Below are 123,922 nucleotides of genomic sequence, written 5' to 3' on the forward strand. Positions count from 1 at the left end.
TGCCAGGTTTCTATAATATAAGGTTACTGTTCTTTACCCTTTCCAAACTGTACTCTTTGGAAGGATGTCAGAGTGGGTTATGATCTACCTGAGTTTACACTGATATCTCCATTCTATTCCATTATGACAGGATCCTGCCAGCCTCATACTCACCTCTTTATACATAACTATCAATAAGAAGAGAAAATAAAAAGTGTTTGTAAGGATGTGGAGAAACCAAGATCCTTGTGCATTGCTTGTGGAAACGTAAAATTTTACAGTGTAGCCACTCTAGAAAACAATATGGTGGTTCCTCAAAAAATTAAAAACAGATTTACCATTTGATCCAGTGATCCTTCTTCTGGGCATATACCCCACAGACTTGAAAGCAGAGACTCAAATAGTTATTTGTACACCCATATTCATAGAAGCATTATTTTCAATAGCTAAAGGTGAAAGCTATCCAAGTGTCCATTGGGAGATGAACAGATAAGCAAATTGTGTCCTACGCAAATAAGAGAATATGATTCAGTCTTAAAAGGGAAGGAAATTCTGACAAATGGTACACCATGGATGAACCTTAAAGACAAGGTATACTAAGTGAGCCCATCAGAAAAGAGAAAATACTCTATGTTTCCATTTACATGAGGTACAAAAGTGGTCAAATTCATGGAAGTACAAAGTAGAGTAGGGGTTGCCAGGGTCTGGGATGGGGGAAATGGAGATCTTTTGTTTAATGGGTACAGAGTTTGTTATAGAAGATGAAAGAAGTTCTGGAGATGAATGGCCACAATAACTTGAATACACTTAATACCACTGAAGTGTACACTAAAAAATAGTTAACAAGATAAATTTTATGTTATGTATATTTTACCACAATTAGAAAAAACAAAATATCTATTACTATCTGAAACAAAACTTAAAAAATAATAAATTAGGCACTCACAAGAATACAACACATTAAAATGATGGAGTGGAAAAAAAACAGCAGAAAAGGGAAACGGACAGTATACCCATAATAATTTAGAAATAAAATTCTATGAAGCACGATTTGGTGTAATTACAACAGAGCACTGCCATACTTACTCCTCTACAGAAAACACTTAGATTTAGGAATTGTGAATGAGGTTTACATTTACTAATTTATTTTTTACTAAAAAATTCATAGAAACAAATGAAAATGAAAACACAACTGTTCGAAATCTTTGGGATGCAGCAAAGGCAGTCCTAAAAGGGAAGTATGGAGGACTGCAAGATTTCTCAAGAAACAAGAATACACAACCTAACCCTACACCTAAAGGAGCTGGAGAAAGAACAGCAAATAAAGCCTAAACCCACCAGGAGAAGATAAATAATAAAGGTTAGAGCAGAAATCAACAAAACGGAAACCAAAAGAACAACAGAACAGATCAACGAAACTAGGAGATTGTTCTTGGAAAGAATTAATAAGACTGATAAATCCCTGATCAGATTTATCAAAAAGAAAAGAGAAAGGACCCAAATAAATAAAATCATGAATGAAAGAGGAAAGATCACAAGCAACACTGAAGAAATAGAAACAATTATAAGAACATATTATGAGCAACTATACACCAACAAATCAGGCAATCTGGAAGAAATGGATGCATTCCTAGAGACAGATAAAACACCAAAACTGAAGAAGGAAGAAATAGAAAACTTGAACAGACCCATAACCAGCAAGGAAATTGAAGCAGTAATCAAAAATCTCCCAACAAACAAAAGACCATGGCCAGATGGCTTCCCAGGGTAATTCTACCAAACATTTAAAGAAGAATTACTACCTATTCTTCTGAAGCCATTTCAAAAAATCAAAATGGAAGGAAAACTTCCAAATGCTTTCTATGAGGCCAGCATTACCTGTTCCCAAAACCAGACAAAGACCCCACCAAAAAAGATAATTACAGACCAATATCCCTAAATAACATGGATGCAAAAATTCTCACCAAAATACTAGCCAACAGGATCCAGGAGTACATTAAAAGAATGATTCACCATACCAAGTGGGATTTATTCCTGGGCCGCAAGGGTGGTTCAACATCCACAAATCAGTCAATGTGATACACTACATAAACAAAAGAAAGGAAAATAACTATAGGATCCTCTCACTAGATGCAGAAGAAGCATTTGACAAAGTACAGCATCCTTTCTTGATTAAAACTCTTTACAGTGTAGGGACAAAGGGTACATACCTCAATATCATAAAAGCCATCTATGAAAAAGCCAAAATGATTATCATTCTCAATGGGGGAAAACTGAGAGCTTTTCCTGTAAGGTCAGGAACATGTCAGGGATGTCCACTATCACCACTCCTGTTCAACATAGTACTAGAAGTCCTAGCCTCAGCAATCAGACAACAAAAAGAAGTAAAAGTCATCTGAACTGGCAAGGAAGAAGTCAAACTTTCACTCTTTGCAGATGACATAGTCCTCTATGTGGAAACCCCAAAAGACTCCACCCCAAACTTGCCAGAACTCAAAGAGGAATTCAGCAAAGTGTCAGGATATAAAATCAATGCACAGAAATCAGTTGCATTTCTACACACCAACAATGAGACAGAAGAAAGAGAAATTAAGGAGTTGATTCCATTTATAATTGTACCCAAAGCCATAAGATACCTAGAAATAAACCTAACCAAAGAGGCAAAGGATCTGTTCTTGGAAAGAATAATTACAACGTACTCATGAAAGAAATTGAGGAAGACACAAAGAAATGGAAAAGTGTTCCATGCTCATGGATTGGATGAACAAATATTGTTTAAATTGTCTATGCAACCGAGAGCAATCTATACATTCAATGCAATCTCTAATCAAAATACCATCAGTTTTTTTCCCAGAGCTGGAAAAAATAACCCTAAAATTTGTATGGAACCAGAGAAGACCCCAAATATCCAAAGGAATTTTGAAAAAGAAAACTAAAACTGGTGGCATCACAATTCCGGATTTCAAGTTCTATTACAAAACTGTGATCATCAAGACAGTACGGTACTGGCACAAAAACAGACACATAGATCAATGGAACAGAATAGAGAGCCCAGAAATGGACCCTCAACTCTATGGTGAACTAATTTTCGACAAAGCAGGATAGAATGTGCAATGTAAAAAAGACAGTCTCTTCAACAGATGGTGTAGGGAAAATTGGACAACCACATGCAGAAGAATAAAACTGGACCATTTTCTTACACCATACACAAAAAGAGACTCAAACTGGATGAAAGACCTCAATGGGAGACAGGAATCCATCAAAATCCTAGAGGACAACACAAGGAGCAACCTCTTTGACTTTGGCTACAGCAACTTCTTGCTAGGCACGTCTCCAAAGGCAAGAGAAACAAAGGCAAAAATGAACTACTGGGACTTAATCAGGATAAAAATCTTTTGCACAGCAAAAGAAACAGTCAACAAAACCAAAAGACAACTGACAGAATGGGAGAAGATATTTGCAAATGACATCAGATAAAGGGCTAGTATCCAAAATCTACAAAGTATCCAGACTCAACACCCAAAGAACAAATAATCCAATTAAGAGATGGGCAGAAGGCGTGAAGAGACATTTCTTCAAAGAAGACAGCCAAATGGCCAACAGACACATGAAAAAATTTCAACATCACTTAACATCAGGGAAATACAAATCAAAACCACAATGAGGGGCACCTGGGTGGCTCCGTTAAAGCCTCTGCCTTTGGCTCAGGTCATGATCCCAGGGTCCTGGGATCGAGCCCCACATCGGGCTCTCTGCTCATCAGGGAGCTTACTTCCTCCTCTCTCTCTGCCTGCCTCTCTGCCTACTTGTGATCTCTCTGTCAAATAAATAAATAAAATCTTTAAAAAAAAATGAGATACCACCAGAAAAATACCAGTCAGAGTGGCTAAAATTAACAAGTCAGGAAATGACCGATGTTGGTAAAGATTCAAAGAAAGGGGAACCGTCTTGCACCATTGGTGGGAATGCATACTGGTGCAGCCACTCTGGAAATCAACATGGAGGTTCCTCAGAAAGTTAAAAATAGGGGCACCTGGGTGGCACAGTCAGTTAAAGTGTCTGACTCTTGGTTTTGGCTCAGGTCATGATCTCAGGGTTGTGGTATGGAGGCCTGTGTCAAGCTCTGTGCTTAGCATAAAGTCTGCTTGTCCTTGCTCTGCTCTTCCCCATACTCGTACTCTCTCTCAAGTAAAGAAATAAAAAATTTTCAAAACTTAGTGAAAAAAAAAGTTAAAAATAGAACTACCCTACAACACAGCCATTGCACTTCAAGGTATTTATCCAAAGGATACAAAAGTAGAGATTTGAAGGGGCACATGCATCCCAATGTTTACAGCAGCTATGTCCACAATAGCCAAAATAGGGAAAGAGCCCAGATGTCCATCGACAGATGAATGGGTAAAGAAGGTGTGGTGTATATATACACAAGAGAATATTACTCATCCATCAAAAAGAATGAAATCTTGCTATTTGCAATGACATGGATAGAACTAGAGGGTATTATGCTAAGCAAAATAAGTCAGAGAAAGACAAATACCAGATGGTTTCACTCATATGTGGAATTTAAGAAACAAAACAGGTGAATATAGAGGAAGGGAAGGAAAGACAAAATAAAATAAAAACAGAGGGACCATAAGAGACCATAAGAGACTCTTATCTACAGGAAACAAACGGAGGGCTGCTGAAGGGGAGCGGGGATGGGATAATTGGGTGATGGTCATTTAGGTGGGCACTTGATATAATGAGCATTGAGTGTTATATGCAACTGATGAATCACTAAATTCTACCCCTGAAACTAATAATACACTATACGTTAAGTTGAATTTAAATAAAAAAATTTTTAAAGGAATAAAAAATAAATAAAACAGTCTGAAAAAAAAACCCACAATATAATAGATCAATGAAACCAGGGGCAGGTTCTTTAAAAAAATTAATAAAATTGATAAACCTCTAGCCAGACTTATCAAAAAGTAAAGACTCAAATAAATAAAATCACAGATGAGAGAGGAGAAGTAACAACCAATGCCACAGAAATATAAACTATTATATGAGAATATTATGAAAAACTATATGTTCACAAACTGGACAAACTGGAAGAAATGGATAAATTCCTAGAAACATATAAACTACCAAAACTGAAACAGCAAAAAACAGAAAACTCGAACAGACCAATAACCAGGAAAGAAATTGAATCAGTAATCAAAAAACTCCCAACAAACAGGGGCCCCTGTGTGGCTCAGTCAGTGAAGCATCTGTCTTCAGCTCAGGTCATAATCCCAGGGTCCTGGGATTGAGCCCCACATCAGGCTCCCTGCTCATCAGGGAGTCTGCTTCTCCTTCTGCCCCCACCCCCACTCATGCTTTGTGCTGTCTCTCTCTCTTTCTCTCTCTAAAATAAATAAATAACATCTTAAAAAAACAACAACAAGAACAAAAACAAACTCCCAACAAACAAAAAAGTCCAGAACCAGTTGGTTTCATAGGCAAATTCTACCAAACATTTAAAGAGTTGATACCTATTCTTCTCAAACTATTCCAAAAAATAGCAAAGGAAGGAACGCTTCCAAACTCCATGTGGCCAGCATTACTCTAATACCAAAACCAGATAAAGATTCCACTGAAAAAGAGAAGTACAGGCCAATATCCCTGATGAAAATGGGTGCAAAAATTCTCCATAAAGTACTACCAAACATAGTCCAAAAACATATCTTAAAAAATCATTCCTCGTGATCAAGTGGGATTTATTCTCAGGTTTCCGGATGGTTCGATATTCACAAATCAATCAGTGTGATATACCACATTAATAAAAGAAAGGATAAGGACAATGTTATCATTTCAATAGATGCAGAAAGAGCATTTGAAAGTTCATTCATGATAAACATCCATTCATGATAAAAACCCTCAAAAAAGTAGGGGTAGATGGAACATACCTCAACATCGTAAAGGTTATATATACAAAAGACCCACAACTAATATCATCCCCAATGGGGAAAAACTAAAAGCTTTCCCCCTAAGATCAGGACCAAGATAAGGATATCCACAGTCACTGCAGTTATATAACATCATACTAGAAGAGCTAAGCACAGCAATCAGACAAGAGAAAGAAATAAAAGCCAGCCAAATCTGCAAGGAAGAAGGAAAACTTCCACTATTTGCAGATGACATGATACTCTATATAGGAAGGCTTAAAATTGTAAAGATGACAATACTACCTAAACCAGTCTGCAGGTTCAATGCAATCCCTATCAAAATCCCAACAACATTTTTTTTTTTTGCAGAAATGGAAAAACCTATTCTAAAATTCATATGGTATTTCAAGGGATCCTGAATAAGAAAAGTCTTGAAATACAACAAATCTGAACACTTCCCTATGTAAAAACTTATTAGAAACCTACAGTAATCAAAACAGTGTGTTAATGGCATGAAGATAGACGTACAAATGGAATACAAGAGAGAGCACAGAAATAAATCTCCTCATAGAGTCAACTGATTTTCAGCAAGTGTGCCAAGGCCATTCACTGGAGGGTGGCCGGGGTGGGAGGGAGGTAGTGAAAGTCTTTTCAACAAAAGGTGCTGTCTAGGAAAACTGGATGTCCACATGCAAAAGAATAAAGCTGGAACCTTACATTAAACATATAGAAAAATTAACTGCATCAGGGGCCTAAATTTTATATGTAAAGCTATAAAATTCTTAGAAGAAAACCTAAGGGAAAATCTTCATGAGCTTAGATCTGGAAACAGTTTTAAAAATATGATATTAAATGTGCAAGGAACAAAAGAAAAGTCACGGTAAGATTACCACTTTTTAACACCCACTAGGATGGTCACAATTTAAAACAACAGAAAATGGTAAGTGTTGAGAACATGGAGAAATCGAAACCTTGTACCTTCTGGGGGTACTGTAAAGTGGCACGGCTGCTGTGGAAAACAGTTTGGCAATTCCTCAAGAAGTTGTACACAGAATTATGATACGATCCAGCAATCCTACTCCTAGGTACGTACTCAAAAGAATCGAAATCACGGGCTCAATACTGTACACCAATGTTCATGATAGATTTGTTCATGGTGGCCCAAAGGTGGAAAAGACCCAACTGTCCATGCACAGATAAATGGATTTTGAAAAATGTGGTACAGATACACAATGGAATAGTATGCAGCCATAAAAAGGAAGTTCCGATACATGCCACAACAGGAATGAACCCTGAAAACATTATGCTAAGTGAAATAAGCTAGATGAAAAAGGACAAATATTGTATGATTTGCTTCTATGTTGTCCCTGGAATAAGCAAAGTCATAAAGTCCATAGAGGTTCCCAGGGGCTGGGGGAAGGGAAAGTGGGGAGTTACTGCTTAATGGGTAAAAAGTGTTTGGATGATGAAAAAGTTCTGAAAGTAGTGGTGATGATTACACACTGTCATGTCTTCCTGGCATACTCAACTGCACCCCTAAAATAACTGGAATATTAAATCTTCATGTATATATTTTAGGAGACTTTATTTTAGTTTATTTTTTGAGAGAGAGAGTGAGCAGGGGCGGGGAGAGGGAGAGAGACAATCTCAAGCAGACTCCACCCTCGGCACAGAGCTGGACTCAGGGCTCAATCTCACCACCCTGAGATCATGACCTGAGCTGAAATCAAGAGTCAGACACCGAACCGACTGTGCCACAAGTCGCCCCCTAGTAGACTATCTTTAAAAGACATTTTAGGTCTGCAGCAGAACAGCAGAAAATACAGAGAATCCCCCAATTCCCCGCATTCCCATACTGCCTCCCCCACCACTGACAGCCCCACACCAAAGGGGTCATTTGTTACAATCAATGAACCTTCACTGACACTTCATTATCACCCAAGGCCTGTAGGTTACATTAGGGTTCGCTGCTGGTTTCGTACACTTCATGGGCTTTGACAAATGTATAACAACATGGATCCGCCATTACAGTGTCGTAGTTTCATTGCCCTAAAAGTCCTCTGAGCTCCACCTAGTCCCTCCTCCTAATCCTCCTAACTGATCTTTCTGTGCCCATAATTTTGGCTATTTCAGAACATTACTGTCTCAGTCAGTTGGGGCTGCTGTAACAAAAAGACCACCATCTAGGCGGCTTAAACAACCACCTCGCCCTCGCAGTTCTGGAGGCGGCAAGTCCGAGATCCAGGCATGGCAGATTCTCTGTTTGGTGAGACCCTGCTTCGGAGCTGGCTGTCTTCTCGCGGTGTCCTCATACTGCCAAGACTGCTAGAGCTCTGGGGTCTCTTTCATCATTCGAGAGGGCTCTACCTTCATGACATAATTACTTCTCAAACACTCCTCCCCCTAATACCATCCTGTTGAGGGGTAGGATTTCAGCATGGGAACTGTGCGGGGACACAAACATTCAGTCCATGGTAGTTGTACAGTTGAAATAATTCAAGATCTAGCCCTTTCAGATTGGCTTCTTTTACTTAGGGAGATGAACTAAGGTTCCCACGTGTTCTTTCATGGCCTGATAGCTCATGTCTTCTTGGTACTGAATCATGCTCTGTTCCTGGCATGGACCATAGTTCCTTCCTTCTCTGTATATCCACATTTCTGGCCTGACTGTCCCTTGCTGTCTGGGCTCTGGTCTCTCAGCCTCAAACTTCTGATTTTACTCCCTTAGAGTATCCCAGCTCCGCCATTTTGCTACCAGGAGTGTCTTCATACATGCTGGTCAGTGGGCTTCTGTCAACCCGGGTCAGGAAAAGCGTCATGGGCATGGAAGGACAGAATGCATGGTCAGTAGCTCGGATCCCTGAGGGGTTCTCCTATTGGAGCTGGATCAGACTCCTGAAAACCTTGCCCCATGAGCCCATCTCCAATCAGACGATGGAAAAAGGGGATACTGTAGACTCTTCCCTTGTCTCCATCAGGTCCCTGTGGTTTAAAAGCTTAAGAAACGCACGACATACGACCAAATACAACAGCTCAAGGACCAATTGGGAGGACAGATGAAAGCTTAAATAAGGACATGAGCAAAACAGTGCATAGAAAAGATGGATCTGAAGACGTTGAGATCGAAGGACCAATCTAGAAATCACAGCTGTCATCTCAACATAAGGAAATGAAAGTCTGGCCTGGGGTAAGGGCTGGGGGTTTGGCAAAGGCTAGGAGAGGTAAAGTCTGGATCCTTAAAACATCTTAAATATTTGGCTTATCTGTGCCATAATTTTCTGAGGCTGATGTGATACAGTTCGTAAGCTAGACACAGGTATGTGTGACCCATCACAATCCACCTACCCATGCCACCAACCTCTTTAACCCCCAGTCACTGTGTCACAAGCAGGAGGTAGAGTTCGAGGTCAGACCTTGCCCTCTCAGATGGGTAATAAAGACGGCCTCTGCGAAGGTCTGCACTGGTCACTTAGAAGTTCTTCTGGAGAGCTTTTGTGAGGCAGAGACTGGAAAACCTGGGACATGGACCAGGTTTCCGGAGAGGAAGAGGGAACGAGGGAGGCTAAATGGGCAGTCCAAGGTGGTGGGTGTGTGCATAACAGAAGGGACACTGTTGAACTTGGAGTACGATGTGACATGTCCGGGAAGCAAGTAAGGGGACTATTGGAAAAGAGGCTACTGGGGTGCAAATAGGGGGCTGAGTGTAGGGGTGTCCAGCGTTCCCAGGGCCCACCTTCAGTGAGGGAGGAGGGAGTGAGGAGTGGGGCTTGGGAAGGAGGGGACCGGCTCGTGAGACAAGGGACACAGGGGCTCGCCCGGTTCCTCGCCTCTCCTTCAACATTCTCTCTCTCCCTCTAATCCCCGCTCTCGTCTTCCCAGAGTCTTCTCGGCAGGCACCCTAACCTCCCCCACGGCACATTTTGAGGTCACTCGGTCCAGCTCCTGGAACATTCTACCTTAATCCGTGGGGGAGAGCCTGCCACAACCACCTCCCCTACTGAGGGATGTGCTTGCAGGGCTGGCTGTTGTCTGCATGCCTGTTGGGGGGGACCCCACGCCGACCACCCCCCCAACTTCCCATCCAGCATCTCGCTCCCCCTTGGCAGCCAGCTCAAAGCTCCCGCAGGAATCCTGGTGGCATTTCCTCCAGCTGACTTAGAGCTTCGCTCTTTCTCCTTTGGTGTCCCACACAAGTCCAGGGAGGGGCACTTATGCCACATTCGCTGGGATGTGGCAGTGCACTGTCCACTGCAGCTGGGCGACACGGTGGCCCTGGAACGGGAAGAGAGAGGACCGAGGATTCCCAGGCCAGGCCTTCTCTTTCGGCCAATTTAGCTCTAGGCTGGAGCCTATCAGGCTGCCTCCCCATCTTCCCCCCCGGCCCCACAGCAGCGGCCGCAGGTCCTGTTGTTCCGTCGCTGGCCCCCAGGGGGCTCTCTGTTTCAACCACGGGTGACAAATTCGGGAATTAAAATGTGCGGTCCCAGCCTCACCTGCTGGCCAGGTGGGCCCCCTTTCCCACTTTGTGGACTGGCTGGAATCAAAGCAATAACACGGGTTCCTCAAAAAGAGGACAGCTGGTGCTTTTAGGGGAAAGGGTCCACTGTGACAGCACGAGCCCACACATGCCGGGTAATGAGGAAGATCGCCCTGCTGGTTCTGCAAATCAGGGATTCCAAGGGTGCTCCCCCTTTTCTATCCCCGCAGTGGTGTTCTTGCCATGTTTTTAAAAAAACCAAACCAGCCTATGCTATATAAGTACTGTTTACTGCATCCTTTTTTTAAAAAGATTTTATTTATTTATTTGACAGACAGAGATCACAAGTAGGCAGAGAGGCAGGCAGAGAGAGAGGAGGGAAGCAGGCTCCCCGCCGAGCAGAGAGCCCGATGCGGGGCTCAATTCCAGGACCCTGGATCATGACCTGAGCCGAAGGCAGAGTCTTAACCCACTGAGCCCCTCAGGCGCCCCTACATATCCTTTTTAATGCAGTTAAATTTTGCTCTCTCTCGTTGTGCAAAAGTAAAGCTTGAGATTTGCTTGTTTTATTTTAAATGTTTTCTACATATTCTTGTCTCTCCATTTCCTATATGATCAATTGCTGGTGTCTGCCTCCTCCTACTCTCTGTACTGTTGAAACTGTACTTCTCTTTCTACATTTACAGAACTGAATCCTTAACCCATTCACTACGGCAGCCGTCAGCTTCAGGTATGAGGGACCCAGGAGGCCCGGGGCTTGTTTTTCTTATAGGAGGTGTGGGTAGTAGGCTGTCCACAGCCACTGGCCTTTGTGGCTTTTATCTTCGTGTCACAAACGGCTTCTGAGTCCCCAGGCAGCCAGAGAGAGTCAAGGAGAGAGACATCTGTTCTTTGTTCTTATTTCTTTTTTGCAGGGGCGGGGGGCACTGGCTTTGTCAAGCAACTGTGCTCTGACGACTCCTGTCTCTTCTAGGGAAGATCTCACTGCCGAAAAGCACATAGCTCACAAGTGCACGGTCAGTGACTTGTCCCGGGAGGAGCATCCCCATGGAACTAATATTCATTCAAGAAATAGAAACGTCCAGCATCCCAAAAGTCCTCTGGTGGCATCTTCTCCAATCGCGTCTCTTTTCTACCTCCTCAAAGCTAACTGTCAGTTTCAGTTTTAGCACTGTAAATAGTCTGGTATTAATGGAATCACACAGTAAATCGTCTTTTGGTCTGGCTCTTCTTTTTCGCTCAACATTTGTTTCTGAGGTTCATCTAACTTGTATTTAGCAAGAATTTGTTTACTTTCTTTTTTTAAAAGTATTTTATTTATTTATTTGACAGAGAGATCACAAGTAGGCAGAGAGGCAGGCAGAGAGAGAGGAGAGAAGCAGGCTCCCCACCAAGCAGAGAGCCCGACGTCGGTCTCGATCCCAGGACCCTGAGATCGTGACCCGAGTGGAAGGCAGAGGCTTAACCCACTGAGCCTCCCAGGCGCTCCAAGAATTTGTTTGCTTTCATTGCTACGTAAGGTTTGCCTGGCTGTTACAAATGTTACCAGTCTTTTAAAATCGCAAACTCTTGTTTTTTAAATATTCCCGGTTATGACCTTGTTTCTGTTTTATTAATTTCTGCTCATTACTATTAGCTCTTTTCTACTTTCTTTGAGTTCATTTGGTATTATTTTTCCGACTTCATGCGATGGTACTCAAATGGTTGCTACTGAGCCTGGACTTTTTTCTGGTTTCATTTAGTGTTATAAATCTTCCTTTAAACATGGTTCTAGCTGCATGTTTTGACATATATTTTCATTTATATTTAGTTAAAATACTTTTTAATTTGCAGTATTTTTTTTATAGACCCATGGTTTTATGATGGTTCTTTTTGTTGTTGTTGTTGTTGTTGAGCATCCTACTTCATTTCCCTGTATTTGAGATTTTTTAATGATATTTATATCATTTGATTCTAAATAATACAATTGTGGTCAAAAAAGTTACTCTGCATGACAAAATCCTTTGAAATTTATTGTGCCCCTATTTCCTCAATTATGGGAAATGCTGCACATGTACTTGGATATATATCACATGTTTTAGGTCAAATTAGTTACTTATGATTTTTATGACCTCACTGATTTTCTGTCTACTCATTGCATCAGCTACTGAGATAGGTGTGACATCATTCCTTTCTAAAACTGAGGATGTGTATATTTTTCATTATGGTTATGCCAATTTTCACTTTATCTATTCTCAGACGATGTTATTAGGTACAAAGCAAATTTAGAATTATGGTATCTTCCTGGTGGGTCTTCAGACTAGATCAGCCTCTTTGCTGTTAATGCCTAATGTTGTATTTTTCTCTTTTTACTTCTGGCATTTCTGTATCCATAAGCCAGCCCCCTTTCGGAGAGTATGTGGGTCTCCTGTGAGTTCTCTGCTGTTACAAGGAATGCCACCATGAGGAGTTTCACACTTACATCATTTCTTCTTTCTGTCCACATACTTTGGGGATGGATTCCTACAAGTGGGATTTCTATCTTGAAAGGCAAATTCATGTATGATTTAGCCACAGATTGCCAAATTCCCATTTTGCATTCACACCAACATCCATGAGTGTCTGTTTCCCTAAAGTCTTGCCAACAGAGGATTGACAAACTTTTGGATTTTCGCAAATCTAACAGGAGAGAAATGACACTTTGGTATGATTCTAATTTGCATTTCCCCTATTATGAGCAAGATGGAAAATCTTTTCTTCTAAGGGCCATTTAAAAATTTTTTTCCTATAAACTATATATATATTTCACTCATTTTTTTCCTATAGGGTTCCTGGTCTTTTTCTTCTTAAATTTTTTAAGTTCAGTATATAGTAAAGATAATAGCCTTTTGTGGTACAAGTTGCAAATTATTTCCTAGCTTACCACCTGTCTTTTTACTTCATTTGTGGGGTTTTGCTGTGCAGGTTTGTTTATTTGTTTTGTAATTACATAGTCAAGTTCATCTTCTTGCTTTATGGCTGCTGGAATTTTGGTCAGGGTTACAGAAGTTTTCCCACTGCCAAATTCTGCAAGAATTCACCCACACTTTCTATTACCACTTACAGGGGTGGGGGTGTGGATTATTTGTTTGCTATTGTTTTTTCACATTTAGTCACTTGACTCATTTCAAAATTTCCCTAATTTATGAAAGGCATGGGCTGGGTCCCTCATGTTTGGCTTAATATAGATACTACTATAGAAGTAATTATAGATAAATTATACATATTTATTACATATTTATGTATTTGTTTATACATTACTGTATATTATATAAAATACATATACTATAACATATTATAATACATAATATATAATACATATTATATATAATTGATATGGGTATAATCAATATAAATAATATCAATATACAATCAATATTATATATAATGTATATTATGGTATATCTATAATGACTGGTGGTAAGTAGTGAATATTTATGTACTGTAGAACTACAGTACATGAAAACAATGAAGATGAAAACAATGGTGGGAATGAAGGTCACATAATAGAATATAAATACTTTGTTTTATAATGTGGAAATTCTATTTTACATATATATAACTATATATACATATATATACCATTGTGCAATCACCTGAGAGGGTCTAGAAGCAATGACACTCCAAAAGCAACATGCTCAGAACTTGGATTTAAATGCCATGCTCCAGTAAAAAGAATTACGGCTACTTAGGGAGATGAATGATTCTAGGACCAGAGCAGAAACTATACAAGACTAGCTTAGAGTATTTTGTCATGGGAAAAAGTAAGGAAATGCTCACACACACACACACGCGCGTGCGCGTGCACACAAAATGATGGGTATACTTTAGGCAACATAGGAACCTACTGAAAACGTTTCTAATGGCCAAAGCTGAAACAATTTGAGCAACAAAATGAATAAAGCAGTTTAGGTTATAATTCAAATTATAAAATAAATATTTATGAGTGCATAGTCATGATACAGATAAACGATCAAATAAATAAGAAAATACAAACTCCAAATAATTTATGTAGATACTCTGCTGTGAAGAAGAGAGAGCATAACTCCTCATCCTTTAAGTGTGGACTACTCATCGTAACTTCCTTCCAAAGAGTACAATATGGGAAGGGGGTTAAAGAGTAACTTTACAGGGGAGAAGCCTGACAAAAAAAAAAAAAAACCCTGATCAATAGTGGTAAGTCATACGGATCACATGTACCCTTGATATGATAGGAATGGCATTTTGCGCCTGTGGGCTTCCTCCTCCAAACTCATAACCTCCATCTAATCATGAGAAAAAAATGCCAGACAAATCTCAATATAGGGATATTCTACAAATACCTGACCAGCACGTCTCAAAACTGTCGAGGTCCGGACAGATCGTCGGAACAGAAAATTGACAAGGAAACAGTGGCTTTGAATGACACATTGGACCAGGTGGATCTAACAGATATAGTCAGAACATTTAGAACATTCCATCTGGAAACAGCAGAATACACATTATTTTCAAGTGCACATGGAACATTCTCCGGAATAAATCACATATTAGGCCACAAAACAAGTCTCAACAAATTCAAAAAGACTGAAGTCACCATTCATCTCTTCTGATTACAATGCCATGAAATCGGAAATCAACCACTGTGGAGTTATTCTTAGAAAAATGTACTGTTAAATCCCAAGAGGTGACTGTGGAAACAGCTGAGACATCAGCAGCACTCCTGTTCTCAGGCTATTCAACGCAATGGCCTGGTAGGAGCAGGATCTCATCATCTCCATGGAAGAGAGCTTAACCAACTGAACCAGCCAGGTGTCCCAAAGCAAGAAAATTTTTAAATAAGCAACCTAACCTTACACCTATAAGAGCTAGAAAAGAAGAATAAACAAAACCCAAAAACAGTAGAAGGAAGAACAGTAGAAATGATAAAGATGAGGGCAGAAATAAAGAAATAGAAACTAAAAAACCAAAAGAACAGAACAAAGAAACCAGGAGCTGGTTCTTTGAAGGGATCAACAAAATTGACAAACTTTTAGCCAGACTCATCAAAAAAAACAGGAGGTGGCGAGGTAGGGGGAGAGGACTCAAACAAAATCAGAAATGGAAGAGGAGAAATAACAACCAGCACCACAGAAATACAAAGGTTTATAAAAGAACATTTTGAAAGATTATATGCCAACAAATTGGACAACCTAGAAGAAATGGGTAAATTTCTAAAAACATGTAACCTCCCAAGATTGAATCAGGAAGAAATGGAAAATTTGAGCAGACTGATTACCAGCAATGAAATTGAAGCAGTAACCAAAACAACTCCCATCAAACAAAAGTACAGGTCCAGATAGTTTCACAGGTGAATTCTGCCAAACATTTAAAGAAGAGTTAATACCTGTTCTTCTCAAAGTCCTCAAAAAAAAAAAAAAAGAAAGAAAGAAAGAAAAAGAAGGAAAGCTTCCAAATTTATTCTATGAGGTCAGCATTACCCTGATACCAAAACCAGTATCCATGATGAACACAGATGCAAAAATCCTCAACAAAATATTAGCAAACCCAATCTAACAATACCTTAAAAAGTCATTCACCACAATGCAAGGTGGTTCAATATTCACAAATCAATCACTGGGATACATCACATTAACAAGAGAAAGATTAAAACCATATGATCACTTCAATAAGTGCATTTAACAAAGTACAACATCCATTCATGATAAAAACCCTCAATAAAGTAGTTTGAGAGGGAAAATACCTCAACACAATAAAGGCCATATACAAAAAACTTGCAGCTAACATCATACAAAATGGTGAAAAACTGAGAGCTTTTCCCCTAAGGTCAGGAACAAAATAAGGATGTCCACTCTCGCCACTCTCATTCAACATAGTACTGGAGGTCCTAGCTGTAGCAATCAGACAAGAAAAAGAAATAAAAGTCATCCAAGTTGCTAAGAAAAAAGTAAAACTTTCACTATTTGCAGATGACTGAAAACCCTAAAGACTCTCCCCAAAAGCTACTACAACTGTTAAATGAATACAGTAAGGTTACAGGATACAAAATCAATATACAGAAATCCCTTTGCATTTCTACACACTAATAATGAAGTAGGTGAAACCAAAATTAAGAAAACAATCCCATTTACAATTGCACCAAAAAGAATAAAATACCTGGAAATAAATTTAACCAAGGAGGTAAAAGACACAAACAAGTGAAAAGATATTCCATATGGATGGATTGGAAAAACAAATATTGTTAAAATATCCATACTAGCCAAAGCAATCTACAGATTTAATGCAATCCCTATCAAAATACAAACAGCATTTTTCACCGAACTAGAACAGTCCTAAAATTTGTGTGGAACCACAAAAGACCTCAAATAGCCATGGCAATCTAGAAAGAGAAGAAAAAAACTGGAGGTATCACAATCCCAGATATCAAGATATACTATAAAGCTACAGTAATCAAAACAGTATGGTACTGGCACAAAAACAGACACTAGATCAATGGAACAGAATAGAAAGCCCCCAAATAAACCCACACTTACATGGTCAATGAATCTTCAACAAAGTAGGAAAGAATATCTAGTGGGGAAAAAGACAGTCTCTTCAACAAATGGTGTTGGGAAAGCTGGGTAGCTCCATGCAAAAGAACGAAACTAGACCACTTTCGTACACCATACACAAACATAAATTCAAAGGGATTAAAGACCTACACGTGAGACCTGAAACCACAGAAATCCTGGAAGAGAACACAGGCAATCATGCCTCTGATGTCAGCCATAACAACATTTTTCTAGACATGTCTCCTGAGGCAAGGGAAACAAAAGCGAAAATAAACTACTGGGACTACATCAAAATAAAAAGCTTCTGCACAGCAAAGGAAACAATCACAAAACTAAAAGACAACCTACTGAATAGGAGAAGATACTTTTAAATGATAGACCCAATAAAGAGTTAGTATCCAAAATATATAAAGAACTTATAAAACTCAACACCAAAAAACAAATAATCCAGTTAAAAATTGGGCAAAAGACATGAACAGGCATTTCTCCAGCAAAGACATCCAAATGGCCAACAGACACGTCAGAAGATGTTCCACATCACTCACGGGCAGAGAAATGCAAATCAGAACCACGATGAGACATCCTCTGACACTTGTATGAACGGCTAGAATCAAAAAATACAAAAAACAACAAGTTTGGGGATTCAACAAATGTTCAACAAATGTTCAACAGACATTATTATTACTATTTTTAATGAATCCAGTAAATAAACCAAGTACTTTTCTACCATTATCCTTTTATTTCTCTGAAACAAGCAACCAGGCCTTCCAGCAGGGGCTTCTTTGAATCTCTACTCGTGGCCTCCCACAGTAGAGCTGAGGGGATCCAACCCCACCTCATTTCCTCTCGCCTGAGGCCTGTGTGGGCCTCGGAGAGCCGCCCCATGACCACTTCCAGTGGGGCTTCTAACCCCGGGCCTTCCCAATAATCTTACCCTTCGTTCCCAATACCCACTTCCATGGCTCCTTCAACCTGCTCCCTTTATCCTGTGCCATGACTTTTTCCTCTCATCTTCCCACATATCTCTCTTATTTATCTCCCAACTTTGTCTTCTTTGTCTCCAAACACCAAGTAACCGCCCCATCCCCAGGCATCATCACTGTGCACACTCACTAGGGAACAACTATGGTGCCCACGCCCTGAGATAAACAGAATGAGGCAGAGTCTCCGCACGTGGGAAGCAGAGAGCTAGCTGAGGACAGGCAGAGGACAGGCTGACACCCCACAACAGCAGCTCTTTCTGCCCACGGGTCCCGTCCCGTGCTTTAATAAACCACCATTTTGCACCAAAGATGTCTCAAGAATTCTTTCTTGGTCATCGGCTCTGGACCTCACCCCGCTGAGCCTCCCCTGTATTCCAAAACCCCATCAGCATGACTGGGTTTTGAGCTAGGAAGAAAAGCTCTTGGACAAGTTCAGAGAAAGGGAATCAGAATTTCAGACCGAGTCAGTGGCCTGAGCAGACATCCAGGAGCCAAGAAGTACAAGGTGTTTTAGCACAATAGTTAAATTATTTAGGCTAGAATAAAAAAGGAGGTATGGGAAAGCTGTGGAGGTGAGATTAGAAAGATAACTTGGTGCCAGACTATGAGAGGCCCAGCTGCCAGGCTGAGGAACTGGGCAGTGGTGGGTAAGCAAGAAAAAGATTTCTAGGTTGAGGAAGAACAGAGGACTCAGATTTCCGTAGTGATTACAAAGGCTGGTGTGGCAAACAAATGTCTTTTAAACATATGAAAAGAGTTTTCAACCTCATTCACAGTAAGACAAAAGCAAATGAAAAGACACCAAGGTACTATTGTTCCACTAATCAGACTGGGCGGGGGAAATCTAAAGATAATAATAATAAAAGTAACTCTCTCTTGCTATGTCCCATTCATTGTTAAGTGCTTTATTTTTTTTTAAGGTTTTATTTATTTATTTGACAGGCAGAGACCACAAGTAGGCAGAGAGGCAGGCAGAGAAAGAGGGGAAAGCAGGCTCCCTGCTGAGCAGAGAGCCTGATGCGGGACTCAATCCCAGAATCCTGAGATCATGACCCAAGCCGAAGGCAAAGGTTTTAACCCACTGAGCCGTCCAGGTGTCCCGTTAAGCGCTTTAGACACACTAACTCGTGTGTGTGTGTGTGTGTGTGTGTGTGTGTGTGTGTGTGTAACAGGATAACAGATAGTCACAGTCTCATACAGTGCTAGGGGGTTATGTTTATTGACTAGAGCTCCTGAGGAGGGCGACTGGGAATATCTAACAAGATTACAGATCTGTATCTCCTTTGAGACAGCAGTAATGTCTCTGAAATGTCGGTATTCAAACACACTTGCACACAGGCGAAATAATGTGAGTAGAAGGTTAATCACCATCTCGTTCGCTTTAGTAGAAAACCAGGAAAAACAGGAAAACATCTAAATGTCCGTCAGCAGATGACTGGTTGCGTACCTTACAGTAAATTCGTACGATGGAATATTCCAGAAAGACTATACAAGAAATTAATACCGTGGTCTCCAGGAAGGAGGCCTGTGGGAATTAGACAGGGACAGGAAGAAGATTCTTCATTCTATCCCTTGTAATTCATTCTACAAATTGAAGGGAAACTAGTTCATTTGTAAGTTCTTGGAAGCAGTATGCATTGGTACCATAATATGGAAACAATTTGCCTCTGAGTATGCAGAAACATAAAAATATACATGACCTTTCCCCATTAATTGTTTTAAAGATTTTAAGTCATCTCAACACCCAATATGGGGCTCACACCCACAACCCTGAAGTCAAGAGCTGCGCGCTCCAGCGACTACGCCGGCCAGGGCCCTTGCCCGTGAATCCTTCTCCTGGAAACTGACTCTACTTTCCAGAAAAACCGACTTTATTTTCCCAGGGAAAATCTGCAAAATGATTTTTTAACACGAAGAGTCATTCCTCCTAAAGGTAACACTGAGAAAGCCTGAGTCAGGCATTGTAACCTACTACACGGAGTAAACAAGTGAAAACAACAGTCATAAAAACCAGGTTTCCTAAAACTGCCCTCCAAACCAGACGAGACGCGTCGGAGCACCTGACAGTGCTGGAGGTAAGGAAGCGCTAAAAAATAAAAATAATCAGGGAAATACAAACCTGAACCACAACGAGATACCACCTTGCCCCCGTGAGAATGGCAAAAATTAACAAGTCAGGAAAAGACATGCTGGTGAGGATGTGGAGAAAGGGAACCCCTCCTACACTGCTGGTTGGAATGCAAGCTGGGGCAGCCACTCTGGAAACAGCATGGAGTTTCCTCAAGACGTTAATAATAGAGCTGCCCCATGACCCAACAGTTCCACTACTGGGTATTTGCCCCAAAGATCCAGAAGTAGTGAAAAGAAGGGCATCTGCTCCCCAGTATTCATAGCAGCAATGTCCACGATCACCAAACTGTGAAAACAGCCTAGATGTCCCTCCACAGATGAATGGGTAAGGAAGATGTGGTGGTGGGGGCCGGGGGGCAGCTGCCCAAACCTCTCCTGCCAGCCCAAATCCTCTTCCACTGTCTCCATGAAAGATCCACTGCACTTGCTGGAATGACTCCTTCCCTTTGTGCTAAATTCTTCCTGCCTGCGGGTGTTCTGTGCCCAGGCCACATCTTGACTTCTCTGTAAGACAGGTCATACCCTTTGCTTCTGTGCAGCAGGTGCAAATACAATTGCCCAGGGCAGGTTAGGTCCACCAAGGGCTGGATACCCATGTGAATCCCTTTACCACATTCTCACTGCCTGTGCACCTGCATCAGCGAGACCCAGGCTGGTTCTCTTGAGCCCGGCATCCCAAAATGAGACCACAAGGAGGCAGGAGTGAGGCCAAGGCCCGTCTGAGAGAAAGCTAACTCAGCGTGTGTGGGGATTCCTGGATCTCTGTGCATCTGGACGCAGAGAGGAACACGGTGCTGCAGGCCAGGATCCCTCTTTATCCTTCTTTCAGCACCCCTGATGGCAGAGCAGATCTCCCCGAACATCCCAGCTCAGTCTCCCTCGCCAGCAGGCGCCATCCTGAACAGGCTGTGTCCTGGCTCTCCTTGGTCAGCCTTCTCCAGCTCTAGAGCAGAGATGCAGGATGGAGGAGAGAGGGGTTAGAAGACGCAGGGGACATCACTGACCCCAGACATCAAGGCCACACAGACAGTATGAGCTGAAGGCTGGAGGCTAGGTCTCTCAGAAGGAGGCCGCTACAGAGAACATGGAGGACAGGGGCTAGAAGCTTCCAGAAGCTTGAGATCCCTTTCCTCTGGTTCCCAAGGGGTCCTGGCCATGCAGTCGAGGACTACTTCTCACCAAGCTTGTGTTGTCGGGGAGCCGCTTGCCCTGAACAGTGACAGAGTCCGGACCTGAGTGTTGGATCTGTCCGAGGAGTGCCCCCAGCCAGCCCCCAAGTCCACAACAAAGGTTCCAGCTCACTCTTGGTGGTGTATATTGTCTGGGTATGAGCAAATCCTACAGGGTATTCCCACTCCCTGGGGGTCTTCTGTGCTCTGCTGGTCCATTCCTCCTCCTCCCCACCAAGCCCTGGCAACCACTCGTGTTTTCATTTCTCCCTGGCTTTGCCTTTGTCATACATCTGGGATCGCACAGTACAGAGAATGCAGACTGGCCTCTTTCTCTCAGGGGTATGCACTTAAGGTTCTTCATGTCTTTTCATGCCTTCCCAGCTCACTTGGTTTTAGCACGAACAATATTGCATTGTCGGGCTGTGCTAGTTTACTCACGTAGTGAAGTGACGCTCCGTATGGGAAGTGAAAATAAATGCAGTTCGTTTATTTATGTATTATGTTCATAAATGAACATCTGGGTTATGTATGACTTTTGGCAATTACGAATAAAGCTGCTACAAACATCTGTGTGCAGGTTTCCATGAGAACATACGTTTTCAATTCCTCTCGATCAGTACCAAGGAGCATGACTGCTAGATCATATGGAAAAAGTACTTTTTTGTTGTTTTGTTTTGTTTTGTTTTGTTTTTCAAGTTTTAATTTAGATTCCAGTTAGTTAACAGACAGTGTAATATTAGTTTCAGGTATACAACTTAGTGATTCGACGTTTATATACAACACCCCGTGCTCATCAGGACAAGTGCCCTCCTTCACCCCTGTCCCCTATTTCACCCATCCCCCCACCACCTCCCCTCTGGTGACCATCAGTTTGTTCTCTGGAGTTCAGAGTCTGCTTCTTGGTTTGCCCCTCTTTGTTCTTTCTTTCTTTTTTTTTCTTTTTTTAGAAAGCATTTTTTAAAAATTTTATTTATTTATTTGACATAGAGAGAGAGAGAGATCACAAGTAGACAGAGAGGCAGGCAGAGAGAGAGAGAGAGAGGGAAGCAGGCTCCCCGCTGAGCAGAGAGCCTGATGTGGGGCTCGATCCCAGGACCCTGAGATCATGACCTGAGCCAAAGGCAGAGGCTTAACCCACTGAACCACCCAGGTGCCCCCCCTTTTTTCTTTTTACCCCTACGTTCATCTGTTTTGTTTCTTTAATTCCATGCAGAATAAAATCATATGGTATTTGTCTTTCTGTGACTGATTTATCTCACTTAGCATAATATACTCAAGTTCTATCCATGTCGCTGTAAATGGCAAGATTTCATTCTTTTTGATGGCTGAGTAATATTCCACTGTGAATAGATACACCACATCTTCTTTATCCATTCAACAGTTGATGGACATTGGAGCTCTCTCCATAGTTTGACCGTTGTTGACAATGCTGCTACAAACATTGGAGTGCACATACCTTTCTGTATCTGTATCTCTGTATTCTTTGGGTAAATACGTAGTAGTCCAGTACATTTGGTTTTGAAAGAAACAACCAGACTGTCTTCGCAAGTGGCTTCACCATTTCCCATGTGAAATGGGAGGTCCTGGTGCTCCTCACCCTTGCAGTGCTTGCTGTGGTCAGCATTCTGAATTTGGGCCACTCTAACAGGCGTGCTGTGGCACAAGGTCACTGTTTTAATTTGCATTTCCATGACACATGAGCATCACCTCCCGTGCTTACTGCCAGCTGCCTGTCTTTATTGGTAAGGTCACAGTTAAAGTCTTTGGCACATGTTTGAATCACGTTGTTTGTTTTCTTATTGTGAAATTTTAAGAGTTCTTCCATATTTAGAATAACAGTCCTTTGCTGGACATACTATTGCAAATATATTCCCCCCAGTGTCACATAATTGAATACGACAGTGACATATAACAACATGGATACACATCAAAAAGTACCGTGGGGCAAAAGAAAAAAGACCAAAAAAGTATACGATGGCATATATATGAGATGTAGGAACAAAGAAAGTTAATCTAAAGGGATAGAAACTAGAGCAATGGTTGTTTCCAAAAGTGGAAATATGGACAGGAGGGAACATTTGTGAGTGATTAAAACAGTCTGTATTTTTATTTGGGTAGTGGAAAACAGGTGTATAATTATGTTAAAAAAACTAATTAAACTTGGAGCTGTGCATCTTACTCAATATAAAATACACCACAAGAAACAATACCAAAAACTTATTTTTTTTATACTACAAGATGGTGAGTCGGCCTGAATCAGTGTCAAAGGTCATTTTATGTAATCTTCTCAGATGTTCCAAAACATCTAACGCAAGTGGAACACAATGAAATGAGACCTCCTAGGACCCGTGCAAATATTCTTCCACACTGCTTCCACTTTGCCACCAGCAACCCTTCAATAATGAAGATTCTTTTTTTTTTTTTCAATTTAAATTCTGTTAGCCAACTCATGATGGACTGTGAGTTGGATAATGAGGTTTCTACATGACACCCTTCAGGGGAAAAGAAAATGGTCCTAGATGGAAAGTCAGAATTCCATGAATGAATAAAGAACAGAAAATTGCAAAGATGTGAGTAAATGTAAGTAAAAATGGATTCTATAAAATATTGGTATTAAGGAGGATTTTTAACTGTTTAAAATTTTTTATTATCTGAAACTTCACTGTTTTTAAAATAGCTACATATTTTTTTTAAAAATTGAGTCTTGTTAATCCACTATATTACATTACATTTCAGATGTATAACATAGGAGGATTTTTTTTCTTTTTTTCTTTAGAGATTTTATTCACTTATTTAAGACAGAGAGAGTGTGTGGGTACATGAGCAGGGGGAGTGGGAGAGGGAGAAGCAGACTCCCCACTGAGCAGGGAGCCCCATGTGGGGCTTGATTCCAGGACCCTGAGGTCATGACCTGAGCCAAAGGCAGACGCTTCACCAAGGCAGATGCTTCACCCACTGAGCCACCCTGGTGCCCCAAAGGAGGACATTTTTAAGTGAAAGACACCCAATAACAACATTAAAGTCCAGAAAGAGAAAAAAAATAATTTAAATATATTCTAAGGTTTGTGATTGTCTGGGATGAGTCTAAAGACATTGATTAAATTTAGATTTTGATACATTGAGAGCACATGTTGTAATTCCCAAGTAAAACCTAAAAGAAAATGAAACAGTGAAGATCTTCCAAACAACTGACAGAGAGGTTGGAATGATTTAACAAGTAATCATCAATCCAGAAGAAAGTAATAAAGGGTAGGTGAAAAGCACATAGAACCACAGGACAAATTGAAAGCATAAAATTAGGAGATATCTATCTATCTATAGATAGATAGATAGATTTATATATATATCTATATATCTCTCTCTCAATCTATCTATATATCATTGGTATGTATATATATCACTATATATATATAAAATCATATATATATATATACACATATATCAATAATTCCAATAAATATAGATGGCCAAAATGCTCCAGGTAAAATAAAAAATTGGCAGGCTGGTTTCTGAGAGAAACATACAAGTTTTTAGAAGAGTTGAACATTTTTATTTATTTCTTTTTAAAAGATTTTATTTGTTTATTTGACAGAGATAGCACAAGTAGGCAGAGCATCAGGGAGAGGGAGAAGCAGACTCCCCGCTGAGCAGGGAGCCCCATGTGGGGCTTGAATCCAGGACCCCAGGATTATGATCTGAGCCGAAGGCACTCGCTTAACCAACTGAGCCACCCAGGCACCTAGGGTTGAACATTTTTAGATGGAAAATATTATATTAAAAATGTGTATGTGTGTGTAAACCCAAGAGAATTGAAAGAAGAGACTCAAACACATTCCTTTCACGCCGGTGTTCACGGTGTCATTGTTCACAATAGCCAAAGGATGGAAACCTTCCAAGTGTCCATCGACAGATGAATGGGGAGATAACACGTGGCCTGTGGGAACAATGGAGCTCTATTAAACCAGGAAATGGAATGAAATTCTGATACGTGCTACAACACGGCTGAAACTTATGAACATTATGTTACGTGAAAGCGCCAGGCACAAAAGAACAAACACTGTAGGATTCCGCTGACAGCAGGTTCCTACAAGAGGTGATGGGGGAATTTCCCCCCGGAGGAGGGGACAGGGAATCACTGTTTCATGGGTACAGAGTTTCTCTCTGGAATGATAAAAAGTTCTGCAAATGGAGGGCAGTGATGGCGGCACAACAATGTGAAAATCCTTCATGCCACTGAGCTGTACACTTAGAAGCGCTAAGTGGTAAATGTGACGTTATGCATCAGGTGTTTGTCACTCTGTTAATTGTAGAAACAAAAAAACTGACGGCAAAAGCAGCATTTCTAGAGAAATAAAATAGTGTCGTTTCATATTGATAAAATAAATGCTCAATTCGCCAGGAAGATATAATGATTTTTTAAAGATTTAATTTATTTATTTGAGAGAGAGAGAGCACAAAGGGAGAGGGAGAAGCAGGCTCCCCGCTGAGCAGGGAGACCGATGTGGGACTCAATCCCAGGACCCTGAGATCCTGGCCTGAGTCGAAGGCAGACGCTTCACTCAGGTGCCCCATGATTTTAAATACATATGAACCTCATAACATCATCTCAAAATACATGAAATAAAAATTGAGACAACTGGGGGGCCTGGGTGGCTCAGTCTGTGAAGCGTCTGCCTACAGCTCAGGTCATGATCCTGGGGTCCTGGGATGGAGTCCCATGTCGGGCTCCGTGCTCTGTGGGGAGCCTGCTTCTCCCTCTCCCTCTGCACCTCCTCCTGCTTGTGCACTTTCTCTCTCTCTCTCTCTGTTAAATAAATAAATAAAATCTTTTAAAAAATTGACAAGTCCACAATCGTACTGGGGATATTTTAATACATCTCTCTTGGTCATTGATAGAACAAACAGATGAAAAATCAATAAGAATATAGAATCACAACTGAAGAAAAAAAAAGAATCAACTGGAAAAATAAAGTGTATGTTTGAACAACACAGTTGAACTTGGCCAGGTAGGCACTTGTAGAACAACACACCCAACACTGCATAACACATCCTCTTTTAAGGAACACACAGGACCTTTACAGAAATGTCCTATACTGGACAATAAATCAAGTCCCAACAAGAGACGGCAATCAGGCAAGCCATGTTATGACTACGAGCAGTAATCAAGCCAGACACCAACAGCCTGCTTACGAAGACACCTTGGTTCTAGCACGAGAGCCACTGGTGTGGAAAGAAGAGCCCAGAAACAGACCCAGACATATCTGCTGTTTTTTAAAAAAGATTTTATTTATTTGTTTCCACAGAGAGAGAGAGAGAGAAAGAGAGTGAAAGCACACACAAGCAGGGAAGGGGGCAAAGGGAGAAGAAGACTCCTTGCCGAGCAGGGAGCTGGACATGGGACTCAATCCCAGGACCCCGGGATCATGACCAGTGCTGAAGGCAGACGCTTAACCCACTGAACCACCCCAGTACCCCATGTCTGTGATTTTTTAACAGAAGTGCTGACCTAGGTTAGGTGGGGAAGGACGGGCTCCTTCAGAAAGGGTGCTGGGACAGCGAGGTCTCCATGTGGGAAAAAAGGAGTCTTTTCCTTTATTGTACATAAATCAGCTTCAAGTAGCTTTAAGCTTCAAGGTCTAAATGTAAAAGATAATATTAAAATCTTTCAAAAGAAAACGTAGAAGAATACCTTCAAGCCCTCATCTTAAACAAGAGGCAGACAGTACTAACCCTAAATAAAGGGGCTCACAGAGCGGCTGACACAAAAATTAAGAACTTCTGCTCATCACACAACATTACACAATTGTTGAAATGGGTGACGGGAGTGGAGGGGTTTATTGTGTTTTCTGTGTTTTGTGTCTGCTTGAAATGACAATTAAAAAGTTTCTCGTGCAAGTCTCATAGAGCAAACTCTAAGAGCATGATGCAGAACAGGATATCTGTAGCTCATGTAACCCCCCAAAAGTGCGAGTACCTAGAACACAACAAGAACTCTAGTAATCAACAAGTAAGAGACAACCTCATAATAACTAGACAGAACAGGGGGCACCTGGGTGGCTCAGTCAGTTAATAGCCCAGCTCTTGATCTCAGCTCAGGTCTAGTCTCAGGATCGTGAGTTCAAGCCCCGCATTGGGCCCCACACTGGGCACGGAGCCTCCTTAAGAAACAAAACAAACGGGGCACCTGGGTGGCTCAGCGGGTTAAAGCCTCTGCCTTCGGCCCAGGTCATGATCCCAGGACCCTGGGATCGAGCCCCGCATCGGGCTCTCTGCTCAGTGCAGAACCTGCTTCTCTCTCTCTCTCTCTCTCTGCCTGCCTCTCTGCTACTTGTGTTCTCTGTCAAATAAATAAATAAAATCTTTAAAAACAAACAAACAAAAGTTATCCATTTATAAAAAAATAACTAACTAACTAGACAAAACACTCGAACAGGCACTTCACAGAAGAAGAGATCCAAATGGTCAATAAGCATATTTTTAAATTCTCAATCTCATTAATAATAAAAAAAAAATGAAGACTTCAGTGAGCTACAACGAACACTTCTGGAATAGCTAAAATAAGAACACTTGGCATGCCAAGGACTGCCAAGGACGTGGCACAGTTCTCACCTACGACAGCCTGGCTTCCGTCAGCCACTTCGGAAAGTCAGGAGCATCTTCTAACAAAGTGGGATTTGCTCACAGCCCACGAACCGGCGAATCCAATTCTAGGCACACGCTGCGCAGAAACTCCAGCCCATGCGCACTGCAGGCACAAGAGAGATTACGTTATTCTCAGCAGTAAATAGGAAACCATCCAGCGTCCCTCAACAGGGAAATGGAGGGACTGTGGGACATTCGTGCAAGAGAGCACTGCAGAGCAGCGGAAGCGAGGGAGCCACAGCTACACACCGCAACGCACGGCGACGCGAATTACCGTTACAAACATAACATCGAGCTGAAGAAGCAACACGGTAAATACTTTAGTATGATTCCAATTTTATAAAGTTTAAGCGCAGACAACACTAAATAATGCAATAAATAACAGCAAGTGTGGCATGAAAATGGTGGCGTAAAAGATAGAAGGTATAGAACCAGCAACTTACAGCCTTGTGATTTAAGGCAAAACTATCAGGTAGGGATTTTTGAGGGGCACTGATTTGCACTTGGTGATAGGCTGTAGGCTTATTGGTTATAGACATTGAGTTTGTTATCACAAACTCACTGGAATAGCAGTCCTGGAGCTTCGTGAGCACTTAGGAACGTCTGTTCAAGGGGTGCTTGGTGGCTCAGTTGGTTAAGCATTGGACTCCTGGTTTGGGTTCAGGTCATCATCTCTGGGTTATGAGATCAAATCCCTGAGTCGGGCTCTGCGCTCAGTGGCGAGTCTGCTTGAGATTCTCTCTGTCTCCTCCGCCCCCATACCCCTCTCCCGACTCACATTCTCTCTCAGAAGGAGAGAAGAGTGACAGAGAGGGGGAGGAGAAGAAGGAGAAGAGTGATTTCTGTTCAAAAATAGGTTCCGGGCACCTGGGTGGCTCAGTGGGTTAAGCCGCTGCCTTCGGCTCAGGTCATGATCTCAGGGTCCTGGGATCGAGTCCCGCATCAGGCTCTCTGCTCAGCAGGGAGCCTGCTTCCCCCCCCCTCTCTCTGCCTGCCTCTCTGCCTACCTGTGATCTCTCTCTGTCAAATAAATAAATAAAATCTTTAAAAAAAAAATAGGTTCCTACTTTCGTCTCAGTTTTCCTGTAAACATAAAACTGCTCTAAAAACCAAAACGTATTAATTTAAGAACTGTATACTCTGGAAATGAAGGGTATTCTTAAAAAAAAAAAAAACCAACCCTTGGAATCAGCATGGTCTTCGTTAAACAGGCACAAAATATAAGTGATAGCATTTCTGATCTTCATTCTCGGAAACGAAACCAGGTCTGTCTTCAGAAAGAATGTAAGGACGCCTAACTCGGGAAGTATGTGCTTCTTAAAATGGAGAGGAATTCCGGGTCCTGGTTGGAGAAACCAGGAGAGGAGGTTCAGCTGAGTGGGCAGGAAGAAAAAAAAAAAAAAAGAAAAGAAACAGATTCTGTAAGATGTGCTTTCTGAGGACACCTGAAATTGACTGAAACGCATAACAGTGAGGGACCGGCGAAGTTTCATTGCTGGGGGAGCAGCAATGATCTAAAAATATTTCTGCTCATGCTTAATTAACACGCTCTAAATGGAAGCATTTTGGAGTGTTGACAGGGAGTATGATTACTCTAGGGAGGATTACGGGCATACATGGCTGTCGTATTTTGTTTTCAATTTTTTTTTTTCTTAAGTAAGCTCTACACCCAGCGTGGGGCTTGAACTCATGACCCTGGGACCAAGCATCGCACACTCCAGCTCTACTGACTGAGGTGGCCAGGCACCACCCCCCAACCCCCCAGCTGTTGTATTTTGACAGAACTGCATGACAGGAGCTTTCAAAAGGGAACCATGCAGCGACCCCAATTCCAATGTATTTTCCATTCAGATGCCTGTTTGATACCTTGAGGCCTCGGGTATTTCCAGAAACACCAGCCACCATGCTCAGAATGGTAGCGCACCTCTCCTCTGGATTACCCATGACAACACATCCAGGGGTGGGTACTTCAGAGTATCTCCCGCAATGTGGAAGACAATCTGATCCAGAATGTCCACAAACAGAGAGGGAAGCACTGGGAAGCAGAAGTCTGAGCCACACAGTTGACAAATGCACAATCTGTGTCCTCACCCGGGGAGTGCTAGGCAGACTGAGAAGGCCTGAGAGGTCCCCTCCTGGACCAGGGGGAGTTTCCCGGTGTGTCGGGAGGCTGTCATTGCCGTCGAGCCACTTACGCACAGTCTCTTTCAAGCAGCGGATACAACTGCCATGAGACGTTCGCTCGGGATGAAAGTTGGGAGAGAGTAAAGATAACGGAACAATCCGTCCGGAGATCTCAGCCAGGATCCACACCAGCACCAGCCGAGACTTGGCAGCCTGCGGACCACACGGCGCAGATCACCTTCTCCCGTTCTGTCCACCAAGAAGGAGAAGACTCCCAGGGTCAGGGATGCTTCTTCGAGCCTCGTTCCTTTCTCGGTGAGAGTGGGAGAGACAACCAGGCCTGATTCCGGCTGGACACCTCCTTCTGTGTTCATAAACTACAACACTACACATGCACTACGAAGGGGTCATCGTAAGTAACCCACAGCACAATGTGAGCTGGTTTCACTTGCTTACTCAGACACGTCCTTTCGGGCGGCATTATTAACCATCTTCTAACATGTAGCACCCTGGGAGTCCAGTGGACATGCTCTTGAGAGAGCCGTAATTAGACCATGACTAAGTGCAGGCTTAGGCAGGTGGAAGCAGGTTGAAGTCAAAAGTCTGTTGTTATGACTCACTGACAGTCACTGACAACAGTAAAACGTCCAGGAAAATGTCTTCTTTTGATTGTTGCAGACACTCTGCAGCAGACTGCTTGGGGTTGCGTGGAAAGCAAGTTTTGCTGTGTCCTTAACTTGCAGTGCATATTTTCCATGCGAGGCTTTGCTGTGAGAACCGCTTGTCGACTATTCCAATCCAGTACTAGCCAATTAACCCCGTACTTTTTTCTTTTCCCATTTCCGACGTTTCATTTTCTCTCCAATGATTCCTGTCTTCCTTGATGCAGTTTTTAATTTTTTAAATTTAAATTCAATTAGCCAACATAGAGTACACATTACTTTAGTCTCGATTCCCGTTTAATCTTTCCACTGCTCTTTCTTGAGACTTTTCACTTACTTTCTCAGATTTCTTTTTTTAAGATTTTATTCATTTATTTGACACAGAGAGATCACAAGTAGGCAGAGAGGCAGGCAGAGAGAGAGGGGGAAGCAGGCTCCCTGCTGAGCAGAGAGCCCGATGTGGGGCTCCATCCTAGGACCCTGAGACCACGACCCGAGCCGAAGGTAGAGGCCTAACCCACTGAGCCGCCCAGGCGGCCCACTTTCTCAGATTTCTAACCCATGCCTCAGTTGCTTTAATATCCCTTTGAATCCTTCAGTCTTTCAGCTAATACATTTCCAAAACCCCCAGGATGATCTGATTATGAAGGCTGCGAAACAGGCCTCCAATTCTTATAAACAATTACACAAGTCGCCTGTTAAGTGTACACATATACACATGAACCAGCAAGACTTCCCCGCTCACTACAGACTTGCTCATTTGTGGGCCTGCGTGGTTATGTGCAAATCACCCTCAACAATTGAGCCGTTTCTCCTTTTTATGGTTACAGCACCAGATTTTTCAAATTATTCAATTATTTATGAAGTGCATCAGATAAACAAGAGTATAAGCATTCTTACATAAGTCTCACAAGAGAAATCTCCTGTTACTCTCATATTTTATCTTATACGGAATGCCTCTCTTATTATTATTATTATTATTATTATTATTATTATTTAAATTTAGAAGATTTGTGGGAGCCAGGTGGAAAAAGACATATACTGCTTGGCTTCACTTATATGTGAAATCTAAAAAAAATTTTCAAGTGGAACACACAGAAACAGAGGAGAGACGCGTGGGCGGGGTCTGGGGGTTGAGACGAATAGGGACTGGCTGGAAAAGGGCACAGGGGTTTGGTTATGCATGAATAAGGTGAGTAAGACAAAGATTCTGAAGGTCCAATGTGACTAGCTGGTGACTAGACTTGGCAACACTGCCTTGTGCAACTGAAATTTGCTGAGAGTAGAACGTGAGTGTTCGCACCACAACAAATCAGTACATGAAGGTACGGATGGGAGCTGATGACACGCTCGTTAACTCTGTCGTAGGAATCCTTTTTCATTGTACGTGCGCAGCACATCATCACGGTGTACACTTCAGATCCATCACGATTTAAAAGCTGGAGAAAAAGACTCAGGACCAATGTGGTTTTTACGGGGGTCAACCGTTTCCATGTTCTCTGGTGTATCTACTTTTGCATGGAATGATGACCTTTCCCCCTCACTTTCCACATCCACCACTGTAGAAAATGCAGGTAATATGGGGGGCGCCTGGGGGGCTCAGCTGGTTTAAGTGTCCTTCTCTTGGTTTGACTCAGGTCATGATCTCAGGGTCGTGAGATGGAGTCCTTCGTCCAGCTCTGCGCTCAGCATGGAGTCTGCTTGTCCCTCTCTCTCCGCTCCTTCCCCCCTCCCCCTCTCCCCCCTCCCCTCTTGCCCGTGCTCACACATGCTCTCTCTCTCAAATAAATAAGTAAATAAAGTCTTGAAGAAAGAAAAAAGAAAATGTGGGTAATTTGGATAAACAAAAAAGAAGAAGAAGAAATAATATAAAATCATCTAAAATTCTGTCCAGATATTATTCTCGTGTACATTCTCCTCCTGTGTAAGCAGGGAGGGGCTACAGTACTAACCCCTCTTTGTGAAGGAATCTCCCCTCTTAGAGCCCCCAGTGCTGCCTTAGCTGATAGCACATAACCCCATTCCACACGTCGCTTGGATTAGACCGAGGATGGGCACCCTATCTGTATTAGTCAGGGTGTAGTCAGGAAAACAGACACCACCCTGGGCTCTTCAAGCCAAATAAAGAAACTTGGCTACACAGGAAATGGAAAAGCTGAGAGGCCAACCACAGGATGGTGAGGCAAGGGAGAGGCTGGCCACAGACGGACGCCATTGCTACCCTAGGGCTGAAGGGGCAGCAGGAAAGGGAGGTTTTATTGGAGCATGGAGGTTGGGCCAGCTGGAGCCAGAACCAAGGAGAGGGATTTCCAGGGAGCTGGAACCACAGGGGGAGGGTCTGTTTGGAGGGAGCAAGAGAGCACAGAAAAGAAAGAGCTGTAGTCAAGGACTTCACAGGAACAGAGAAATGGGAAATGTCTCATTCTCTCCCCTTTCCCCACTCTCCGATCATCTGCCACTGCCACTTCTTAGCCAAATTTACCCAGAAGCCTCCAGGCTAAGGAACTCGGGAAACACAGAGTAGGGAAGTGGGGAGAGGAGCAGTAGGGTGAGCACAGACAGGCGGACGTCCAGCCATCGTCTAAGGGCTAGTCACACAACATCACCTGTTCCTATCAAAAGGGTTAAGCGGTTAATCTAGCCATGAGGAAATAATTAGGCAAATCCAAAATTGAAAGACATCGTGCAAACAACTGGCCTACACTTTCCGAAAAAGTCAATGTCGTGAAAGATGAAAGATAGCCAGGGAGCTTGCCTAAATAGAAGTACTTTAGGGAGACATAACTAATTCCTACTTGTGATCATGGTTTGAATATTGGATCAAAAAAATCATATATGAAGGACATTATTGGGGCAACTGCGGAAGCAAAAAGGGGAATTGAACCAACCGGTTCTTAGGAATTTGGACCTAAAAACACTAAACACATTTTCAAGTTAGCAGTAAAATTGGAGGTGACAGAAAATCACGGGAGGATCGTGAGTGGACGATGAGTGGACTGTGCAATCCAAAATATGTGCTGGGAGAAAAGACAGGGCAAATTATTTGCAAAAACAGCTGCCAAGGATCCTTCCCATCTTTGGAAGCACAAGCCACTTCTCCATTCAGGAGGTGAAATCCTTACCACAGGGACTTGCTCTCCCAACAAACTGCAGCGGAAGTGACATGGTGTCGGTTCTAGACCTAGAGCTCAAGGCGCCTGACAGCTTCTGCTCTACCTCTCTTGGAGCCCTGAGCTACCACATAAAGAAGCCCTGCTGGAGAGACTGGCCCCACTAGCCCCTTGCTGCTCTGGACACCTTAGCTGAGGAGCTACACATGGAGTGACGCCATCCACATCCTCCAGGTCCAGTCCAGCTGGCCCAGAGATGAGCAGAGATGAGCCGCTCCTGCTAATCCCTTGGCCAATTACATCATCATGAGCCAATAAATAAATGGTGATTGTTGTTTTAAGCCAGTGAATTTGGGGAAAGTTTACGATACGGCCAATAGGGATGAGAGCAGACAGAGACACAGACATGCCTGGAGGGAGAGTAAAAAACCGCTGGAGACTTATCTTTCCAGTTCATTCCTCCTGTAGGCTCAAAACAGCCCCTTTCCTTCCCTGAGTTAAACTGAACAAGTCTCTGCTCCTTGCAACAAAGACAGGCAGGCACAAACGTCCTTCCCGTCCTTTCTTTTCTCAGGTGTTTTCGTCTTCCAAAGATTCTGGATGAGCATGTCCTATTTCTGCTCATCCCCCTTTACTGAGTAACAGCCCTTGGTTTTTAAAAAGGGTTTGTGGCGACATGCATCATGCAAATAGAAGGGGAATAAAATCATTTGTGCAATACAGATATTAATAGGGCATACAATCACATGGCCAGTTTGAGATATAAAACATGGCCAGTCCTCCTGGGGCCTCTGTCTGCCCCTCCTCGGTTGTAGTCTCTTCTCTACCTGCAGCAGTGACCACTGTGAGGACTTCTGTGTCGATCATTTCCGTTTTCCCTTTCAGCTTTCCACCCACATAGGCATCTCTAAATATCTACTACGTTTGGAAAATCTGAGCAGCAGGCAGCCCTCAAGGACTGTAAGGAAAGGCTGATGCCACCATTGTTGGACAGAAGCTCATGCAGACGCATGGACCAGGTTTTAGGTGTCTGGCCAGGAGCGGGAGGGTCAGGGGGTGACAGTTCTGCATTTTCAGTTCACCATGTTCTTCCCTTCCAACATTTCTAGATGACACATGCAGAACATCAGGCAGCGGGACATGCAGAAATAAGCCGGAACTTCACAAAAACTCGGGCCGGACTCTGGGCATTCATCCTTGGCTTAAGGTTAGTGTGGTGGTAGCGGGGTAATAAGAGACACGGCAGCCGTCGCCATGTCTCTCTGTGGTCACAGTGCTTCGATTTGAACTGTCACCTTCTGCCTCTAGGGCACAGCTGCCCCCTTGGACTCTCCCACCACTTTTACCCTAAGGATCCCCTCCACCTCTCCCCTGGCTCGGATGCCGATCTGAGGTGCCCCCATGCCTTCTTGTTCAAGAAGCACAGCCTCCAGTAGCTTTGCTCTGAGTGCATGGGAGGGAAACTCTTTGAAATCTGGCATGTCTGAAATGTCTTTACTCATTTTCATATCTGATTGATAATTCAGCTGGGCGAAGAGTACTAGGGTGGAAACCACTCTTCTTCAGCATTTTGAAGGCGCTGCTCACTGTCCGCTTGCTCCCAGCATTGGCTAGCTAGAGCACGCAAAGACAAGCCTCGCTGTCCATCCTCTGCCCACGACCCTTACATTTCTCTCCACCCCCGCCATATTTTAGGATCTCTTTGCCCCAGTGTTCTGGAATTTCATGATGAGTATCTTGGTGGGTCTCTTTTCATCCTTTTCTCCTGGGCATTTGAAGGACCCTTTCAATTTGGAACCTCAAGTCCTTCAGCTGTGTAACTGCTTCTGTTTTGTTTCATTGATGACCGATTCCCCCTTTCTCTTTCTAGAACTCTATTATTCAGATGGTGAATCTCCCGGGCTTATCGTTTTCTCTCCCACTTCCCATCTCTTTGTCTTCCTCAAGGATTTCCTCAAACTGACTCTTACAGTACATTTTTCAGGTCTACTCTCCTGCTTTAACTTTGAAGGGCTCTTCTCTTGAAGTTATGATTTCATCGTCCTCTTCTTATAATATGAGTGCAATATATTCTTATGCCTTTATGAATATATGAGTGATAGATTTACAGAGTTTTCAAATACCTATATTCTGTGGGGTTGTTGGTTTTGGTTTTGTTTGCCTCTGTTTGGGGCTGCTTTTGATGTCCGAAGGAGCCTCTGCTTCTTCTGAGAACTGCCTCCTCTCACATTCTCAACCCACATGAATGGGTTCACCATTTGCTAATTCTTTTGTTGTGTATAATATGTTTTACTTGGCCAAGCCTTGGTTTCCTCATCTGTTAAAATGAGGACAGGATCTATTTCCACAGAGTTGTCAAGAGGATTAAGTGAAATAATACTGAAGACATGAACTGTGTGTCTTTGGGTGTGGGGAGACCGAACTGCCCAAGGTCACACGTCTTATCATAGAACTCAAACTCAGATTCCTAATCTGACATGGAATTAGTACTCAATAAATTTTAGCTATTGACATTATTTCATATTTCAGTTGGAACCCACACCATCTCTCAGCTGAAGAGGGGAAGGAGTACATGACCCAGGCCCGGTCAAAGAGATTTAGCACTGGGATTTCGGCTGGAATGATTTGGAAGGAGAGACTCTTTTTCTGTAATATAACCGCAGAGCTGCTGGTAGGCCCTCTGATGGCTAATTTTACATGTCAGCTTGACTGGGCCACAGGATGCCCAGGTGGGTGGTTAGACATAATTTCTGGGTGTGTCTGTGAGGGTGTTTCCAGACGAGATCAGCATTTTAATGAGTGGATTGAGCAAAGCAGATGGCCTTCCCCAGTGTGGATGGATGTCATCCAACCTGCTGAGGGCCTGAGGAGAACAAAAAGGTGGAGAAAGGTTGAGTTCATGGTCTGCCTGACTACTTAAGCTGGAACATTCATCTTCTGCTGACCTCAGCACTCCTGGCTCACAGCCCTCCAGAACCAGCCTGGATTTACACCATCAGCTCTCCAGCCCCGAGGCCTCCAAACTACACCCCTGGGCTTTCCTGCCTCTGTTTGTCTGGAGAACTCTGATGCACCTGTTTAATGACACTTGCGGAAAGTGTACCTGAAAATAACACCAACACAAAATAAGACTGAACTAAGAGACAGAAGCATGTTCCTGAAGACGACCCCTGAGCACCTATGTCCAGCCTGCCTGAAAGCATTCTACTTCCTGACCTCCCAGGATTATGAATCAAGACATTCTTTTTCTTTCTCTTAAATCACTTTTAGTTGAGTTATTGCAATAGAAAGAATCCCTTGTAGCACAAAAACTGGAGAACACACTGCTTCAGAGCCATGATTTCACTTTGCATATCACTATCATATTTTCACGGTGCTCTTTTGCAACATAATTTATGTCTGATATTATAATCTCTCCTATCAAGCCCATATTAGGGCAGACAAATTATTTTCAATTTTTCAGTGCTATAAATAACAATGAAATGAATGTCCTTATACCAAATTTGTGCATATATCACAATTATTTCCTGAAAAGAAAATTCCTAGAAGTGGAACTTCTGGGTCAAAAGATATGAAGACTTTGGCCACACAGAGTGAAAGTGACCCCCAAAATGCGATGCCAATTTACTCTTACACCAGAAACACAGGAGAATGCCTATTTCCTCTGCCTGCAATGGCTAGTACCGTTCTTTAAAAAAATATATATATGTATTTATTTATTTGACAGAGAGAGGGAGAGAGAGCACAAGCAGGGGGAAAGGCAGGCAGAAGGAGAGGGAGAAGCAGGATTTCCGCCGAGCAGGGGAGCCCGATGCAGGCCTTGATCCCAAGACCCTGGGACCATGACCTGAGCCCAAGGCTTATGCTTAACCAACTGAGCCACCCAGGCACCCCAGCTAGTATCTTTTTTTTTTTTAAGATTTTATTTATTTATTGGACAGAGAAAGAGATCACAAGTAGGCAGAGAGGCAGAAAACAGGCTCCCCACTGAGCAGAGAGTCCGATGCGGGGCTCGATCCCAGGATCCCTGGATCATGACCTGAGCCAAAAGCAGATGCTCAAGGTACACCCCCCTTCGGTAACATTTTATTCAGGAATCCTGCAACTATATTCTGAAGCTGGTTCTTCTGGTATTTCTATCCTCTCAGGTTTCATTCTAACGTCATAAAACGAACTAACAAATGCAGAGGTTTGAGGAGGGACAAATCTGAGTTTGGGTCTGAGTGATTCGATGGTCCATTTAATCTTCCTAATGTGAAGAAGGGCACCCTGTGGGAAGGGGGACGACTGAATCCCACAGAACCTGGGAAGGCTCAGTCCTTGCAGAGTCAAGGCACCACAAACGCTGCGGGTAAGACACAAGGCCAAGAGGAGGGGGTTCTTCAAAGCAAGGCACTAGGGGATCAGACCACCAAACACCTCCCTGGCCCACCTATACCGGCTAGCACCCTTCCCATGGCAAGATGAGAACACACGGAAATAACTGGGGGAGAGGGGTGTGCTGAAAAAAACTTTTAAAATACACTTCTTGACAAGGTGAACAGTCGTGTCCTTCTTCTGATGTTTCTTTGATGGGAAGGAAGCTTAGTCCCTGTAAGGTCTCAGGTCTCAAGGACAATGGAATGCCATATCTCGTTGGTAATTACGGGTAGAATAAAATGGGAATGCTTCACTTAAGCCCTCCATTTATTTTCTTCTTGGGGTCCAGCATGCCTACAGAGACCACGAGAGCTCAGCTACTGCCCTCCAAGCTTTCAGTTGTATGGAGAGGTGTGGGGAGACCCCGTGTGGGAGATGTTCTCCTTACTCTGGGTTGACCCAAGTTCACCCAAAACATAAAGGCTTCAAACAAATATTTTATTTTGCTCACGGATTCTGTGGGTCTGGAATTCAGGTGGGGACGCAGCAGAAAAGGCCCGTCTTTGCTCCATGATCTTTGGGGCCTCAGGTGGGAAGGCTCGCTGGCCGGAAGACCCATCTGCTAGAGGCTGGGTTCACATGAAACTGCCTTCACTCTCACGTCCAGCACTAGATGCTGGCTGTCTGCTGAGACCTCTGCTGGAGCTACTAACTGTGGCACCAACACGCGGCGGCCTCTTTCTATGGCCCAGGCTCAGATGTCTGACCCTGCAGCTCAGGGCTCCAAAAAGGAGTGTAGAGCCAACAGAGGCAGAGCTGCAGCGTTGTTTCTGACCTGGTGTCAGAATTCAAACAAAGTCTCCATCAGACTCCACTGGTCACACACGGAGTTACAAACCTGCCTGGGTTCCCTGGATATCTCTTCATACAAGGTCCAGGGCGAGGGGGAGACACATACCCCACCTTTCCATGGACAGAGTGTCACAGGATTTGTGGACACGCTCTAAAACTGCCCCAGGGCAGAATCTTAAGGACCCTTAGAACTGGTGCGAGGGACAGAGAAACAGACAAGGAGCAGCTCTCCACAGCTATGCGGCTTCTCCCAGCTGTACCTCCAGGCGACCATGGGCAACAGAAGGGAACTCAACCATTTCCCACAGCGACCATCTCAAAGGGGGGGGGGCAGACTCTCCCAGCACCCTTCCCCCATCCTTCTGATACTACCCAAAAGCTAGTCGCACAACCAATCCAACCACAGTTTCTTTTAGGACTTTGCCCAAACCAAGAAAACCTTTCTTCAAGAACTGGACCTTTTTCAGGATGAAAAGAGGCGATATAAGTCAACGGCTTCTCTCTGTAATGCTCTCTCCTGTATTATCCAGCCAAATTAGAACTAAGAGATATTCACAGTATCTACAGGAGTTTCAACCCTCCCCACTGAGATAAATCTCTTGTTTCTCAACCTTCAGGTATTTTGGGTGCTTCCTTCCCCTTTCTTGGAAGTGTGCCTCTGGGCTGAGGGGGAGCGAGCACGCAGATCATTCCAAGGGACAGAAACGAGGGACAGCGGCGACGGCCTCCTCGCTACACGTGCGAACGCCTACTCATGACTGTTCTTTCATGGGGGACGGCCAGGGGCCAGTTCGAGGACAACTCCCTCTTCTTCTTGAATAGGCACAATAAAGTGGAAGTAAGCACAGCCGCATAGGGTGTACAGTCAAAGAAGAGAGTTCCAGTGGGAATTCTGCAAACAGCCACGGTCCTGGATGCTGCAACATCTGTTCTCTGCGAGGAGGGTAGGACCCTGCGGCTACCGGGGTACACGTACCATCGGTCATCTCCACCTTTTGCTCCATGAGGGAGAAGCAGTTTTATGGGGAATGTCAGGCAGTCTTTAGGCTCATAAAAAGGAATTCTGAGAATCATGAGGTGGAATTATTTTGAGTGCCAGTTACAGAAACTCACAGAAGCCAGCTTAGGTTGGTGAGGGAAAGCGTGCTGGAAGGGCCCTGGTGTTAGGCAGAGCTACATCAGGGTCTCCAAAACAGTGCAGAGAAGGCCTGGACTGGGACCCAGGAAGTCCCCTTCACCTCACTGGTCTGAGCTGGAGTCTCCTGGCCTTCCTTCCAGATTCCTGGCAATGACCGGCCAAACCCTAGTCAGGTGCTTATCTCTGCAGCAATGAGCTGCCCCCAGGAACAGGGCGTGAACCTGGCTCCTCTCCTGGTTCCCCTGGGGATGAGGGAGGTGAGGTTCCCAGAAATCTGGGGAGGGGAACAGCGCAGTAGATAAGCAAACCCTCTGGGTGACTCAGAGCCCCCAAGCCTCACAGACACAGAACTTAGAGAAGGAAAAAAAAAGTGGGGAATGGGCAGACTTCTTGATTTGGCCACGTATTCTTTTTTTTTTTTTAAAGATCGCTACTAAAAATTATGTTAGATTTATTTTAAATTAACATAGGAAAACTATCACTTTATGGCCCATAAAAAGAAATTTCACCTATATTGGATGTATATTAGTCATGGGTTATTAATTTTATAATTAAAATTCCACGTATACAGTACATGGACTTGTTTTTTTCATATTTAATATACAACGGGTATATGCATGGCACACACACAAATGAGGGATCGTGATTGAAAGCCAGAGCCCTAGCCCAGTCCATTGCCACTTCTCACCCATCTGTTACCTCCATATCACTGAGTAACATGTCTGTGTTCTTTATCTAGCTTTAGAAATTTTCTCATGATTTACAGCTAGGATGGCCAAGAATGCAGATCAAACTCACCATCCTTTCACTACTTGTATCATTTAAAATTTTTTTACTTTGGGATATTTAAAAGATAAATTGTAACTTCTATTTTTTGGTCATAACTGGTTCACGTGTTGCCTCTTGATTTGCCTCTCAGATGAAGAGAATTCCTCCATCTACAGTTCTTTCTCCTTCTCTTCAATCCTTTTCTGGCAGTTATAATCTTTACTTTCATGTTGTCTGGGTTGATTAAAATTTACACTGCTGAATATTGAAGTTTTTGGCCAAGACGAAAAGCAATAAATGTTAATTCTATGACTTAGAACCATGCTACTTGCACAGGCAGCAGTATCCTGAAGCCAAACTTGATTTTCTGTGGGCCGGTGGCCACATATTCTAGACGCTCCCCTGGGAGCGGATGAGGCTGGATTCTGTCCTAGAAGTAACCATCATCCTGGCCATTTCTCATCTGGCGACCAGCTGCCCCATGAGGTGGTCTTCTCTTCACAAAACCATACTCGCTGAGGCTCCTCCTTCCCAGTGCCTTCCAATACCACCTGTGTGGGCAGTGGGGTCACGCAGCTAGCAGGGTGGAAGCCTGGAGGCACGGGGGGCCCCCACCTGGGAAAACCCTCCTGAGAATGATCCAACCCTGAGAATTCTGAATGATTCAGATCCACTGGTGGTAGTGCGGCCAGGGAACGGGATGCAGGTCACAGCGGGCAAAGGTGGATGGACTCGGACCCTGCAGTGGGAGCCCAGGCACCTTCAGCCAGGGCGAAGGTGTAGAGAAGCTGAAGGAGTCAACAGACCTTTAACAGATGATACCAGCAGGGCTTGGCAGAGGGAGGAGGCAAGAGCGACTCCCAGATTCTGGCTGGCACGACTGAATGGGTGATGGACAGGATCCACGGGGCTGAGAACACTGCACCAGGACCAGGATCCGGGAGTAAGAGGATGAGTCGGGTTGGACATGTTGAGGTTGAGGTGCTTCTGTACGGGCATCCCTGGAGGAGAGAGTGGGCTGACCCCCACCCCGACACAGTGCTCTAACCCAATGGAATCTTGTGCCACAGCCTCCCGACTGCCCTGCCCAACTCCGACGGCCTCCTCCATTCCACTGACACACCAACTGCCGGGAATGTTCCAAAACGGCACTGCCCAGATTGAAATTTTCATTCATTTCACGGTAATATTTCCCAGCAAGGCACACACACCTGGTGTTTCCCTGGTACATCAGACTGGACACGACAGAGGGTCAGATATTATCTAACCTGCCGCTGGCATAAACAGGCATGATCCTAAAAATCTCCATTTTTAACTCTCTACCGTCCACAAACCTGCTGTGTGAGATCTCCCTTCTATACATCTGGATTACACGACAACCTGTCACTTTCTTTTTAAATTTTTATTGAACCTGAAGATGCATGTAAGAAGGTACACCCTAGGGTACATGCTCAGTGAATTTTCACAAACTGAAGATAGCTGCATCATTAGCATCTAATCCTACAGGTTTCTGTGTCACTCTGGCTGTTAGAACAATGACAGTTTTGGATATTAATAGGTCTAATCTATGACCAAATGTCTACTTTTCATTCAGTTCAAAGCTTATTCCCTTTCCCCCGACCAAGGCCTAAGACTCAGAAACTCATTAAAATTCTTGTCCTGAGAAGCCCTCCACTGCGCTTCCTGAACAGCACGGGGCAGCCTCATTTCTTCGGGAGCAGTGCCCCAAGTCTTTACAAATGGTTCTTTCAACACCACCTAACTGGGCTACACAGAACCACTGACTCCTCAAAGAAATGACTCTGGAAGGGTGCCTGGCAGCTCAGTCGGTTGGTGTCTTCCTTCGGCTCAAGTCATGAGCCCAGCGTCCCGGGATGGAGCCCCGCATCAGGCTCCCTGCGCAGCGGGGAGTCCGCTTCTTCCTCCCCCTGCTCTTGGGCTCTTGCTTGCTTTCTCTCTCCCTCTCTCAAGTAAATAAATAAATAAATAAATAAATAAAATAATATATGATTTAATATATATTAAATTATACAATAATATACAATGTTAATATAATATATTAATAAATAAATTATAAATAATATAGAAATGATAAATTAATTAATATTAATATAATAATATATAATATAAAATAATAATATAAATAAATAAATAAACGAATAAAACTTTTTGAAAAATGACCATATAATCTCTTCCTGATTGAGCCTTTCCTTCCATTAAACGTATATCAGAAGAGAACTAAAACTGATCAATGCAAAAGAAATGCCAGAATTAGAAAATTGGAAAGTCACCATTCTGGAATCCCTAATGAAACAACAGATCTAGTGGGAAGCATGTGGCCATGAACTGCAAGGAAAGTCATTAGGTGAGGGGCCGATGGGGTGAGCTCCGACGGAGGGATCGAGCTGATCACAATTAAACTCAGAGATGAAGTCCAGCATTCGTAGAAGAGATTCAGCCAAATACCACGTTCCTTCTGATACGATGCAACAGGAAAACCACAGCTCCATCTGTCAGGACTCTTACCAAAAGAAAGAAAGGGAAAACTGCACCCAAGTCTAACCAAACTTCTAGACCCAGAAAATTACAGAAGCGCACTACACCACATTGTGAGAATGCTGTCAGTCCAGTCCAGCTTGTGGGAAATTCTACAGAACACGTGGCTCAATTTTCCAACAAATATAAAGGCAATTAGAGGTGTGAATTAAAAGGGATAGTGCCAGACAGTTTCTGAGGGGGGCGAAGAAATGGTTCTGTAACCTGAGTGTGGTAGGAGTTACATGAACCTACCTATGCGTTAAAATAGAATTATATACCCAAAAGTCAATTTTACCATATGATATTTACTTTTTTAAAGATTATTTGAGAGAGAGAGAGAGAGAGAGAGAGAGAGCAGGGGGAGGGAGAGGCACAAGCAGACTGCCCTGAGCGCTGAACCCCAAGTAGGACTCAAGCTCACAAGCCCAAGATCATGACCTGAGCCGAAACTAAGAGTCAGTCACTTAACTGACTGAGCCACCCAGGCTCCTCTACCATATGATAATTTAAAAACAAAAAAAAAAATCAGCAGCATGAAAGGTTACAAAAGGGACTAAGAAGGGACGCCTGGATGGCTCAGTCAGTTGGGCATCTGCTTTCCTCTCTGGTCATGCTCCTGGGGTCCTGGGATCAAGTTCTGCATTGGGCTCCTTGCTCAGTGGGGAGCCTGCTTCTCCTTCTGCCTGCTCATCCTGCTTGTGCTCTCTCTCGCTCTCTCTCTCTGACAAATAAATTTTAAAAATCATAAAAGAATAAACTGTGGAGAACTACTAGAGATTACTAAGAGACACAAGTCAAGCAAATACAGCATGCAGTCCTGTTTGACTCTGGATTAAAAAAAACTGACTTTTTAAAAATTAGAGTTCAATTTCATTAACAGAAATTATATTATTAGTTTCGGAGGTGGAATCTAGCAATTCATCAGTTGCATGTCACACCTGGTGCTCATCACAGCGTGTCCCCTCCTTAATGCCCATCACCCAGTCACCCCTCCAGCAACCCTCAGTTTGTTTCCTAGTTAGGAGTCTTTCATGGTTCTTCTCCCTCTCTGATGACTTCCCATTCAGTTTTCCGTCCCTTCCCCTATGATCCTCTGTGCTGCTTCTTATACTCCCCGTATGAGTGAAACCATATAATTGTCTTTCTCTGATTGATTTATTTCACTCAGCATAATCCCTCTGGTTCCATCCACATTAATGCAAATTGTAAGTATTCATCCTTTCTGATGGCTGTGTAATATTCCATTGTATATATCAATCACACCTTCTTTATCCACTTATCTGTTGATGGGCATCTTGGCTCTTTTCACAATTCGGCTATTGTGGATTATTGCCGCTATGAACATTGGGGTGCACGTGCCCCTTCTTTTCACTACATCTGTATCTTTGGTGTAAATACCCAGTAGTGCGACTGCTGGGTCATAGGGTAGCTCTGTTTTCAACTTATTGAGGAAACTCCATGCTGTTTTCCAGAGTGGCTGCACCAGCTTGCATTCCCACCAACAGTGTAGGAGGGTTCCCCCTTCTCTGCATCCTCACCGAAACTTGTTTCCTGTCTTGTTAATTTTAACCATTCTGACTAGTGTGAGGTGGTATCTCACTGAAGTTTTGATCTGCATTTCCTTGATGCCGAGTGATTTGTAGCACTTTTTCATGTGTCTGTTGGCCATCTGGATGTCTTCTTTGCCAAAACATCTGTTCATGTCTTCTGCCCATTTCTTGATTGGATTATTTGTTCTTTGGGTGTTGAATTTGGTAAGTTCTTTACAGATCTTGGATACTAGCTCTATATCTGATATGTCATTTGCGAATATCTTCTCCCATTCCATAGGTTGCCTTTTAGTTTTATTAACGGTTTCCTCTACTGTGCAGAAACTTTTGATCTTGATGAAGTCCCAATAGCTCATTTCTGCCCTTGTTTCCCTTGCCTTCAGAGACGTGTCTTGCAAGAATTTGCTGTGGCCGAGGTCAAAGAGGTTTGCTGCTTGTGTTCTCCTATAGGATTTTGATGGATTCCTGTCTCCCATTTAGGTTTTTCATCCATTTTGAGTTTATTTTTGTGTGTGGTATAAGAAAATTGTCCATATTTAATTGCATCAAAAACTGTAATACCTAGGAATGAACCTAACTGAAGAGGTAAAGGATCTGTACTCAGAAAACTGCAGAACATGCATGAAAGAAATTGTGGAAGACACAAAGAAATGGAAAAACATTCCATGCTCATGGATTGGAAGAAAAAATATCGTCTAAATGTCAATGCTACCAAGAGCAATCTACACATTCAATGCAATCCCTATCAAAATACCATCAACATTTTTCCCAGAGCTGGAACAAATAATCTTCAAATTTGTATGGAATAAGAAAAGACCCTGAATAGCCAGAGGAGTGCTGAAAAAGAAAACCAAAGCTGGTGGCACCATGATACCTGACTTCAGGCTCTATTACAAAACCGTCATCATCAAGACAGTACGGTACTAGCACAAAAACAGACACGTAGATCAATAGAACAGAATGGAAAACAAAGAAAGTGACTTTTAAAAAGACTTCTTTAAAACACTAGGGACACTACATCTGGAATGAATGATGTACTATATGTTGGCTAATTGAATTTAAATTTAAAAAATAAAACACTGGGGAAAATGTGAATGTGTACTGACAAGTAAAGAGCATGATGCTATTATACAGCATGGTGTGATAAATGAGATGCTGATAATAAAGCCCTTATCTGTGAGACAGACTTCAAGGTGAACTGATGTGATGTCTGGGATATCTGGGATGTCTGGGATGTGCCTTCAAATACACACAGTATAGTAAATGCATAGTGGATGACAGAATGAAGCAGAAGAGGGGGTTTTGTCTCTTTGTTCAATCTGTGCCCTCAATATCTACCTATTGGGGTGTGTGGCACACAGTGGATACCCAGCCAACATTAGCTGAATGGATGAATAGCCCATGTGAGTTGTCACTCCTGTCACCGCCTATTCCCCAAACTACCACGACACACGGCTCTACCAACCCTTCTCCTTCTTAGCTCTCCTGTTGCCCCTAACTCCTCTGGCAGCCAGCCCTGCCACTGCTTGTTGGTGAACCCAGGTCTAAAGTCATGCTCGGTTTGCCTTCAGCTCAGGTCATGATCTCGGGGTCCTGGGATCAAGCCCTGTGTTGGGCTCTCAGCTTAGTGGGGAACCTGCTTCTCCCTCTCCTACTGCCTCTCCCCCTGCTTGTGCTTTCTCTTCCTGTTTCAAATGAATAAATAAATAAAATCTTTTTTAAAAATTAAAAAAAGAATAAAGTCATGCTCAGGAGCACCTGGGTGGCTCAGTCGATTAAGAATCTGACTCCTCAGATACATTCGTTAGATTACTCCTTTCTGCCCGTGGACGCTGCCGAGCAAGCATCGTTCAGGTCTACCCTCCCACCACGTCATGTCCAAGTCAGAGTCTCCCAAAGAGCCTGAAGAGCGGCAGAAGCTCTTCATGGGAGGTCTGAGCTTTGAAACAACCAAAGAGGGTGTGAGGAGCCGTTCTGAGCACTGGTGAGCACTTACGGACTGTGTGGCTATGAGAGATCCAAACACCAAGTGCTCCAGAGGCTCTGGGCTTGTGACATATGTCCCTGTGGAGGAGGTGGAAGCAGCCATGAACGCATCCACACAGGGTGGACAGAAGATTGTGGAACCAAACAGGGCTGTGTCGAGAGAAGATTCTCAAAGACCTGGTGCCCACTTAGCTGTGAGAAACATTTTTGTGGGTGGCATTAAAGAAGTCACTGACGAACGTCATCTAAGAGATGATTTCGAACAGCGTGGGAAATCGAAGTGACTGAGATCATGACTGACCAAGGCAGTGGCAAAAAGAGGGGTTTTGCTTTTGTAACATTGGATGACCCTACTCTGTTGACAAGACTGTCATTCAGAAATCCCATCCTGTGCATGGCCACGGCTATGAAGTCAGGAAAGCGCTCTCTAAGCAGGAGGTGGCTCGTGCTTCATCCGGCCAAAGAGGTCGAAGTGGTTCTGGAAACTTTGGTGGTGGTCGTGGAGGTGGTTTTGGTCGGAATGACAACTTTAGTCATGGAGGAAACTTCAGTGGTCAAGGTGGCTTTGGTGGCCATCAGGTGGTGGTGGATATGGTGGCAGTGGGGACAGCTAGAACAGATTTGGTAATGATGGAAGCACCTTTGGAGGTGGCGGAAGCTATAATGATTTTGGCAATTACAATAATCAATTCTCAAACTCTGGACCCATGAAAGGAGGCAATTTTGGAGGCAGAAGCTCTGGCCCTTATGGTGGTGGAGGCCGATAATTCACCAAACCGTGAAACATGAAACATGGCTATGGTGGTTCCAGAAGCAGCAGGAGCTACGGTAGTGGCAGAAGGTTTTAATTACTACCAGGAACAAAGCTTAGCAGGAGAGGAGAGCCAGAGACGTGACAGGGAAGCTACAGGTTACAAAAGATTTGTGAACTCAGCCAAGCACAGTGGTGGCCAGGCCTAGCTGCTACAAAGAAGACATGTTTTAGATAATACTCATGTGTATGGGCAAAAAAACTCGAGGACTGTATTTGTGACTAATTGTATAACAGGTCATTTTCGTTTCTGTTCTGTGGAGGGTGTAAAGCATTCCAACAAAGGGTTTTAATGTAGTTTTTTTGCACTCATGCTGTTGATTGCTAAATGTAATAATCTGATGATGCTGAATAAATGTGTCTTTTAAAAAAACAAAAAGAATCTGACTCCTGATTTCAGCTCAGTTCATGGTATCAGGTCCTGAGATCGAGCCCAGCATCCTCCACACTCAGCACCGGGTCTGCTCAAGGTTCTCTCTCTGCCCCTCCTGTCATTCTCTCTCTCTCTCTCTCAAAATAAATAAATAAAATCTTTTTTTTAAGATTTTATTTATTTATTTGACAGAGATCACATGTAGGAAGAGAGGCAGGCAGAGAGAGAGGAGGAAGCAGGCTCCCCACTGAGCAGACAGCCCGATGCGGGGCTCAATCCCAGGACCCTGGAATCACAACCTGAGCCGAAGGCAGAGGCTCAACCCACTGAGCCGCCCAGGAGCCCCAAATAAATAAAATCTTAAAAAAAAATAAATAAAGTCATGCTCAGATAGAAGGAAAAAGAAAAAACTCATCATCTTCACGGGTACCGTCTCCTCCCAAAGTTCAGTGCTCAGGCTCAACACAAGTTCTGCCTTTTCTTTTATGGCTTTCGCTACACCTGTGAGCTCAGAGCAATGTGGCCCTGCCTATCTCCACGACAGCACCCTCCTACTGTCTTCGACCATGAATCCTACACCGCAGCCCACAGACCACTTACCAACTACCATGAGCACGTGACGTATCAAACTTCTCCATCTTTGCACTCGGACTTCCCTCTGCCAAGGACACTCCTTTCTCCTTACGTGGCTGGTGAGCTACGATCTTTCTTCAAGAGTCCGTCCAAACATAAACTCCCCTCTGAAGACTCCCCCTGACTCCCCCATCTCTGTGCTTTCACACCTCTATTAGAACTCTTGGGCATTTTATTTTCATTGTCACTATCGGGCTGCTTCCCCCAATCATAACAACGTCTCATCACGTGCTAACCCAGTGCTTACTAGTCACGAGTCCGGTCACTTCACATATACTGACCTTTGATCCTCAAGGAAAGTCATAATATAAGCTGCTGTAATTTCCCCAGTTCTACAAAGGAAGAAATGGAAGCACAAAGGAGATGAAACATCTTTCCTTGAGCCACATCCAGTAATAATAGTAGAGCAGATGCAGATAATTTGGACAGTCCGCATCTTTTTTTCCAACTCTCCCAAGACTGCTCTTTAATCCAGTGTTCCCCAAACTGCTTTTTGTGATGCAACTGTTTCAAAGCCTAGGTCCCTATACATTCCTTTATGTTTTTTTAAATTTTTTAACTTTTTAGGGGCGCCTGGGTAGCTCAGTGGGTTAAAGCCTCTGCCTTCAGCTCGGGTCATGATCCCAGGTTCCTGGGATCGAGCCCCACATCGGGCTCTCTGCTCAGCAGGGAGCCTGCTTCCTCTTCTCTCTGCCTGCCTCTCTGACTACTTGTGATCTCTGTCTGTGAAATAAATAAATAAAATCTTTAAAAAAATAAATTTTTTAACTTTTTAAAGTAATCTCTACACTCAACGTGGGGCTCAAACTCCCAACCCCATGATCAAGAGTTGCATCTCTACCAACTCAGCCAGCCAGGTGCCCCTCTTCATTGTGTTTTCATCTGCTGATTGATGTGTGCCCTGGTGGGGAGCCAAGCTACAGCCCACCCTGTCTTACATGGCTATCCTCTGCCGCCAGAAGGCCAAAGCTCACAAGCTAGTGGGGCTGTCAGTGGAGAAGACCCACACGTTCCTTTATTCTAAAGGACTCTGTAATGGCCAGGGACATTGTAAGAAATATGTAACGGATAATCTCTAATCTTGTTAAATACTTTTATCCCCTCTATCGTTAGGTAGCATCTGTTTCTCTCCAACTTGAAATTCTGCTGGGCCTCCAACTGCTGCTGGATCTCCTTGCCTACTCCTTGCCTTGTATCTCTACTGCCTACATTTGGATCTCAAAATAACAGTTGTTGACTGCCCCCCAAAAATGCAATCGGAGAGGGGCACGTGGGTGGCTCAACTGCTTAAGCGGCTGACTCTTGATTTCAGCTCAGGTCATGATCTCAGGGTCATGGGATCAAGCCCCGTGTTGGGCTCTGCTCTCAGTGCCCTCTGAGAGTCTCTGTCTCCCTCTCCCTCTGCTCCTCCCCCAACAACTATAAATAAATAAATAGGCATGCAATCAGAGAGATTCCTGAGTCGTGGCTGGACACACGGACCCATCAGCCTCCCCTGCAGGGAACTGTGGTCATGTGGCAGAGTGCCCACTCCTGACAGTGACCCCACACTGCCTCTCCCACATGAGCAACCTCCACGGGCTCTGGTGTGAGGCTTCCTGGATGTGTTTATCTAGAGAGCACATTGTCAGTTTTAAGAAATTCACTAAATGACCACAGAATTCAAGATGTGTACTATGTGGCCAAATTTCAAAAGGAAAAAGGAATTAAAGGCCAAAAGGAAGGCCAAAAGAAGTGAAAGAAACACAGGGAGGAAGGAGGAAGGGAGAGATAAAGAGGGACAGAGAGAGTGAGGAAGGAAGAAAAGGAGGAAAACTGGTCCCAAAATGCAAGAAAGGACCAAATCTGAAAATTAAAATCTACAAAATATTGTGTGCAACATTACCTAAATGAAGAGGTATACCACGTTGAGAGCTCAGAAGACTCAGTATAGTGATGTCAATTCCCCCAAATTGATCTATAGATTAACACAATGCCCATAAAATACCAGACAGTGTTTGTTTGTTTGTTTGTTTGTTTGTTTTTTAAAATATTTTATTTATTTATTTGACGGACAGAGATCACAAGTAGGCAGAGAGACAGGCAGAGAGAGAGGAGGAAGCAGGCGCCCCGCCGAGCTGAGAGCCCAATGCAGGGCTCGATCCCAGGACCCTGGGATCACAACCCGAGCCAAAGGCAGTGGCTTTAACCCACTGAGCACCCAGGCACCCCAGACAGCTGTTTTGAAGAACCAGACAGCCTGAATCTCAAATTTAAATAGAAAATAAAAGCATCTAGAATATTCAAACAAACTGGAAAAATAAGAGCAAAGTTGGAGCACATATACTACCTGACTTTGAAGACTCACTACAGAACTGGCTAACCATAAAGCTAATCTACTCTGTTATTATTTATTAACATAAGTTAATGTATGGAATAATAATATATATCATTAGCAATGTGATATTGGCACAAGGATTGACATATAAATCGATGGAAGAGAGTCCAGAAATAGACTACACAAAAATAGTCAATTGATCATCAACTAAGTCTCCAAGGTAATAAGGGTTACCTTTGCAACAAGAGGTGCTAGAATTATTTGATACTCAAATGCAAAAGAGTGGATCTCACCCTTACCTCATACCACATGCAAAGATAACTCAAATTAAAAAAAAACTCAACACAAGAGTTGAAACTATAATACTTTTACACAAAAAATGTAAGAGAAAATTTTTTAAACTTTGATTTGGGTGAAGTTTTCATAGGACAAAAAAATATCAACAATAAGAAAAAAAAGATAAGCCAGACTTCATCAAAATTTAAAAACCTGCTCTCTTCAAAAGACACTGTTGAGACAATGAAAAGCCACACCACAGACTGGGAGAAAATATTCGTAAAACGTATATCAAATAAAAGAATTGTCTCCAGAAAATATAAAGAACTTTTATAACTCCATAATAACAAGACAAACAACTCAATAAAACAAAATGGGCCAAATATTTTAATAGACACATTACCAAAGAAGATCTGTGAATGGCAAATGAGCACATGAAAAGATGTTCCACGTCGTCAGTCACCAGGAAAATCAAATTAAAACCCGAATGACTAAAACTTAAAAGCCTGTCAATACCCAGTGTTGGTGAGGATGGACAGCAACTAGAGCATGGCTGGTGGGAAAGGAAAATGGCACAACTGCTTTGGAAAACAGTTTGACAGTTTCTTGTAAAGTTAAACATACAATTACCATATGATTCAGCACTTGTACCCCGAGGTGTTTATCCCGAGAAATGAAAACATATGCCCACACAAAGACTTGACGATGTATGTTAACAGAAGCAGTAAATCACGTTCAAAGCCAAACACTGGAAACAATCCAAATCTGTGTCAACAGGTAATCAGATAAACAAATTGTGGTATTTCTATACAATAGGATATTACTCCCCCCAAAAAGGAAGGGACTAAAGATGAAATAGAAATAGATACACATGTCCCTGTTCTTCCCACTAAGTATGAACATTACCTAGAAAACACACATGCACAGACTCTAAAAGGTAGAGATAAGAAGAAAGACTGGCTAGGGACCTCGGGACCTCAGAAATGACATGGTAGTGAGTTTGGGGTTTTTGTCTCATGTATCTGAGTCTGGATGCTGGAGAAACTGCCAACCTGGGAACACCAACAGATACAAACAAACAAACAAAAATCCCCAAGAAATTTCTCTGGCCAAAGGAAAAAGAAAGGGGCAAACTAGCAAGATGGAGAACTTCTAGACACAATTGGTCTACGCCAGCTGAACACCATGAAAAGGACCACAACCCCATCACCACCCCCATCAGCAAATACTGAATGGACAGTCCCAACCTCTACTCTTGTCTGGCTGTCATGAGGCATCTCTAACATCCCCTCCTGTTGGGGTATCAGACAACACTGGGTGGAGAGCAGGGACTTTCATCCCTACGTGGTGTTGATAAGGTTGTCCTTCAAAAACATCAGGGGAGACCATATGGGGATCCTAGACTTCCACCCCCACCCAGCCTTAACAAGGTGCCACTCCCACCCCACCGAGTCGGAGGAGGCCGACTGGATTGGCGGCGTGGATGAAAACACATGCCACGGAACCACACAGACCCATTGCACCAGCGTCAGCTTCCTCTGTGAAACTGTCCTAGAGCTAACAGCAATATGTGCATGGGACCTCTTTGTCCTCTTTGCAATTTCCTATGAATTTATAAATATTTCAAAATAAGAAAGCCTTTTTAAAGAAAGGAACAACTGATACCCATAGTAAAGTGGATAAATTACAAAGACATTATGTTGCGTGGATACAAAAGGATATATGAGGGCGCCTGGGTGGCTCAGTGGGTTAAGCCTCTGCCCTCAGCTTAGGTCATGATTCTGGGGGCCTGGGATCAAGCCCCACATCGGGCTCTCTGCTCAGTGGGGAGCCTGCTTCTCCCTCTTTCTCTGCCTGCCTCTCCACCTACTTATGATCTCTCTCTCTCTGTCAAATAAATAAAATCTTTTAAAAATCCCAAAAGGATATATGATATATGATTTCACTTACATATAACCCCAGATACGACAAATCAAATCTATGGTGACAGAAGGCAAACCAGTTATTGCCTAGGGCCAGGGAGGTTGGCTGGTATGGGGCACAAAGAAAGAGAAATATTTTGAAGTAATGAAAACATTCCAGTATTTATGTGATCATAAATATAAGAATGTATAAGTCTTTCAAAACTCATGGGAATTATAATACCTGCATTTTATTGTACATAAGCTATACCTCACCAAAGTTGACTTAAAATTACTTCACAGTAAGACCAAAAAAATCCTGTCATAATTTCATGAAGAAAAGAAAAAAATTCTAATATACAGTAAAATATGTAATTGTACATTTTTGCTATAAAATATGGCATACTTGGCCATCTGAGTACCAACTGGCTGAGAAAGTCAAGTCCAACTATAATATCCCATATGCGCACAGAAGCCTTACTAACATAGGTACTTGGTCTGTAATACCCTCCAAAGTCACATCCATACACTGGAGACCCTCCTGTTATCCTCGAAGACTGACAGGTGGACGTCTAATGGCCCATTTGCGTAGAGGGGCACGCAGACGTGTACTCCGCCAGACAACAGAAGGTGACCACTGCTGCAAATACAAGGAGGGCAAAAAGATTCCTCAATATTAAGATTTCTCATACAATCCGCTCCCATCACAAGAGACTGAGAGCCCACGACTGCTTAAAGTATTCTACTTATCCAGTATACAAAAGTACAAGGTCACCACCAAATAACTCCAGAGAAAACCCCCAACCTAAAAAAATTTCAAATAAGTTTCAAAATATGGGGGACAGATTCTCTGTACTATCTTTGCAATTTTTCTGTGAATCTGAAACTATTTTTAAAATTTAAAGTTTATTTTAAGAAAAGAAACAATTCTTGGGGTGCCTGGGTGGCTCAGTGGGTTAAGCCTCTGCCTTTGGCTCAGGTTATGATCCCAGGGTCTTGGGATCAAGCCGCGAATCAGGCTCTCTGCTCGGCAGGAACCTGCTTCTCCCCTGCCCCACCTGCCTCTCTGCCTACAAGTAGGTCAACAGGTAATCTGTCAAATAAATGAATAAAATATTTTTTAAAATAAAATAAAATAAATTTAAAAAGAAATAATTCCTTTGTGGGTTTTTTTTTAAGATTTTATTTATTTTAGAGAGAGAGTTGGGAGAGAGGCAGAGGGAGAGGGTCTCAGGCAGACTGTGCACTGAGCAGAGCCCGATGTGGGGCTGGGTCCCACATCCCTGACCTGACCTGACCAGCTCCCTGACCTGAGCTGAAACCAAGTCAGGTGCTTAACTGAATGTGCCACCCAGGCACCCCAAGAAATGATTCCTTTGTAAAATAAACCGCTGAGTTGTCTTTTCATTGTTTGTTTTTTTTAAGTTGGTGACACTGTGGCCTGAGCAGGAGTTATGACATTTCTGGAACACACATCAGTGGAACCTTAATAATGTCACTGACTTCACATGCCACTTTTCGATGCTAGGTGGAAACCAAAACTACTCACGGATGGACGCTTTCAAGTGGATTTGTGGGAGGGAGATTTGGAAAACTGTACCCAAAATACACCCCCCCCAAAAAAACATACTGGTTAGCAACTGCCACTGCTCACAAAAACACCTCCAGATGCCAGGAACAATGGAAAAGGCAACGAGTGTTACTACAGAATTAACATAAAGGAGTTGGCCAGTGGACAGGTGCTCTCTTCCTAGAGATGTCTTTATCTGTGCACAAATACAAACTGAATGGGAGAAGCCAGATCAAGGTGACCTACTTTTTTTTTTTAAGATTTTATTTATTTATTTGACAGACATCACAAGTAGGCAGAGAGGCAGGCAGGGAGAGGGAGAAGCAGGCTCCCCACTGAGCAGAGAGCCCAATGTGGGGCTCGATCCCAGGACCCCGAGATCACAACCCAGGCCAAAGGCAGACACTTAACCATCTGAGCCACCGAGGCACCCCAAGGTGATCTACTTTAAATGACCTCCTCTAGGAGAGCAGATGGACACCCTTCCCAAGCTTGGGGGGGGGGGGGGAAGGCAGCAGGACAGAACTTGACCCCCCAAAAAAAATTCTTCAGGGGGGAAAAAAACAACAACACAGGATTTCTCCTTCTGAATACATAAGGGAAAAAAAGTGAAAATTTAAGGCCAATCACTGGGTAAACAGTTTTCTCAAACCCAAATGCACTGTCTTTTAAATGCTCCAACTCATCCAGAGAGGTTCTAGAAACATAAAAAAAGCCAGCAGATGCCAAATTCCTGCCCCTGAGAGAAGTTCCCAAGCAACTAAGAGAAGAGAAGCATCAGGAAAAGGACGGCAGGAAGAGAGCAAGAAGTTCACTTCACGTCCAAACTCACATAGGCCCCCAGGCCGTCTGGGGAGAGTGCTGCTCAAAGGCTGGCACACGGTTTTAAGTCCGATTTCTCGGACCCAGGACCCCTGTGCAGAAACTGTGCCCCTGCCTTACCCCTTGCATTATTCAGGATTCTTTGTTCACATGTAACAGAAAGTCAATTCAAAGTGGCTTTAAAAAAAGAAAAGAGATTTATTGGTTCCCATAATTTAGAAAGTCAGAAATAGTCTGACCTCAGATGTGGGTGGATCAAAGGGTTCAAACAATATCATGAGGACTCAGTCTTTCTCGTCCGTGACCCAGCTCTGCTTTCCTCCACGTCAGCTTTCTTCTCTACAAGTCTCCCTCTGAGTGGAAGGCACTGTGGTCGGCTGGCCTGGAGTCTACCAGCTCTGTGGAAACACGAAGACTTCATTCCTCCTATTTCCATCAAAGTCTCAGAAGCCTCAATGGCTCCGAGGAGCCCATTCTGGGCCATGTGTCCCCATCTTGGCCAATCCCAGTCCTAGAGCACGGGACTATCACTGACTGGTGTTCAGTGACTCGGTTACCAGTAGACAAGGAGCCAAACCATTGGACACCCTGGGATCTGCCAGCCAATCCACATTCCAGGAAAGGCAACAAGAGTCCAAAAACAAAACAAAAACAAACAAGCAAACACACAAATCTCTGGCAGACAAGCAGGTTTCCGGATTTGTTCTCCTCAAGAAGAGAGTAACAAGCACTGACACGTTAAACTTCGTAAGCTTCTTTGAGGAGTCTGGAGTTATGGGTTCATATGTGGAAAAAGCACACAGGTGAACGTGTGGTCCAGGGTCTGGGAGGAACATCATCAAGGTGAGCACTACGGAACTGTTAACTAACATCGCAGAAGCGTCTAGAGAAGGAAGAAATAACATACACTAACAGGTAGGGTGGAGGTGAAAAATAGTTTGATCCAAATATTTAAAGAAATGTATGTCAATTTTGTAACAACTGGTGAAGCAGGATATATTAGTTGAACTGCCTTTGCTTCTTTGATTCATAGTTTGAGAATCATAAGACGGTTTCGAAATATCTTTTCAGTCCCCAGTACGAGGGGAGTTGGTAAGGAGGAAATATCACTAGCGATGACAAACTGGCAGGCTCAAAGAAATGGGGATCTACCTGCTACACCAAATTCTAACCAGGGACACGACAGGAAATAATATTATAGATAAATGAATACCTATGCTCCAAAATTGGAAAGTGAATGGCTGGTGGGGAAGAGAGGGACAACTTGCTAAAACACAGAAGTCATGCTAGCCTGAAAGGGAAAAGCAGCCTAGAACATCAACAAGAATACAGAGAGAGCGTGGAGTCCTTTCCCCCGGGGAGGAAACAAGACCGGTGCCCTAAAGTGTGGGAGCCACGTGGAAGCCGCCGTAGGGAAAATGGAGCGGTCACGCTCTGCACTTTGCCAGCAGCACATCCATCTACTTCAGCTTCCAGTGGAAACAAATACGGAGAGCCACCCTGACAGCGACACCAGCCCCTCCCCCCAGCTGATCTGTGAAAAGCAAGACAGCACGCAATGGAGCAGATGCCATCAACTGTGAAGAGGACTGCACAGAGAAAGAATTAGCAGGCAGTTGAGAAGCTTCTAGCCTCAGAAGATACACACTCGAAAACCGGGAGAACTCGCCGAACTCTACCTCTGAAACTACTAATACCCTAAATGTCAATGAATTGACTTTAAAGAAAATAAAAATTATTTTTTAAAATTGGAAGAACTTAAACCCAATGAAATACAATTAATAAAGTGCCAGATTGGAACTTCAAAATAAGTGTAAATGGTATCTTCAGAGAAATATGGGTGGGTGGTGCAGTCACAAAACAGGAACTGAAAACTACTAAATGGAGCAAGTTGCAGAGCTGGAAATTTAAAAATGTCATTGAGATTGCAAGTCAGTGGCCGAACGGACAGAGCTGAAGAATGGCTTTGTGAGTTGGAAGACTCAGCCAAGGAATTCTCTTAAAGTACAAAACACAGTAATATCACTTTGATTACAAAGTAAAGAAGAAATATTAAGGAACATGGAGAATAAATCCAGAAGTTCTAACATGCACCCAAAAGTTCAAGAAGGAGAGGTGAGAAAAAAGTGGAAGAGTGGCACTATTTAAAAGAAAAAATGTTTTTGTAAGTAATCATGAAGGACAGGAGCTCTTCCCCCCTCTTTGCTCTCATTCCTTTCTCAACTAAAATGCCAGTTAGGGAACATTTTTAAAAGCATAATTATGGGATGCCTGGGTGACTCAGTTGGTTAAGCAGCCACCTTCGGCTTGGGTCATGATCCCAGGGTCCTGGGATCAAGACCTGCATCGGGCTCTTTGCTTGGCGGGGAGCCAGATTCTCTCTCTCCCTTTGCTGCTGCTCTGCCTGCTTGCACTCTCTCTCTCTGTGTGTGTCAAATAAATAAATAAAATCTTTTAAAGTAAATAAATAAAAGCATAACTACAAAAGGAACAGGAGATTGCTGGTTTGCCAACTGTATGCAGACGGGGCAGGGAGAGACGGAAAAAAGAGGCTGTTTACCCTAGATTGGTAGGTGGCAGTTTTAATAAGCAAGGGAACTTACTTACGAGGCTTGTCTTGGGTGGCAGCAAGATGAGCAGATTTCCACACCCGGCTGCCAAGTCTTAAAAGTTTGTAAAGAAGCCGTAAGTGGGTTCAGTCCCATATACTCCCCAGAGGGTGTCAACAATACATTACTCTCTGTGTCCCTGAAAATGGCTCCCACCACAGGAGTGGTCGGGAGAATATTCATTCCAGGGGAGGTGGGAGGAGTCTCTGATTGCCTGAGTCCAGCTCTTGGGGGAACTGTGATCACATTCTCTCGATCACCTCTCCCAACAGAGATGATGCAAGGGTAGATAAGAGACGACATCTATGGCTTGGAAGCTGAAAGCACATGGACAGGTGGTAACCAGGTTGGCAGAATAGAGAAAGTTGAAAGTCAAATGCCTACCGGGTGGGGGTGAGCCCATCAGCACCGATCCCCCTGGAAGGCTCAGGAACTGGAATACCAAGGAACCTTGCCGTTATAGGTGTAGGTGAGCCTGAGCACAGCTAAAATGGCTGAAAATCTGCATGGGAAACAATCAAATGGCCTCCACAGTCCTTCATCAGCCCCCTCAGGCAATTCTCTCTCCTTCTCCCCAAGAGAAGACTAGAAGATTACCCTCTTATAGGACAATAGGACTCTGGACTCGGGACACCACATGGGTGTGCCCTACTGAAAAGATAAAATCTAAGAGAAAGCCAACATGCCAAATGGTGAGTTCCCCATCCTCTTTCTCCAAATGCTGCCAAGACTGCTGACGGCCAGGCTTCCACACCCCAAACAGGAAGGTGGAATGCTGCTCTCCAGAGGAACCAAGCATCCCACTAGTGAATGCCTAAAGATAATGATGCTGAGGTCCCACTCCAATGCCCAGGTCTCTGTCCCTTCCTTTGAAAGCCCCACAGTGGGCACATTGACTTTCTTAGTGCCTCAGACTTAAATGTGAAGTGAAAGCCAAGGATCACCAGACATTTAAAAAGAAAAAGGACCGATGGGCGCCTGGGTGGCTCAGTGGGTTAAGCCACTACCTTCAGCTCAGGTCATGATCTCAGGGTCCTGGGATCGAGTCCCGCATCAGGCTCTCTGCTCAGCAGGGGGCCTGCTTCCCTTCCTCTCTCTCTGCCTGCCTCTCTGCCTACTTGTGATCTCTCTCTGTCAATAAATAAATAAAATATTAAAAAAAAAAAAGAAAAAGGACCGAAAAAACAGGAATAGTGCAGGAATAAAAGGGTTTTTTTTTTCAACTATAATTACCCTGTTCAGAAATATTAGTGACTTAGCATCCTTGAAACAAGAGAAGGGTGGGTTTTCTTAAAGTTTTATTTAAATTCCACTTAGTTAACATACAGTGTAATGCTAGTTCCAGCTGCACAATATGATGATTCAGCACTTCTACACACTCTCCAGCGCTCATCACAAGTGCACTCCTTACTCCCCATCACCTATTTCACCCGTCCCTCCCCCACTGCCCCCCTGGTAACCGTCAGTTTGTTCTCTACAGTTAAGAGTCTGTGTCTCAGGGCACCTGGGGGGCTCAGTCATTAACCGTCCCTCTGCTTTCAGCTCAGGCCATGATCCCGGGGTCCTGGGATTGAGTCCCACATCGGGCTCCCTGCTCGGCGGGAAGCCTGCTTCCCCCTCTCCCACTGCCCCGCTTGTGTTCCCTCTCTCACTGTGTCTCTCTCTCTGTCAAATAAATAAATAAATAACATCTTTTAAAAAAAAAAAAAAGTCTGTTTCTTGGTTTGTCTCTCTCTCTCTTTTTCCCTTTGCTCGTTTGTTTTGCTTCTTAAATTCCACTATGAGTGAAATCACGTGGTATTTGTCTCTCTCTGACTGACTGACTTAGCATAATACTCTCTAGCTCCATCCAGGTCACTATGAGATTTCATTGTTCTTAACGGCTGAGTAATACTCTACTGTAGCTGTATCCTGCATCTTCTTTACCCACTCACCGACTTCTGGCACTTGGGCTGTTTCCGTAATGCGGCTATTGTAGGTAACACTGCCATAAGCATCAGGGAGCGTGTAGCCCTCAGAACCAGTATTTTGTACATTTGGGTAAACACCCAGTAGTGTGATTGCTGGATCCTGAGGTAGCTCTGTTTCTAACTTTTTGAAGAGCCTCCACACTGTTTCCCACAGTCACCGCGCCAATGTGCACTCCCACCAACAGTGCACAAAGGTTCCTTTCTCTCCGCAGCCCTGCTAACACCTGTTCTTCCTTGTGCTGTTGATCTCTTCCGTTCTGACAGGCGTGAGGTGGCACGCATTGTGGTTTTGATGTGCATCTCCTTGATGACGAGGGATGGTGAGCATCTCCTCACGTGTCTGTTGGCCCTCTGGATGCCTCCTTTGGGAAAACATCTTGTCATGTCGTCCGCCCATTTTCTAACTGGATTATCCATTTTTCGGTGTTGAGTTTTATACGTTCTTTATATACTTTGGATACTACCCTTTATCAAGTGTGTCATTTATCAATATCTTCTCCCACTGCAGAAGTTGCCTCTAAATTGTGTTGTTTCCTTTGCGGTGCAGAAGATTTTATTTTGATAAAATCCCAATGGTTTATTTTTGCTTTTGTTTCCCTCACCTCAAGAGACATGTCTAGAAAGAAGTTGCTACAGCCGATGTCAAAAAATTACTGAACGTGTTCTCTTCTAGGAGTTTCATGGTTTCAAGTGTCACATTTGGGTCTTTAATCCATGTTGGATATATTTTTAATGTATGGTGTAAGAAAGTAATCCGGTTTCATTCTTCTGCACGTTGCTGTCATGTTTACCCAACATCATGTGTTGAAGAGACGGTCTTTTTCCCATTGGATATTCTTTCCTGCTTTGTCCAAGATTAGCTGATCATAAAGCTGTGGGTCCATTTCTGGGCTTTTTCATTCTGCTCTATGGATCTGTGTGTGTATTTTTGTGCCAGGGCTGTACTGCTTTGACGACTACAGCTCTGTAGTAGAGCTTGAAGTCGGAACCATGATGCCACCAGTTTTGCTTTTCTTTCTGAAGGTTGCTTTGCCTAAGGGGTTTCTGGAGTTCCACACAAACTTTAGGATTGTTTTTCCTAGCTCTGCGAAAAATACTGACGGTATTTTGATAGGGGTTGCACTGAATCTGTAGATCGCATTGGGTAGTACGGACATTTTAGCACTATTTGTTCTTCTAATCCATGAGCATGGGGTGTCTTTCCATGAAATTTCTTTCATCAGTGTTTTATGGTTTTCAGAGAATAAGTGTTTCACCTCTTTGGCTGGATTTATTTCTAGGTATCCCTGTTTTTGGTAGAGCAAAGTGCTTTTTAAAAGTAACAAAGAACAAGACAGAAAAGATCCAATAGGAAAAACATTTTTAGTTTAATAGAAAAAGTGGAGATGAAGTGGAGGAGATCTCCAGGAGAGCAGTAAAAAAGAGCTAGAAATTAGAAGAGGCAATATGTGGACCATTTCCTTTTTCTTTTCTTTTTTCTTTTTTTTTAAAGATTTTATTTATTTATTTGTCAGAGAGATGGACAGAGCACAGGCAGGCAGAGTGGCACGTAGAGGCAGAGGGAGAAGCAGGCTCCCTGTGGAGCAAGGAGCCCGATGTGGGACTTGATCCCAGGACCCTGAGATCATAACCTGAGCTGAAGGCAGCTGCTTAATGGACTGAGCTACCTAGGCACCCCTTCTTTTCTTTTTTTTTAAGTAGGCACCACACCCACCCAGTGTGGAGCCCAATAGACGGACTATTAATTGGATGTTTGAGTCAGTGTATTTGGAGATTTCTTTGTTATGGAAATTAGCCTATACTTACACTAACAAAAATACCTTCCAAAATCTAAGGAAGTTCATTTCCCATCCTGGAGTCTAGTCCTAGGCAAATTACCAAGCAAGTGTGAGCTGAATAAAGACATTTTCAAATACACAAGATCTCAAAAAAATGTACCTCGTGAGCCCTCCTTCTCAGATAGCCCCTGGTGTCAGATTCACTGAGAAACCATCCTATCCTACATGGGCCCATGAATTCGGAATACATTTGTAATTAAATCATCTATACAGATAGCGGGCCTGCAGAAAAGTATTTCCTTGAGACCCTGCACCCTCCAGAGGCAGCCCTAATGGAGACTTTTAGAACATTGAGGTTGTAAGTAATCTTTGGGGAGGGATTCATGACAGGGATCAGGGCGGAAGGCGACACTGGAGGGGTGAAGAGAATGGGTGCTGAGGCTGTCAATCATGCCATGACTGCTCCGGGCTGTTCCACCTGTTCGTTACATGTGTGGCTTTGAGGACATCCCTTCCCCAACTGAGCCTTACTTAGTACCTTCATTTACAAAAGAGGAGCAATGACATCGACTTCTCAGAGTCTTGTAAGACTGATTAGATGCATTCCTTTTCTTTTCTTTTAGTTTTTAAAGATTTTATTTATTTATAAGTAGGCAGAGAGAGAGAGAGAGGAGGAAGCAGACTCCCTGCCAAGCAGAGAGCCCGACTAGGGGCTCGATCCCCAGGATCATGACCCAAGCCAAGGCAGAGGCTTTAACCCACTGAGCCACCCAGGCGCCCCTAGATTCATTCCTTTTCTTACGTTCTTCAAACACACACACACACACACACACACACACACACACACACACACACACCCTGATTGTAGCCAATTGTCTGGGGTCGGGAAGGGCAGGGCATGAATCTTAAGAGGGTTGGTCTCTGCACTCTTCAGTTTACAGACACTCATGGTAAAGACATCGATACCTGAGAATTCCATCTGGGGAAGTCATTTAGGTACGTGGAGAAAGTAGCAGATGGCCTGTTAGTTAGAAAACACCTTGAAGATACGTTTTTGGTTTCAGAAAGCCAGGAGGCAGAGCAGAGTCTGAAGAGGAGGTGAGACTATGAGAAATAAGTGTTTTAGACAGAAGAAAAATGGGGATTTTTCCCCAAGCACGCCATTGCGGGGGAGAGGGCGAAAGTGGGGAGAGGAGGTAAGAGAGCCTGTGAATAAACAGAAATAAGATCAAGTAAGAAAATTCCAGATTTTATGGATTGGGTAAGAGGATGCCAAGGATCAGGTCAAAGAGAAGTTTCTCGTGGAAGGAATGACTGCAAAAAGGGTTAAGAATTTAGATGGCTAATACGAAGCCTTACAGGTGATCCTGGCTTTATTTTAAATTTTAATATCATGTTCATCCCATATTTTTTCTTTGCATTCCTTTTGATCTTTTAAAATACTGTATCGGGGCACCTGGGTGGCTCAGTGGGTTAAAGCCTCTGCTTTCGGCTCAGGTCATGATCCCAGGGTCCTGGGATCGAGCCCCACATCGGGCTTTCTGCTCAGCAGGGAGCCTGCTTCCTCCTCTCTCTGCCTGCCTCTCTGCTTACTTGTGATCTCTGTCTGTCAAATGAATAAATAAAATCTTTTTAAAAAATAAAAATAAAATAAAATACTATCAAGAGGCACCTGGGTGGCTCAGTGGGTTAAGCCTCTGCCTTCGGCTCAGGTCATGATCCCAGGGTCCTGGGATCGAGCCCCGCATCGGGCTCTCTGCTCGGCAGGGAGCCTGCTTCACCTCCCCCCACCACCGCCTCTCTACCTACTTGTGATCTCTCTCTTTGTATCAAATAAGTAAATAAAATCTTTTAAAAAATAAAATAAAATACTGTATCAAAATATACTATATCTTGATTACTGAGTTTTGGGGGGCCCCTGAAATGTTGTCCCAAGGTGAGAGTCTCACTTGCCTCACCCTGGTCCCTGCCCTGGCTGTTACCTTTCCAACCTTCAGTACCAGTCTTTTACATGGAAGGAACACCTGAAAGCCCAGGGACAGAGACCATCATGCAAGACATGAAAACTTTCTGGGAATCAGCGAGTAAGAAATTTGAATTATGTAGGATTACATGATAAACGTTAGAACCAAGAGAAAGGCAAGCAGTGGCTGGGATCCCAGAGAAGGAGCGGGATTTCCATATCCCCCATGGCAGACCCCACACTCATTTGTCCTCTACCCTTTATTTCTCTGAGACGGAGTGGAGGGTGCAACACACGTGGGGGTGACCCTCCAGAGACGTCCTGAAAGGATCAGTCAGGAATCGGAGGTTGGTGCTCTAAGAAACTGGAAGTTGCAGTTAGGGGTGGAGAGAAGGCCCAGGATTAACTTCTCAACCTCTTTACAGAAATGCAGAGAAGAGCCAGATTTCGACCAAGTAAATCCAAGCGGTTTAAGAGATGCCAGTCTTGTGAAAGTGGGCCCAGGAGGCCTACCTTGACCCCATGTTTGCTTAAAATGCAAGTTGACAACATGTGAGAATGGGACTTGGTGCCCACGCCTGCTTTTTACCACTGACGCAGGGGTGGGAAGAGCGAGGGAGGGGCTCACTTCAGCCTGTGACAGAGCCTCAGGATCCCTGCCAATGATTAACAATCTGGATGATTGCAACCTTTTCTCTTCCTTGTGTCTAGCAACCAAGCAGTGAGCACTGCTGAGGAAATCACAGCCCTGAGTCACGTTTCTCTACCTTCTCCATTACCACCCCCTTACAAAACCCAGAAGACATTGGTTTCTTCATTTCTCTCTGTCCCTACCGCTTGAAATGTTCATACCTTCATGTATCTGTTCACCCGTGTGGTCCTTTGGAGGGCCACAAACCACCATTAACATCTGAGACGTCACGTGGGTTCGTGTGAGCATGAAGCATCCACACCCATGTCCTCTGCGCCTTGCCCGGATTTTATCTGCCCTCTCTGGGTCTTCTAGAGCAACCGTCAGATGAGCCACCATTGAACTCCAGAGGCTTCCATGAGCAACATGTCTTAAGCGAAAACTGCAAGCTGTAGGAAGTGTGGACAGTAGGGCAAAGATTTTCTGAACAACCCAAACCAAGCACCCCTCGAAGCATATTCATGATCGCAGATGATTCTCGAATGCACAGAAACCTGAGCAGACCCTTGGGGCTCACCGCGGGCATCCCTGCTGGGATTGGGGTAGTGAAATCAGTGGGAAAGGAGGCAGCTAAAGGGTAAAAATCTGCCAGCTTTTTTCCTCTCTGAATGGACACGGCTCCCTGAGAGGAAACCATCTTTGACTCTTCTCTGAGCCTAGAGCGTCCCCCTCTCTGGCCCCTTCTGAGGTCCCCCAAAGGCTTGTCCTTCCTGGCCACACCCTCCCCATCTCCCACGCCACCCCAATCTCCCTTGGTCTGCAGAATGGGTAGGTGAGGAGGAGGGGGTAAATTTGCCTAAAGGGCCCAAGACACTGCCTGAAAGAAAAGAGACTGAGATTCAGAATTTCTTTTACATGGTTCAATAGTACTCAAGTCCTCTGTGGAAGCCTGAGAAGGTTCTATCACAGATCCACCAACAGGAAGGAACACAAGGGGTCCCAAAAGGGGGCCCTCTGTGAGGAAAGCGGCCACTCAAATGACCAGGCTCAATGCCAAGGCCTGACAGTTTCAGAGGCTAAAGCTGGACATGGCCTTGTCTCAGTCCCCTCGCACCAGAGTCACTCTTGGGAATGGTGCCCGAGCCCGTGTGAACTAAGAGCTTGGAAAGCCTGAGCATCTATCACTATCGGTGGCCTATGCGGGGATGCCTGCACCCATTAGATGGTGCAGGACAGAGTTTCTGCAGCTATAGCCCCGAACAAGGACAGAAGCGAGCGATGACACTGAGACAGAAGTGCCAGGCCAGGTGTCTTACAAGGAGCGAGTCCTCAAGGGACTGACTGGAAAACCGGGTATCGTTTCTCCCCCACAGTCAGGTCCTATATCTGCACAGCCTAACGTGACATGGTTTATAACGTGACATGTCCGCATGTCCCAGTCACCCTCGAGGAACAAAGAGACTGTCTAGAGCCCTGTGCCGAGTATGGGCTCAGACACTGCTGTGCCGGGCGCAGTGGGGTTACCCTCTCGGGGGGCTGCAGCTGGGACCACGCTGGCACACGAGAAAGGAAGGAGATGAAATCATTCCTCGGTTTAGAAAAACATTTGCACAAGCCTTTCTGGCCATAAAACCTCAGGGCCACCCCCCACCCCCAGGCCCTGGCGGTGACCTAGTGAGGGAAGCTTTGATCAGGAAGTTGGCTGCCCTGGGAGGAGAGGTCACGGAACGTGGGAGCCGCTTGGCTGCTGGCGCGGGGAATGGGGTCTGGGAGTCTGGAAGAGGGGGCGAGCTCAGCCTTGGGGTGCTCATGGGGCTGATGAGGCCTTCCTTACCGCCAACGGCGAGGCAAAATCCAGCGTTTGGCCGTTCCAGCAGCATGCGGAACAGAATGGTCACATAAGGAAAAAAAAATTAAGTAAGAGGTTTAATTCTCTGTATTGAAAACAAGAGACTGCTCCCCAGTGCCCTTGTCTGAGGACATTTACGTTACAAAACATGTCATTTGGGGCAGTTCAGTGCCTGCCCTGGGCTCAGGTTCCGCATCCGGAGCTCTTCTCCTCTCCTTCTGCCCCTGCTCGTGTTCCCTCTCTCACGGTGTCTCTGTCAAATAAATAACATACTTTTTAAAAAAGAAAACGTGCCATTTTACGCTCTTTCTCTGTCTCTTTGAAATGTGTGTGAATCTTTTTAGAAGCTAAACAAGCTTCTTGTCTGCTTTATGATCCAGGAATGTCTTTCCCAAGGACCTGGGATCTACCCCTTTGAAATGTTCACATCAAAGGACATAGTGCCCCTCTCTCCTGCTTCTGTGGGAGCCCAGGAGCCTAACCCAGGGGGGCTCCATGCTCCAAGCTGCAAAACCGCCTGCGGTCATAAAGATACAAGAACTCTGGGGCGCCTGGGTGGCTCAGTGGGTTAAGCCTCTGCCTTTGGCTCAGGTCATGATCTCAAGGTCCTTGGTTCGAGCCCCGCATCAGGCTCTCTGCTCAGCGGGGAGCCTGCTTCCCCCTCTCCCTCTGCCTGCCTCTCTGCCTACTTGTGATCTCTGTCTGTCAAATAAATAAATAAAATCTTTTTAAAAAGATACAAGAACTCTGTGCTTCTCACGATCAAGCCTAGCAATCACACGGACGGTCATCCATTACCAGGTGATGGCAGGATGAACAGTGCAAAAGGTGCCATCAAGCCTCTGCCTTGAGGGCTGGTTCCCGGCTATCTTGAGGGGGTGGAATGGGCTGCACCTGCCTGTCCAGAGGGAAGGGGGAAGGTGTCTTTCTGTCTTTGTGGTCTCATCGTGGGTTACCTGGGAGGCACATCCTATACTGGTTTAATGCTTCTTCAGAAAGAAAACTGGTTTTCTCCGCTACCTTTGTTGGAGAGGTTTTTCGGGGCCAGGAATTGTATTCCCCCAACATAACGCAAGTGCTTAAAAAGGAAAAAGAAAAGAAGTGGGAGGAAGGTTCTAGAGGAGTATGACCCCTAGTGGGAGTCTGGGGTCTCTGGAGGGACCTGGAGAAACTGTGTGGTGGTAGGGCAGAGGAATTTCTAGAAGGGACGCAGACATTCAAGTGGAAATTGTTTCCCATGAGTAAATAACAGCATAATTGCAGATAAAACACACTGGCTTCAGCTAAGTGTTTTAAACATACGAACACTTCGCATATGCATTAACTAGGATGATTCTCGATTATTCCTTCCCCCTCTGCCATGTGACCCTGCTGTGCGCTAGACAGGGCAGAAAAGGTGTCACGAAACAGCGGGGAAGCAGGTTCAGGGGTGAACTGATTTGGCAAAATCAAACAGCCTCTCCCATAGGCAAAAGCAACCTTTTGGGGTCTGTGTGGGAAAGGTCAGATACATCTACTACATAGGGGGCAATGTGAGCCATTTTACTGGGTGAGCCCCCAAAACTGCGAGAACTGGCAGACACCCAGTTCTGAGCGCAGATGATGAAGGGAGGGGTCAGCCTGGGAGTAAGAAAGGGAATGGCAGCCTGGTAAGGACCAGACACTTCTGTGAGGTTGGGAGGCTATCCTGCGGGCCTAGAAGCCCTCTTATCCCCAGTAACCACCATGCCATATCATTTTGAGGGTCAGGCTCAAAAAAGAAGCTTTAACTTGCCCTGCCCTAGCATCGCCAGGGATAACCTGGGAACCAAATGTTTCTAAGGGACCTGGAGCAGGGCCTAGACAGGGACCTGCCGGAGGCTTCCTCAGATGCCTGGGCAGGGGTGAGCGTGACAAAGCCTGAGTCCGGAATCGGCCTCCCAGAGCTTACAAAGTCCCTAACCAGCACTGGCCCCCAGTTTCCTGCCCTTAGAGCCCCACAGGAAATATCTGGAGGGAGGGGAGAGATAAGGACAAGGAGGCTGATGAAAGAAGTGGGATTTAAGGCCCAGTGAAAGCCGTTTACATACAATTTTCAGGAGAAAACAATTTGGGTAGGGGAAGAACTCATCAGGGTCAGTGAGACAAATTAATCTCAAACCGCAGGGCACAGGGCTGCATTCACCTGGCAAGGACAAAGGTCATGAGAATCACACTTGTATGCTGGGTTCCTACCTGACTCCGTGGGGCAGGCACACCTGAGTCCCTAATATTTTCTGCACCCACTAAACGTGGGACAAAAGGAGCTTTGACTGCCCTATCTGTCAGGCCTTTCTGTTTCTGGTGTATCTAGGATGTGCGAAACTGGGCTGCGGGACAGAGGGGAGCAAGTTCCTGAGCTGCTACTTTTCCAGGCTCTAGGGAGCCCCTGGTCATTTCCTGCAGGGCTGGGCTCCGGTGAGGTAGAAATCGGGGGGGGGGGGGGGGATTGCGGGTGGGTCTGCGGGAGCCCAGCACGGCCTTCCAGGGCAGCCTTCCCCAGATGCCAGCCCAGAGAACGGGAGACTTCCTCCCACTTTGGAAGACCCACTCACCCTCTCTTCCTCCCGCCTCCCCAGAGGCCAGGATCCTCAGCCTCGCTCCCAATAACCCCGGGGCCACCGCGACTGGCGACTCCCGCCCCTAAGTGCGGGCAGGGCGCCTCCATCCTCTCGGCCCCGCCCAGGCCCAGACCCCTTTATCTTCCGGCAGCGACGCCCTACCCGGAGCCGGGCCCTGCCCCGCAGCCCCGCTGCCGCCGCAGGTTCGGGCTAGTCCAGGGCGGGGAAAGGGCGTGAGGAGGGCGGGCACGCAGAGCATCTTTAAAGGCCCACGACTCCCCGGAGGCGCCTCAATAGCCGCCGGCGGCCCCGGGCAATCCCCACCAGCGCGCAGGACCCGGCTCCGCGCCCGAACTGCCGGGGGCGCCATGGGGCGCTACCGCATCCGCGTGGCCACCGGGGCCTGGCTCTTCTCCGGGTCTCACAACCGCGTGCAGCTGTGGCTGGTGGGGACGCGCGGGGAGGCGGAGCTGCAGCTGCGTCTGCGGCCGGCGCGGGGCCAGGTCAGCGGACGGGGAAGGGGACCCCCGACCTTGGCCCGGCCTGGGACCGCGAGGGTGGCGGCGGGGTCGCGGGGGGGCGGGGGTGGGGGGGGAGGGCGGCGGACGAAGGACAGCCGGAGCGCGCCGGAGAGGACTTGCCGGGGCAGGGAGAAGATCCGGAGCCAGGGCCCGGGCTGGACTCGAGTCCCTCCTCCCTTCCGCCAGGGTCCTCGCAGCCTCCACGGCTTCCCCAAGTAACCCCAGGGCCAAGGTCGATGCGGTACAAGCGGTCTGGTTAGAGGCTGCTCAGAGAGCGCCGCGCGGGGACAGCTCAGGGACGGACCGAGGTCGGTGACGTCGGACCCTGGGGCGCAGGTGTCTGGAGCAGGGAACAGGTGTTGTCTCTAGAGGCCTTAGGCAGCGGAGGCTCACGCACACCAAAACGGCCTCTCCGGGGCCCCTGGTGCTCAGTGTCGTGGGCTGTGGTCCCCACAGGAGGAGGAGTTTGATCGCGACATCCCCAAGGACTTGGGGCCCCTACAGTTTGTGAAGTTGTGCAAACACCACTCCCTGGTGGATGACGCGTGGTTCTGCGACCTCATCACGGTTCAGGGCCCGGGAGCCTGCGAGGAGGCCGCCTTCCCCTGCTACCGCTGGGTGCAGGGCCAGGACATGCTGAGCCTGCCAGAGGGCACCGGTGAGGGCTTGGGGGGCTGACGGGCAGGGATGCAGGTGAAGTGGCCCTCCGAGCTGGGCACAGTGGGTGGTGGGCACAGGAGGTGGGGACAAGACAGGGGTCAGGGCAACGTCCCTCAGTCCAGAAGTTACAGCCAGGATGAAGGGCTGCCAGGGAGGCTGGAAGGGAAGGTCGTGATTTGGAGACGCCCTCTTCCAAGAAGGGGACGGGCCTGGGGTCGGAGCAGTAACGGAAAACAGGAGAGCAGAGTGGAAAGGAGATCCGTGTGTGGCCAGACTAATGGGGGGGGGGGGGGTGGCTGGAATGGCGGCAGGTGCAGAAGGAGACAGGGACCCCTGGGCAGGTGGCAGCTAAGGCAAGAAGATAAATGCTCTGAGCCATGAGCCCAGAGCAGGTGTGGTTGGGGAAGCATGAAAGGAGACTGTGAGGGACAGGGAGCACCGCGACAGCAGGGCAGGGACCATAGGAATTTGTTAGTGTTGGAAACAGGAGATGAATCAGGAGACACACAAGGGCAAGGACAGTAAGGATGGAAACCTGGAAGATACGGCTCTGACACAGGAAGGGATGGGCCCAGAGAGCAGGAGCAAGTCAACAAGGTCTGTGGTGGGAAGTCTAAGGAGGGCAACCCTGGGAAAGACAGCCGGCACAGCTGCTGCACAGCAGCCTTCAAGGACAGTGGAAGGTGTGACAGGTGAGGCTGGAAACATGAAATCGAGCCAGGCGGTACGTGGTAGAAACAGGTGTGGTCCCATCTCAGCCTGATGAAGGGTATGAATCCGACCATAGGTAGAGATGATTAGGATCCGGTAGGGATAGACAAATCAAGGAAGAAAGGGGACATGCAGGGGGAGCACAGGGCCGCACAGACCCGTGCGGTCAATCATCTTAATGCCCGACCCCCCAGCACGCCTGCCAGGAAACAATGCCCTGGACGTGTTCCAGAAGCATCGAGAGAAAGAACTGAAGGAAAGACAAAAGCTGTACTGGTAAGCACTGGCCCGCGAGCCCCCCAAAGGTCCCCTCTTCCCTGGCCCTGCCCCCGTCACTGACCTACACACCCTCCCTGAAGCCTGGGCCCCATCTCCTAGCTGGGACACCTGGAAGGAGGGGCTACCCCTGACGATAGCGGCCGGGTGTCAAGACGATCTGCCTCCGAACATGAGGTTCCACGAAGACAAGAGGCTAGACTTCGAGTGGGCGCTGAAGGCGGGGTGAGGAAAAGCCTGGGGCTCAGAGAGGAAGAGGGCCAGGAGACCCAGGAACGGGGGCGACGAGGGAGGGGCCGAGAGCTCGGCAATGGGTTCACGTCCCCACGCTTGTTTAGGGCGCTGGAGATGGTCCTCAAACGTGTTTACACCCTCCTGAGCCCCTGGAACTGCCTGGAGGATTTTGATCAGATCTTCTGGGGCCAGAAGAGCGCCCTGGCTGGTCAGTGGTTCCCCAAGATGATCCCTATAGACCCTGAGGGCCCCTTTGGATGACCCGACCGCCACACCCCAGAGTCCCCCATGACCCCTTCCCTTAGGAGACCTGAACATCTCACAGAGGCCTCTGGAATGAAAAGCCAGGGGCTGGAGACGGGGTGGTCATGTGCCAGGACCTCTGAGCTGTGATAAGCACCTCCTCCCCCCCACCACCTGACCCCACAGAGAAGGTTCACCAGTGCTGGCGGGATGACGAGCTTTTCGGCTACCAGTTCCTCAATGGGGCCAACCCCATGCTGCTGAGACGCTCCGCCTCCCTGCCCTCCCGGCTGGTGCTGCCCCCGGGGCTGGAGGCACTGGGGGCCCAGCTGGAGAGCGAACTCCAGGTACTGCCTCCCATCCTGCTGGTTCCCCTGGCCTTGTGACATGCTGAACGGGGGGGGGGGCGCACCAAAGATGAGTCAGGGGGAGGGAGGCTGTGGGCACCCACCCCGCCTGGGTGCAGAGTCCCGTGCTGGAAAAACCTACAGGTAACAAAGCGTGCAGGGGAAACTGTGAGGCGCTCCCAGGGTGGAGGGCAACGGCGTGGGTTCCCAGGACACAGGTGGGGCCAGCGATGGTAACAGGGACAAGGACATTTGCTGGCGGCTGTCCAGACTCCCGACCCAGTGACTCAGGCGTAGGGGGGAAGGTGAAGGAGGCGCTGCCGGAGGTGGAGAGCGGGGAGGTCTCTTGGACGAGAGCTGGGTTCAGAGGAGAGGAGCCGGGTGTGAGCGTGCGCGGGCATGCGTGGGTGTGTGCTGGATTCCGTGACAGTGGACACTAGGGGCCCTAGGGGTGGCCGGCAGCAGAGCAGAAGTTTGGACACGTGGGGAAAGAGCTCAGTTTGCTGAGCCAGGGGGTCGCTGGGGGCAAACACAGGGAGCAGCCACGGAGGGGTGATGGAGAGGGAGCCGGCCAGCGTGGCCGAAGGACGGCTTCCAGCACCCGCACCGCGGACAGCACTGTGCACAGGCCGGGTCCTGACCCCGGGACTGCTCCCACACACGGGGCACTGTTTGTCCGTTCGCATCTATAAACCGAGAGGCGCTGGCCCAGATGCTCCAGTCCCGCCAACAGGACGCTGGTACCGACACGGGATGGCGGCCAGAAACTACATCAACGTATCCCCCTTGGTCCTGGCCCTGGAGGTGTGATTTCCACTCGAACCACGGGCACCTTCCTCCTCTCCCCAGAATGGTTCCCTGTTTGAGGCCGACTTCATCCTGCTGGATGGAATTCCAGCCAACGTGATCCGGGGTGAGAAGCAGTACGTGGCCGCCCCTCTCGTCCTGCTGAAGATGGAACCCGACGGGAAGCTGCTGCCTGTGGCCATCCAGGTGAGGCGCCCTGGGCGCGCCCCACCCCGCACCGCTCTCTGTTGGCCCCAACCTCCGCTCCTGGGGATGCAGCCCCCACTCCTTGGCTCCCAAACGCTTCTCCTCACACAGTGAGACCTGTCTCCTGTCACTCCGTTTGCCTGCAGTCTGCTTTCCCCTGACTCACCCAACTGGAAGTTCTTGTTCTGCTCAAGAGTCACAATGGCCTTTTGGATACTCACCCTGGACCCGCTGGTTCTCAGACTTTAGAGGGCATCGCAGTCACTGGCGGGCCCATTAGTGTATGCAGCTGGGGCCCACCGCCGGACTTCCTGATTCCGTAGGTCTGGGCTAGGGATGGAGTGTGTGTATTTCTAACAAGCCCCTGAGTGATGCTGGTTTGGGAACATACTTTGAGAAACACCCTAATCCCCCTGAAGCCTTTCTGACTCCAAACACTCACCATCGGACGAACACCCTTTCTCCCGCGGTTCTCAACAGCTACAAGTACTGTCCGCTGTCTCACCTGTCTGGCTTCCCTTTCCCAATAGCCAGCCCTCCGCAGCATCTCCTCCCTGCAGCCCCCGCTTTGACACTCCTGCCTTTACCCCCTCCAGCCGGGCACTGGTGTGGCGACACCGCCAGCGAGAGGCAGGGCAGAAGATGGCCTCGGCCCTCCCCCTGGATTGTAACCCCCGGGGAGCAACCGTCTTCCTCACCCCCTCGCCATTCCCACTGACCCCCCCACCCACCCACCAAAGAAAAGCAAAGTCTCCGTAACGGGCTTGATTTCCTGTTTACAGATCCAGCCCCCCAGCCCCAGATCCCCGACCCCGCCGCTGTTCCTGCCCTCAGATCCCCCACTCGCCTGGCTCCTGGCAAAGACCTGGGTCCGAAATTCTGACTTCCAGCTCCACCAGCTCCAGTACCACCTCCTCAACACTCACCTGGTGGCCGAGGTCATCGCTGTGGCCACCATGAGGCACCTCCCGGGGCTGCACCCTGTCTTCAAGGTACATGCTACGCTCTACCCTCTGTGTCCCAGTTCAGATCCCAGGGACAGGAAACAGCCCAAGAGCCAACAACATCGCGACCACAAAAATGTTTGTCAGTTTGTGAGAGCAAGAAGGGAGACGAGCTGGAAGACCGCCTACCCCCCAAATCCCCTTTCAGTTGCATCATTTAGGGTTCCTTGAGGACATCTTACTGAAGGAGCCCCCTGAAATGCTCAGAGAGCTGCCGACCTAGCAATGGGCCTATATTCTAGCAGGAGTGTTGTTAGGAAAACAGCAGCCTTGTTCCTGCCTTAGGAGCCTCTCTGTGCAGCCAGAAGGACACGTGACACCCGAGACCATCCAGAGACCGGTATCTGGAACTAAAAATTACAAGAGACAGCCCACAGACACCAGAGAACTGATGGGAGAATGTTCTACCCCAGCCAAGGAGTTTGCTAAGTAGGAACAGATCAGAAGGCAATGGACACCCCAGGAGGCAGGTGGAAAAAGACACACATTGGAAAGATGATGATCTGGAAGAAAAGTAAAAAGAAACCAAGGACTTGGCTGGGGGTGGGGAGCCACAGTGCGCCTGGGCACCAGACCAGAGAAAGAAAGGCCAGAGGACCGTGCTGTGGCAGCATCCAGCAACCCACAAGCTGGGGGTGTGGTAAAAACCTAGAAATATTGAAATCTGATAAAAGAGTGAGCTCAGTATCCATTGCTAAGCAGAAGGCAACAAAATAAGACTCATGGTTGCGTAAAAATGTCCTCAACATCTTGCACAGGGACATGGCCGAGAAGGGACAAATCCAGGGATAATTGCCAGAAACAACCCACTCGGGAGGAGAGCCAGTCTGGAAGCAAAGAGCAGGGCTTCCATTTTAGGTGCCAGGAGCGGAAATGTTGGCAAAATATGCACACGAGTTCCAGCCGCGGGGTTTCAGCTGGGGGCTTCCCGGCACCCCCGCCCCCAAGCCTGGCCACCGGTAGCCGTGGCCCCTCTGAGTCTAGGGTAGCACAGATCAGATGGATTTATGGCTCTCAGGGTGCTCCTATGTCGCAATCTTCTGGTCTTCGGGAACAGGTCAGGCTTCTATTCAGGCTCACGCTCCCCCATCACGAAGTCAGCCCTGTCTCCACCTATGTCAGCCTTGTCCCAGGGCAGACGGCTGGGCCGTGATCAGTCCCACGGGGTAGCAAAGTCTGCTTGCTCACAAAGATTCTGTGCGCAGGCTGGCTCTGGCCTCAGATGCTGGGGTGCGCATCCAGAATCCTGACCTCCTGATCCAGAATCCTGAGCGCCACAGCGGGGTTGTGAAAGGACAGAGCGACAGAACACAGCCGCATGACACTGGCTAAAAGCTACAAAAGTCCATCGTTCTTGCAAGGACCACTCCTGTCATTAGGGGCTGCTTGTCCTCAGGTAGCCGCTCTGCTCCCGTGGACTCTGGGCTTTCTAGGACACTCGGCGTCTCTCAGGAACTTTCTGGAAAGTTTCGGGCCAGTGCGAACTGCCTTCACCCCGCTTGGGTCGTTCCCTGAGCGTGGCACCCACAGGTCTGACAGACAGCAGCACCGCATGACGGCCGCACATACGCTGGGTGCAAATAAGACAAGACAGTTGGGGGTCAAAGGCATTCCTGCGAGGACCAGACAGCCTTCTTCCATAGCTAGCACGAGTGTTTGCTAAAGCTATACAACAGAGGGATCTGACCGCCCAGCTCGGGGTGGCGCGGGTCTGATGTCAGGCCCCCTGCAGGGTCAGCAGGAGGCTCAGTGCCCCCCACCCCGTAAGTGGCTCACGGCACCCACCCCAAAAAGGGGCCTCGCACTGCAGCCCCTGACAGGGAAGCAGCCAGAAGACAGCTTCAGCTGTGAGGACATGAAGGACAGAAACATAAAGTCCATCACGGGGGCTGGTTCTTGACACCAGCAGTCAAGGTGGGAACAGAGACAAACGGCAACGGCTCCAGCACCAGGGGCTCCATGGGGGCCCGACGGCTGGAGCGCTGCAGCCCCCAAGACGGGAGGCCCCATCATCACCCGCAGTCCACAGGATGGGAACTGACACAGATCAACACTCAGAGGGGCCGTGACCCTGGACGAGCACAGAAGCGAGTGCTTTAGTACAGCGTGATGGGCAGCAGGGGGCAGGGAGAGCAGGAGAGGGAGCGAGGGGAGTGAGGGGAGCAGCAGAAAACCAGACCTGCGGGGCAGGCAGGGCAGTGAGGAGAGCCTCCAGCAGGGAGAGGCCACAAGGCTGGGCCCCATACCCCGTGAGGCAGGACCCCGCGTGGCCTCCATAACCACCCCCACCCCCTCCACCCCAGCTCCTGATCCCACACATCCGCTATACCTTGGAGATCAACACCAGGGCCAGATCCCAGCTCATCTCAGAAGGAGGGATATTTGATAAGGTGAGGAGGTAACAGGACCTTGCGGGGGTGGGGCCACTCGTCACCCAGCTCTCTGTGACCTCCTGCCACTTTCAGGATCCCAGACCAACCCGGGGGAGTGTCCCTTCCCCCCATGTCCGTCAATGAGCAACCCCACCTCGGAGCCCCTTGCTTGGCTCCGTCCTGTCGCTCAGGGCCTCCCCTCTCTGCCCTCTCTGGCGTCGCAGGCGGTGAGCACGGGTGGCGGGGGCCACGTGCACTTGCTGCGTCGGGCCATGGCTCAGCTGACCTACTGCTCCCTCTGTCCCCCTGACGACCTGGCTGACCGGGGCCTGCTGGGAATCCCAAGTGCCCTCTACGCCCATGACGCTTTACGGCTCTGGGGGATCATCGCCCGGTGGGTGACGGTGGGAGCGGGGCCAGGGAGGGGGAGAACGGGGCTCCCACCTGACGTCAGCATGGGCCCAAACCCCACGTGGAAGCAAGAAGGGCCTGACATCGGCCGAGAAGGAAGAGTCAGGAGGCAGCAGGGAGGGTCTGAAGCCGGGGAGACCGAGACAGGAAGTACGGGGAGGGGAAGCTGCCGGCGGCTAAACCACAGGGTCCCAGGGCCTGGCTGCGGTCAGGGGAGTTTGTCAGGAAGAACACCTTTCAGCCATACGGCCAAAATTCATAAAACAAGGCGTTATAATGTTTCCTTCCTTTCTAAACCCATGTTTAGAAAGAGCTAAGGGATGTCCCCAAACACGAGTCTAGTAAAATCTGTCCCCGGACACAGCGGGAGTCACCTGGGCCCAGGCCACAGGAAAGCAGTCGAGGCTCTTCTCGCGGGAAGCTCACCTCCCTTCTCCCCCGGGCAGATACGTGGAAGGCATCGTCCGCCTCTTCTACCATAGGGACGACGTTGTGAGAGGGGACCCGGAGCTGCAGGCCTGGTGTCGGGAAATCACCGAGGTGGGGCTGTGCCAGGCCCAGGACCGAGGTAGGACCCTTCCCCAGGGACTGGGGCCCTTGGGCCGCTCTGCCCCTCTGGGTTCAGGACCCCAACCCCGCATCCCACCTCCCTTCCAGCCACGTGCGTAGCATCTCAATCCCATTCCCACCTGCTAAGACTCAAGCCACTTCTAGACACCCAGGGGCTGTCCTCCTCAGAGACCCTGGCCATCACCCTCTACTGCCATCCCCAAGCCCCAAGCACATCGTGGGGCCCAAGCATGGGGCCCCATTAGACCAGAACCGCAGCCAGGGCGGGATCTGCCCAGGCCCTGCTGGGACCCCTGTTCTCCTCCTGGTTGTCTGTTTTCTCACGTGAGGACAGAAATACATGGGAAGAGCTTCCAGCAAGACCCATGACGTCCCACGCTGCTTTCCGTCCCTGCCTTTCCCACCCGCCACTGCCCAGCACACACACATGTCCAGGGTGCACAGCGCATGCCCCACACTGCCCTGGTCCCGTCCCGTCCCACCCCAACTTAGTACTGTACAGGTTTGCGCCAACTGGACCCCGCGCATGGCGGCCACATTTCCGGGGCCAGTCCAGTTCCCCCTCCCCTCGGGTAGGATCTGGCTAGACCTGGGGCACCCCTACCTGCATTTTACCCTCTGAGGAAGGAACAGCCTTTCTTGAGCTCTTGCTAGGTTCATCCCCCCCATCTAACACACATGGGCCTACGGGGGCTGCTTTAGATCATTCTTGGGGTCCATGCCAGCACCTCTGGCTCTCCGGGACAACTCCAGATGTTTACTGGGGAGAGCCAGGCCCCAGGGATGCAGCCAATGATAAACCAACACCTGCATTCACCCTTCCGGGCCCAAACTTTGTCTTGGACACCTCAAAACTGTCTCTCAGATCCCCCAGGCCCCCAGAAGACCCTTCCCCCTCTCTCCCCGCTCAGCTTCTCCCCAACCACTCTCTATGTTGGGAAAACAAAAATAAATATTCACATGTCAGCTTTAATCTCCACCAACTGCCTCTCATCCTCTCTTCCTCCGCTCACCTCGGTTCTCATCATGCACTTTGCCTAATTTTCCCAACAGCCTTATTAGAGGAAATGTGCTAAAATGAAAAACAGCTTGAGAGTATCAGTGAGGAACCCAAGTTCAAGGTCAGCCTCTGCCTTTTCCAGACCATATGATCCTGACAAGTAGTTCGCTCTCTCTGGTCTTTGATTTTTTTTTTAATTGATAGAAAGGGAGTGATTATATTTGTTCCACTTAACTCATAGGCTTAGTGGCTCTAAGTCACCATCTCCACTGTAGAATCAGTGGCCTGAGATAACCTTTGTGGAAAGCCTCTCTTGGCTGTGACACTATAAATACACAACTTCTTCTGTTCCTCCCTTTATAACTCGGGCATTCACAATCCTCTATTGGGGAACAGGAGGAAACGTCCCTAAATTCCTAACCACTTTTTGAGGCAGAAGATATTCAACCGCTCAGTGCTTTTTAGCCCCCGATAGTAACAATTCCATAATAATTCTATAATAACAATAATCATTATTTACCGAGCCTTTGTCACATACAAGGTGATTTCAATATGTTATCACCCACATTTTATAAGTGAAAAAATGGAAATTCAGAGAGATTAAGTAATCAGCCTAAGACACCCAGATTATATTGCTTGAACCTGAAATGAAACTCAGGTCTAATGCCAATGTATTTGAATAAATAAGTGAATAGACACCCATCAAAGCCAAAATACAGTGGACCCTCAAACAGTGTGGGGCGGGGTGGGGGGTTAGGGGCGCTGACCCTCCCCCGCACACGCCAAGCAGTCAAAAATCTGCCTATAACTTTTGACTCCCGAAAATCTTAACTACTAAGAGTCTACTGTTGACTGGAAGCCTTCCCAATTACGTAAAGAGTCTATTTACCCCGTCCTGTGTGCCATATGCATTGTATGCTATATTCTTACAGTAAAGCGAACTAGAAAAGAGAAAACATGAAGAAAACCATACAAAGGAGCAAATACACATCTGTACCCACTATAAAAAAAGCCATACCTAAATCGACCCACGCAGTTTGAGCGCAACTGATGTAGACACCCCCAAGACGATCACCTGCATTTCTCTCCTCTCGCACTGGAGCCCCTCAATCCTGTTCCTCTCTGGCAGGTTTCCCCGTCTCCTTCCAGTCCCAGAAGCAACTCTGCCATTTCCTCACCATGTGTGTCTTCACATGCACTGCTCAGCACGGGGCCATCAACCAGGGCCAGGTATGAGAGCTGAAAGCCCAGGTCCCTGAAGGCAGGCATCTGGACCTTGGGATTCCTAAGGGAGAGAAGGGTTCAAAGCATAAGTCTCAGGATCCTAGGGTTGCAGTTTCTTCCCCCAGCTGGACTGGTATGCCTGGGTCCCTAACGCCCCATGCACAATGCGGATGCCCCCGCCCACCTCCAAGGAAGAAATAACGATGGCCACGGTGATGGCTTCACTACCTGATATCCGACAGGCCTGTCTTCAAATGACCATCACGTGGCATCTGGGTCGCCGCCAGCCAGACATGGTAAGAGGGGGCTCTGGGGAAAGGGAAATGACAGTTGGAAGGGAAACATCGGAACAGGGGCTAGGCCCTCCGTGCTTCTGCCTCTGGACTAGAAACTGATGCATCCTTTGTCCTTTCCTAGGTGCCTCTGGGGCATCACAAAGAAAAGTATTTCTCAAGTCCCAAGGCCAAGGCGGTATTAAACCAATTCCGAACAGATTTGGAAAACCTAGAAAGAGAGATCACGGCCCGGAATACACGACTCGACCTGCCGTATGACTACCTGAAACCCAGCCGCATAGAGAACAGCGTCACTATCTGAGGCCTGTGGCATCCCCGCCTCCAAGACTTCAGATCAGCTCCAGGACTGTTTCCAGTTTGAATGTCATGGTTTCCAGAGTCTCTGCGGCTAAAGCTCTATTTTCTCCCCCAACCAAATCCCCAACGTCGGTATCCCCCCTGCCCAGGGAAGGCAGCAAACCTTTTCCATAAAGGCCAGATGATAAATATTTTAGGATTTGTGAGGCTGCATCATCTCTGTCCTAATTCCTTAGCTTTCCCGACAGAGCACAGAAGCAGCCGCCAGATGATGTGGAAGTTAAGGAGCGTGACCGTGTTCCCATAAAAAATTACTTAAGAACAGTGAAATATGTCACAAAATTCTCTTCCTTTGGTTGGGTCCACCGTTTAAATATGCAAAGAGGATCTGTGCTTTGCCAGACGGACAGGCACAGGCTGTGGGTTGGATCTGACCTTCAGGGGCCATCCTCACACCGGGTAACCCCGCATTAGCCTGAGGCACTGACCCTACTTGCCAAACAGCCAGAGGATGCTCTGAGGGCGGATGGGGAAGTTTTCCTGCATAAATCAACTACCTCAACTAATTCTTCTTTCCCAGGAGCTAGATCCCCTACACCAGCAGCCAACCTAAAACTTCATGACTCTGTGCTTTGGCAACATTCCCTCCACCCTGTTCCCCCTCTTCACGCACCTACCCCAAAAGTCCTCCAGTAAGAATGGTGTTCCAGGGGAGAACAAAAACCTGCCATCCCTGGATGGCTCCCTCCCCTCCCCCGGCAGCCTGGAGCTAAGGAGACCTGAGATTCCTGTCCCAGGGCCCCTTTCCCAGCCCCTGCAATAGTATTCCCGAGTCTGTATGTGTTTCCCTGGGTCCGAGTTTTCTGTCACAAGCTGTTTAAGAACAATAAACGTAAAATAAACGGGAAAAAATGTTACAGAGTCATGTCCATTGCTGACCAGTGTGTCTTTGTGTGGTTCTGGGGTCTTGGAATCCAAATGACTCCTCTCGATTATGCTGCAATCGCTGTCCTCACTAGAACGTGTACAGACAGCTCAGTGCAGAACTGAATTCTTTCAACACCCGATTTCCCTAAATGACCATCACAAAGCTGCCTCTCACTGCTGAAGCATACAAACTTTTTCCCCCCAGAGGGTGACCTATTCATGTTTTTAAAAACTGTGTACCCTCCCTTATCCAAAGGACCTAGGGTCGGTCTCCTTGGTGTACACGGGGAGGCAAAGCGACACCGTTGCGTCCTCACTCCTCTGTCCAACACGACCGGCAGGACCGCTCTCCCTCACCACTGGTTCTCTGTCTCTGCTCCCCCCGCACTCTTCCGAGCGCCCGCATTCTTCTGGACTCGGCCTCCAAGACCATGCAGCATTCTGTGCTCGGGAACAAAATGGCACTTCATGGGGCACCCCTGGGGCGAGGGACCCGCAGCCACTTGAAGACGTCCTGGCCACGGCGGTCCTCGGGAAGGGGCTCCTAACCCCCGCTCCCTGTCGGAACAGCTCTGCGCCAAGGCAGGGTGAGAAGACAGGAGACAGGGGAGTTCTTTCTCGCTGTCAGTCTCCGTGTCTCACTTACCACGACCCCGTCCAGGCCAGCACCCGAAACTAAGCCATCTGCGGGCAAACCCCGCGAGCTGCAAGCCTCCGCACCCAGCAGCCCATAGCCCGGGTAACTGGGCCGACAAGCCCCTCCCTCCCCACTCCCGGCGCCTGCGGGCTCCTCGTCACGTGACTTGCCTGGTTGGTCACGTGGCGCGCCGGGTCCTCCCATTCCAGCCTGAAAGGGGGGGACCAGAAACGGGAGGCGTTGCTGCTGCAACACCGCGCCCCGGCTACAAGGGTCCTAAGGGGCTTCTGAGGGGTTGCTTCGGCCTCACACACCGCCTTTCCCTGCCGGAGATCAGGGAGGGCCCGGAGGCGCCCCGCGATCCCCCGCGGCCCCCCCCCGGCGCGATGGTTGGGACCTGAGGCCACGCCCCCTTGGCGGCGCTCCCGGCTGCTTGTCCGCCGCGGCGCGAGCCTCCGGGTCCAGCTAGCTCTTCCCGGGCGCGTCCGGGCCTTCCTCTCGCCGCCTTCCCGCTCCGCCCGCAGCTAGACGATCCCCGACCCCCTTCTTCATGGCGTCGCTTCTGTGCTGTGGGCCCAAGCTGGCCGCCTGCGGCATCGTCCTCAGCGCCTGGGGGGTGATCATGTTGGTGAGGGACCGCCCGGCGACGGCCGGAGAGGGCCCAAGGGGCCCCGGTGTTGGAGGGCTGGAAGGCTGGGGGACTCCGGGCCTTAGAAGGCAGCAGGCTGACCGGTGGTCGATGCGCCGCTGGAGAAGGAGACAGCTGAGAGAGAGAAATGGGGAACTCGAGCGGGGCGGGGGTGGGGGGAGCCCTCGAGGTAAGAGGGAGAGGAGCTGGGCCCTTGAGAGATGCCTGCGCTGAGCGGAGGGCAGCGGGAATGGGGAGCGCTGCTTCCCGAATGGGCAGCCGCGGCCTTGTTTCCCCGGGGTGACCCGCCCCGCTCTGGGAAGAAATAGTACGTGATTTCCACGACCCCCTCCTCCCTGTCCCATGACAGCGCCGCCTCTGGAGAGGAGGACAGTCTGGCTTGCTCACTGCTCTGCCCTTGCACTGCCCCAGTCGTCTCTCCCGGCTCCCACCCCAGTCCTGGTGACGGAGTCCGAGCCCCGTAGCGGCCACCCCAGTCCCAGCGCGTTCCGGTGGCTCCCAGACCCGGGCGTTGTGGCAACATTAGAAGTGGGAGGGGCTTGGAGAGCGACCAGGTTGGGGGCTGGGGTTCAGGGAACCCGTTCGCTGCCTTTTTGCAGATCATGCTCGGAATCTTTTTCAATGTCCATTCGGCCGTGCTGATCGAGGACGTCCCTTTCACCGAGAAAGATTTTGAGTAAGTAGTCAGGTGGCAGAGGCGAGCCGGGGGGCAGGGGGAGGTGGCCGAGGCCCCGAGTCGTAGGCGGGAGCTGCTGGTGGCGGGGTGGCGGGGTGCCTGGGCCCCGAGGCTGGAGAACTGAGTGCGCCGAGCTTTTCCTCTTAGCGCTCTCGGAGTCAGCCCCCGCGGTCCTCCGCAGCCTAGATGCGGCTGCTTCGGTATTTTACTCGACATCCCTAGGCCGCAGTCCCCCTCCCGCCGGGGGCACGCGATCCTGGAACTCGCCCCGGAGGGTTGGAGGAAGCTTGAGTAACGCGAGTAAAAGCGCTTAGGCGGAGCCCGGCGCCCGGGAAAGGCCGGCCGCCACGAGTGCTGCTGACCCTTGTGTACCCCATGCCCGCCGCAGGAAGGACCCCCAGAAGATATATGACCTGTACGAGCGAGTCAGCTACAACTGCTTCATCGCCGCGGGCCTCTACCTCCTGCTCGGAGGCTTCTCTTTCTGCCAAGTCCGGCTCAACAAGCGCAAGGAGTACATGGTGCGCTAGCGCTCCGCCGGCCCCCCGTCCGCCCCCCTCTATTTAAAGACTCTCTCCAGGGGCTCGTGCCCCCGCCTCCGCCCCCATGCCGGCGCCCCCGGCGAGACTGAAGCCCTCGCTGGCCGGCGTCCTGGCCCCGCGCGGGGAGTCTGGGGTCGGCCGTCCCCCGTCCCTCCACAATAAAGCGGAACTGTCCTGCTGAGCCGTGTGTCTGTGCTTGGGGCCGGGGCGGGCACCGGGGCGGGCGGGGGCGGGAGGGAGGCCGTGCGCCGCGAGCCGACCCGCCGGCGGAAGTGGAGGGAAGCCGGGCCGGAAGTGAGGCGGCGTCCGGCCCTCGGGCCTCGCTCGGCGGGTGCCGCCGGAGCCACCGCGGCGGGCAAGGCGGGGAGCGGCCGCCGGGGAGCCAATCGGCCGCGGGGAGGGGCGGGACTTCCTGCGCGGGGGCCCCCAGCGGCTCGGTCGCCCGGCTCCGTGGTCCCCGGCTCGGCGGCGGCGGCGGTGGCGTCTCCTCCGTGGGGAGGCGCGCGGGGCCATGACGTCAGCGTCCACCAAGGTTCGGCCTCGCTCGCGGACAGCGCTCCCTGGCGGCCGCGGGCGGGCGGCCCCATCCCCCTGCCGGCGGCGCCGGCTCTTCCGCCCGGGGCGGGGGGCGGGGGGCGGGGGCCAGGCGGGAGACGCGCTGGGGTGGGGCCAGGGGCTCCGGGCGGGACGGCGCGGGGTGTGCGCGGCCCCCCGTGACGCCGCCCCGCCCCCAGGTCGGAGAGATCTTCTCGGCGGCGGGCGCCGCCTTCACGAAGCTCGGGGAGCTGACGATGCAGCTGCATCCCGTGGCCGACTCTTCCCCCGCGGGGTACGTGAGCCGGGCGGGCGCGCCGACTCGGCCACCGGCGCGGACGCTCTGGGCAGGGACAGGTGGCGGAGTGCCCTGCGCCGGGCGCCCCGCTGAGCGCCGCGCTGAGCGGGCGCGGAGACGCGCGGGTCGCGGGAGGCACGGCGGGTGCCCCCGCAGCCTGCGGCTCCCGACCCGGGCCCTGCGGGCTGACCTGAGCGCCGCTCGCCGCGATCGCGAATCTGAGAGCCCCGCGGGTGGGGTTGCTTCCAGCGGGCCCCTCACGGCCTTGGCCGCCCGGGGCTCAGGCACAGGCAGGCTTTCCTTCGATCGTGGCTGTCGGGACAGGTGTGGTTGGGGTCCTCAGGATGCCCACAGGGCTTAAGGGGGAGGAAACCCTCTTTAGGGACCCACGGAAGGGACCCCAGGGACTGGGGGGAGGAGGCTGGCGGCTGTGGAATGCACTGCCTGTGGACTGGCTGCACACCCCCCTCTTCCCACTTTCCTGTCCCCCTCTCCTCCCTGACAGTGCCAAGTGGACGGAGACGGAGATAGAGATGCTGAGGGCTGCCGTGAAGCGGTTTGGGGACGATCTTAATCACATCAGCTGTGTCATCAAGGAACGGACAGTGTGAGGGAGGGTGGCCGGCAGAGGAAGGGGGGTGGGCACCGTCTTCCTGCACACCCGTGGTCCATCATCCTGAGAACCCCCTTCCAACTCAATGGCCTTTCCTGCCTCGCTGCTAGTTGTGTTAGCAAGAGCTAGAGGACTGAGAATGAAAGAGTGGGTCAGAAGTTACTGAAATGCTGTCCTAACCAGGACCTTACGAGAGTTTTATTTCGGGTTGCCTTGAGATGCCCAGCAGCTGAGTTTGGTGATGAGAGTCCCCTGGCGGTTTACACAGCTCCTTCGAGCTGCTGCTGCGGTGTTTCTGGGGGTGCTGTAACACTGAACTAGCTGATTGGAGTCTACTCCTAAGTCTCGGTCTGCCTGCGGGTCACCAGAGCTCACCTGGTAGCCTTGCGTGCCCACACATCTGTCCCACAAGAGAAGTAGGACGCGGGCCTTCCCCACTGCACGGTTGAGGTAGTCCACTCTTCACATCCCGTCTGCCCTGAGTGTGTGTGAAGCTTCAGGAGAACACGAGAACCCTACCAATGGCTGGCGCCCTAACCTTGGTGCTCACGAAGGGCTCCCCAGTATTCCTTCACAATGGCCCGTTAGCCCTGCCCTTCCCCTCCCTTCTTCCCTCCCGGGCTCTGATGACTCCCTAACCTGCTCTCTCTTCTCTTCAGGGCCCAAATAAAGGCCACCGTGAAGCGCAAGGTTTACGAAGACTCCGGCATCCCTCTTCCAGCTGAGTCACCCAAGAAAGGACCCAAGAAGGTGCCCTCCGGTGTCCTGTCACCTCCTCCAGCTGCCCCTCTGCCAAGCGGCTCCAGTGTCCCTGAGGCCGGGGGGCCCCCCGTAAAGAAACAGAAGGCCGGTGAGGGCTGCCGAGTGGCTACCTGGGAGATCAAGGTCCTGTCTGATGTTCAGGGAGAGAATCGGGTGGGTCAGAGAAGGACCCATCTCTTTTCCTTTCCCTGTCAGGGTTCCCTGAGAGTGGGTCAGGTGGCCGAGGGAGGGAGAGCTGGGGGACAGTCGGAGAACCTAGAACCTAGCTTATGCCGCGCCCCCCGCCCCCGCTCCCCAGATGTGACACTCAGTGCTCTGAATGACTCGGATGCCAACAGCGACCTGGTGGATATTGAAGGGCTAGGAGAAACTCCTCCAGCCAAGAAACTCAACTTCGACCAGGGTAGGAGTCCTCCTCCTCCTACTCCCACACCAGCTGGAGGCGTGGGGGATGGTTTCCGCAGGAGCCCCCTCCCCCGGTACAGAGGCTTGGGAAGAGCAGGTTCCCTGGTACCCTGTGCAGGGCATTGGGTCAGCAAGGAGCCAGGGGCTCAGGGGAGGTGGGAGTGGTCTTGGAAGCAGGTGCTGGGGGCGGGGTGTCTTGGAAGCGTACTTGGGGCTCGCTCCATCTCGGCCCATTTTGCTTCCTGTTTCAGACAGCCTGACCCTGGATTCTGGCCTTCTCATGACCTCTGCTGACCCTCCTTTACTCTCTCGCTGAGCCTCCCACCTCTGACCCCTCTCACTGTTCCCCCTGGACCTGTGGATCGCCCGGGACTCTGAGCAAGCCTGCACGAGAGGGACAGTCACAAGGCTGCTGGGGCCACACCGGCCACGCCGTTCCTGTACGCGCATCTGCCCCCAAACCCCTCTGACCTCCACCTGATGGACTTTTTTATACAGAAAACAATAAAGATTGCCCTCTCCACCTGGTGCCTGCAGCGTCACGTGATTGGGGCACAGTGGGTGAAGGCCTCCCTCCTGAGGCCCCCGGGGCTCGGCCCCTCCCCGCAGGTCTCACCACCCTGCCTGGAGCAGCACAGCCCATATTGGCAGACTCTGTGCCCAGTGCCAATATTTCTGTGCTGCTAGAGCCAGGGGAGCTGGGTGTGGGCAACAAAGACTCCAGTCCACTCTCCGGAGGCCGAGCCTAATCCCAGGACCTCTGGCAGTCCGTATTCCTGAGGCCACCCCGGGGAGTTGAGAGGGGCCATTTCCAGTGCTCCCAGGACCACCCCCCCGCCCCCCAGCTCACAAGAAGGCCCAGATGTTTTCTGTGTCGCTTCTCCAGGGTGGCCTCCCGGGGCCAGGCCTCGGCGGTGCCTCCCCCACCCTCGCTCTAACACCACAGTGTGGTTTGGACGTGGCCACAGAGCCGTGCAAACCACAGTGTGCTGCTGGGGCGGGAGCAGGACTGGGGTGGCTTGAGAGGAAGGGAGCACAAGATGGTGCCGTGAAGACCCCCACCACCAGGAGCGGGGACCTAGAGAAGGCTCAGAAGGCATACACGGCCCCAAGAAGGGTTGCGGGGGCAATGAGGAACCGGGGCGAGGAGCTGGCAGGCCACAGGAGGGAGAGGGGCCTAAGGGCTGAGCCCGCCGTGGGATACGACTGGAACCACCTTCCCTCCGTAGCAACTCTGCTCAGGGGACCCCTCGGGTGGGGTCAGAGGCAGAGGAAACGGGATGACTGGGGGGGCCACACACTGCCTCCCGACTCAGCAAGGGCAGGGACCCAAGGCTTCCTGTGTCCGTTCCTCCCCTCCCTGGGTCAGAACCCAAGAGAAAGCAAGGAGAGACAGAAGGCCAAGGACAGCAGAGTTGGGAGTTGGCAGTCCAGAGGTGGTGGGGCCGGAACATGGTGGGGAGAGGGGGGCCGGAAGTCGCCCTGGGCCCTGGGCCTGCCACAAGATGGAGGCCAAAGGCAGGAAATGGAGGCCAGGGGGAAAGGGGAGCAGCAGGGCCCAGGAAGAGGGCTGTCTGGACCTGGGGGCCAGGTACTCAACCCCCAGCACTGTTCCCACTCCCCACCGCCCCCCAGGGCCCACACCCGACCCCCCATGACAACCCCCATCAGCCCATCCACCAGGCCCAGGAAGGCGGGCCCACCCCAGAAAGCCACGTTTAAGCTGAGACAAACATGGCTCTCCCCACCCCCACCCTAGGCCTTCCCTCAGCCTTTCCCTCCTGACCAGGACATGATTTTTAAAAGCACCCCACAGAAAGCAAACTCCAAGGGCCAAAATTCCTTCCACAAATCAAAATAACACCTTCTGCAAACCAAAAGTTTTCCTCCTACCTCCCATGCCGCCCTGTACCACCCCCCCGCCGACACACCCCCCAAAACTCTTAGCAATCAGAAAGATCTAAGATGGTGGGTGTAAGCAGTCTTTTTAGGCCCCGGGGGACGCCGGACCCCCTCCCTCGAAACCCCTGTCTGTCCTGCCCCAAAGCCTGCCAAGGCCTCCTGCTCCTGACTCCAACCTCCACGGCCCCCCCAAACTCAGCAGTTGCCCCCAGCTCCCAATCTCGGCAGAGCCTTTGTGGGGGTGAGACAGAGATGAAACACTGTGCTAACGGCTGGGGACGTTGGGGGGGCTTCTGATCTTAGCCTTTGGTTTCTATCTGGGGGACTGCGGTTCGGGGCATAAGGGAAAGCCTCTCCGATCATCCCCCCAGTTCCAAGACTGACAAAGCCCAACCCCACCCCAGCACGCACCTCCAAGCCTCCCCCCCAACCGCCACGTCTCTCCTGAAAACAGGGGACACTTTCCTCCCCACTTACCTCAGCTACTCTCCCCTGAGATCCTGGTCCCCTATTTTGAAGGGAGCAAAATTTGGGGTGCATCCCTCACATTTGGGGTGCAGGAGAAAGGAGCCGCCCCAGTCGCATCGCTGGCCTCCTTCCTCTCGGCTGGCTCAGGGAGTGGGGAGTGCCCTAGGGAGGGGGGACCCCCATAAGAGAGCTCAGAAGGGGGTTCCTCCATTCCCAGTCAGAATTGGGGACACCCCCCCAAACCCGTCCCAGCCCATCCGTCTCCAACTCGGCGGGAGAGGCAGCTGCAATGCCCCAGTCAGATTCCCCCAACACTACATTCCTCACCCCATCTAGAGGGGTCCCGGGGGCCCCAAAAAATCCCAAAAAAATCTAGGATGTTGGCAGGACGGTCCTGGACTAGCACCCCAAATTTGGGGTCCTCAGATACCCCCGTTTTTTCAGGAAAATTCCGTCTTTCACCTGCCTCCCGCCAGCCCTGCTCTGTCCCGATGCCAATTTTGGAAGTCACTCCCTCCTTCCTCCTCCCCGTCTCTCCAGGCCCCCCCGCTCGGGGGCGAGGGTCCAGGAAACCTGGCTTCCAGACCGGGGGGCACTCCTCGAAGGGCCAAGGGCCAGGAGGTCAAGCTCATAGCCCCAGTCTTAGGGAAGCAGGAAAGCCCGATCCTCCCCTCCCCTCCCCCCTGGCTGGTCTCCGTGGTGGTTTAAGGAAAGCCTGGAGGATTGGAATCTGCCATTGCTGTTGCACAGGCAGGTTTTTTGCCTTGGGTTGGGGGGGTGGGCGGTGGGAGGGAGGGAGGGGAGGAGAGCCGGAGAGAGCAGGGACCCAGGCGTGCAGAGCTGGCCTGGCTTACCCCCTCGCCCCTACTGCCGTGGGGCACCCCTCCCCCCACCCACCTCACCCACATTCCCAGTCCTCCGTCTGCTTTCTGTTTGGGGCTCTTATCCTGGAAACTCAGGGTACAAGAATCACCTCCTCGCACCCCCGCCACCACCTCTCCTTGCCAAAGTTCCAACAGCACTGTCCTAGTCAGGGGTGTTCCCATTACCACGGGCTACCCCACCCCCCCATCTTCCCAGAAAGTGAGGTGTGCTCCCTTAAGAAATTGGGGTTCAGAGTCTGAAACTGCCTTCTCTCCGTCAGATCTATCCAGGTCACATAGAAATAAGAGGAGATACACTACCAACTACCTTTCCAAATTTCTCCCTTCAAGTCCTGGGCATAATTGGGGGTTCAGTAAAGAAAGAGACTTCTAGAATCTGGGGTGAGAGGGAGCTAGCTATAAGCAAAGGACATCCCAAACCAGCTTCATGCTCCAAATTAAGTGAACCCCCAAATCAGGCTCACCTTACGACCCATCCCTCGGCTTCATCAAATACATCCAAAAAGTGACAAAACACCCCCAAATAATGACACCCCAAAATTTTAGTCTCCTACCCTGTGCCCTCACCTTGTTTCTCCCCCTGGGAAAAGCTTCGTGGCTATCTATGTATACACAGGCCACTCCGCCTTCAAAGTAAGTTTCCACAACATTCAAGTACCAAGGTCTGTTTCCCCTCAATGACCCACAATCACACACAAGGCCTTCAAACCCGCTCCCAGCGTCCTATTACGTTCCACCAAAAACTCCAGATTGAATTTCATGTTCCCCCAAATCTAACCCCAGCCTTGAAACGTACCTGGCTTCCCAAAACAGACTGTACCCCCAAATCAGCATGACTACTCTACTTGAAATCAGATTGTCCATACACACCAATGACTATCAATCCACAACACAAAACCCTCATCGACCTCCCGAAGCACGCCTAGCAGGTTGTCCTGACATTCCAAGATGACAATCTCCAGATTATGGGGGTCAGGGTCCCCAAAACTAACGCAGCTTCAAAATCAGCTCCCTGCCTCAAATGTACCACTGGAGCTCAGGCTCAGGCCTTCTGAGTGCAGCCCCCAGTGTCCAGAACGATCCAACTAACTCACCCCATAAAAAACATATACTCCACAGCAGACCAGGTAACCCAAAATCAACTCCACCCTGATACCAAAGGGAACCCCCTGTCGGACTCCCACCTCCAGACTCAGCAGAGGTCACAGTAACCCTCACATACAAAAGCCACAGCATGGTCCTGAATCCCGAGGGGTCCCGGATTCCCAATTTCTCCGCAGTTCTTTCCTGCACCCAAATAAAGACACCCTCGGGTCAGATAAAGACACCGCAGGCCCATAGGCAGCTCCATGGATAATGGCCAGTCATTCCCGGGCACCTATGGACTCTCTTGAACCCAATGCAAGTCCTGCTTCACAGTTAGAACTCAGCTCTGCACCCCTCCTCCAAATAAACATCGCGACCCCCCAACCTCTCCCCAAACAAAATATGAGGGTGGGACCCGTGCCCATCTCCCAGATCAGGAACCTCCAATTAGGGTTATAGGTGATCGGGCCCCTCCTGCCCTCTCTCTCTCCTTTTACCCCTGAGGCCCTCCCTGTTTTTCCTTCTCTCTGTCCATCCCACCCAACCCTCAGATTAATGTTCGCTAAAAATTCACCTCTACCGACAGATAACAGGGTCTAGCTTCATGAGAAAAGAGAACCCTGAGCTCCCAGGGCTCAGACCCCACTCCTGGTCCCACCACTTCCCTTGCTCCCAGAGCCCACGGATTTCTCACCCCAGATTAGGAACCCCAGCCTCGGAGGGAAGTCCCTTCTGTCGCCTAACTCTCCCTCCCTCCGCCCAGCCTTCGTCCCCCCTACTCCACCCCCCAGGAGACAGAGGGACAAAATCAACCAGCGCAAAAGGGAGGAGGACGAAGGCGTCCGCCTCTGAGACCGAATGGATCCTGCGCCCCGGTCGGAGTGGACCCCAGCCGGGTGGAGACGGCAAGGCGAGGCTAGTGCTCGTCCGCCCCCTCGTGGAAGGAGTCGAGCATTGCGGGGGGTTTGCCTACTTGCCGCGCTGGACCGGGGCGTCCCGCCAGCCTCCGAGCATAGCCGACAGGCGGGTGCCCGAGGCCCTTAGTGAGCTGGAACTGGGGGAGGGCGAGCGGGCTTTGGGCGGGAGTCTGTGTCTCTGGATCCCTACAAGGATTCAGAAGGGAGTCGGGAGCGAGAGTCCGGACGCCCAGGTCTCCTGAGCGTCTCTCGGCCCCCACCCGGGGCTTTCCCCACCTCCTCGAGGGGAAGCAGCTGGCGGAGCCGTCCGGTCGCAGGACAATGGAAGGAAACGAACTAGAAATCATATCCGTCCCCTCCCCGCCCCGCCCGATCAGAGCCCCCCTTTCTGCAGGCCCTGCTAGAGGACCCTGTCATTCGCACCGCGCCCTCCCGCTGTCTGGGACCCCACGCGAGTGAGCCGGGGCCTCCCCAAACCGGGTGCCCCGTTGGGTTCCCCTTTATCTCCCCTGACACCGTCCGTGGGAAGGGGGAATTCCGCTGTATTCACTCTTCAGTTGACAGGCACCCCCCTTTCAAAAGCCAACACACGGATTTTCGCTGCCTCAGGCCCTTCGACGACCCGGGTCGCCCCTATTTCCAATATCGCTATCCCCAGCCTCCTCCCCAATGCCAGTGTCCCCTCGCCGGTCCCACTTTACGTGGCCCGAGACCCCTTACGTTACGACCACCCAGGGTTTCTGAGGTCCCGCCCTCTGGCCGGAGACCCCGCCCTGGGCTCGCCATCTGGAGAGCGAGGGAGGAAGGAAGGATACAGACCCAGGCGTTCACCCCACCTCCACCCCCGCCCCCGCCATCCCGGCCAGATAAAGGAGCGGACGCCAGGAGGGGAGCGAGACCCCGCCCCCCGAGAAGAGCGGCCGCAGCCCCTGCGGGACGGGGGTAAGAACGACGGACCGAGGGAGCCGGACTCCTGGGTTCCCGAAAAGGGTTGCTGATGGTAGGAAGATTGAGGCCGGTGCTTGGGCTGAACTAGGGGTCCGGGACCAGACAGGAGTGGAATTCTGTGCTTCAGAGAGGGTGCCTGGGTGGGATTTAGAGGGGTGTGGACGCGGGCCGCCCGGGGTGCCCGGGCAGGTCGGACACCTGAGATTGAGGCGCGCGGTGAGGCTGAGGGGAGCGGGGTGCTGCTGCGGCACGAGCAGTCGAGCCGAGGGCGCCGCGGGCCAGACTTCCCACACAGGCCGTCGACGCCGCGGCGTGGGAACATCCACCCCGCGCGGGCACAGTGGAGTCTAGCCGGGAGGCGAGCGCCGGTGGGCTGGGGGCGGAAAGCACTAGACGGACCCCATGAGGCTGCGCGAGCCGGGCGGGGGGGGCTCGGCCCGGGCTGCACGTCGGCCGGAGGGGCGAACTGCAGAGGGAAGGTGTCTGAGCACCGCCCGGGTCGCTGAGCCCTTTCCCGGGCACCCGCAGGCCTGTGTCGCCATGGGTTCCACCGGCGCTCCGGAGGGCGCGCTGGGCTACGTGCGCGAGTTCACCCGCCACTCCTCCGACGTGCTGGGCAACCTTAACGAGCTGCGCCTGCGCGGGATCCTCACCGACGTCACCCTGCTAGTCGGCGGGCAGCCCCTGCGAGCTCACAAGGCGGTTCTTATCGCCTGCAGGTTCGAGGAGGGTCGGGAGGGGGGGGCGTGGGGCGGGACCAATGGGAAAGGGGTGGTGTCATAAGGTCCTCGGGAGGGGATCCGGGAGGGGATCCGGAGCCAAGCCTTCTGGGAGCAGGAGGCTGAGCATCGAGTGGAGCGCGTCGGGGAACTGGGGGGATGATGGGGAGGAGATGGAGCTTCCTCGTGTTGCGTGTGTCGGTGGATTCCTCAGGCCCTGACATAGCCTATCTGCCTTCTCTGCAGTGGCTTCTTCTATTCGATTTTCCGAGGCCGCGCAGGCGTGGGTGTGGACGTGCTCTCCCTGCCCGGGGGCCCCGAAGCCGGAGGCTTCGCTCCTCTCCTGGATTTCATGTACACGTCACGCCTACGCCTCTCTCCTGCCACTGCACCGGCGGTCCTCGCGGCCGCCACTTACTTACAGATGGAACACGTGGTCCAGGCCTGCCACCGTTTCATCCAGGCCAGGTGAGGGGGCCCCCGCTCCGTGTCCTCTGTTGAGTGAGGTGGCATCCCAGGTGTCACGGGTAGAGGTCAAGATCAGGAAGGAGCACTAATATCCATCACACTTTTCCCAGCTATGAACCTTTGGGCATCTCCTTGCGGCCTTTGGAAGCGGAACCCCCGAGGCCCCCAACTGCCCCTCCACCAGGCAGCCCCAGGCGCTCTGAAGGGCATCCAGACCCACCTACCGAGTCTCGCAGCTGCAGTCAAAGGTCCCCCAGCCCAGGCAGCCCAGACCCCAAGGCCTGCAACTGGAAAAAGTACAAGTTCATCGTGCTAAACTCTCAGGCCGCCCAAGCAGGGAGCCTGGCGGGGGAGAGGAGTGCTGGTCAACTGTGCCCCCAAGCCAGGCTCCCCAGTGGCGACGAGGCTTCCAGTGGCAGCGGCAGTGAAGAAGGACCCATTCCCGGTCCCCAGAGCAGGTACAGACCCTGGAACCTCAAGAACTGGCAGAGGCTGGCCTCAGCTGGGAGATCAGGAGCCAGGAGGGAGGGGGTGGGACTTCCAAAGCACCACCAGTTCTGGCTCACTGGTCAGTGTTGGCTAACCTCCAGAGGGTAAGCCAGCCTCTGGCTCCGAATTCTCCAGGCCAGAACGCCTCCCCCCACCCCCCAATAAAATCTCTCCTAATCCTTTTCTCTGGGCTTGCCACCTGCCTAGGCTCTCTCCATCTGCTGTCACGGGACACTTCAAATGTGGGGCTCCAGTCAATAGCCCCCACCTCCTCACAGCCCCGGCTCAAGAGACCCCTGCATCGCAGTCTGGGCGGGCTTGTCCGCCACCAGGTCAGAGCCCTTCCTTTTACCACTGCCCTTGGCTTTTCTCCTCAGGCTGCTCAAGGCCAGTTCGGGCTAAAAGGAAAGGCCGGTCCCAATTACTGCAAACTGGAATCACCTCGGGAGCTCTTAACAACCCCATTGCCCAGGTCACACCCCACAGATCAGAGTGTCTGGATGTGGGAGCCAGGAATCAGTATTTCTTTTAAAGCTTCCAATGAGCCGCCAAGTTTGGGAACTTCCGGCCTATTCCCATCAGGGCTGAGTGGTGGGCCCAGGCTTGGCAGGGCCTCTCTGGCAAGCTGTTGAGCAGAGCAGTGGTCCAAGAGAGGAGAGAGAACAGAATCTTAACCCAGCACCTGGGACCTCTACCTACCACCACCACTATTTTTTTTAAAGATTTTATTTATTTATTTGACAGAGATCAAAGTAGGTAGAGAGGCAGGCAGAGAGAGGAAGGGAAGCAGGCTCCCTGCTGATCAGAGAGCCCGATGCGGGGCTCGATCCCAGGACTCTGGGATCATGACCTGAGCGGAAAGCAGAGGCTTTAACCCACTGAGCCACCCAGGCGCCCCCACCACCACTATTGAAGAGATTAGCAGAGTAGTCTGAAGTCAGACAGACACGAAGTCAGATCCTGGCTTGGCCTCTTATGAACCATGGGACCTTGAGTAAGTCGAATGAGCTCCAGAGCCTTAACAGTAAGTTGGGGGGAAAGAAAACCCACTAGGAGTGTGGCTTGAGGACTCACTGGAATTGTCATTACCCACCCACCCCCCTCCCAGGAAGTGAACCGTTCAGCTGCCAGAACTGTGAGGCAGTCGCTGGGTGCTCGTCGGGGCTGGACCCCTTGGCTCCCGGGGATGAGGACAAGCCCTACAAATGTCAGCTCTGCCGGTCTGCCTTCCGCTACAAAGGCAACCTGGCCAGTCACCGCACGGTGCACACAGGTAAGGGAGGAGAGGGTCCCGGCCCTCGTGCTCGCGGGCATCCTAAGGCCGAGGACCTGATCTCCAGGCTTCCCTCCCTCAGGGGAGAAGCCCTACCACTGTTCCATCTGCGGAGCCCGCTTTAACCGGCCAGCCAACCTGAAGACGCACAGCCGCATCCATTCGGGAGAGAAGCCCTACAAGTGTGAGACCTGCGGCTCGCGCTTCGTGCAGGTGCGGGGCGCGTCTGGGAGCCGGCTCCGGGCAGATCTGCCAGAGGGCGGGGCTCGCCGTCGGGGACTTGGGGGTGTGCCTCTCGGACGCGCGGTCTGAGGTCCCCCTGCCTTCCCAGGTAGCGCATCTGCGCGCGCACGTGCTGATCCACACCGGGGAGAAGCCCTATCCTTGCCCTACCTGCGGCACTCGCTTCCGCCACCTACAAACCCTCAAGAGCCACGTTCGCATCCACACGGGGGAGAAGCCCTACCACGTGAGTGCGGGACCCGGCCTGGCTCTTACCTGGGGGCGGGGCTCCCGGAGCTCTCCGAAGTGGGCGGAGTCCTGGAAGATAAGGGGCGGGGCCGGGGCTGGGAAGCGCGCGCGCACAGAAGTTAGGCTCCGGACTGGGCCCCGTCCGGGGGGCGGAGCTAGGAATGGAAGGGGCGGGGCCTAGCTCTGCGGCCCCAGAGGAGGACCTAGGGAGACGCGAGGACACAGGAGCCTCTCTCCCGCGGAGAGCTGGCCTGGACGGCTGTCCCTCCGGGGTGGTTGGGGAGGGGGCGGGAGCTGACCCGGCTGTCCCCGTACAGTGCGACCCCTGCGGCCTGCATTTCCGGCACAAGAGTCAGCTGCGCCTGCATCTGCGCCAGAAGCATGGAGCGGCGACCAACACCAAAGTGCACTACCACATTCTGGGGGGGCCCTAGCTGCGCGCGCCGGCCGGATCCCACGAGCTTCCCGGACACCCGGAGAGCTGCGGGCTTGGGCGTGGGGGGCGTGCGAGGCCCCTCGGGTGTCAGAAACAGCCACCACCTTGAATTCTCGCTGGGGAGAGCAGGGGTGGCAGGTCTGCGCTTGATCTGCCTCCGTTTTGCTGGTCAAAACCTCTTCCCCACAATCCAAGTTGTTTCCGAGGAGACAGCCAGATGGGAGCTGCGGGTGGTGGGGCGGGGGGGGGGGGGAGGCTGGAGGGACGGCCCTCCACCTGCAGCGCCCCTCTCCTTTGGTTTCTCTGTAAATATAATTTATTGAGGCCTGTGGGTGGCACCAGGGCCTTCATCCCATGGCATTTCCCACATCCCCCTTCCAGAAGTGTGATCCAAGGTGGCCTGAAGCACAAGTGTGTGGGGTCACAGCTCTGCTGGCAGAGATGAGCACTTGGCTGTCTCCTTTGGCTTGACTGTTTCATGTGTTTGCTTGTCGTAACTTCATCTTCAGAGTTGTTTCTCCTGTCTGTGTGCTTGTCCCTGCGTTGGGAATGGAGAAAGGGTCTCTCTGTATACTGTCCCTCCCAGTCCTAGGTCTGGAACCTTATTTGTTCTAGGGCAGCTCTGGGGACATGTGGGGTTGTGGAATTGGGTCAGGAACCCTCTTTGGTATTGTAGGTTCTCTAGCGGGCTAGAACTGCATATAGACTCTCCTCTAGTTCCAAGACTTAGAGGACCATTTTTTGTTTTTGTTTTTGTCTTTGTCTTTGTTTGGTGAGCTGGAAATGGAGGTCTGGTCACCTCGGTATGGCTCCACTGTGTCAATCTGCCATGCCCTGGGCTTTAGTTGAGCCCAGAATCCTCCCCCTGGGGCCTGTTCTCAGCACTGGGTTGATCCCTTCCTTATCAGAGATGACACAGCCTTTTCTGATTCTGCCCAGACTCAAAGAATGCTATGACCTATGGGAGAATTATTAAACTCTATCTTGACTAAGAGATAAAGAGCCGTGACCAGTCCTTAACTGTAGAGGTGTCTGGGTTCCAATGTTCCTTGGGGTTCTCTCTACCTGAGACAAGTTCCTTCTTCGTTTAGTGGGGTTTTGGACATCATCTGGTAAGTGTCCAGATTTCAGAAACTTCTTTCCCTCTAGAAGTTACAGGCACCTGGTATCTTTCTTACCTTAGAAAAGCTAGGTCTGTGACCTGGCCTTCCTGTCACTGCATTCCTGTCTGGAACTGGTGAATGCACTAGAACCTTCCACAGGGAGAGAAAAGGGGCTGAGTTCCTTTCTGGATTTGCTGTAGTTTGTGATTATGATTGGGATTACTGCTGGGATTAGAGATTTACAAGATTTAGAAAGTAATTGACTGGTGGTCCTTCTAGTTGACCAAGTATGTCTGGGTAGGATTAAGAGGTTGGTTGAGGGGCACAGTCTCCATTGTAGGTCAGGTAAGTAGAAAGTTGGGAATGGGGTTGCCTCTTAACTAGATGGAATGTCTGGAATGTGAGATGATACTCTGAAGCCTTCATTTACAGTCCTTCCCCTGCTGTCTTGGGACCTGTTTGATTGTGGGGTATGGATGGAGGGTAAGGGGCACTTTGAAATTTGCGAGGTAGGCTTCCATGAGCTGGGTCAGGACTAATTGCTGCCACTTGAGGACCAGCGAGAAAGCAACTTTTCTTTATCATTCCCTCTTCCTCCCCACTGCAGAACGGAAGCAGGGAGAGATCACAACAGAGAGATATTAGAAGGAACGATGATTGATTTTTTTTTCCCCTAGTTGGATGGGCAGGTGGAGGTCGCTCGTAGGGGTGGAAATGTTAGATCTTGCAAGATTTGAATCTTGGAATAAAGATGACTCTTTGTGCTGCCTACTGTGTCCCGGGTTCTTGCCTGGGAGGATCTGGGAATGGGGTGAAACGTGGCAGGGTGGGGAGGGTTCTTCCCTCCTAGATTCCGTCTCGTGTTCTGTGCCCATTCGACTGCCCCATCCCATCAGACGCTTCAAATGGCCCTTGTTCTCCCCTGCCCTGCCCTTGCCTTCCAGCTCATTGTGTAGGAACCAGTGACTTCATGAAGTTTCTCCGGAGCCACCTGCATCCTGTGGCTCTGAAGTCACTTCCTGCCCGAGGTGTGGAGGCAGCAGGGAGAAACCAGGAAGCCACTAATAATACCAGGAGCCTGGGGGATGCATCCGTGCAGGGATCTGAATGCTTGGGACAACCCCCCCCCCCAACACCACCACCAGCGCCCCCCAAGGAAAATGGACAGGACTTGGGTCCCCTGAGGACAGAAGAGCATGCAGATGGCAGGGAGAAGGTGAAGCCTGTGGTCAGGCCCCTCTACCCCTCCCCCCTAGGCCCCTCTGCCCCTCCCCCAGCAATGGGGCCTTGGAATCTACCCAGCACCCAGGCAGTGCTTCTCTCCCACCCTTTCCCTGTCCCGTTGTGTCCTGGGTGTGCATCTCTGTTCGGCTGGGGGGCAGAGGGTCACAATTCTGTTAAGTTCCCTCCCTTTTCAGACTTAAAATTCCTCATCTAAGGAATAAGTCTATTAACATGGTCTTCAGTTCCTGCCCACATTTACAGTGTGGGGTTTTGTTTCTCCATCTTAAAACTCATGACCTAGATTAGAGCTATTTCTAAGTAAAACATAAAACAAAAAGCCTACACTAAAACCTCCCTCCCCACCTGGACCCTGGCCACTTCAGCTTATGCCCCGTTGAAAATGAAATCAGCCAATATTACTTAGCCTGCAGTACCTATCAGGTCCTAAACTTTAGCATTCTTGTGCATGGCCTTTCGAATTCCACTCCCCTGATAACCCTCAAGAGTAGGTACCATTATTATCCCCAATTTATAGTCGGGAAAACCAACTGAGAGGCTCGACATCTTGGTGATCCTATGTCCTCTGTGTACTTAGTGTCCCTGTATACAGCCACATTGATGGCCTCATCTTGGCCTATTTCCCACCACCCAATATGTTGACCCCACTTAACAAAGTTTGGGGGGGTATGATAATTTTTATTTCCTACATATAAAATTAAAATTATAGGACTCAATATGCTTTTTAAAAATTACACAGCCCAGGGGTGCCCGGGTGGCTCAGTTGGTTACGCCCCGGAGACGTCATCTCAGCTCTGGTCATGATCTCAGGATGGTGAGAGAGAGAGAGAGCCCCATGTCAGGCTCTACACTCTGCAAGGAGCCTGCTTAAGACTCTCTGCTCCCAGGTCCCCTCCCCAGAGGCCCCCCCCACCTTCGCGTGCACATGCACACTCTCTATAAACGGACAAAAAACAGCCTCTCATGTGTCACTTGTCTGGATATGAACCCTTGAGCCCAAGTTGCAAGGTCAAAGTCCTGGGGGGCAGGAATTAGAAGGAAGAAACAAAGCCAAAGTGTTATGTAAAGTGGAGAGACTGGATACTGGTTGAATAGGAGGGGCTGACCGCCCCCGTGATAAGAGCTACCCACTTTCGACAACCCCATCACGAGATCAGAACCTGCTGTTAGGAAATAGTTTTACCAGAGGGCGGAGGAAAAGCTTTCAACCCCACTGAGGAGGGGGTGTAGGTGGTGCTGGGAGGCCCTGAGTGCATCCACGGCCGCCCTTCCTCTCCCGAGTTATTTTTGGTCTCTGTGACTTGTAGATTTCCTGTTAGCGAGGACAGAAGCAACAGGAACCGAGTCGCCACTGCAGACACAAGTGCCCGCAGTTCAACAGTCCGTTTCCCCAGTCTCTTCCTCGGCCCCGGGGCCCCTCGGGGATCCGGGCATCGGGGTTCTAGTGTGCACGGGCGCTGGGACAGGTATTTCGTTTGAGTCTCAGGGAAGAACCCCTACACTCACCCCGACCTGACCTTGCCACTGGGTCCCTCATTCAGCAAGTTAGTGTCCTCCTCTCCTGAACCAGTTTACCCCCCGCCCAACCCCCATGAGCTCCCTCCGTGAGGGTCTTGGTGCAGGATCCTGGACCGATCGGCTGGTGAGGTGGACGGGAGATGGAACAGCCTCCGGGCAGGTCCCTCCGTCACGCGGGGTCCATCGAGTCGGCCTTCCGAGGGCCCCCTCCTGACGCATGCGCCCCACTCACTGTCCGGGTCCAGAACCGAGCTCTAAGCCCCGCCCTGCCCTCCTGGCTCCACCTCCCCGGCTCGGGGTCCCGCTTCCCCACTGGTCAGCAGTGAACAGGCATGACAACTGGTACCGGCAGGTTGCTGATGACCTCAGGGATCGCAGCGATAAGGCGGAGGGATAACCCGCACGGAGGCTGGCGCGCTGCAGAGCCGGCGCCCAACCCCAGGGCCGCCTCCGGACTCCAGGCTGAACGTCGGGGCCCCGCCCGGGCCCGTGCCGCCCAGGCCTTGACCAGCTGCGCTCGCCCCGCCCCCGGGAGCCGCGGGCGCAGAGGCCGCCCGCTCTCCCCACCTAGGCTGCCGGTCCCGGGGAGAGGCTTAGGCGTCCAGCGCAGCCTCCCAGCCTCCGGGGCTCGTCGGTGCCTTCCTCTGCAGCGGCAGCAGCCTGGCCTCCGCCGCGCGGCTGGGCGGTCCGGAGAGTAGAGGTGGGGGGTCCCGCGCCCTGCTCCCAACCGGGCTGCGCGGAGTGTCGGCAGCCCCGTGCCCTCGCCGATGGCGCCCAGGGCCGAACCCCCCGACGGGGGCTGGGGGTGGATGGTGGTGCTCTCCGCGTTCTTCCAGTCGGCGCTGGTGTTTGGGGTGCTCCGTTCCTTCGGCGTCTTCTTCGTGGAGCTGGTGGCAGCGTTTGAAGAGCAGGCGGCGCGGGTCTCCTGGGTCGCCTCCATAGGGATCGCCGTGCAGCAGTTCGGGAGTGAGTGCCGCGCCCGGGTCCGCCTTGCTCCGTGGGACCGGGAGGGGCATGCGGGCGCGCTGGGGAGGAAAGGGCGGGGCTGGGGAGGCTACCGGCCGAGGACGCGGGAGAGATTCTCGCACCACTGTCTTCCTCTTTCTCAGGTCCCGTGGGCAGTGCCCTGAGCACGAAGTACGGGCCCAGGCCCGTGGTGATGGCGGGGGGCATCTTGGCTGCGTCGGGGATGCTGCTCGCCTCCCTTGCTACCTCCTTGACCCACCTGTACCTCAGTATCGGGCTGCTCTCAGGTAAGACCCTGGACAAGGGCAGGAGAGGCCAGCTGCCTCCCCACTTTCACCTTCTTCCTGCCAGCTCCGAGCGGCTAAGGAGGAGCCGATGGAAGGTTTTGGCGAGCACCTGTGCCCAGAAGGGAAGGACGTCTTGAGAGCGTTGACTAAAGTGATCAGCATGTGCAGGGATATTGAGAAATTCAGAGATGTTGAGGCCAGAATTTGCAAGCCTGGGGCTGGTGGGGCTGGAGTGTCTGAGGATGAATGACCATGAAGTTGTGCTAGGCACCGTGGCTGCAGAGTAGAAGCCATAATCCTAGTTTACAAAGAAAGGTTCTCGAAGCTTGTGTAACTTGGCAGACGGAGATCACACAGCCAGAAGTGGTATAGCCCGAGGTATAGATCCGAAGTTGGGATCTAGTTACTGTGCATGCAGTATTTCTAAGCCTCCACAGTCCCATCGGGTGTCTTAAACCTGTCTTGCAGAAGAGGAGACCAAGGCTGGGAGAGGAAATAAAATACACAGGGTCGTACTGCTCGAAAACCAGGCCTGTGCTACCGTGGTGGGATTACCCAGTGCCTCGGGAGCCCTAGGAGTCCCCCAACCCCTCTCTCTTCCTTTTTGACAGGCTCTGGCTGGGCCTTGACCTTCACTCCGACCCTGGCTTGCCTGTCCCGTTACTTCTCTCGACGGAGATCCCTGGCCACAGGGCTGGCACTGACCGGCGTGGGCCTCTCTTCCTTTGCCTTTGCCCCACTTTTCCAGTGGCTGGTCAGCCGCTATGCCTGGAGGGGGGCCCTACTGCTGGTGTCTGCCCTGTCCTTGCACCTGGTGGCCTGTGGTGCTCTCCTCCGCCCGCTCTCCCTGAGGGAGGACCCTATTGTGGGCGGACCCGTGGCCCAGCTCACCTCCCTGCTGCATCACGGCCCCTTCCTCCGTTATACGGCTGCCATCACGCTCATCAACACTGGCTACTTCATTCCCTATGTGCACCTGCTGGCCCATCTCCAGGACCTGGATTGGGACCCACTGTCTGCTGCTTTCCTACTCTCAGTGGTGGCTGTCTCTGACCTCGTGGGACGTGTGTTTTCTGGGTGGCTAGGAGATGCGGTCCCAGGACCCGTGGCACGATTGCTGATGCTCTGGACTGCCCTGACGGGGGTGTCCCTGGCCCTGTTCCCTGTGGCTCGTGCTCCCATGGCCCTAATGACTCTGGCCGTGGCCTACGGCTTCACGTCAGGGGCCCTGACCCCGGTGGCCTTCTCCGTGTTGCCTGAACTGGTAGGGACTGGAAGGATATACTGTGCCCTGGGACTGGTGCAGATGGTCGAGAGCATTGGGGGGCTGCTGGGGGCTCCTCTGTCAGGTAAGGAGGATCGGGTTTCCTGGGGTGGGCGGGTGTGCATCATAGCCATGTCATGCAATTTGGGGAGGGGACTAGTGACATTATAATGTGCATGAATATTGCCCTTGGGGATGGCACAGAACACGGCCTCCATGGCCAATCCAAGCAGCCCCAAAGTGGGTCCAGAGACAAGGAAATAGGGGCCGTGGAAAGACTCTGCGGAGCTATGAGGGCCCCGTGGCTGGGTATCTACAGATACCCGGTGCTCAGAGGTATCTGTACATCTGTACCTTGGGTGCTCAGAGGACCTGGCTGGACCCAGCCAGACGTTGCCTGCAGGTGTCTGGCTCTTCCCTTAGCCTACTGGGCCCCCCACCAGCTGTCTGAGCTGTTGGGTCAAAGTTTTCCACGGCCCAGATGCCAAAACCTTCAGACCCTTAACTTTCTCCTCTTAACTATTAACTGAAAGTGTAGACAGGAAGGCCACAGTTGCTTGAAAGAAAGGCGCAGGTGCACTGGCCCCATCTGGATACCCAAGTCTCTGTTGGCTGGCTTGGAGGCCCTTCCTGAAGGCAGGAAAGAGGTTGAAATTTCCCTACAAAAATGACATGTAGAAACCTTGGGACACCAGAGTTCTCAAGCTCATCCCGTTCTGTCTAAGTGAGTTCAAACTCTTCCGAGGTGACGGGCTCAGGACTACGCTCTTCCCTTCATAAGTGTCAGGAAGTGGGGCACCCACGTGTGTTCTTTTTCTCTCTTGGACCTAGGTTACCTCCGGGATGTGACAGGCGACTACACAGTTTCTTTCGTGGTGGCCGGGGCCTTCCTTCTGGCAGGAAGTGGAATCCTCGTCACTCTGCCTCACTTCTGCTCCCCGGCCTCTGCCTCCAAGCCCCAGGACCTTGTCACAGAGGCAGTGGACACCACAGTCTCTCGGACCAGGGATGCGCTGGGAGAGGACTGAACTGCACAAAGGGGCTGTCAGACCGAGAAGCCAGAGCTCGGCAGCTCCAGATTCTCCTCCTCTGGCCCATCCTGGTGCTCACAGAACCACAGTGCCTTAAGCATCTTGATCCGCTCCCCCACAGGGCAGGCCTGGGCTGGGCGGTGATCCTGCCTGGTGTGCACCAACCCCCTAGTATTTTGCTGAGGACTCTCATCTCTTCTTTGCTCCCACAACCTTTATGGAAGGATCCAGGAGCTCGGCCTTCTCCCCGGGGGCTGTGAATCCGCTGTGACAACTAAAGGCCAAGAGACTTAATGTGTTTTACATGTGATCTCTAGTGTCGCCCACCAGCTTCCTTCTCTGCAGGCAGGTGCTTGGGAAAGGGGGATGCCCTTTTGAGATAAAACAATAAGGAAATGGGGTGATCATCAGACCTCAAAAAGAGCTGGGGCCTGTGTGCTTGGGTTGGCCAAGTGGGCTCGTGGCTAAGAAGTGGAGGGAAGGTCCCCACTTTAACCCTGGACTCTGCTGTCTGGACCACACCCCCTCCGTCTGGCCCGCAGACCTCCCCTTTCCTACTGTCTCCAGAGACTTAGAGGACAGTGGTGAGGACACAGGGGTGGGAGGGTGGCTTGGGAGAAGGAGCTGCTACAGCAAGAGCTGAAGTCCGGTCCAGCATTTTCCTCGGGCTAGGGGAAGGAGCCTGAAATGCAGGGAGGGGTTAGCTGGGGGGTCCGGATGGGGCAGATGGCCCCCTCCCTCCTGAGCCCTCATCCCAACACACTGAAGCTGACAGGTAGGCAACTTCTCCGAGCTTCCCTGTGTTTTTATTGTTTTTTGAGAGAGAGAGAAAAAGAGTGACAGTGGAAGAAGGGCAGAGGGGGAGAGAGAGAGAGAGAGAGAGAGAATCTTAAGCACGCTGCATGCCCAGTAGGGAGCCCACTCGAGGGTTTAATCTCAGGACCCTGAGATCATGACCCTGAGATCATGACCTGAGTGACGTCAAGAGTCAGAGGCTTAACTGATGGAGCCCCCCCGGGGCCCCCTTGAATATCTTACGTAGAAGGAATGTTTTCATCCTCCCAGATTGGCTAACAGTTGGAACTTGCAAGAAACTGGATAGAAATTCTTTGCTGGGGGTGGGGCTCGAACTCGTGGTCAACAAGCAGTGTCCAGAGCGGACTGGGGGCCTCCAGGGGAAAGCAGGGCGACTTGAGGAGCTGGGAGCAGCTCCCCCCTCTCGGGGGGAGGCGTGGCCGGCCTGGAGGCTGGCCGGCAGCAGGGCAGCGCCCCGGGCAGCCCCATGTAGATGAAGCTGCCGGAGAGGATAAAAGAGCCGCAGGCGAGGAAGGAGGCGGTGAAATCTCCCGTCTCGTCCCTTAGGAAGCCTGTGAGGAAGGGGAAAGGAATTTAGGGGCCTGGGATCCCGGGCAGAGGACGGTTGCGAGCAGATCTGTTCGCTCGGGCCCTTACCTGACAGCGGAGGGCCCAGAAGCCCCCCGAGGCTCATCAGCATCATCACCAGCCCAGTGGCCTGGACCACGCCTCCGACGCCCACCAGCCCCGGGAGCACCCCGAACACCAAGGGCGCGTAACTTCCTGCGCTGAGCCCGTAGGCCCCGGCCGCGGCCAGCAGGGCCCCTTCGCAGCCCTCCCGGCTGCCCACCAAGGGCACCAGCCCCACGGCCAGCAGCCCCAGCCCGGTCAGGGCCCCGAACACCGCCAGCAGCCGCGAGAGAGCCACCCAGCCCTGGTCCGCCAGCCACCCGCTGATGAGCCGCGCGCCCGCATCCCCCACCGCAGCCACCGCCACCACCAGCGCCGCCCCATACCCGCCCAGGCCCAGGTCTAAAGCGTGAGGAGCCAAGTGCACGTAGGGGACGAAGTAGCCGCCCCCGACCAGGGCTGTGCCCAGGGCGAACACCAAGAAGGCCCGGCGCGCGAAGAGGTCCAGGCCGAGGGCGGCTAAGGGCCCGCGGGGTGGGGCCGGGGGGTCGTCAGGGAGCACCAGGGGTCTCAGGAGGGCGCCACAGGGGGCGAGGTGGAGGGTGATGGCGCCGAGGAGGAGGAGGGCGCCCCGCCAGCCGAAAGAATCAAGGAGGAGCTGCAGGGTGGGCGCCAGCAGCAGCGAGGAGGCCCCGTTGCCCGTGAGGGCCAGCCCCACGGCCAGGACTCGACGGCGGGAGAAGTAACGGGACAGGGTCCCGAGCGCCGGGGCGAACACCAGCGCCCAGCCGGAGCCTGCGGACGGACGGGACCGGATGAGGACCGGGATCCAAGACGCCGGCTCCGGCTATCCCGGCCCCGCCCCTCCGAGGCCCCGCCCGTCGCGGGAGGCCCCGCCCCTCGGGCCTCCAGCCCCCAAGAAGCGCGCCCCTCTCCAGCATCACCCCTTGGGGACCCGGTACCCCTCTCCCCTCACCGGCAAGGACGCCCAGGCCCAGGTAGAGGTGCAGCAGACTGCGGGCGAACGCCGAGAAGACGAAGCCCAGCGAGGTGAGGACGCCCCCGACCATCACCACGGGGCGCGCCCCCCAGCGGGTGCTCAGGGCGCTGCCCACTGGGCCTGGAAGGGGGCGGAGTCAACGGAAGACACGCCTCTGCGCCCCAAACTTGATCCAACACTTCTCCTTGGAGGCTGGCCAGGCCTAAAACGTCTCCCCCAACTTAAGAGCTCCTCCCCTTGACCTAGAGACCCTCCGTTTTCTGGGACGCGGTCCCACCGGGCGCCCTTTCCCAGGGAGTCCGGTCATCAGGTGGGTCATCCATCTCCGCCAATCCACCCCAGTTCCCGCCTCCCGCCTCGGGGCCCCCCTCACTGGCTGCCTGCTGCACCGCCAGGGCCAGGGCGCTGACCCACGCGGTGTCCTGAGTGCTTCGGTCAAAGTGCTCCGCGAGGTCAGGGAGAGCAAGGCCCAGCGAGCGTAACAGCCCGTAGGAGAGCCCATTCACCGCGAAGGCTGCGGCCGCCACCACCCAGCCCCAGCCCCCGTCCGGGGGTCCGGCCGGCTTGGGAGTCATCGCCGTCTGGGGAAGGGGGAAGACACCACGTCTGTGCCTCCTCTAGGGTCCTGGGCATCCCTGAGATCCGGGTTCCCGTGGCTGGCCCGGGGTGGGCACGTCCCCGGGGCACGGTAGGGCGGGGCGGAAGGAGGGGGAGCTAGGCCTAGGGATACATCTCCAGGGTGCGCGCGAGCTCCCGGGCCCGGGTGACAGCCGGATCTCCCGGGCCTGGGACTCCCCCTCCCACACGCATCCCTTCCCCCTTACCCGACCTCTCCGGGCGGTGGGGGGAGGGGAAGGACAAGGAGCAGCTGGGCCAGGTGTCCTCCCCGCTTGCTGCGCGGGCGGGGCCCCCGAGGGGAGTGAGCGCCGAGATGGAGCCCCACCTGGACCGGCTTTCTCGGTAAACAGAGATCGCCACTGGGGGCCTGAGCCACCTGGGACGCGGGGGTGCGGAGGGCGGGGAGCTGACACCGTCAGCCAATCGGCCGAGCTGCGGGTGAGGCCAGACTCTGAGTCCCACGGGGATTGAATTATACACACGCACACACACACACACACACACACAGCCCCCGCAGAAGGAGCGGCGGCGGGGTGGGGGGGTGAATGCAGGCGGCTCCTCCCTGCTCAAGCGCACGCACCTGCCGCCTGCTGCTCGCGGAGGAGACGCGGGGATCACAATCCCCAGGAAACCCAGGGCCCGGAGGCAACAGTTGGAAAGAAGGGTGACCCCCCCCCAAAGCCTGCCGCGAGGAGTACTTTTGTTCTCACGGAACTTTGCTGGGGGACCAGGTCATTCTCGGGTATCAAATCGCTGACCTCCACCCCGGGCTTGTTCCTTGCTCAGCAATAACCGGCCGTCCAGGGCAGACGGGGAAGAAGAGGGCTCCCTCCGTATGAGGAGCTGGGATGTGCCGGGCATCAACCCACGTCACCTGTTCCTGCCCACGAGGAACCCCTCAAGAAGGTGTCCTGCCCATTTTCCAGATGAAGTCACTAGGAATAGAGAGGTTAGATGCCTTGTCCCCAAAGCACCGAGGTTAAAGATGGTGAGGACATACGAATTTGGGTCTGTCCCTCTGCGGAAGGTACAGGGAGACCAGACCCAGCACGGAAACAGAATGCCCCCCCACCCCCAGAGGGAATGGCCTGGGCACAGTGTGATACCTCACTGGCCTGGAAGGATCCCTGGGATCGGAATCGCTGAACACTTAGATTCAGCGTTGTAGAACAAGGTGGGAAATCCGGGACCTGCACCCAGGCAGTGGCTTCTTGAAGAAGTTAATTTGAAAGCACCGTTTCCACATTCGGGAGGCTTTTCTTGAGCTGTTTGAGTAAGACTGTTTCAGGTTCAGCGATGACAGTATCAGAGTATTTGACGGTGTGCGGCTGGGAGCCACGCGGTGGCAGTGTTTCCTCGTCCTTGAGAGCGCGTCTGCAAATCGGAGGAAAACAGCCCATTTCTCTCCTTTGGCGATTAGGCCTTTCACCACGGAAGGAACACTCCCTCCCCATTACACACACAAGTCTCATGCCTAGCTTTTTCTCACTCCTAAATTTGTGCATCTGCCGTCCCCTCTCCCTGCAACGTCCTGGATGGGGAACAGGTGTCCTTGAAGGTAGCCGGTTCTGCCGAGGACGCCCTAGGAGAGTGGTCTCACTGGTTTCCCCCACCTGGGCTGCTGTTGTGGGAGACACCCGGCAGGGGAAGCTGGCCAGTCCTCAGCCACCGGGCGTGGAGAAGGAAGCCTACTTCCTGACCTGGCAGCTGAGAACTCTGAAGCAAGTAGGCCCCCTCCCTACCCCCGACCCCCAAACAGATCACACCCACAGCCAAAGAGGAGACTGGACCCCCTGTGTCTGGGAGTTGTACAAAGTAACGCTGGGCAGCTTCTTATGAACCCAGAGGGCATCCCAGAGCCTGGGACTGGGATGGTTGGTCGTCAAAGGGCATGGTCCTCCTATGCCTCGTGCTTCGTACTCAACCAAAACGACCATTACGGTGCCAACACAGCAGTGAGGCTGGGAGAATGCACTCCCGAGCTCGACTCTCTGAGTTTCACTCCCAGCTGTCACTTATCCTCCGTAGGGTTGTGAGCAAGTTACGTGCCTCACCTTCCTCATCTCTGAAATGGGCTCATAACAGCAGCACCACAAATGCGGGACCTAGCACAGGGCCTGCAATGTGGTGTGTGTCGCTCCCTTTTCTGGAATTGTTGGACGACCCGGCTGGACCCTCCAGCGCCCCATCCTCCCCCCACCTGGCCACTTCAATTACTGCCTTGAAGGCAAAGAACCACGTGGGTCTGGTGAGTTCCCAGTAGAACGACAGGGGTTACGAGATGTGACTGGTGGCAAAAAGAGGTGGAGTTAATTTTGTTTTCTTCTTTATGACGAGTGGCTTTCTGAGCGTTTTCCAAAGTTGGTGAGAAAATGCTAGCGTCCCTGTCTGGGCTCCAAAAACAAAAAAGAAAGGCATCAGAATAAGTTTTGCTCATTTGCTCCTTCAAACAAAGTATTTTTAGATGCCTCACCATTGCTGGAAACTATGCTCAGGGCTGAGGAAATAACTATGAATGATCCGCCTCTCCCCTCTGAGCCCCCACCATCAGATTAGGGAAAAGGTGAAATGCAGAGAGCCCCACACGAGGATGGGGACAGACACTGCTGCCTGGAAGAGCTGACTCATTCCGCTCGGGCCTGCTGGGAAGGCTTCACAGAAGAGGAGCCCTTTACGTGGGGTCTTGAAGGATGAGTAGGAGTTTGCCAGATGGTTGCGTGGGCAGGGGCATTCCAGGCAAGGGGAGAAGCTTATGGAAAATCACAAAGGCACCAACCAGCTTGACATACTCTTTATTGTTTGGGGTGCTACGAAGAGCAGCTCTGTGGGGACGAGAGAGGGTATAGGAGGGTGGCATAGGGCAGAGGATCCCATCGTCACAGGTGTTGAAGGCCAGGCTAAGGAATTTAGATGTTTCTCCAGAGTCTGATGGTTCTCAAAAATTTCCACTGATGTAGCGTTCACTAGTATTCCATAGTATTTGATGCTGAACACAGAGGGGAAGGATTCATACCGGTCAGCATGGGGCAGGGGCGGGGGCGGGGGGCAGGAGAGTCTGGGGTTAGACAGTTTTTCTCCATGTGAGAAATTTCTTTGAAACATCTTGTTTTACATTGAAAATTCATCTGGAAGTTTGCATCCTACTTCATTCTACTTTCTAACCTTTTTTTTTTTTTTAAGTTTAATTTATTTACATAATCTCTATATCCAACACGGGGCTCAAACTCACGACATGGAGATCGCGAGTCTCACGCGCTTCCCGCGGAGCCAAGGGGGCGCCCCTCTACTTCATGATCTTTGACGCGTAGGAAAATAATGTTTTAAATAACTACATAAATTATTTCCATTTTTCTGCCCAGGTCCCCACTGGCCGTGGGGGGTGGAACTCCCCTGCGGGAAGTCATGCCCCATCCCTACCCACTGCCCCCCTCATCCCTCTGGGAGCCCTCTCAGCCTGCAGGGACACCATCCGTCTTTGCCTTCTGTCCCTCGTCCCCACATAGCACCGGAGGTGGGACCTTGCGGAACTGATCTCTGGGCAAAACTGGCTGAGACAGAATTGAGCTGGAGATTAGCAGACTGAGCAGACCCAGGGTCTGTGTTCCAGGGATGGGCCAGATCCTACGGAACTGTTTGGAGGCCCTGGACTGCTAGTGGCTACCCACCGGGAGAAAGCTCCAGAAGCAGATGCTGGACCAGCTCAGGTCTTTAGGGAGATCAAAAGAGAGGTCAAACTCTGTCCATAATTTGCTTTGGGGACCCAGGGATGTGCGAGTGTGTCGCTGTCCGTGAGCTCTAAAATTGCTTTGGGACTTTTTCTTGGGAGCCCCTGCGGGAGATCCTCAGTGGAGGAGGCCCGGCCATTCCTGGGGCCCACCTGCTAGGGGGTGGGAGGTGTACCCTCTGCAGAAGGTAGGTGGGAGGGAAGGGGAGAGGCAAGGGGAAATGGCTCTACTTGAGGTACACAAAAATAGGAGGCTTTCCAGAGTTTGGCCCAGCTGACCTTGGGCTTCTATGTGCCCAGTTAAGGGGCCTCTTAGCCCTCACCCCAAAGTCTCCTCCTTCTTCAGCTCACCCAGAGACAAGGCTTTGGGAAGTCAGCAGAGACCTCCAGGGCCAGACCCTGGAAGAGTGGAAGAAAACAGGGCACAAAGGTCAGATGTGTGCTTTGGGGCCCGGGAAGCAGAGATGCTGAGATGCTCTGGGAGGGGGAGGGGATGGGGACGAGGCTTCGGGGGAAAGGAACCCACTCAGGGCAGTGGGGCTCACTGCATGCAGGGAACAAGTCTGCCTGGGTGACCACATAGGAATGGAGATCCGAGCTGGGTCCCTTGAACAGTGGGGACTGGGACAGGGTGAGGAGTTGCTGAGTCTGCAGCTGGGGGAACCTGGTGCCGGGATCACAGGGCTGAGGCTAGAGCTGGGCTGGAGCCAGGACCTGGGTGGGGCTGCACCAGCCTGGGAGTCCGACCCCACTCCTTACTCCACACTTACTCCCTCTACCAAGTTTGCCTCCCGTGCCTCTTCCAGGCCCCCTGCCACCACCCCCACCACCCGAGACCCCTCCCCAAGGTCTGCAGTCTGTGGCTGCTGGAACTCTCCCGACAGCCCAGTTTCCAAGGATGAGGATCAGGATGGCGGGAGCCCCCAGTGAAAGGCTCTGAGCCTGGGCCGTGTGCCTAAATATCCAAACGTGTCTGATCTGGCATCTTCTGGGGACTTTGGCTAACGTCTGTGTCAAAATTCTGAATTACAGGCTGTGGGCACCAACTGTGACTTACTGAGGGACAGAAATGATGGATTCCAGAATGCTAGGCAGTGTCAGAATTACCCAGAGGGCTGCAGAACTGGGTTTGGCAGAATGTGGGTCTGCCACTCCTGTCCCCAGCAGACGCTAGACGTCCCTTCCAGCTCGATGCCACCACTGTGCCTGGAAACAGGCTCAACGTGTTCTCTGCCCCACCCCCAACAATCTCCAGATTCAAGGCCAGGGTCGGGGTTCCTGACAGCCTGAACCCCAGGCAGGCACTCTCATCCTGGCTGGAAGGGACACCGGGGCAGAGCACCTGGGCTTTCAGCGTCCACAGATGGCTGGATTCTTCCTCCGTCAAAAGGAACTAGGGACATGTCAATCATATCTCAACAAAACACAGAACAAGTGTAGGTTCGCCTGCATTCTGTTTCCTCCCATTGTTCTGGACACACGCAGCCACCGCTGCATCTCCCCCCATCCAGTGTCTTCTCCAGCTTCCTGTGGGCCTCCTGACTTGATTTGAGAAGGGGGGGGGGGGTGTTGCACGAGAAAGGGCAGGGGTGAGGCCTGTCATTTCTCCTCTGCCATAACCCAACCTCTTAGCTACCCCTGCATTTGCTGGGCCCATTGTCTGCCTTCCCAGCCCCAGCCTGGGACCTCACCCTGGTCTCAGAGGACCCAGCCTCTTAGGGGACTCAGCTGACAACACCTGGACTGCCCTCGGGCTGTCGGGAACCCAGAATCTGCTTCCCAGCTGGGCACTGTCAAGTGGGACCAAAGCCAAGGTGGGAGGAGACACCGAGTCAAAGAACAGGTTTTCCTGCCCCCGGGGATGTAATTTAGACTTCCCGGATTGTGTCCTGTGTCAGGTGGAGTCTGGAAGGCCACGTAAGGGTGAGGGAACCTGCTTTCTTCCCCCCTGGAAGAGCTCCTTGCGTGCCCACTGGGAGGGGTGGGTGGGCAAGTCCCAACACTGCTGGGAGGGTGTGCGGCCCCCAGAGTTCCAGAAGCCACACGACCTCTTAGTGTCTGTGCACAGGGTGGGAAAGACCTCCAAAAGAGCTCAGATGGTCGGCCCCAATCTCTGCCCCTCCCACACTCCACAGTCCTTGCCTCTGCAAAGCCCTTTCCAGCATCTCCCTCCTCCCAAAGCATTCTCAGCCCGAGCAGTCAGTCTCTCTCCCTAAGGATCCCTTCCCTCTATCCTATCAGGCAACCAGCTTTACCCAATTTTCTTCCCTGAGCCTCAAGTCTGGTCTTATCTCTCTTGAATTACAATCAGAACCTCTGCAAGTGGGATGGATCCTAGCTTAAAGCACATTTGTGAGTCTAATAGCTTCTGTCTATTTGAAGATGCTGGCGGCTGGCCCAGAGGAAGGTCACACCTGAATAGGCCAACAGAGGTGAAGGGGGGTCTAGCCAGCCAGCTGTCTAACAGAGGCACCCTGATTTATGGGTTATGTCCCTACCCGCTCCTGGACCCAGATATCTGGGAGGCGGAAAGTTGGTGCTGAGAGCTGAGGGGCAGAGGTTCTGGGGGACAGTGGCCAGTGGCTGCTGAGAGCAGTGAGCAGCAGTGGGCTAAGACTGGGGCCCAAGCTCCATGGTACATAAAGCCTGGCTGTTCTTGGGTGGCTCATGGCTTCTGGGTTTATTTTCATGTCGTCCTTGAGGAGAGCTGATTTATCCCCTGAGTATACAGGGCTTAGGGCTAGAAGCTTTCCAAGTGTTTACAGATAGCTTAAAGACCTAAGAAAAGTTTATTAAGTCTAAAATACAAAAAGAATGGGCTCCTCGGGGGCTCAGTTGGTGAAGCACCTGCCTTGGGCTCAGGTCATGATCCTGGGATCCCAAAATGGAGCCAGGAGTTGGGCTCCCTGCTCAGCAGGGAGTCTGCTTCTCCCTCTTCCTCTGCTCTCTCTCTCTCTCTCACTCAAAGAAAGAAAGAAAAACATTTAAAAATAAATACAACACAAAAAGAAAACTATAAGCACCTAAACTGATAAATGTTTAAATAAATGTGTGCAAAACATCACATTAGTCAATCACCTTCTTTGCTAAATTTCATATTCCTAAAATTTCACAACACTGGAAAACAATTTGTGGATAGGTTTTATTCACGTCCTAGAATTTCCTAAATATTCATGGGTCCAATCAGTTCCTTGTAGGCAATTTTTTTAAAGATTTTATTTATTTGTTGGAGAGAGAGCACAAGTAGGCAGAGCAGCAGGCAGAGAGAGAGGAGGAAGCAGGTTCCCTGCTAAGGAGAGAGCCTGATGCAGGGCTCGATCCCAGGACCCTGGAATCATGACCTGAGCCGAAGGCACAGGCTTTAACCCAATGAGCCACCCAGGCTCCCCCCTTGTAGGCAACTCTAAAAAAAAGAAAATCCTTTAAAAAATCTTAACAGCAAAAAAAAAAAAAAAAAAAATCTTAACAGCAAACGTATTTTGTAGGGAACATAAGTGTATGTTAGCACACAGGATTCTGACAGGGACCAGGGACCCTGTAACCAGACTGCCCAGGTTTAAATTCTGGCTTTGCCACCTTCCAGCTGTATGACCTAGAATAAACTATTTCACCCACCTGTGCAAATAGCTACCTCCTCCCTAAAACAGGTGGTGGTAAGACAGCACCTACTTCGGAAAAGAAAAGGTGCCAGTGACGCTGATGGTGACGGCCAGGGAAGCTCCTGGTTGCTGCCAGCACAACTTTGTGGGACTGTTGTGGAAATTCAGTGGGTTAATATCTGTAAAGCATCTGGAACAATTCCAAGTAAGACTGAAGCTCTATTTAAATTGTTTGTTTAAAAAAGCAAACGAATGTGGGAGAGCTGTGGATTTCTCCCTGTTTGCTTATGTCTTTAAGAAAGTTCTGTCCCAGGGCGCCTGGGTGGCTCAGTGGGTTAAGCCGCTGCCTTTGGCTCAGGTCATGATCTCAGGGTCCTGGGATCGAGTCCCGCATCGGGCTCTCTGCTCAGCAGGGAGCCTGCTTCCTCCTCTCTCTCTCTCTGCCTGCCTCTCTGCCTACTCGTGATCCCTGTCTGTCAAATAAATAAAATTTAAAAAAAAAAAAAAAGAAAGTTCCGTCCCAGGGGCGCCTGGGTGGCTCAGTGGGTTGAGTGTCTGACTCTTGGATCTTGGATTCATGGGATTAAGCCCCCCATCGGGTTCCACAATGAGCAGTCTGCTTGGGACCCTCTCTTTCCCCCAAATAAATTTATAAATCATCTTTAAAATATGAATAAGAAAAGGGAAACTTAAAATTACTAGAAAGATTTCCAGCAGAGTGCTCCCACAGCAGGAGCAAGCATCTCCCACAGCAGGAGCGAGCGTCCCCCACTCTGGGCATAACAGTAAGGCTGAGACCTGAGCTGGTCCCCCGCAAGGACTACGTGTGTAAACCGTGTGTCACCAAGCGGGTGTGGATCTGGCCATGGTGGAAGTGGCCCCTCAGAGGAGTGCAAGAGATGGGTTGAGTCCTCCCAGATCCCAAACAGATCAGGAGTTTGATTCATTGCCTGCCTTACCATAATTCTACAAAATGCACCATGTGGATGTGACCGTGTTGATACGGGCAGCTTCCAAGGGCCAGGCCAGGAAATGGGGTGACTCTCAAGCAGGAAGACCCAGAGGGCATGTAACCCAGTCCTTCTTTGGCTTCACTTAATGTGATGGAGCAGACCTTACCTCGAAGAAAACAGACATCCTGAGAATCCAGGAAAAACCCTTTAGAGCAGTAGTGGAATGAGGACAGGGAAGGCAGGAGGGGGTTAATCCCAGGCCCCGGTTAATAGAGACCTGCTGGGCTCTCAGGACCGGCTGTGACTGGTGGTCGGGCTGTGACTGGTGGTCGGTGAGGGACGCTGGGACTGGTCCCATGGGCCCTGCAGGCCGGCTCCCTCCCACTCCCCGCTGCGCCCCCCCCCCCGCCGGCTCCGCAGGGCCCAGGGAAGCTGCAGCAGAGCAGAGCCGGACAGACGTGCTGCCCACGGAGGACAACCAGACGCGGCCTAGTGTCACACACACCCGGTCCTCTCCGCCTTCCAGGGCGGCGCGACTCCTCTCTGGGCCGCGCGGTCAGGGCGCGAAGCCAGAGGGTGGCGCACAGACTCCCGACCTGGGTCACTGCAGGCAGCCGCGGCCGCGCCCCGGAGGGCAGGTGGTGTCGGGCCCTGATTCTCGGGCGCAGCCTGCGGAAGGCGGTGGAGCCGGAGCTGCGCCCGCGGACCCGGCTCACCGCACGGTCTCGCTCTCGCCCCGCAGCCGCTCCATCCCGCGGCAACGCCGGACCCCGCGGCCCCTCACCGCAACCGAACAGCACGCGGAGGAGCCGCGGCCAGAGAGGCCGGTTCGGGCCCTCGGACACCCGCAATCCCAGTAACTGGGGCACCGCCGGTCGTCCCCCCGGGCCCGCAGCCTCGGCCAGTAGAAGCCGGCGCGACGCCCGCAGCCCCAGTCCCGTGCCTTCTCCCTCTTCCCACCCGGAAGACAAGCTTTCACACAACCCCCCGCCCAGTGCCAGACCCTCGCGTACCATTGGCCAGAATGGAGTCCCGTGTCTACGCCTGAGCCAATCACCGGCAAAAGAGAGTGGGCGTGTCCTTCTATGTTTAAACCAATCCTAATGGCGCTTGGCCGGGGGAGGGGGCGGGGCTGCCCCGGACCTGCGTCCCTGAGCACGCGCCAAGGGGCCGCGGGGCATGCCAGGCTGCCGGGCTGGGCCGGCGAGCGAGCCGCGTGGAGGACTGCGAGGCCCGCAGGCGCCAGCGCCCCTTTCCAGCTTGTCTCGGCTTTAGCCGCTTCCCAGCCGTGGGTGGGCTGTTGGTCTCTAGGGCGACCAAGGAGCGACAGATCCCCAGAAGGGGACCGCTGTGTGCCGGAGGCTGCAGCCTCCAGTCCCGGGCCAGCGGGGCAGCGGGGCCCTGAGGCCAGCAGAGCCCGGAGGCCAGCGGGGCCGGCTCCCTCCACATCCCGGACGGGACACCCCCACCCTGGCCTCTTCCTGGCCCCCGTGCTTCGCGGACGGTCCTTGCCGGGCTGCCTGGGTGGCCCCTGGTGTCCTCCCCTCTGTTTCTGCGTGTGTCCTCCCCCGGGGACCGCGGCCATCCTGGATCAAGCTACAGCGACCCCATCGTACTAACCGCATCCGCAGCCGCCCTGTTCCCAAATAAGGCCGCAGTCATGGGTGCAGGGGGGCTGGGACTTCAACACCTCCTGGGAGGACACAGTTCAGCCCTGAACAGGTGTGTGGGGCACCCTGGTCCCAGGATGGCCTTTCTGCATCACCCAATCCACAGGTTTCCTGCAGCTTTTAACCAGACAGTCCTTCTAAGTAGGGTTGCCACGCGGGTTCCAACGAATCCAAAGCTACAAGGGCCACACCCTGTTCCACAGTCTCATCCCCTCCTCACCTAAGCCTCCTTGTTTCCAGAAACAACTTCGAAAAGCCGGCAGGATCACCGACGAGCAGTTCTATCTTTCTCAAATCCAAGACCTTTATCAGAAGAGGGTCTCGGGTAGCTCCGAATGCAGAGGGTTTATTTGCAAAATCAGAGAGCCAGCATGGGCCAGCTCTTAAAATTAGGGAACAGTCTTCTCTCAATCTCTCTCTCTCTTTTTAAAAAATTTTATTTATTTATTTATTTGTTTGTTTATTTATTTATTTATTTGGGAGACAGAGACAGGCTCCCCACTGAGCAGGGAGCCCAGGGTGGGACTCAATCCTTGCACCCTGAGATCATGGCCTGAGCCAAAATCAGATGCTCAGCCGATTGAGCCACCCAGACGCCCAGGAGCAGTCTTCTTTTGAAATATATTCTTGCCACTCAGAAGAAAGTTCAGGGTGCTGATTGTTATTGTTTTGCTTTGTGAAAACGTAGCTTTAACATAACACTTTTTTGTTCAGTCTTTGAGCTTTCTGATGCATCAGCTGTCCCAGATTAGTTGAGCTTCTCCTGGTCCCTACCCTGCCTTCTGGACATTAATATTCTTAATATCCAGACCCTGTCACCAATCACACACACTCATCTAACCAAGCCCACCCCCAGGATTCCGACTTTTCAGAGCTGGGGCAGCCTCCTCTTTGTGGCCCCCAGGACTCTGCCTCCCGCAACCAGGCTGTAGTTGATTTTGTCTTTGTTGTTGATGTGTCTGTGTGTGTGTGTGTGTGTGTGTGTGTGACAGTTACAGCATGACCTGATGCACTCATTCCAGACCTGGAGAGCTTGTAAGAACTGGTGAAAATTTCTAATTAGTAATTTCAATATCATATATTTATTGTTCTTAATTTTTAAAAAATACACTTTAGTGGAACCTGGGTAGTTCAGTCCATTGAGTATCTGCCTTCGGCTCAGGTCATGATCTTGGGATCCTGGGATCAAGCCCTGTATTGGGCTCCCTGCTCAGTGGGGAGCTGCCTCTCCCCCTGCCCCTCCCCTAGCTTGTGTGCTCTCTCTCTCAATCTCAAACAAATAAATAAAATTTAGAAAGCACATGTTATGCAGTTAGAAAATCCAAGATATTAAATGAAACGTTTGCAAGCAGGCGATACCATTTGGAGCAGTCGATGAGGCCTCTCTGTCCCCAACATCAAGCCCCACTTAGCTACTCCCTCCTGAGTTGGGCAGATATGCACATAAACCAAGACAAAATTTCAGCTGGATTTCTGAATGTATTTGCAAAACTCATGATGGAAGCCACATTGTGAAGGGCAAGGTGACTGTAAATTTGCAAGAGGCAGGCTGTGGAGGAGAGAAAAAGCTGTTTCGATTTCCAGCACTTTGACTTTCAGGATGAGCAGACCACAACGGCAGTGACAGGGGCCACAGGGCTGACTGCGTCCAGAGAGAACGCCAGGACAGAGCCAGCCCCCCGGGGCTTGGAGATATATGGTGCCACCTGGGGAGGGCGGACCTGCAGAGGAAGAGGGGAGTCATTGCTGTGGGTCCTGTCCCAGGGATCCAAGCTCAGACCGTTGATGGGGTCGGATTTCTGGGGACAGGAAGACTGAATGTGCATTTGGTTGGTGGTTCAGCAGATCAGAGAGAATCTGTGCTTATCAGATGAGAGGCTGGCAAAGGACCTCAGAGGGAAACGCTCCCCCCCCCACAGAGGGCCCCCCCCAAAGTAGATGTGGCAGACGGTGTGTGCAGGCAAAGGGAGCTCAGGACAAACCCTGAGTCTCCCATCAGGACAGTTATCTAAAGATTTCTGCATCCTTAAAGGAATTTGTGGGAGGCTAAGAGTGGCCGGCAGACCCAGGGGCCATAGGCTTTGGAGCTGGGAGAAACCAGGGTAGTGGGTGTGGACCAGCAGCCCAGGAACCTTGGCAGATCCCAGGGTAGGGTGTGGGCGCTTCAGCAGACCCCAGTGAGGACACTGTGAAGCCCCGCTCCAACAAGCTAGGGCCCCTGGACCCACAGGGGGAGAAGAGGGAAGGGAGAGAACCCAGAGTTCACCAAGCCGGAAAAGGAGAGAAGGCCACACGTGACCTGGGTGTGAGAACGGCCAGGTGACCGTCCCAGATCAGGGCCATGGCTGCTTGAAGAGAAGGCAGTCAAATCCCCTTATAGGGTTGGATCACACCATCTGCTTCTTGAGGCACCCTATCCTGGGTCCTGCAGTCTGTGTGGGCGGAAGGGGGGCAGGCGGGTGTGGGGGCAGGTGGGGCCACTCCCCTCCCCCCACCTCCATCTCCACGGGTGGCTGACACTTGGCACCACCCTCTGGGGCCACTTCCTCTCCTTTCCCCCTTCCCCAGCTCCCTGATTCCTCCTTTTGGGCCCCCCAGGGAGAAGGAGCAGGACTGGAAGGGGCCAGAGGCCGTCTACCCTTCCTCCACCATCTGCCTTTCCTGACCCTGAAGTCTCCGGACTGTGATGGCTCCAGATAAGTTTGCCCCGGTCCAGGGGAGCCACTCACCTTCCTCTCTCCAGTGCAAGTGCTTATTACAGAGCTCGTTCGTGACTGTGGCGCCTGACTCAGGGCTCTGCCTGGCACAGCCACCTCCCAGGCAGTGCACAAGATCCACGAGCCCTCACAGACACCCCAACAGACTAGCAGGACAAGGCAGGAAGACCCCCCCCCATCACAGCCAGTGACCTATGGGCTGGCTGTGCTGAGGGTTTGTAAAGAAAAGGATGAATGAATATCCTGCGGGTTTCCCAGTCTGGACACCTAATGCCCCAGGAGGACCAAGATGGGGGAGGGTGGGAGGGGCCAACCCTCCAGGAGCCGAGGCCCCTGCCCCTGCTTGGGCTCCTTGGTGACAGGCTCACGGGCAAGGGCTGTCAATTCTTTGAGTTGAGCAATGAGCAATGAGCTCTGGTTACAGCCCAGCTGCAATGCTGTGTGATCTCTGGAGAGTTGGTTAGCCTCTCTGAGCCTAGGCGTCCTCTTCTCAGAAAGGGGAATGATCAACCTTGAATGCACACATCTCTCCTGTGTGTGGCCAGATCTCCTCCTGCCTCTACTCCTTCCACCCCTCTTCAAAACCCGCTCATCTTTTGGGGGGCCTGGTTGGCTCCATTGTTGAGCCCCTGACTCTTGACTTCTGCTCACGTCATGCTCTCAGGGTCCTGAGATCGAGCCCTCTGTAGGGCTCTGCACTCATCATGGAATATCATAGGGCTTAAGACTCTCTCCCTCTCCGTCTGCCCCTCCCCCCTAAAATAAAGAAATAAACCTAAAAAAAATAAAATCTGCTCAGATTTCAGATATCACTTAACATCGATTCTTCAGTGTAGGCTGCTTCTTCCTCCACTTCTCTCCCTGCTCATGCTCTCGCTCTCTCTTTCTCTCCAATAAATAAACAAAATGTTCAAAAAAAACAAAACAAAACAAAAGAATAACCTAGTTATTTTTAAGATCAAGAAAACTCAGCTTTTAAGATCAAGAAAACTCAGCTGTACACACGGACCAGCTCCTAGATCTTCTGCATTTTTGTTTTGTTTGTTTAAATTAGTAACATTGGTGTAGGACAGCAAGGCTGAAAGACCGAGAAGGACACCACGGAGATTTTCCCTTCCTTTTCTTGTCTACCCCTCAGTCTCCCCTGGAAGCCCAAGCACCATCCTTTCACATGTACTCCTCCTGGGAGACCCTATGCATCCACAAATGTATTTATTTTTTTTTTTTACCCAAAGAGTAGCATGTTTCGTACACCGCTCCCTACCTGGATTTTCCCATTTCACGACTTGGAAATCTTCCTCTGTCAAGCGGTTTCCTTTCTCACGGGCATGACATTCCACTTGACAGCTCTGCCGTCCCCGGGATTTACAACGTTTAGGTTGTAAATCGACTGGCTTGGGAAGCACACACCGTGTATCTGTGGGAGACATGAGCGGTGATTGTTTGCTGTTTCACGTTAACTGCTTTTGTCAAACTGTTTTCTAGAGGGGTTGTACCAACACTCCCAGCAGCTCTGTGGGCCAGTTACTGGTTCCCCCAAACCCCCACAGATATAGTGAGTTTAAAAAACCTTTTGGTCTCTGGGCGCTTGGGTGGCTCAGTGGGTTAAGAGTCTGCCTTCGGCTGAGGTGGTAATCTCAGGGTCCTGGGATCGAGCCCTGGCTCCCACTCCCCACTTCACTAGGATTCTGCTTTCCCCTCTCCCTCCTGCTCATGTGCTCACACTCTCTCTCAAATAAGTAACCTTAAAAAAAAAAAAAACTTTTTATTCTGTGACAGCTTGATAGAGGACGAGGGTCTTTCTATGTGTTTAAGAGCCATTTGCACTTTACTTATAGATTTTATTTATTTGGCAGAGAGACACACTGAGAGAGAGAACACAAGCAGGGGGAGTGGGAGAGGGAGAGGCAGGCTCCCTGCTGAGCAGGGACAGGGATGTGGGGCTTGATCCTCCTGGGACCCTGGGATCATGACCTAAGCAGATTGCAGATGCTTAACTGACTGAGCCCCCCAGGCGCCCCCAGCGTCATACTTCTTAAAAGGCTCCTCACTCTGAGATTATGGGAGAATTATTCCCAGTTTTCTTTCAATGCTTCTATTATTTCCATTTTTACATTGACCTCTCGAGTCACCTGGAACTCGTTTACGTTAAGGACCAAAAGAAAGATCTGATTCTCATTCTCCACGTGCCCATCCACTAGCTAACACGTTACTTGTAGAATCTTCTTTCCTCTGTGGAGTAAACCACACTTATATCACGTGCTGAGCCCCTGTATGTACCTGGGCTCTCCGTTCAGCTCTTTTGAGGATAATCTACTCACATTACTTTCCTTTCTAGAACTTGCCTCGTTCTAGATATCCTCACTTATAAGGCAACTTCATACAATCCGTAGAATCGGCTTATCCACTGCCATGTATATCCTCCTTTGACTGTCTGTACGCGATCTTCTCTGATGTGAAGTCTGTGCCGCTTTCCTGTCCCGTGGACGACCTTAGCAGATTGACCTGCTGCCGGTTTGCCATCCGTCTCCTCCGGCTTTTAGATTTTGTTGTCCTCGAGTTGCAAATAACTCTCCTTATAATTCTCCCATATCTATGTACGACTTGCGCATTAGGTAGGTGCTACATGGTAGGGAACAATCAAGAAACAGCTTTCTTTGTCTCCCTCCCTTACGACAGTCCAAACGCACACCTGCTTCAGTGTCTCTTCCCCGCACAGCTGGAGAGTGTCTCGGGTGTGCTTACAATTAAGCGGTCGTTTAAGTTTTGCTCACCATCTCCTCTTCAGCTGTGACATGCCCAGGCCAGCCGGAACCCAAGCTGGGACTCCTAAGCATTGGGACCGTTCCCTACCCACCCCCCGCCCCGGCCCCGGTCCGCTCACTGGGGGCGGGGCAGTGGGGGCTGCGATGGGTGACATGGCTGTGCTGTCCCTGTTCTTCCTCCTCTTTCTCTCCCCGTCCCCTTGCTATGCTTCTCTTTGCTCCTCCAGGGCTGAAGTGAAGGAGGGAGAGAAATAAAGGGGAGGGGCCCGCGGTCATACCTGACTGGGACCGGCGCTGTTGTGGTCTCTGGATGATCTTTAAGGCGGGCTTCCAAACACTGGCTCTTCCGTGGGGTCTGCTGCTGGTGCCTCCAAGACCCCATGGTACGCGCCCGCACCAGCGGCCCTCAGGAGGAGGAGGCGGCCCTCCCTGGGACTGTCACCCCCAGCTCTGCCCACTCCTCCCCTGCAGGGTCATCCCTACAAGTCTCAAGCCTGAGCAGGAGCGTGTAAACCTGCACAGGCCCTTAAGCTTTATAGGCACTGTTCCCTCGGCTGATGCCGGGGCCACTGCGGAAGCTCACTCCTTCCATGAAGCCCTCCAGGCTTGCAGGTTCTCTGACGTCCCTGCCCCCAGAGGCAGCCTAACCCCGTGATACCCAAGGCAGCTCCAGTCCCGGATCTCTGCTTCCAGCCTGTTCCTGCCAAGAAAGGCATGTTGGCTCTCAAATTTCCCAGGATGCATCCAGAGTGTTCTCTTAACGTCTCCCGGGTGCCATTCAGAGGGCACCTCAGGGTGGGCCCCGGAGTCCCTGGGGTTCAGCTGCCACTCAACCCGGTGGTAGGAAATGCCCAAAGGAAAAAAGCCAAGCCCAAAAGGTTCATATCGCAGGATTGCACTTATGTAACCTTGGCAAGGTGACAAGATTAGCCTGCGGAGAATGGACCGTCACCCCCCAGGGTGGAGTCCTGTGGGAGCAGGACTCAGTTGCTCTGACCGAGCTGCGACCTGAATCCCATCATAGCTGCTTCATCTGCACAGGTGGTAACATTTCTAGAACTCTCCACCAAAGACCAACAAATCAAAGAATGCATTTAAAACTGGAGAAACCGGGGCCCCTGGGGTGGGGGGGGCTCAGTCAATTAAGCACCTGCCTTCAACTCAGGTCCTGATCCCCAGGATCCTGGATCGAGTTCGCATCGGGCTCCCTGCCTTAGCTTGCTTCTCCCTCTCCCGATGCTGCTCCCCTTGTTGTGCTCTTGCTCTATCTTTCTAATAAATAAAATATTAAAAAAACAAAACTGGTGAAAACCCCTCGAAAGTCCTGTGGTTTGGTTAATAGTATTGTACCCATGTCAATGTTCTGGTTTTGAGAATTCTACTACAGTCCCATAGGATGTCATCATCGGGGGAGGGGAGGAGGTACAAAAGAACTCTTTTTACTATTTTTGCAACTTTTCCTTTTTTCTTTTAAGATTTTATTTATTTATTCGACAGAGAGAGAGAGAGAACGCACAAGAAGGGGAAGCAGCAGGCAGAGGGAGAAGCAAACTCTGGGGCTCGATCCCAGGACCCTGAGACCATGACCTGAGCTGAAGGCAGAGGCTTAACCCACTGAGCCTCCCAGGTGCCCTATTTTTGCAACTTCTATGTGAATCTAAAATTATTTCAAAATAAAACTTTGATTCAAAAAAGAGAGAGAGAGAGAATCCTACTGGGGTTTGACTTGAAATGGCATTAAAATTACTGGGAGAACCAATGTTTTGATGAA

At 50.4% G+C, this 123,922-nt stretch overlaps 6 protein-coding genes and 1 long non-coding RNA gene across 24 annotated transcripts; 5 read left to right on the forward strand and 2 right to left on the reverse strand.

Annotated features, from left to right (window-relative positions):
• Positions 1 to 26,594: 26,594 nt before the first annotated feature.
• LOC116577409 lies at positions 26,595 to 81,891 on the reverse strand. 7 transcript variants are annotated; one of them, XR_004280503.1, is made up of 5 exons: positions 81,739 to 81,891; positions 79,801 to 79,881; positions 79,527 to 79,633; positions 27,805 to 27,940; positions 26,595 to 27,353 (listed from the first exon to the last, which is right to left on the reverse strand). It is a non-coding gene; the product is annotated as an uncharacterized LOC116577409 (long non-coding RNA). The 7 variants fall into 7 exon arrangements; XR_004280501.1 differs by having other exon boundaries at positions 79,424 to 79,633; XR_004280504.1 differs by lacking the exons at positions 26,595 to 27,353; positions 27,805 to 27,940 and adding an exon at positions 66,488 to 66,680.
• On the forward strand, positions 69,221 to 81,090 carry LOC116577406 (arachidonate 12-lipoxygenase, 12S-type). Of its 4 annotated transcripts, none has more exons than XM_032320577.1 (14): positions 69,221 to 69,509; positions 69,984 to 70,185; positions 71,093 to 71,174; positions 71,277 to 71,399; positions 71,513 to 71,616; positions 71,838 to 71,998; positions 72,848 to 72,991; positions 73,774 to 73,983; positions 76,299 to 76,385; positions 76,592 to 76,761; positions 77,225 to 77,346; positions 79,478 to 79,578; positions 79,677 to 79,868; positions 79,990 to 81,090. In XM_032320577.1, exons 1-14 carry the CDS (start codon positions 69,375 to 69,377, stop codon positions 80,167 to 80,169), a joined length of 2,013 nt encoding a protein of 670 aa, XP_032176468.1. In that variant the 5' UTR covers positions 69,221 to 69,374; the 3' UTR covers positions 80,170 to 81,090. The 4 variants fall into 4 exon arrangements, with proteins under 4 accessions (XP_032176468.1, XP_032176469.1, XP_032176470.1 ...); XM_032320578.1 differs by having other exon boundaries at positions 79,698 to 79,868; XM_032320579.1 differs by having other exon boundaries at positions 77,261 to 77,346.
• A 61-nt stretch (positions 81,892 to 81,952) lies between the features above and the next one.
• RNASEK (ribonuclease K) lies at positions 81,953 to 83,777 on the forward strand. The gene is made up of 3 exons (XM_032320586.1): positions 81,953 to 82,357; positions 82,978 to 83,054; positions 83,443 to 83,777. Exons 1-3 carry the CDS (start codon positions 82,280 to 82,282, stop codon positions 83,582 to 83,584), a joined length of 297 nt encoding a protein of 98 aa, XP_032176477.1. The 5' UTR covers positions 81,953 to 82,279; the 3' UTR covers positions 83,585 to 83,777.
• A 195-nt stretch (positions 83,778 to 83,972) lies between these two features.
• Positions 83,973 to 86,732, forward strand: C18H17orf49 (chromosome 18 C17orf49 homolog). Of its 4 annotated transcripts, none has more exons than XM_032320581.1 (6): positions 83,982 to 84,128; positions 84,331 to 84,425; positions 84,934 to 85,035; positions 85,701 to 85,891; positions 86,102 to 86,206; positions 86,460 to 86,732. In XM_032320581.1, the coding sequence occupies exons 1-6, from the start codon at positions 84,108 to 84,110 to the stop codon at positions 86,522 to 86,524; spliced, it is 579 nt and encodes a 192-aa protein (XP_032176472.1). In that variant the 5' UTR covers positions 83,982 to 84,107; the 3' UTR covers positions 86,525 to 86,732. The 4 variants fall into 4 exon arrangements, with proteins under 4 accessions (XP_032176474.1, XP_032176475.1, XP_032176472.1 ...); XM_032320582.1 differs by having other exon boundaries at positions 83,987 to 84,128; positions 86,464 to 86,732; XM_032320583.1 differs by lacking the exon at positions 84,934 to 85,035 and having other exon boundaries at positions 83,973 to 84,128.
• Positions 86,733 to 91,873: 5,141 nt separating this feature from the next.
• On the forward strand, positions 91,874 to 98,141 carry BCL6B (BCL6B transcription repressor). Of its 2 annotated transcripts, none has more exons than XM_032321589.1 (9): positions 91,874 to 92,465; positions 92,942 to 93,132; positions 93,379 to 93,600; positions 93,711 to 94,058; positions 94,297 to 94,421; positions 95,198 to 95,362; positions 95,445 to 95,575; positions 95,694 to 95,831; positions 96,151 to 98,141. In XM_032321589.1, exons 1-9 carry the CDS (start codon positions 92,463 to 92,465, stop codon positions 96,265 to 96,267), a joined length of 1,440 nt encoding a protein of 479 aa, XP_032177480.1. In that variant the 5' UTR covers positions 91,874 to 92,462; the 3' UTR covers positions 96,268 to 98,141. The 2 variants fall into 2 exon arrangements, with proteins under 2 accessions (XP_032177480.1, XP_032177481.1); XM_032321590.1 differs by having other exon boundaries at positions 91,874 to 92,407.
• Positions 98,142 to 100,388: 2,247 nt separating this feature from the next.
• Positions 100,389 to 103,974, forward strand: SLC16A13 (solute carrier family 16 member 13). Its single transcript, XM_032321482.1, has 4 exons — positions 100,389 to 101,098; positions 101,242 to 101,385; positions 101,997 to 102,734; positions 103,481 to 103,974. Exons 1-4 carry the CDS (start codon positions 100,900 to 100,902, stop codon positions 103,675 to 103,677), a joined length of 1,278 nt encoding a protein of 425 aa, XP_032177373.1. The 5' UTR covers positions 100,389 to 100,899; the 3' UTR covers positions 103,678 to 103,974.
• Positions 103,975 to 104,085: 111 nt separating this feature from the next.
• On the reverse strand, positions 104,086 to 107,206 carry SLC16A11 (solute carrier family 16 member 11). Of its 5 annotated transcripts, XM_032321481.1 has the most exons (5): positions 106,930 to 107,202; positions 106,479 to 106,686; positions 106,082 to 106,225; positions 105,133 to 105,900; positions 104,719 to 105,047 (listed from the first exon to the last, which is right to left on the reverse strand). In XM_032321481.1, exons 2-5 carry the CDS (start codon positions 106,678 to 106,680, stop codon positions 104,818 to 104,820), a joined length of 1,344 nt encoding a protein of 447 aa, XP_032177372.1. In that variant the 5' UTR covers positions 106,681 to 106,686; positions 106,930 to 107,202; the 3' UTR covers positions 104,719 to 104,817. The 5 variants fall into 5 exon arrangements, with proteins under 5 accessions (XP_032177371.1, XP_032177369.1, XP_032177368.1 ...); XM_032321480.1 differs by having other exon boundaries at positions 104,086 to 105,900; positions 106,930 to 107,206; XM_032321478.1 differs by having other exon boundaries at positions 104,086 to 105,900; positions 107,049 to 107,148.
• Positions 107,207 to 123,922: the final 16,716 nt, after the last annotated feature.

This window comes from Mustela erminea, chromosome 18 (assembly GCF_009829155.1).
Source record: "Mustela erminea isolate mMusErm1 chromosome 18, mMusErm1.Pri, whole genome shotgun sequence".
Taxonomy (NCBI): Eukaryota; Metazoa; Chordata; class Mammalia; order Carnivora; family Mustelidae; genus Mustela; species Mustela erminea.

Coding starts and splice junctions, on each gene's coding strand:
- LOC116577406 (XM_032320577.1), top strand. CDS start 69,375: ATGGGGCGCTACCGCATCCGCGTGGCCACCGGGGCCTGGCTCTTCTCC. Junction 70,186..71,092: donor GAGCCTGCCAGAGGGCACCG/GTGAGGGCTTGG, acceptor CCGACCCCCCAG/CACGCCTGCCAGGAAACAAT. Junction 71,617..71,837: donor CCAGAAGAGCGCCCTGGCTG/GTCAGTGGTTCC, acceptor CTGACCCCACAG/AGAAGGTTCACCAGTGCTGG.
- BCL6B (XM_032321589.1), top strand. Junction 94,059..94,296: donor ATTCCCGGTCCCCAGAGCAG/GTACAGACCCTG, acceptor CCACCTGCCTAG/GCTCTCTCCATCTGCTGTCA. Junction 95,576..95,693: donor GCGGCTCGCGCTTCGTGCAG/GTGCGGGGCGCG, acceptor CTGCCTTCCCAG/GTAGCGCATCTGCGCGCGCA.
- SLC16A11 (XM_032321480.1), bottom strand. CDS start 106,680: ATGACTCCCAAGCCGGCCGGACCCCCGGACGGGGGCTGGGGCTGGGTG. Junction 106,226..106,478: donor GGCGGTGCAGCAGGCAGCCA/GTGAGGGGGGCC, acceptor GCCCCCTTCCAG/GCCCAGTGGGCAGCGCCCTG. Junction 105,901..106,081: donor GGGCCTGGGCGTCCTTGCCG/GTGAGGGGAGAG, acceptor GTCCGTCCGCAG/GCTCCGGCTGGGCGCTGGTG.
- SLC16A13 (XM_032321482.1), top strand. CDS start 100,900: ATGGCGCCCAGGGCCGAACCCCCCGACGGGGGCTGGGGGTGGATGGTG. Junction 101,099..101,241: donor CGCCGTGCAGCAGTTCGGGA/GTGAGTGCCGCG, acceptor CCTCTTTCTCAG/GTCCCGTGGGCAGTGCCCTG. Junction 101,386..101,996: donor CAGTATCGGGCTGCTCTCAG/GTAAGACCCTGG, acceptor CCTTTTTGACAG/GCTCTGGCTGGGCCTTGACC.
- C18H17orf49 (XM_032320581.1), top strand. CDS start 84,108: ATGACGTCAGCGTCCACCAAG. Junction 84,426..84,933: donor GCCGACTCTTCCCCCGCGGG/GTACGTGAGCCG, acceptor CCTCCCTGACAG/TGCCAAGTGGACGGAGACGG. Junction 85,036..85,700: donor GTCATCAAGGAACGGACAGT/GTGAGGGAGGGT, acceptor TCTTCTCTTCAG/GGCCCAAATAAAGGCCACCG.
- RNASEK (XM_032320586.1), top strand. CDS start 82,280: ATGGCGTCGCTTCTGTGCTGTGGGCCCAAGCTGGCCGCCTGCGGCATC. Junction 82,358..82,977: donor CCTGGGGGGTGATCATGTTG/GTGAGGGACCGC, acceptor GCCTTTTTGCAG/ATCATGCTCGGAATCTTTTT. Junction 83,055..83,442: donor TTCACCGAGAAAGATTTTGA/GTAAGTAGTCAG, acceptor TGCCCGCCGCAG/GAAGGACCCCCAGAAGATAT.